This window comes from Spermophilus citellus (assembly GCF_964194105.1).
Source record: "Spermophilus citellus genome assembly, chromosome: X".
Classification (NCBI taxonomy): domain Eukaryota; kingdom Metazoa; phylum Chordata; class Mammalia; order Rodentia; family Sciuridae; genus Spermophilus; species Spermophilus citellus.
In genome coordinates, this window is record NC_138190.1 from 135568778 (window position 1) to 135712956 (window position 144179).

The window sequence follows — 144179 nt, forward strand, 5'->3', positions numbered from 1 at the left end:
ATTGAGTACTTACTATATACCATGTGTGGCTCATGAATTATCTCCTGTAATCCTTAAAATAGTTTTGGTTTGTACTGTTATTACCCCCATTTTACACATGAGAAAACTGAGGCCTAGAGAGGGCTGAGGGTGGGGCCATGATTGGAATGCAGTCAGTTTGACTCCATTGCCATTGTTTCTAACCACTATGTAATCCTGCCTTTCAACCAGCTTCAAAATAATTGGGTTAACGGGAGAAAAGTTCCTAGAAAATGTATAGGTATAAGCTCATAGGAACTGAGTTTTTTCTGAATCTCAGCTAAAGGTCAAGCCAGGTTATATGGAACACATGCCTGTATTCATTCAAACAATCATTCAGTAAACCTATGAGCAGCTACCACTAAAGTGTATGATACGTGCTCCATTATGCTAGGATCCTTCCCACCTAGGTGGACTCTTAAGTGCAAACTCTTCTTTCTTTGGGGTGACTGCATCTCTTTTAGAAGCAAAACATGTTCAAGTTTGTATAGTCATATGGACTCTTTTGGTTGTAAATAGGCAAATGGGAATTTCCTCTATAGACTCTAGGGTTCCCAAGGAGTCCAGGGGTAAGGATGCAGCCAGATTTCAGGAATGACCTGGGACCAGATGCTGGGTTAGTGGTCAGGACTTTTCTATCTTTTACTTCTTGTCTCTGTCCTTTCTACATGTCAGTTTGAGTCTTCTTTCTGTACTATGCAGGCTCATGACAACAGATGGATGTTCCTACTGCCTGCATTCAGAGTATATAGGCCCATCTACCCAAAGTGAGACCAAATTGCTCTTAGTCCCAATTCCAAATTCATGGGCAGCTGCCTATCCCTAGATCAGTTAACTGTGGTCAAGGAGAGGAGGGGGGTCAGGTTTACAAACATGGCTGCCATTAGCCACACTTATAACCAGGAAGATAGAAGAGGGAGGAGCAATACCCAGGAAAGGAAGTGAAATGAGAGGCTAGGGAGAGTCCATAGGCATTAGTGAAGCAACTAGTAACTATACGAGTGCAATAAATTGCATACCTTCAAGTTTCTTTGTCTTTTCTGAGATAAAAATTAAGAAGCCAAATCAAGTATTACTCCAAAACTGCCATTTGTCCACAGGCACAATTGTAGCAATTGTTGTATAACATACATATCACAGTTTTAATTGCCTTGTTTTGAATCTAGATAGGAACACGTAAGGTCAATGTCAATTGAATTACATAATCTAAAAAAATCCCTGATTGCATACTCCCATGGCCAGTTAGACCTTCTTTCTCTCTTATTTCAAGTGCCTATGAGTATCTGAATAGGAGAAGCAACTTATAAACCTTACACTTACCAAAGTTCTTGAAACTATAAAAGGAATTTCCTCAGACCAGGAATGTAGTTTAGTGGTAGAATATTTGCCTAGCTTGTGTAAGGCCCTGGGTTTTTTTTGCAAGCACCATATTTTAAAAAATAGAATTAGTTCTTTGCTTTCTACATCTAGGAATATACAATGAATGATTGACATGTATAAGTCCCTTAGCACTGGTAATTCTACTTTAAAAATAACAAACTTCCACCTCTACATTTATATTCAGGTTTAATCTGACAACCACCTCCTAATATGCACTACAGTTTTGTGCTAAGTGTCTTTCATCTTTTAGCATCAGCTATTAAGTTATCATACTTCACAAGCAATACCACATACTGTATCCTCCATTTTGCCTATAGCCATGATGTTTAAACTCATTTCCTAGGTGTGTGGTGGTAATTTTCAGCTATTTCAACCATTTTACATGGTTTATAACAACACTTATACTGAAATTGGCATGAGCCATCAACGGCCCAAATATTTGGCCAGTGGGATCTGGTGGCAGCTAAGAAGATGTAGGCTACATGAAATTGAACAGGCTGCCTGTGTTTCCCAGTCCTCTCTTGGGAAAGATGCATCCTTTGTCAGAAGAGGGGGAGGTTTGACTCCTTAGGAAGGAGCTCTGTGCAAAAAGGAGCTGACTTTCTAGTTAGACTCATGAAAAGTCATTGAGGGGAAGCATGTAAATAAGGGTTGCGGGGTCAGTCCTTCAGTCTTAAAGCCAGAATGATGCTTAACATTCCAGACCATGGCCTTCTGCACACCACAGGAGCCTCTTCAAAGGCCACCTTTGCCCTATTCCCACCCTGTTAGCACAAGGTGGGAATTCCATTTTGAGTCCTATAATAAGAACAATCAATAACATTTTTATAATGCTTTACCATTTGCAAATCACTGCCACATTTCATTTTCTCATTGGATTTGAATAATCCATTTTACCAATAAGGCTATTGAGTCCAAGAGAGAAGGATAACCTGTATGTAGTTACAGAGCCAGTTTGTTACAAAGCCAAGATGAAAATCTAGGGGTTTTTTTTTGGCCTAAAATTTTATCCTTTCTCAAGCACACATGCATTGCTTCTCCTGTGGGTGCATGTTGTGGGAAAATATCCAGACCAAAGGATACCATGGTTTCTGTCTCAATGGAACTAGAGAAAAGAGTTAAAGTTATGTACAGCAGGGATGAGAAAGGTGATATTTTACAGCCTAAATAATTTGGTAAATAGTTGACCACAGTTAAGGATACATTCAGATTACTCACAGCTATTTCAAAAAGCACACTTTGGGACTTCAAGGAGTGCTGTGTAGGAGAAAAGTAGAGCCTATTCAGATAAGATGTTTGGAAACCTTTATTAGTATTTACTTACCTAGCTCATCTTCCTGTCCTCCCTCCTTGACCAAAAACATGTTAGGATGTCAGAAGGCTAAAATTGTTTTTCAATACAGAATTTTAGTCAGATGTATCCAGACAACAGATCTCAGAATGTAGGTTTGAGTAACTCCACAGCAGTACCTTTAAAAAAATAGGCTCTGTTTCTTGATTTTAAAACGATTTGATTAACAAACACCTACCTGTTTTCTCTAGGAGCACAGTAATCGTGGAAAGGGAGCTAGGCCTGTAGTTTGCCTTTACCTTTCTTATACTGCAGCAAAGCTGTTGCTTGTCTGATTTTAAATAAAGAACAGGGTACCTCAGAGGCTGATGCCCACTCGAATTCCTCCCTTGTGGATTCTCAACTAGAGAATTCATTAGGGACACAGCCAGGATGTGCTGTTGAGTCTCCATAGTTCTTGTCAACATAAAATATAAATGCCAACCTCACTGCACCCCCTCCCCCACAGGGAAAAAGTGATGGCGCTTGTACAGTCAGAATTTTCCACACATAAATCTGAATGAAAGAGGACCGGGGCTTTAATGGGTGATAATGGTAGCATTATGACCACTTAGTGGCCTTTTGAGTGTGTAGCACTGAACCAAACACTGTTATCTTGTTATTTCTTATACCCTTCCTCACTCACCTGGAACTGAACACTTCCCTTTGTTGTATCTTATCTAGGAACAGGGAAATGCCACTAGCTACAGGTAAATATGACCTTTGTGAACTGGCAGAAGCCTTCCTCAATGGAGTGGCTTGGAGCTCTGGTTTCCAACATGAGATTCATTTCCAAGTGGCCTGCTCACAGTTTATACTTAACCACAGATTCCTTCTAATTTCTGGCGGTTTGTTGATGCAATTCTGCCTCCTTCTAGTGAAGCCATATTACATGGGCTTATAGAAACCTGGTTAAAATTTATTAAGGAGTCAAATCATCACATCTTTAAAAAAGTAATTAATTGCTAAATTGTTATACTTTATAAAATGTCATCACATTGATATATTTGGAATGTTGCAGGATGAATATAGTAGTTGTATGAAAAATACAGTTGCCAGATAAAATACAGGATGCTTATTTAAATTTGAATTTCAGATCAACTGCAAACAACTTTTTAGCATAAGTTTGTCCCATGCAGTATTTGGGACCCACTTACGCTAAAAAAAAAAAAAAAAAAAAAAAGCATTTGCTGTAGTATGCTAAATCTGGCAAGCGTAGTGAAAAACTCCTATTTCCCTGAGACCTGAAGCCATCAGATCAAATAGCAATCGTTTTTAACACACAGCTCAATTGAAATAAGCCTGTTAATAATGGGCAACTGACTGGAAAGGAGTGTGTTCCAGCAGAATCTCTATTAGTTAGTCTGTTTTCCAAATAATGTGAGAATGGTGCATAAAGAGGGTTATGCTTTTGTACATCCTCCGAGTTTGACGAGTCCATATTGTGATTAACCATACAGCAGCAGAGGGAATCTTGGAACAGTGTGTCCTCCAGCTGTGACAGAGAGCCAGGCAGCAATTAGGAAGAATCACAAGAGCTTACCAGGCATATGTTTGGATTCCTTTTACTGCTATTAGGAAAAAACTACAGATCTATGAAGGTGATTAGTCCAGAATACTCCACACTTCAGCCAGGAACAAAACGTTTATAAGTGTTCCTTGAACTGCTTTTAATGTAAAGAGGATTTGGGGATTATTTTATGAAAGAAGTAATTAATAATGAGAGCAGCAGCAGCAGCAGCAGCAGCAGCAGCAGGTATTTGTTAAAGATCTACTATGGGCCAGGCACTGAGGTTGGCTCTTGATTCCCTATTGGACTCTGGCTAATTCTGGTCTGTAACTCAAGTTTAAGTTCTCAGCCAGTTCTGCTGACCTCCTTACATAAATGATTGACTTCACATAGAAATAGCTCAACTTAAATCGGTCATACTTTCACAGGTTAATTACAAGTATGTGGTATGTGTTAATTGAGTAAAGAGATACCTTAGGTTTCTAGAACTCACAGGGTAATAACTCGCTACAGTGTAGGAACCTTGCATTTTAGGAATCAAGAAAATAGGAAAGAACTTCATCTCAAAAATTCCATTATTTTGTTCTCTTTTTCATTCCAGAAAGGACTGAAGGCAACATGTTAACTTTTGTGCTATTTTTATATTTTGCTCATGTCAGGTTTTAAAGATTGCGCCAGAACTGTTGCACTCAGTCATTTATTTAGAAAGCATTTCTGTGTTCCTTAACAGGACTTGATCAGGGAGAAAGACAGGAAAAACAGAAATCACCACAAAGTCTTTCCTTCAATGCTTGGAAATAATCCAGAGTCTGTTCCAACACAACCTGAAACAAGAAGAAAAACAATACAAAGGATTCCATTTCCACCCGTATCTCTGCTGCAGGTTGGAAAAGACCAGGAGTTTGGTCTTTTGCAAAGTGGGGGACAGTGATCTCTTCTCAGTTTTCTACTTTACCTCTGAGCTCAGTCTGTTAGCACCCTCTGGGCATCAGTGCCTTCAAGAAGTGACTGCACTTTCTCAGCTGCCTCTTTTGTCACCTGATCCAGGATAAAAAGGAATTGTGAACTTCTGATGACTGTTCCTGCAAGAGAGCGAATATGCTGGCCTGCCCTCAGGTGGGAGGATGAGCCTCTTGATGGATAATCTCGTTGAACCAGATGGTCTTCCCCTTAGATTACCTCCAGGATGTGCTGGCTTCTGCCTTTCCTTGTGATTTCAGTTTGAAAGCTGCCAGTTTTCTGGATGATGATATTGACTGAGGCTCAGAGAAAGAGTGAGACATAGCTATTTAGTTGCAGAGGCAAGACTAGACCCTGGGCTTTCTGATTCCTAGGCTAGAGGTCTTGTTTCAAACTGTGCAGCTTTGTTTGTTTGTTTGTTTGTTTGTTTGTTTGTTTTAGAGACAGGGTCTTGCTACATTGCCCAGGCTGGTCTTGATTTCCCTGCCTCAAGTGATTCTCCTTGCCTAGGCCTCCAGAGTAGCAGGAACTACAGGCATGTCACTGTGCTAGGCTGTAGTGTGCAGCTTAGCGCTATCTTCTGACTTAGTTTGGGTGCTCATGGTCCCCTTTTTGGTCTAGAAACAGAATCTGCAGAGTCTCTAATGGAGTGTTGCCGAGGTCCAGCCCCTCCTTCAGGACCACCCTGGACCCTCACTCCCCTCACCAGGGCTGGACCTCGGCAGAGTGTAGTTCTCATTTACCATGAATAGCTTAGAGGATTTTTATATCCAATGGCACAATTTGAAGCATAAATTAGAATCACATTCCTTCCCCACCCAAGCAGAACAGTTAGTTGTTATTATTCCCAGGGAAACCTCCTAAAAAATGTTTTTTGAAGTCTTTTGGAGGAACAAACTAGAAAACTGATGGGTGGTGTAGTAATGACTAGGTACAAGCAATGGTATTGCAGAAGGGAGGTTATAACTAGGAAACCATACCGCAGCCACTTCTGTTGCTTGAGAAGGAAGAAGCTGTGTTCCTCTTTAAACACAATTGTATTATTTAGATGTGTTCTGGGTGATAATCATTGATCCCCGATTTTATCTGAACTTTCCTTGAATTAATCCTGAAACTATAATGGTTTGAAAACAGCCAGGCAGAGAAAAAGACAACCAGCCCAGTTATTTGATAATGCATAGACTAGACTGAAAATGTGTGGTATTTTAGACCCTTTGGTCAGGCAAGCAGGGATCAATAATTAACATTTCCCAACTGCTTTAAAATTATTCATTGATCACAATAGCACATCTGTAAAGACATTTCCATATGAGAAGCATAAGGCTCAGATCTGTTTAGATCAGACCACCTGGTCCCCAATTGGCATTCCCCAATTTACAAATGAATCATGCCATGTTGCAGACATTAGCATGTAAGTCAGTTGGATTCTGGGGCATGTTTTCCCATAGAAGCACTATTATTTATGATGGTTGATTTCTTAGGCTAACTGGTGAACACTATTGCCTTTCAATTATACCATGAATTGACTTACAAGTCTATTAAAATCAGGTTGTAATTGAAGGATAATAGTATCTACTTGTTAGCTTAAGAAACTAAATAGAGGAGTGAGACCCATATTTCTCAGAAGACACTAGCAGGGAATTGATGTGGGTGTCATGATTTAGATTGTAGAACTCAGATCTATTTGGTAGCAAAACCTCCAAATTCAGTTTGCTTCTGTCATCTCTCATTTGTGTAGCTGACCTACAAGAATTGGTGAGGTGCTGTCAATGAGGCCTGAACAGCCATACCAATTTTATGGCCAGGGCACTGTCATGCATATGGCTCAGGAATATTGGAGAGGTGATCTCCATTTCTTGTGTGGCACTCAGGTAAGGTGGGTAAGATTCATGAGATGGGTGATTGTGCTACTGGTTTGTTTGGGTCCTGGCCTAGCCCCACCTACCTGGAAAAGGGGGATAAAGGACTGGAAGAGGACTCATGAAATAACCCGGTGTTCAAATTACTATTTTATAAAATTAAATGCACACACAAAAATTTGCCCCTCTGAAACTAGGGGTTTTGTTCTTTTTTGTTTGTTGGTTGGTTTGGCAGTACTAGGAACTGATCCCAGGAGCGCTCTGCCTATAAGCTATATCCCCAGGCATCGTCATCTTCTTTTTTTGTTTTTTTAATTGAGACAGATTCTCACTAACTTTCCAAGGCTGGCATCAAATTTAAGATCCTCCTGTCTCAGCCTCCCAAATTGCTGGGATTACAGGTCCTGTTCTTTATAAAAGATGGTGTGGCATTTGCATGAAACCTATGCATATCTGCCTGTATGCTTTAAATCATCTCTTCAGTACTAATAATACATAATACAGTATAAATGTTGCATAAATAGTTGGTAGATTGTATTGTTTAAGGAATATGACAAGAAAAAAGTTTGTACACACCCAGTACAGATACAGTTTTTTTCTAAAACATTTTCAACCTGCTGTTGGTTGAATCCAAAGATGCAGAATCCATGGATACTAAGGGATGATACATATATGTATCATACATACATGTAGATACATATACATGAATATAGAAGCAATATGTGCCCATCATAAACAAATCATAACCTCGCAAAATTAAAAAAGGGAAAGTAGAATTTGCACATAATTCTACAACCCACAGATAACTATTATTAGTATTTTGGTATATATGATTGAATAATTTTTTTCTGTTTATGACTATACACACACCTTTTAAAATATTACAATGGGACCATACCAACATCAATTGGTGACTTTACGTAAGTTTTGATAATAGTATATAGAAGGTTTTTCCATGTTAATAAATATACATCTACTTATTTCTAAAAAGAGTATTTATAGAAAAAGAAATATAGATCCACATCAGCAATTTTAACAACTGCTCAGTAGCCTGTTGTATGGATAAAGTGTTGCTTGGTTAACCACTCCCCCTTTTTTTCTTTCCATTTCTGTAACATTTATTAAGGTGTATTTATTACCTTTATTATTATTGAACCATCTTAAAATAAAATTACAGGTATAATAAATTAGCCACAGCACACATTGTATGATGTTAATGAAAGAACACTGGGCAGTGATGTTGCTGGAGCTTGGTTGGCTTGTGCTGGCTCTTGACAATGATTGTTAGTACCTTTCCCACCTTCGCATTCAGTGAGATCTCAGGAGTAGCTTGAAATTAGCTATAGTGGGTGTATTTCCACCATGGAAATTGGCAAATGTTACAATTAGATGCTTTTCCTTTTCTCCCAGACAACTGGTGTACTAGCCTATCAGGCAGAGCCTTCAGCCTGTTCCCTGGCTTTACTTGGCCTACCTCAGCTGGTCTGAGGCTGGATGGATGGGAGAAAATGAACCCACAACAAATAATAAGGAATGAGCAGTCCTCAAACCTTGATAACATAGATCCATTTGTGGCTAATGCTCCCATCACACAGTGCAGCCATTGTATCTTAACAATGACATGTAAATAAATAATAATAAGGTTTTGGAAGCCAAGTGTTTGAGCAAATAAATTAAAGGTGTGTTATCTGTTGACCTAGAAACAAGCTTCAGATTGAATAGATTACAGATGGGTAGTGAAGCTAGCAATAAGCAGAGTTTAAAAGAACACAACTGGTGTTTTGGCTTTTTGGGATTTTCGTTGTTTCTGTCACAGAAAGAATGCTGGCCAGGAGAATGGTCCCTGTGATCTCTAAATGTTTGCTGTGTTTACTGTGGGACTTTAAACCTGTGGGGGCAGTACCAGGGATTAGGGACAGCACTTCTGTATTCTTTTCTTGTCGGAATTTCTCCTTTTCTTTTCAGGTTTCAGGTTTTGTAAAGATTAGGAAAGAGGGTCAAGGAAATCTGGTACCTTTAGGGAAGCCAAAAACATGTCACTTTACTACAACATATTTTGCTTTCTTGCCTTGACAAGGTAGCAAAGATCTGAGGTTAAAGGTCACCCTGTTAATCTAAGAGTCACCACCTGCATCAGTTTATGTCCCTAACACAACTCAGCACCTTAAGCACCACAGAAACTCTGTTCCACAACATTCCTTTTCTTTTTTTCCACATTACTTTTAGCAGCATGCTGGTGAAGGGTGTAGGAGCTAGAGTCTGACAGATTTGGGTTCAAATCTCAGTTCTGTCATTTATAAATTATGTGACCCTGGGCATGTTACTTCCCCTTCACTCAGAGCCTTAGGTTCTTGACTTGAATGAGGATGATAATAATGTTTGTCTTATAGTTGGTGTTGTGAAACTCAATTGAGATGATTCGTATAAAAGGCTTGATAGCTGGGTATGATGGTGCATACCTGTAATCCCAGCAGCTTGGGAGGCTGAGGCAGAAGGATCATGAGTTCAAAGCCAACCTGAGTAATTTAATGAGGCCTTAAGCAACTTAGCAAGACCCTGCCTCAATATAAAATCTAAAAAAAAAAAAAAGGCTGGGTATGTGGCTCAGGGGTTAAGTGTCCCTGGATTTAAAATCCAGTACAAAAAAATAATAATAAGGCTTGGTATAGTGCCCCACCTTTAGTATAGGTTCAATACCATTATGATTTTCCTGTCATGGTTGAGTACTCTCTATGCATTTTACAGAAATGCTATGAAAAAAAAAAAACCCTCATGTCCCTTCTAAATGATCTTTAAAATGATCAAACCCCTGCTTCTATCAAACTCATGTCCTGATGAGCATGATATACAATTTCTAGTCCATCTTAGTTCAGTTTTTCCTCATGAAACAAACAGTTCTTGGCTTGTTCTCTAAACTCTTCCTCCTTCAAAACCTGCCTCCTTCAGGAAGCCTTCCCAGACTACGCTAGCTATAAAACTTCATACGCTCTTATAACTGAGAATCCCTCAGGAACTCCACATGTTCTTCTTCACCCCGAGGATTACTCACCTGAACAGTGCCCTACCTTGCAATGGGCCCAAAGTTATTTCAGTACACTTGTCATCTAACTGCTCTGCCAGTTGATTACTGCTCTAGGTTCCTGAGATGGAGCAGTAAGAGCTATGTCAATTCATCAAGGGAAATAGGTTGTCCAGACTTAGCAAGTAAAAATACAGGATGCCCAGTAAAATTGAAATTTCACATAAGCAATAAATATTTTTGAAAAGTTTTCAATTGTATTATTAACTGACAAATAACAATTGTGTACATGTGGTACAACATGATGTTTTGATATATGTATACATTGAGGAATGACTCAACTTAATCAATATCTCTATCTTCTCATATACTTATCATTTCTTTGCAATGGGAGCATTTAAAACATATTCTTTTAGCCATTTTGAGATCTATAATGAGTTTTTTTGGGGGGCAGGGAATGACTATATCCCAAATATTCTGTGGGGCATGTTCATAGTAAAAATTATTTGTTGTTTATTGAAATTCCAATTAAATTTGGTGTCATGTATTTTATATGGTGATCCTAAATGGACCATGAGCAGAAAGGCCCCAAGAAGGCAAAAGAGCTGTCACAAATCATGGGTGCTCTGGGGTAGTTTACCTACTTAACAAGTACTTCCTAACCTATTTTGTTTTTGGTCTTCTTTGTCCCCTTGGGCCAATATGTATAGTAGGGCATAAGATGCTTGCAACATCCTTTCCTATCAGGAGCCCTAGTCATAATTTGGACATGGAGATTTACTTTCTTATTTGTAACCAGTTTCTGGTGCCTGGCAGTAGTATCCTACTCTAACATGGTACTGACTTTTTAGCACATTATAACAATTTTTTGAAATGGTAACATTTAAAATGTACTCTTTTTATAGTTGTGTTGTGAAACTTAATTGAGATGATTCATATAAAAGGCTTGGTAGCTGGGTATGATGGAAATTAAGCATCTTGAGAAACAGGCACCATTTTCTAGTTCACCCCAATGTGTCATGGATTAGCCATCAAATGTGTTGCAGAGTTTTCCAAATCACAAGTTATAACCCACTGATGGGCTGAAAAATTGTTTTTTCATGACCAACATTAGTAATGATGATAATGATGATGGTGGTGGTGGTGATGCTCATGCAGTAGAAAACAATATCAGAGTGTGTTTTATGTAATCCACGTGTTGCTAGAAGTTTTGGTCACATTTTGTGTGTATGTGTCTACTGGATGGTGATGAAATACGTTTCTGATTCTAACTGCCAAAAAGGCTTAAAGGCACAGGGGTGGTGGCAAAAAAAAGAACTTGAAATCTCAAGGCCAGCAAATCAAGGTTCAAATCTTAGTTATGCTGCACACTTGCTGTGTAATGTCAAGCAAATTACTTGACCCTTCTGGGCCTTGGTTACCTCATCTGCAATTGGGGGATAATAATTGTATCTGCCTCAAGGGTTGGTCTGAGGATTTAATTAATTAATCCATGCAAAGCACTTAGCACAGGGCCTGCCATGTTGCAAGGGATCAATGCAGGTTTTGCTGTTATTATCAATGATTAGCCAAGTGCTGAGAGAGTTGGAAGAGGCAGGCTCATTAACTGTGGGTGAGCTGTGACAGCTGACAGCCAGATGTGGAGAGAAAGAGAATTCAGAATAATGCAAAAGCAGATGAGGTACAATAAAGGATATTCATATTGATGACCCTGAGTCATCAGGAAAAGATTAAATTATGCCCAGAATGTTCCATTGACTAAGATGAATTTATAATATATTTGGAAGATTTTCCAGTGAGAATAACCCAAATAAATAGGGTTCAAACATTTAACAGAAAATACCATACATGGACAATTAATTTATATGGAAGTTTTATTTCCACTGCAAGTCTAGTTAAATAAGGTAACCCAGTCCTAAAGTTTTTCTGCAAGCAGGTTCTGACTCCCAGCTGGGTTGTGGACTGTCTGAGGTCATCAACTATATGTGGCATTCCTTCTTGATCCCCTACAGAATCAGTTTTGGGCCAAGTGTATAGCTGTTAGTCCTAGGGTCCCTATTTCCCAGGCTAAAATATGGGGACAGCTCCTTCCCCCAGATCTATAGTAGGACAATGCTGCCAACTGACCAGGCTAACACTGTGCACAATTGAGGAGTGACTGTCCCTTCATTTTGCTCCTAGCTGTCTTTGGGAGGTGAGAGATGAGAGCAGGGGCAGTGACTTTGCAGTCGTAACATGTTTTATTATGTTGCTACTTACTAGTACATGCCAGATGCTCATGTATGTGTGTTTGTGTGTGTGTGTGTGTGTGTGTGTGTGTGTGTGTGTGTGTGTGGTGGGGAGAGAGCAGGGACAGGGAGCCGGGAGGGAGGGAAAGAGAGAGGGAGAGAAAATGAGAATGCATTATGGCTCCAGAGATTTAATACACTAGTGGTTCAGAATTGTTTTGAATATGAAGACTCCTTTTAAAATAAAAATCATTTTTTACTGCACAAGTCAAACCTCTAATCTTGGGGGACCCTTGATAAAGAAAAAGTTAAAAAACCTATTGACATTCACTTTCAAATCCATTTCAGGTGTGTGACATAGCAATCCAACATTCACTTAGAAAGCCCAAGTTTCTAAGTATGGACAAGTGTAGAAGATCCCCTTTTAACGTTCTGCAGTTTCCACAAGGCACTGTTTCCTGTCCCACCCTCACAACTGCCACATTGATCACAGTGGTGCTGTTAGAAAATGGTGACTGGGAAAAACATTCATGGGCAAAAAGTAACCATGGATTCAGCAGCACTGTAAGTGAATTGATCAAAGCTGTGTCCATCTACCCTCAAAAACACAGCACACATACAAGCAAGACACGTTAGTTTAATATATTATTCTGATAGCTCTCTGCATTATGCCTTCTTTGCAGCTGGGCAACTTGTAATTATTTTATTTATTCATTTGTTAGCTAATTTAATGCCTGTCTCCCCCACTACATTGTGAGTACCACAAGATCACGGGGACCTCAATTTCTATTCACCTTATTTCTCCAAGGCTCAGCACAATGCCTGGGACCTGATAGCTGTTTATTAAATATCTGCTAAATGAGGACATGAATGATACAGTAGCTTATGCAGCTTCTGAGATTTCCTGTGGTTCTGGTGGAACTGATCAGAATTGAGCTAAGTCTTTTCAAACCCAGGCAGCAATACCGCCCCCCCCCCTCAGGGAAACTGTATATATATATGGGACAAAATTCAAAGATCCCCAACCATGGCTCCCAATCCAGTTTCCTTCCCCAAGAAAATTGCCATTACCAATTGTTTAGGTAATATTTAAGCTAAGCCTGCAGATTCCACATATGTGACATAAGAAATAAATTAGAAAATGAGAAAGTAAATCAAGATTTTTCTCATTTTCACTCCCCTTGAGATATACATGAGTAACATCTTAGTGACTGTCCTTGCTCACATCTTCCTATAGATTGTGAATGCACTCTCACACACAGATTTGCCTTCATGGAACTAAAGAATGTAAGTTTTTACTGTGGACACCTTTCTTTTAACACTGTGCAGCCTTTCCCTGCTTATGCCCTATCCCACTCCCGCAAAAGTACCTAACATGAACAACTTTGTATGTATCTTTTTTTCTTTTTTTGGTACTAAGGATTGAACCCACAGGTGCTTAACCACTAACCACATCCCCAGCCCTTTTTATGTTTTATTTTGAGACAGGGTCTTGCTAAGTTGCTTAATACCTTGCTGAGTTGCTGAGGCTGGCCTTGAACCTACAATCCTCCTGCCTCAACCTCCTGAGTCGCTGGAATTACAGGCATTCACTACCACGTCCAGCTCATATGTATCTTTCCATGCCTCCCTCCACGCCCGTGTAATTTCTTAGAACATATGGATTACACAGACAAAAGGGATGTTTTGGTCATTTGATTTTACAACAAGGCATCTGAGTATATGTACTACCGCTTCTTGCTTTTCTTACTTAACAATACACCATGGAAACCACCTGATTGCTTTAAATAGTGACATGAAAAGCCCTGGTTTGGATGTACAATCCACTCAGCTGTACTCATCCTCACAAACATACTTTCCATTTCCAGTGCTTTTAGTTCTGTGGAATAGATTCCCCAGAGCGGCACTGCAGGATTGAAGAAGTGTATCTATATATTTAATGTTAGTAGATAATACCAGATTCCACTGAAGACTGGCTGTAACAAGTCAAGTTTCTTCCAGCAATATAGGAGAGTATAATTTCTCCAATATTGTAGCATTCACTTTTGTAAAAAACAAATCAAAGATAGCCCTTCAATTTGCTATCAAGGATTTGTTGACTCAAATTGTGAAATATTTTGAACACTGAAAATATTTGAGTAGATTTACCTTTGAAGCCAGAACCCCAACAAGTAGGAAAATGCTTTAAATATATTAATTTTTTTTTTTTTTTTTGGTACTGGGGGTTGAACCCAGGGGCACTCAACTACTGAGCCACATCCCCGCCCTTTTAAAATATTTTATTTAGAGACAGCATCTCACTGAGTTTCTTAGAGTCTCACTAATTTGAGGAGGCTAGCTTTGAATTCAGGATCCTCCTGCCTCAGCTTCCCAAGACTGTAATCTCAGAGGCTACAATGTTGGAGAAATTATACTCTCATATATTGCATATGCCACCGTGCTTGAATAATCAATAATCAACATGATAGCTTCTAGTTGCTGAGAGCTTCTGTTACATTCAACATTTGCTAAGCATTTTTTAAAATTTAAACTTAGTTAAAAGGAGGCTCACTTACTCCTTCCATTTTATAAATGAGGGTGTTTGAGTACAGAGAAGTTGCGAGATTTACCAAAGGTCACACAGCCAGGAAGTAGCAGAATGAGTCTGTGTTCACTGCAAACCTCTTAGCAACAATGCTACTGGACTTTGATTAGTGTGTGTGCCTCTAGGCTACAGGAGATTGAGGCTAGGCCTGACCTTTGCTGAGATTCACCTTTGCCCTTTACAGAGACAGTGAAGAATGAACTGGAGATGCAGCCAACATCACAGGTACCTCAAGTTTGGACCTGGCTAACTGAATGTGGATGGTTCTGTCTTACATGAGCCTTTGAGCGGGTGAAGCCCCTCCTGAGGGGCCCTCATGGTCTCAGGGACAGAGGCTGGAGGCAGTGTGTACAGGGTGCATTGAAAAGCTGGATTTTTATCTCCTGTCCTCAGGCAGCATTTCTGTCATTCGGGAACTGGAAGGCTTTCCTTAAGTGCTCTTCCTCCAGGGCCACTTTGCTGCCAGAAGCTTTCTGCCTATCAGCAAAATAAGGCAGGCAAAGAGCTTGTAGGGAAAAGGTCTCAGCAACTCGTCAGACCTGCAGTCTCTTTCCACCCCTGCAGCTCTGTTTCCATGCACACAGGACCAGATCAGGATGCATTCTTTAATGTCACTGTGATAGCACAAGTACTTATGCAAATGGATTTGCAGAGACCATTAATTTCCTCAGCACAGAATTCCAGCCAAATCTTCTTCGTGAGAGAAAGTGAAGGACATATTACAATTCTTCCCCAAGAGATACTTATAAAGAGTTAATCAGATGCAGATTGGTTCATCAAATAAAAGGAATCACTGATATTAATGCTTTGGCTGGAAATTGTTTCACCTTGAGAGGGTAATCAAAATAACTATCATTTATTGAGCACCCAGCAAATGACAGGCGATTTGCATACATTATCTCATTTGAACTGCACCATAACCCTAATGAGGTAGGTACCATTACTGTGCCCATTTTGCAGATGAGCCAATTGAGGCTTGAGGAGGTTAGATGGCTTTCTGTGAGAAATCATGCAGTGAAGCAGTGGTGTGAAATGAGATTGGAAGTCAGGAGTGTCTCAGCCTTCCTCAGCACCCCTGTCCTTTACCCTCTCAACCCCAGCCTGCCTAGGCAATTGCATGTAAGCATCACCAAACGTTCGGAATAATGACAGTTTCCATTTTCCAAAGACCTACTGTGTGCTCAGCACTTCACATCTTGCCTATCTAGCCTACATGGCTGGAACCTAAGCTTTTTGTTTTTTATTCTCCACCATTCCACCTCTAGCAGGAAGACTTCCCTCTGCAGAACTTGTCTCTGCTTCATATTATTTGCGAAGATAACTGTTTTCATGTAGCCTGTCACACACAGGCCTTGTATCTGAGTCTTGATAAGGACAAAACAAAATTAGCTATTTGTTTTTGTTGTTTTCAGGCTCTAGAGAACTGTGTAGAAATTAGACTGACCTACCTGTTGACCAAAGTCCTCAAGGGAGATTCTTCCTGTGCTGAAAAGCAGTGACAATAGTAAAACAATTTAGGGTGGCAAGGTAAAAGCTTGGAAAAAAAACCCTGATTTTCAGCACAAAATTCCTATGCTCCCATTTGTCAGTGGGAGGGGTGGCCATTGCATAAAAAAAGGTGAAAAATCTCTGTGAGCCTGAGCAAAGGTAAGAAGGGATTGGAATGGGAATGCACATGATCTCAACTAGCCTTTTTATTGCACAGCCAAGGGCCGCAGGCCCCAGAAACCTTGTCTTAAACTGACCCTCTTTTGTCTACTAGACTTTTACTCTCCCTGCCAATTGTCCACCATGGTACTCAGTCCTGACTGAACATTAGAATCATGAAAGATGTTATAGGAAGAAACTCTTGGTCATTGAGCTCCCAGTAAGTGACAGGTCATTTACATACACCCATCACATTTGATCTTATCACAACTCTTATGAGTTGAAACCATCACTGTGTCCATTCTGCTGATGAGACAAATGAGGCTTGGCTTCTCTCCTCCACCTCAGAATTTGATTTGATTGAATTGGGATGGATCCTGGGCCTCAGACTTTTCCAGAAGCTTCCTAGGTGATTTTAATGGCATCCAGAGGTGAGAGACACTAAGAGTTACTTCCTTAGCTTAGACTACTGAGTACCATTGGCTGTGCATCAGAATCATGTGGGACACTTCTGTAAAATCCACATTCCTAAGGCCATATCCTAGGATAAGCTCTGACTCAGAGGAAAGGGGAAGAGACTTGCCTTATTTCCAGGTCTCTAATTCATATCCATATTTACCCCTGTCTTTGCCTGATCTCCAGATCTTGATTCTTGCTGTCTAGTAAGCTCTTTACCATGACAAGGGTGGGTTTCTGAAACAGACATTGTTACTCTTCTGAAAACCACCAAGGGAGACTTCTGCTTCCAGAAAGATGGAATAGGTGTACTTTTCTCTAATCTTCCTGCTGAGCTAAAATCCCTGGAAAGAGGTTATAAAACAAGCATAAGGTGACACCAAAAACTATAGAGAAGAATGAAGACTGGCCAAGGTCCTTGTAATCTGATGTGAGCAACAACATTGTGGTTAGATCTCTGGGTTTTAGTTTTCTTTTTTATAACTTTATTTATTTATTTTTATGTTGTGCTGAGGATTGAACCCAGTGCCTCACACATACTAGGCAAGTGCTCTACCACTGAGCCACAACTCCAGTCCATGCATTGTTTTTTTTTTTTTTTTGGACACATATATCCCAGACTTGGAATGGAAGAAAACAGCAAATCAGAAAAGTCAGTAGACTCGAAACAAAAGGCCTGCTATCTCTGGCCAAAGCACCAGGAAAAGGATGGCTGAGCAACACAGAAAACTTTCAAATAATAACTCTTCTTCTCTAATCAAATACCATAGAAAATACTACAGCCTCAACCTGTCTTGCCAACAGAGGTCAAGTAAGGAGCCTAGACTTTAATCCTTACTATAACAAAATACCCTAATCCCCATCTTCCTCCAGAGTGGTGTCAAGGAAGTATGTACTTTTATCCCTTCCAGGAGGTGTCAAAACTCCATTTCCCCACAGCATTAGTGGAGACTATGTAGGGTGCTAGGACTTCCATCCCCACCCATCAGTAATAAAGTGTTTTCCTCTCTGCTGGTTGATGTCAGGGGAGGCCTAGTGGAAAGTTAGGAAATTTATCATTCAGTAGTCACAAGACCACCCTCCCACCTGTATGGTAAGGGGTTAGCTTCCTGGGTAGCAGTAAGGAGGTAGACCTACTTCTCCCAGCCAGAATCCATGAAATGGGAAACCATCAGCAAAAGCCTAGTGAGGAGCCTGAATCCCTGTTCCTACCCAGAAGTACTGAGGAAGGACTTCCCATTCAGGTTATCAATGGAGAGTGAGTGGGGAGCCTAGAATTCCACCTCTGCCTTATGGTAGTGGACATGCCCTCCTTGTCTCACCAGAGTGGTGTTAGAGGAGGCTAAAACAGAGGATTTAATAAGGTACTGAGGCTGTCATGGTGTTCTGTGAGCAGGCAGCAGTGTGCTGCTTCTAAGGCTCATTGGAGGCCTGGTTGGTGGTGCTATTTGTTGACCTGCTTGGTCTTCAGGAAGCCCTGTGGATCAGAGCCTGAGCTAGCCTTGGCCCAGGGCATCCTCCTAGACATTCAGGGTTTACAACATTAATGGACAGGTTTAGCCAGATCCATAAATCAGAACATGATTTGAACAAACTGGCCCACATAGTTACTACATTGGTGACATCTTAGAGCATATGCTGTTTTGGAGAGGATATCCTAAATATCATAGGGAATGTGCTCCTGCCACTCTGGACAGTGGAACAGAATCAAATGAATGACATCATTACCTTAGTGGCAAAAGGGGATCTGTAGATACAGGAGAAATTTGGGATCTATTACCCCAGAGACGATCAGGACCTGTAGCTAAAGATAGTTATTCGTTTCTAAATGAATGAGTTGGCTGGAAAACTACAACAAAAATAAAAAACAAAAAAATAAATGATAAACTGGGAAAACACATTTGCAACTCATAGACAAAAGTGAATTTCTTTAATATAGAAAGAACATGTACAAATCAAGACTAACATTATAAGAGAAAATTGTGCAAAGGACAAGAATAAATGCAACACAGATAGATTCATGTATTTTTAAATTTTTTTTAGTTGTCAATGGACTTTTATTTTTATGTGGTGCTGAGAATTGAACCCAGTGCCTCACACATGCCAGGCAAGTGCTCTACCACTGAGCCACAACCCCAGCCTGATACATGTATTTTAACATGTAAAAAGATGTCAAATTTGTTTTTAATAAGAATTGAGACCACATCAAGATAACTCTTCCTTATCTGTAGATATGCAAAAATTCAGATGCTGGACCATAGCAATTCTGTTGGTAAGGCTGCCAGGAATGACCTTTCTCATACTGGTGGACTGAATGGTCCAACTTCTATGGACGGTGATTTGGTAATTTTTATCAAGATTACAAAATTTGTTCTTTAACCCAGCAATTCCACTTCTGGACATGTATCCTATAGGCATACCTGTGCATGTCTGAAATGTTGTATGTACTAAAGATTATTATTGTTGTTGTTTTTGTGGTGCTGGAGATTGAACCTGGGGCCTTGTGTGTGCTAGGCAAGTGCTCTGTCAAGGAATCACATCCCAGATTATTGACTGCACTATAGTTTGTAATAAGATAGGAAACAATTATTCTAAATAAATAAATTAATTAAATAAGTAATGATATCTCTGCTCAATGAGATCCTCTACAACTTTATGAAATAAGATGTCCTAACATGTTAGTTTCTACAAAATTTACTTTGTAGAAGAGTTAATAACAAGAATCAACAAATGGGACTTACTTAAACTAAAAAGTTTTTTCTCATCAAGAGAAACAATAAGAGAGGTAAATAGGGAGCCTACATCCTGGGAACAAATTTTTACTCCTCACACTTCAGATAGAGCCCTAATATCCAGAGTATACAAAGAACTCAAAAAATTAGACAATAAGATAACAAATAACCCAATCAACAAATGGGCCAAGGACCTGAACAGACACTTCTCAGAGAAGGATATACAATCAATCAACAAGTACATGAAAAAATGCTCACCATCTCTAGCAGTCAGAGAAATGCAAATCAAAACCACCCTAAGATACCATCTCACTCCAGTAAGATTGGCAGCCACTATAAAGTCAAACAACAACAAGTGCTGGTGAGGATGTGGAGAAAAGGGTACACTTGTACATTGCTGGTGGGACTGCAAATTGGTGCAGCCAATTTGGAAAGCAGTTTGGAGATTCCTGGGAAAGCTGGGAATGGAACCACCATTTGACCCTGCTATTGCCCTTCTCGGACTATTCCCTGAAGACCTTAAAAGAGCATGCTACAGGGATACTGCCACATTGATGTTCATAGCAGCACAATTCACAATAGCTAGACTGTGGAACCAACCCAGATGCCCTTCAATAGATGAATGGATAAAAAAATGTGGCATTTATACACCATGGAATATTACGCAGCACTAAAAAATGACAAAATCATGGAATTTGCAGGGAAATGGATGGCACTAGAGCAGATTATGCTTAGTGAAGCTAGCCAATCCCTAAAAAACAAATACCAAATGACGTCTTTGATATTATGAGAGCAACTATGAACAGAGCAGGGAGGAAGATCAGGAAGAAAAGATTAACTTTAAACAGAGACATGAGGTGGGAGGGAAAGGGAGAAAAAAAGGGAAATTGCATGGAAATGCAGGGAGACCCTCATTGCTATACAAAATTACATATAAGAGGTTGTGAGGGGAATGGGAAAATAAACAAGGAGAGAAATGAATTACAGTAGATAGGGTAGAGAGAGAAGATGTGAGGGGAGGGGAGGGGGGATAGTAGGGGATAGGAAAGGTAGCAGAATACAACAATTACTAATAGGGCATTATGTAAAATTGTGGATGTGTAACCGACGTGATTCTGCAATCTGCATTTGGGGTAAAATTGGGGATTCATAACCCACTTCAATCTAATGTATGAAATATGATATGTCAAGAGCTTTGTAATGTTGTGAACAACCAATAAAAAAAGAGTAAGAAGTAAAACACTATGTTTAGTGTACTATCTTTTGTGTAAGGATAGAATATAAGAATTTTTCTACTTTGTTTATATTTGTATAAAGAAACCTTAGATACATAACGAACTAAGAAAAATAACTTATTGGGGGAAATAGTATCAGTGTGCATGTGGGACTGCAAGTTCAAAGCCAGCCTGGGCAAAAGTAAGGTGCTAAGCAACTCAGTGAGACCCTGTCTCTAAATAAAATACAAAATAGGGCTGGGGATGGAGCTCAGTGATTGAGTGCCCCTGAATTCAATCCCAGGTACAAAACAAATACAATACAATACAATACAATATAATAATATTAATAAGTTCTGCATCGATATCATAGATTCATCAATGACAGAGTCAGGCATGGATGGGAAGCTCAGCATACAAAGTTTCTTCATGGGAGTCCAGACACCTAAAGAGGTTTCAGAATTAATAGCAAAAGTTGTCCCCAGTTGTTCATTTATATATTGAGAAGCAGCAGTGAAGAATTCCATTCTGTTTTATGTGCATCTCTCCTGTCCTGATAGCCTTTTCTGGTTCTTTTGTTTTTTGTTTTATTTAGGGACAATTGATGCTGTGCATAGACACGTTTATATGCCTCTGAAACCATCACCACAATCAAAATAATGAACACATCCAAAATTCACAAAAGTTTCCTTGTACCCTTCTGTATACTCTGTGCCCTTTTTTCTGCCACTCCACTCTCTCACCTCAAAGCAACAACTGATCTTCTTATTGTCAGTAGATACCATATATACATATATATTTTTTATACTGGGGGTTGAACCCAGGGATACTCAACCACTGAGCCACATTCCTAGCTATTTTTTTTTTTGTATTTTATTTTGAAACAGGGTCTCACTGAGTTGCTGAGCATGGCTTTGAACTTGTGATCCTCCTGCCTCAGCCTCGTGAGCTACTGGGATTACGAGTATGTGCACCATGCCCAGTAGTAGATATATTTTTTTGGGGGGGTGGGATTAAAAGTCATTTTAATAATAACTTTAATTTATATGGTATTTTTGACATTTACCAAAACACTTTTAAATAAATTATTAATTTGATCCTCTCCAAAACCTGGTGAGATAAAACCCAGAATAACCCAAAGTTTCATCAAGATTTTTCTTTCTATTTCATTATGAAGATGCTTACAGTATCAGATTACTAATGTTAGGAAAGATTCAGACTAAAGACTTAAATTTATAATACAAACATAGAGATGTAATAATTGATTGCTTTCTAATTAACTGTTTTCTAATGTAGGTATGATGGCCACCAGTGTTGAATTAGAAGAGTTCCACAGTACATGCTATTTTTAATTTTTAAAGAATGTTATATTAAACAGAATCATACCATATATACTTTTTGGCTACTTTCATTCAGCATAAGTACTTGGAGATTAATCCATTTTGTAGTATGTATCAATAGTTCATTCCTTTTTATTGCTGAGTAATATCCTATTCTCTGGGCATATGGTACTATAATTTGTTTATCCACTTACTTATTGATGGACATTCAAGATGGTGTCAGTTTGGGGTATTTTTGTTTGTTTGTTTGTTTTTTGTGGTGCTGGGGATTGAACCCAGAGCCTTGTGCATGCAAGGCAAGCACTCTACCAACTGAGCTATATCCCCAGTCCACTGGTGTCAGGTTTTGGCTATTACAAATAAAGCTGTTATGAATAAAAATGAATGAATAGATAAATAAATAAGAACTGAAATCTCCATAATATAATTCCCCCAAAATATGGTTTCAGTAGAAAATTAGTCATTATACCTAGACCCAGAAAAATTTCAACTTGAATTAGAAAAGACAATCAATAGATACCAAAATTAATATACACAAATGTTAGGGTTATTTTAAAGTAATCATCATAAGAATGCTTCAACGAACAACTATGAACACTTGAAACAAAAGGAAAAAAAATATTCAGTAAGAGGTAGAAAATCTCAGCAAAGAAAGAGAAATCTAAAGGACATAAATGAAAATTTTACAACTGAAAACACAGTAATAAAATACAATACTCGGTGTGGATGGTCTCAACAGCAAAATGGAGAGGACAGAAAAATGAATCAGAATAATGGAATCACAGAATAATAGAAGTTTTCTAATCTGGGGAGAAAAAGAAAAAAAAACAGAAAATAGACCAATATCTCTACAGACCAATATCCCTGTTGAATATAGATGCAAAAATCCTTAACAAAACATTGGCAAATAGAATTCAGCAGTATGTAAAAAGAATTACACACAATGATGAAATTGGGTTCAGGGATGAAAGGCTAATTCAACATTCAAAAATCAGTTAATATAATCTATCACATCAACAGGCTAAAGAAGAAAAACTACATGATCATATCAGTTGATGCAGAAAAACATTTCACAGAATTCAACCCATTCATGATAAAAACTTAACAGCAAACAAGGAATAGGGACCAACTTCCTCAACTTGATAAAGAACATATGTAAAAAAGTTACAGCTGGCTGGGCGTGGTGGCACATGCCTATAATCCCAGCAGGTTGGGAGGCTGAGGCAGGAGGATGGAGAGTTGAAAGCCAGCCTTAGCAAAAAGCAAAGCCCTAAGCAGATCAGTGAGACCCTATCTCTAAATAAAGTACAAAATAGGGTTGGGGGGCTGGGGTTGTAGCTCAGTGGTAGAGCACTTGCCTAGCATGCGTGAGGCATTGGGTTCAATCCTCAGAACCACATAAAAAAATTAACAAAATAAAGGTATTGTGTCCATCTACAACTAAAAAATATTAAAAAACACAAAAAATTGGGCTGGGGATATGGCTTAATGGTTGAGTGCTCCTGACTTTCAATCCCCAGTACCTCCCAAAAATGTTACAGCTGACATCATACTTAATAGTGAAAGACAAAGTGTTTTCTCCAAGATTGGGAATAAGGCAAAGATGTCTGGTCTCACAACCTTTATTCAACATAATACTGATAGACCTATCTGGGACAATAATGCCAGAAAAGAAAATATAACCATGCAAATTGGGAAAGAAGAGTAAATTATCTCCACTTGTAGTTAAAATGATGATCTGTTGTAGAAAATCCTGAGAGACCTACACAACAATCCCTAGAACCAATCAGTAAGTTAAGAAAGTCAAAGAATACAAGAAAAACTTACAAAAATCACTTTTATTTCTATATACTACCATTAAGATGTAGAAATTAAATTTTAACAATATATGACCGGAGGCTAGAGCTTAATGGTAGAGCATGTGGCTAGCATGTGCAAGGCCCTGGGTTTGACCCCTGCACTGCAAAAACAAAACAAGAAAATAAGACCATTTGCAGACACTTAAAAATGAAGTACTTATGTGTAAATCTGAACATGTACAGAACTTGGATGTTTAAGAGTATAAAATGGTAATGAAAAGAGTCTTAGAAGACCTAAATTAATAGGCATAATATGTTCTCTCCAAAATGATGTGCATTTTTTTCTCAATTTCTGTTAAAATTGTTTCATATATAAATAGAAATGATCATTCTGAAATTTTATGAAAAGACAAAAAACAAGAATAGCTAAAACAATTTTTAAAAAGAATAAAGAGAAAGGAGTCACTCCTATTTCACAACTTATAAAGGTACAGTGATCAAGACTGCTGTGTCAACAGATGAATAGACTCATAGATTAATAGAAGAGAGTAGGGAATTGACTAAAACTGTATGGTATTATGTATAATAATACCATACAGTTTTAGTCAATTGATTTCTATTTAGAAAAAAAAATGAAAGATAATATGAATATTAGTAATCAATTAATAATAATAAAATTAAATAACCTAACACATTTTTAGATTTACCAAAAATTGAGGAAGACCTCGGTGTGCTATTTTATCACATCTATCAAGGATACAAGCTATCAGTTGGACATCACTGTTAATGTTGATCTTGAACCTGGCTAAGGGAGTGTTTGTCAGGTTTCTCCACTATAAAGTTACTCTTCCTTTTCCCTTCCTATAGCATACTCAGAAGCAAGTCACTATATGTAGCCCACACGTAAAGAGTGGGGAATCAGGCTCTACAGCATGAGGGTGGAATATCTGCATAAATTATTTGGAATGTTCCACCTGGAATGCTTGTTTCTTCTCTTTATATTCATTAATTCATTGATAAACAGTAATATGGACTGATGGATAATGTTTATACTTTGGGATATAATCTGATACTACCTTATTTTGTTGCTCTGGCTATTCGAACTTTGGCCATTGGAGCTCTTTCACTTATCTCCTCTATCCCTTTAATACATCCCCATTACTGTGCCCCAGTCTGTCCGTCTGTCCTTCCTTCCTTCCTTCCTTCCTTCCTTCCTTCCTTCCTTCCTTCCTTCCTTCTTAGTAATTTCTTACTTTCTGGCTCTGTGTTCATCTGGATATTTCCTTTCCTAATCCTAGAATCAGCTATTGCTTCAAGAAACCGTGGTTTCTTTATTGGAGAGTGGCATTAAAATCCAGGCCTGCATGCAGGGTATGTTCTTTGTTGTTATTATCTAGGTCCTAATAAAGCAAGAAAATCTATGTTTATATACTAACATTTAAATATACACATATTCATAAATATGTCTTTTTAAATATATTTTTAGTTATTTATGGACTTTATTTTGTTTATTTATTTATATGTGGTGCTGAGGATTGAACCCAGTGCCTCACACATGCTAGGCAAGTGCTCTGCCACTGAGCCACAGCCCAGCCCAATATTTCTATATGCAACTTGCTGCCTCCTACTTGAATTTCGCAGTCTAGCAACATCAAATTGCCCTATTCTCACCCTAATATTAGCCTGCTGATTGTCACCTGAGGACTTTATTTATGCTGCTACTCTGCATTGCCTCCTCCAGGAAGCTTTCTCTGTCATCTCCGTTTTATGTGACCTTCATATTTGCTTCCATGGCATGCATGCATTCCTTTATTATGACACTGTTGTGTAAAATTTGAATGACACTTTGCCTCTGTCCTCAATAGAGTGAGTTATTTGTGGGAAGGCACTGGGTCTTATCTTTGGGTGTGCACGTTTGCCATGTTTCATAAAGGAAGGTGAGCATACACTGGACAAGTGTAACTAGAATTTTGTTAATTTCTTGAAACAAGGAATTATATTTAACTGAATAGAATATTTACTAGATTTATTAATTGATTTGCGGAGGGCCATTGCCAAGTAGATATGACGCATCAAAATTTCCTTGCCAGCATACCCCATGTTAAATGGACTTGCCTTGGAATTTCGCTGTTGACATTGCATGTAAGGTGACCTTGCTCAAGGACCAGGGCGGATCCGGGTTTAGAGCTGATCAGGTTTGAGGAAGTATCCTGGTCCTTGGGTTTAGGGTGTTCCCGGTTTAAGACAAGTTTAAGGCGTTCCCGGTTTAAGACAATATGGGTTTTAGGGAAGTTGGAGGTTGAAGATTATTGCTGCTGGAAATAGGGCGTTCCTGCTACCTGAGCTCCTGTTGAGTTCTCGTGAGATTAAGAAAGTATTGGAAAAAAGCCTCGTGGAGTAGGTGAATTGGGTGGAGGAGAACTGGGGTTGCCCCAGAGCATGTGTGGAGGCCGGTGTGAGTTCGGGAATAAAGAATTGCTGTTTGAATCTACAAAGCTGTGTGGTGGCTCATGATTCTGTGTCCAGCCGAGACATTGGCATTTGGTGGTCCATACGTGGAACGTCTGAAACTTGGAGGTAAGTGAAATTGCTCGCCTCTGAGGAAGGCGAAAGAATGGGTGACCATTTCAAAAAACAATGTGTTCTTGTTTTGATATATTTTGTTTTTGTTTCAAGTTGCCTGTTCCTAGAACTTTCTCAGGCAACCTGGGGAAAATGGTTGGCTCGAGGTTTGAAGTTGTTCGCCTCCGAGGAAGAGAAATTGTTAGAGGAAGGAGGCACCCCAGTAAGATCAAGAACAGTTAGGGCATATGTTGATACAATACAAAAATGTAGCCCATGGCTTTTTAAAGACGAGTTATTAAGTCTATCAATGGGACCATCATGGTATCCTGTAGAAGGATTTTTCTTCAACAAGAAAGAGATGCCGGGGCAAGGAAAAGATGGCGGCGGGAAGTGAGTAAGCCGCTCCGTGCTCCGCGCTGCCGCGTCTGAAAAGATGAGGTAAAGATCATTAAAGGAGATCTGTCGACAAAAACCCAGCACCGTGTCAAGAAAGGGGCCTAGGTGGAGTGAATCCGCCACGAATCCAGCCAAGGTGGAGGGAGTCCATCACGACTTCAGCGCGAGCAGTAAGGCTGCAGCCCCAGCTGCACGGCTCTGCGCGAGCAGTAAGGCTGCAGCCCCAGCTGCACGGCTCTATCGGCCCCATCTCCTTCTCCTCTCCGCCTCTCCGCCTTGCTTCTCCCCAGCTGTCTCTCCTCCCAAGCTCAGTCTCTAAATCTAGATCTCAATTTCTTTCCCCCACCCCGCCCGCTCTCCTGCGTGTCCGGTACCCGGCCCGCGCGGCCCCGAGGCGCCGCCTCCCCTCCCCCAACCCGCACCCCCTCCCCGGGGGTCCCGAAGGCCGCTGCCGCCGCCGCCGCCTCACACGGAGCACCATAGAGCAGACTCTTCACCGTGCAAATGAGCTGCTGAAGTAAATGAAACAGCTGATAAGATGAGTGACAATTTAAAATCCAAGGGATCCGAGAACACGCACTGAGCCCTGATCGGCTGAATTCAAACTCCCGGTCACCTGCTTCCCGCAGACAAACAGCTATGACTCAGCATTAATCCATCCGGCTGAAACAACTGGTCAGCCCTTCTCATCCTACGGAGGTAAATGCCTACCGAGCCTTCATAAGTAGTGGCCACAGGTTTGAAACGGGGCTTGGGAGAGAAGGACCCACCCGTTGCATTGGTCCCCCGGCAAAGGGAAACGACGTCATCAGACTGCTGCGGAGGAGATAACTTCGTTGAAACCGGCAGCTACAGGTGTGTGATCCCCTAGCCTTCCCTCTCCACACATCGGGGAAACCTTAAGGGCCCCTCCCAGCTCTCCCGTAAGGGCCCCTCCCAGCTCTCCCGTGAGTGCTACAGCCAGCCCGAGGGAATCAGAGGTGGTGCGGGACCTGCGGCGCGGAACTACCGCTCCCACCAGGGCTGACTGCTGAGGTCTCTTGCACCAGCTACGGGGAAGTGGCTACCGGAGGGCAAGTAAAATCCGCTGAGGATTCTCAGCCCCAAGCTCTACAAACTTAGGGTCTGAGGGAATGGCAAACTGGAAGAGTGTGCCCAGTCGTTCATGAAAACAGGGCTCCCGGGAGCAGCAGACCTGGCGTGTAGCCAGTATTGTGGTGAGCGTCACCGGTGAGAGGGGCCTGGCTAGAGGAAAAGTGGGAAGTGACTAGACACAAGAGGAGGCCCTAGGCACTCAGGATTGGAGACACGCCCAGTCTGGGAGGAGCTGCTGCACAGTGATTGGTTCCCGCGTATTGACAGGAGAAACTTGGCCTGGTGGGCACAGCGCCACCTACTGGAAGAGAAGTTAATCAAACTCTAAGACTGCATTGATTAGGTTTTTCTTTTTCTTTTCTTTTCTTTTCTTTTTTTTTCTTTTTCTTTTCTCCCTTTTTTTTTGATTTGGGTTTTTCTTTCATTTTCATTTTTCTTTCTTGTTGTTTTATTAATTTTTTTTAAAATATTTTTTTAAAATTTTTTTTCTACTAATTTTAATTTAAATTTTTTTAAATTATTATTTTTTTTTTAATTTTTTTCTTTTTTAGTTCCTATTTTTTTCTTCTTTAGTCTTTTCATTTTTCTTATCCCCCCCTTTCCTTGAATTCTACCTGCCCACTCTCATTCTCTTTAGTGACTTCTTCCCTTCCCTTCAAATACCTTTCCTCCCAAGCATCAAATTAATTTATAGGAGTAAACAGTAACTCAGCAGTCAAACAGAACAAGAAGTAACATGAGAAGCTTCAAAAAACAAGGAAGAAAAGGAGTACAAACAATGCAGGACAGCCTAAATATTCAGGAGGACCTAGAGTCATCAGAAAAATGGTCATATAAAGAACTCAAGGAACACCTTAGACAGATGGAATGGAACCTTAAAGAGGATACAAGACAGCAAATTCAAGCAGCGAAAGAACACATTGAGAATGAATTTCATAAACAGATAAAAGAAGAAGTTAAGCATCTTTATCAGGAGATAGAGATTATAAAAAAATAATCAAACAATAATGCTAGAAATGAAGGAAACGATAAACCAAATTAAAAACTCAATTGAGAGTATCACTAACAGAGTGGAGCAAGTAGAAACCAGAACGTCAGATAATGAAGACAAAATATACCATCTTGAAAAGAGTCTAGCCAACTCAGAAAGGCTGGTAAAAAATCACGAGAAAAACACCCAAGAGTTATGGGATAACACGAAGAAACCAAACTTACGAGTCATCGGGATAGAAGAAGGTACATAGATTCAAACCAAGGGAATGAGTAACCTGCTGAATGAAATAATTACAGAAAACTTTCCAGAAATAAAAAAGGAAACAGATATACAAATTGAAGATGCATACAGGACACTGAGCACACAAAATCACAGTAGACCAACGCCAAGACACATTGTTATGAAGATATCCAATACACAGAACAAAGAGAAAATATTAAAAGATACAAGAGAAAGGAGACAGATTACATTTAGGGGTAAACCAATATGGTTAACAACGTATTTTTCATCACAGACACTGAAAGCAAGAAGGTCATGGAACAATGTATTTCAAACACTGAAAGACAATGGATGCCAACCAAGAATTCTGTATCCAGCAAAATTAAGCTTCAGGTATGACAACGAAATAAAAAAACTTTCATGATAAACAAAAGTTAAAAGAATTTGCAGCCAGAAAACCAGCATTGCAAAGCATTTTGAGCAAAACACGACACGAAGAAGAAATGAAAAACAATAACCAAAACCATCAGTGGGAAGTGCCTCAGTAAAGACAGAGGGCAAGGAGAAAGACAATCATGGAGAAACAAACTAAATTTTTTTTAAAAAAAGGATAAACAATCAAACATGGATGGAAGTTCAAACCATATATCAATAGTAACTCTGAATGTTAATGGCTTAAACTCTCCAATAAAGCAACATAGGCCGGTATCATGGATTAAAAAAAACAAATCCAACAATATGCTGCCTCCAGGAGACACATCTGATTGGAAAAGACATACACAGGCTGAAGGTGAAAGGATGGGAAAGAATATACCACGCACATGGTCCTCGCAAGCAAGCAGGGGTGGCCATCCTCATATCGAATAAAATTGACTTCAAGACTAAGTTAATCAAAAGGGATAAAGAAGGACATTATATACTGTTAAAAGGAACCATTCACCAACAAGACATAACAATTATCAATATTTACGCACCAAATAATGGTGCTGCGACATTCATAAAACAAATTCTCCTCAAATTCAAGAATCAAATAGACCACAACACAATAATTATGGGACACTTCAACACACCTCTCTCACCATTGGACAGATCCTCCAAACAAAAGTTGAATAAAGAAACTATATAACTCAATACCACAATCAATAACCTAGACTTAACTGACTTATATAGAATATATAAACCATCATCAAATGGCTATACTTTTTTCTCAGCAGCACATGGATCCTTCTCAAAAATAGACCATATATTATGCCATAGGGCAACCCTCAGTAAATATAAAGGGGTGGAGATAATACCATGCATTTTATCTCATCATAATGGAATGAAACTGGATATCAATGATAAAAGAAGGAAGGAAAAATCCTACATCACATGGAAAATGAACAATATATTACTGAATGATCAATGGGTTACAGAAGACATAAAGAAGGAAATCAAAAAAATTCTTAGAGATAAATGAAAATACAGACACAACATATCGGAATCTATGGGACACAATGAAAGCAGTTTTAAGAGGAAAATTCATCGCCTGGTGGTCATTCCTCACAAAAAGAAAAAACCAACAAATAAATGAGCTCACACTCCAACTCAAAGCCCTAGAAAAGGAAGAGCAAAACAACAGCAAATGTAGCAGAAGGCAAGAAATAATTAAAATCAGAGCGGAAATCAATGAAATTGAAACAAAAGAAACTATTGAAAAAATTAACAAAACTAAAAGTTGGTTCTTCGAAAAAATAAATAAGATCGACAGACCTTTAGCCATGCTGACGAAGAGAAGAAGAGAGAGAACTCAAATTACTAACATACGGGATGAAAAAGGCAATATCACAACAGATGCTACAGAAATACAGAAGACAATTAGAAATTATTTTGAAAACCTATATTCCAATAAAATAGAGGATAGTGAAGACATCGATAAATTTCTTAAGTCATATGATTTGCCCAGACTGAGTCAGGAGGATACACACAATCTGAACAGACCAATATCAATGGATGAAATTGAAGAAGTCATCAAAAGACTACCAACCAAGAAAAGCCCAGGACCGGATGGGTATACAGCAGAGTTTTACAAAACCTTTAAAGAAGAATTAATACCAATACTTTTCAAGTTATTTCAGGAAATAGAAAAAGAGGGAGCTCTTCCAAATTCATTCTATGAGGCCAACATCACCCTGATTCCGAAACCAGACAAAGACACCTAAAGAAAGAAAAATACAGACCAATATCTCTAATGAACCTAGATGCAAAAATCCTCAATAAAATTCTGGCGAATTGAATACAAAAACACATCAAAAAAATAGTGCACCATGATCAAGTAGGATTCATCCCTGGGATGCAAGGATGGTTCAACATACGGAAATCAATAAATGTTATTCACCACATCAATAGACTTAAAGATAAGAACCATATGATCATCTCGATAGATGCAGAGAAAGCATTCGACAAAGTACAGCATCCCTTTGTGTTCAAAACATTAGAAAAACTAGGGATAACAGGAACTTACCTTGACATTGTAAAAGCTATCTATGCTAAGCCTCAGGCTAGCATCATTCTGAATGGACAAAAGTTGAAGGCATTCCCTCTAAAATCCGGAACAAGGCAGGGAAGCCCGCTTTCACCACTTCTATTCAATATAGTTCTCGAAACACTGGCCAGAGCAATTAGACAGACGAAAGAAATTAAAGGCATAAAAATTGGAAAAGAAGAACTTAAATTATCACTATTTGCAGATGACATGATTCTATACCTAGAAGACCCAAAAGGGTCTACAAAGAAACTACTAGAACTAATAAGTGAATTCAGCAAAGTGGCAGGATATAAAATCAACACACATAAATCAAAGACATTTCTGTATATCAGCGACAAAACTTCTGAAACGGAAATGAGGAAAAACACTCCATTCACAATATCCAAAAAAAAAATAAAATACTTGGGAATCAACCTAACAAAAGAGGTGAAAGATTTATACAATGAAAACTACAGAACCCTAAAGAGAGAAGTAGAAGAAGATCTTAGAAGATGGAAAAATATACCCTGTTCATGGATAGGCAGAACTAACATCATCAAAATGGCGATATTACCAAAAGTTCTCTATGGATTAAATGCAATGCCAATCAAAATCCCAACGGCATTTCTTGTAGAAATAGATAAAGCAATCATGAAATTGATATGGAAAAATAAAAGACCCAGAATAGCAAAAGCAATTCTAAGCAGAAAGTGTGAATCAGGCGGTATAGCGATACCAGATTTCAAACTATATTACAGAGCAATAGTGCCAAAAACAGCATGGTACTGGTACCAAAACAGGCGGGTGGACCAATGGTATAGAATAGAGGACACAGAGACTAATCCACAAAGTTACAACTATCTTATATTTGATAAAGGGGCTATAAGCATGCAATGGAGGAAGGATAGCATCTTCAACAAATGGTGTTGGGAAAACTGGAAATCCATATGCAACAAAATGAAACTGAATCCCTTTCTCTCGCCATGCACAAAAGTTAACTCAAAATGGATCAAGGAGCTTGATATCAAATCAGAAACTCTGCGTCTGATAGAAGAAAAAGTTGGCTCCCATCTATAGATTGTGGGGTCGGGCTCCAAATTCCTTAATAGGACACCCATAGCACAAGAGTTAACAACTAGAATCAACAAATGGGACTTAATTAAACTTAAAAGTTTTTTCTCAGCAAAAGAAACAATAAGAGAGGTAAATAGGGAGCCTACATCCTGGGAACGAATTTTTACTCCTCACACTTCAGATAGAGCCCTAATATCCAGAGTATACAAAGAACTCAAAAAATTAGACAATAAGATAACAAATAACCCAATCAACAAATGGGCCAAGGACCTGAACAGACACTTCTCAGAGGAGGATATACAATCAATCAACAAGTACATGAAAAAATGCTCTCCATCTCTAGCAGTCAGAGAAATGCAAATCAAAACCACCCTAAGATACCATCTCACTCCAGTAAGATTGGCAGCCACTATGAAGTCAAACAACAACAAGTGCTGGTGAGGATGTGGAGAAAAGGGTACACTTGTACATTGCTGGTGGAACTGCAAATTGGTGTGGCGAATTTGGAAAGCAGTTTGGAGATTCCTGGGAAAGCTGGGAATGGAACCACCATTTGACCCAGCTATTGCCCTTCTCGGAATATTCCCTGAAGACCTTAAAAGAGCATGCTACAGGGATACTGCCACATTGATGTTCATAGCAGCACAATTCACAATAGCTAGACTGTGGAACCAACCCAGATGCCCTTCAATAGATGAACGGATAAAAAAATGTGGCATCTATACACAATGGAGTACTATGCAGCAATAAAAAATGACAAAATCATAGAATTTTCAGGGAAATGGATGGCACTAGAGCAGATTATGCTTAGTGAAGCTAGCCAATCCCTAAAAAACAAATACCAAATGACTTCTTTGATATTATGAGAGCAACTATGAACAGAGCAGGGAGGAAGATCAGGAAGAAAAGATTAACATTAAACAGAGACATGAGATGGGAGGGAAAGGGAGAGCAAAGGGAAATTGCATGGAAATGCAGGGAGACCCTCATTGCTATACAAAATTACATATAAGAGGTTGTGAGGGGAATGGGAAAATAAACAAGGAGAGAAATGAATTACAGTAGATAGGGTAGAGAGAGAAGTTGGGAGGGGAGGGGAGGGGGGATAGTAGGGGATAGGAAAGGTAGCAGAATACAACAATTACTAATAGGGCATTATGTAAAATTGTGGATGTGTAACCGACGTGATTCTGCAATCTGCATTTGGGGTAAAATTGGGGATTCATAACCCACTTCAATCTAATGTATGAAATATGATATGTCAAGAGCTTTGTAATGTTGTGAACAACTAATAAAATAAAATAAAAAAAAGAAAGAGATGCCTAGTTCTGTTTACTATACTTGTCGAAGATCTTGGTTTTTACAGACATCTGATTAATTTACAAAGCTAACGTGTTAAAATATCAACCACTAAATATGAAATCAAGTACTCTTTACTTATTAAGTTCCATAAGGTAATATATTTAAACATTATGTGTGTTTTCACAAATTGGTAAATAGAAAAAAGTTTAATATTGCTTTGGTCTGTGTCTTTGCTAAAACAAGGTTACTAAGAGTTAAGATTCTATCATGTATAATTTATATACAAAGAGTATAAGAAGTTTCAGTTGGGTTTCAATTACAGTATAATATTACCATAAAAAACATGGAAGTATTTCATCTTATTAAAGTGGATAATTTGTCTAAATCAGAAATTTTATAAGAGTTGTTTCAGAATGTGAATTTATAAAAAGGGTTAATGGTTAAAAAGGAGATATAAAAAGATTCAAGATGTGTAAATATATTTTAATATAAAAGGTTAAAGGAAAAAGAAATGTTTCTAGATGAGATAATCTCTGTGGTAAAGTAAAAAGTTGTAAAATACCATTTAAAAAGATTTTGAGGAAACTAGACTTACTTTAAAAGCTTGAGTAAGGAAGAAAGAAGAAAAAAGGTATTTGTATATGGCAGATTGGGACAAAGCTTCTTAATGGAGTAAAAAAAAGCCTTTGGTTGAAGGGCAGCCATGTAAACTAACATTAAGCGATTTATACAGAATCTAAGCCTTGTTTAAAAGAGTGAAGCTGTAGGTGGTGAAAAAGTACATTAAAAAGTACAGTATAGATGATAATTGGAAGGCTTTAAAAGGTTAAATTAAGGTGGTCGAGATACCTTCATGGCGGAAAAAAGATTGCTTTACTCATCAAACTATTAAAATGTACTTATTAAACTAAAAAGAAGAAGATGAGATAATCTTTGTGCGGTAAAGTAAAAAGTTGTAAAATGTCTAAGTAAGTTGCAAAAGGCTTTAAAAGGTTAAATTGAAGGTGGTTAAGATGCCTTCATGATGGAGAAAAAAAAACATGAAAATGGGAAGATAATAGGATAAAAGATATTTAGATAAAGAAGATTAAAAGTTTGAAGTGAAACTTTAAAAACAGAAATACAGAAAGGTAAAAAAAAGAGAAGATGTAGAAAGATAAAAAAGATATAGGAAGATAAAAAAGATGTAGAAAGACAAGAATTTTAAACCCACAGAATAGGAAACAAAAGAAAACTAGGAGAGAAAAAAGCAACTAGGGTAGATATAAAAACCTTAGAAGAAAACTAGAAGATAGAAATAAGATATAAAATGGTTGAAAATGTCAAATAAAGGTATTTCAGATAGAAAATGCAAAAGGCTAAGACAACTATTAGATACAGACATTCAAGATAGAAAAAGGTAGAAGAGAGAATTTTAAAGTCAAATATTGGATAAAATAGAAGAACAAGGAGATTATTAGTAATTTTTTTCAAAAAGCCCATCAAATTTAATTTTTGGTGGTGCAGAAATTACAAGTCTCAGATGAGGGTGTTAAAATTTATAGACAAGAGCCAATTTAGAAAACATTAAACTAGAAGGAAATTGGTTTAAAACCACATCAAAAAAATTAAAAGGACTAAAGTAATTCTAAAAACTAAGGCAGAATGCTTTTGAAAGACTTAAATTTAAAAGGATCTTTAAGGGGCATATATCTCCCAAAGATAAACTTAAAATAACCCTTTTTACTCTAAACTTTCTAAATTTGGATTCATCAGGACTTAGTGCTGTGGAAAGACATATGTATCCGAAAAATGTACATAAGCCTAAGGTACTTTGGAAAGATATTCTAACAGGACAATGGAAAGGTCCTGACCCAGTTATTGTCTGGAGTCGGGGTTCCGTTTGTGTTTTTCCACAGGGAGAACAGCAGCCAATTTGGATTCCAGAGAGATTAACTAAAGCAATTTCTACAGAAAAAGAAGATGATTTGACTCAAATCCATAACAGCTGATATCCAGAGCTCCAGCTTGGCTATTCTTACATCTGTGACAGTGATTAACCAGGGTGCTTTTTTCAATATCTATTTTATTATTGCATTTTTCCCACATCATAAAGTTCTATTTTATTTTTGAGCTCATACAAACCTAGGTTAATGTTTTTCTGATCAGTTTTATTTTTTGACTGGAGTTTTTAAACATTGCAATGGAGATTTCACCTAGGTAAAGCTACAAGGCCTTTATTGTCTTATGTGTTGTATGTCATGTGTGCACACTTCTGTTTTGTGTTGTATGTGTGTATGTCCATATTTCATCTATGAGGAGCGCTCATGAAAAAATGGATCTGAATTTTTTTTTATTCATGTGATTTAAATGGTTTAATTTAAATTAGGTAAACAGCTGTTAAGGATTGTTTTTAAAGGTGGTTAACAGATCTGTTTGTTTACTTTCACCTTTCCTTTTCATTATATTTAATAATTCTGTTCAGGATAATGTCTCTTTAGCATCATTGCCAGAATTTCCATCTCTATCCCAGTGCAGGTGAAGACTAAGATAAAACCAAACTACAGCTTCTATGATAACTATCACAGTAAACTGTATAAACTGATGCATCAATGAATATAACTCAACAAGTAATGCTCAGTCAAGGACTTGATTTACTTTGGGAGGAAATGGACATATTGATAGACTCCTCCGATTTGAACTGCCTACAGAACTTGCCTGGACTATATATCAGTTGCATGCATTGTGAAATATCGTCTGGTGCAGCGAATTGTGGTACTGCTGGCATATCTTTGCTGATGGTGTCACCAGTGATGCAATTTCCTTGCCAGCTCACCCCATGTTAATTGTGGTAATGCTGGCATATCTTTGCTGATGGTGTCACCAGTGACGCAATTTTTCCAAAGGAGCAGTCTAATGGCTTGGTGTCGTGGCATTTCTGTATCTTCCTCCCTTCTACTAGTGATGGTCTACAATTTGAGGCCAACAGAGGTGAGGCAAAGAACCTCACCCCCCCACTGGCACCAAGGCTAAATTTGGGGGCCAACAGAGGTGAGGCAAGAACCTCACCCCCCCCCCCCACTGGTGCATAGGCCTATCCACAAGCATGGCTGAATGCTGGACCGGTAGTCAGTGACGGGTTGATCTGATTGCAGTGGATTCAACCTAAGACAGGAAGCTGACGCCTAAAGGTCAGTTTTCCCATGACGGGTAAGAACCATATGTTGAATTGGACAACCTACCAGGCACGGTCCTTAAGCCACATTGCTTGTTGTTTAATTAATCAGAAGGGGGGAGATGCTGAGGGCCATTGCCAAGTAGATATGACGCATCGAAATTTCCTTGCCAGCGTACCCCATGTTAAATGGATTTGCCTTGGAATTTCGCTGTTGACATTGCATGTAAGGTGACCTTGCTCAAGGACCAGGGCGGATCCGGGTTTAGAGCTGATCAGGTTTGAGGAAGTATCCCCGGTCCTTGGGTCCTTGGGTTTAGGGCGTTCCTGGTTTAAGACAAGTTTAAGGCGTTCCCCGTTTAAGACAATATGGGTTTTAGGGAAGTTGGAGGTTGAAGATTATTGCTGCTGGAAATAGGGCGTTCCTGCTACCTGAGCTCCTGTTGAGTTCTCGTGAGATTAAGAAAGTATTGGAAAAAAGCCTCGTGGAGTAGGTGAATTGGGCGGAGGAGAACTGGGGTTGCCCCAGAGCGTGTGTGGAGGCCGGTGTGAGTTCGGGAATAAAGAATTGCTGTTTGAATCTACAAAGCTGAGTGGTGGCTTGTGATTCTGTGTCCAGCCGAGACATTGGCATTGATTGAATTTTTTGGTACTGGGGATTGAACTCAGGGGCACTCAACCACTGAGCCACCTCCCCAGCCTTTTTCTGTATTTTATTGAGAGACAGGGTCTCACTGAGTTGCTTAGGGCCTCAATAAATAGCTGAGGCTGGCTTTGAATTCATGATCTTCCTGCCTCAGCCTCCCTAGCCACTGGGATTATAAGTGTTCACCACCACACCTGGCTTTTTTGGGGGAGGGGGCCAGTACTGAGGATTGAACCCGGGCTTCACACATGCTAGGTAAGTAAGTAGTCTACCACTGGGCTACAACTCTACCCCTTAGTTACTAGATTTAAATAACTGAGCTAAAGTGTTATTTTTGTCATTGCTTAACTGGAATTTAGTTGGAATCCTGACTTTCAATATAAGTAGAAGAAATGTGATATTAAATTAGTCTAAAAGAGGGCTGGGGTTGTGGCTCAGTGGTAGAGAGCTCGTCTCACATGCACGGGGCCCTGGGTTCAATCCTCAGCACCACATAAAAAATAAATGAGTGAAATAAAGGTATTGTGTCCAACTATAAATAAATTAGTTTGTGTTATATGAGACATAATCTCATGTTGTGCAAATTAAAAAAAAAAATTAGTCTAAAGGAAAGGAAACCTGTTGAATGGTGCTCCAGTTTCCCTGCATAGCACATCCTGCTATACACCTAGCTAACAAACAGAAACACTGTGACCTCAGTAGTAAGCTCAAACATTACCCTTCCCTATGCCAGGTCTTTGAAAGGCCTTTGCTTGAATGTTATGAAAAAGATCCTACTCCCTTCCCACAGACTCTGTGTCTGACCTTGCAGACAGGGATCCACTTTGCCTTTTTTTCCCCATCTTCATGGAAACAGACCTTGGCATCTTTCTCTTTAATTTTCAATCAGTCCTATAAAAATTCATTCCAATTAATGCAGCAATATTCTCTTCTCTGTCATTCTGAATGCTGACTCAACAAAACAGAATGCTTTCACCAGTCATTTTTGATAGGAAGGATTCTGTTCTGGGCCCCCAACATCAAGGTGAACCTGGCCATGCAATTACCTGCTTTGATGACAAGCCTGGGGCTGAGCTGGGTCAGGGATTTGAGTATCCGCCTGCTGTCTCACAACATCAGGCAGTAATCCTTTTTAGACTTGCTGGCATGGATTTCCCTCCAAGTTGACTTGGCATAATTATATTTTTTTCAAACCATAATGTATTGGAGCTATTTAAACTCTGGTGCTTATATAAACTGGATGAAATAAAATACTAATAATATCGAGAAGAATATTTGAAAAACCCATTTTTAGGAGAGTTTTATCTCTTGTTTTATTCTTTGCAATTAATTTATAATACAAAAGACCTCCACCATTTGAACAATACTAATGGATTTTGCTCCAAAAGTTTTCAGCATAAACCTTCCTTTGTGAGAACTGGTAAACAATAGATCACATTATAGAAATCAGGAATATCAATGAGCAAGAATTACTTTCTTCTTATTTTTAGTGGATTTTAATTTTAGTAAAAGAAAATTGTTCCAAAGAATTTGGAAGTTTTATATCAAAATCAGCAAAATTGGCCCTTAGTTCTCAATAATTGGTGCTCAGCATCTCTGTCAAAGCAAGACCTAAAACAGGATAGGCATATCTACAACACGATTTTGCCTTCAAAAATTGAACTCTGCTGGGCATGGTGGCACACACATGTAATCGCAGTGGCTTGAGAGGGTGGGGCAGGAGGAGGGTTGCAAATTCAAGGCCAACCTCACCATCTTAGAAGGCCCTCAGTAACTTAGTGAGACCATGTTTTAAAATAAACAATAAAAAGGGTGGGGGATAAGTGTTATTGGATTCAATCCCTGGTACAAAAAAAGGCGGGGGGGTGTACTAGGGATATGATTTAGTGGCAAAGCACCCTTGGGTGCAAACCCTAGTACTAAAAAAAATGCATTTAACTCCTTGAATAATTCCACCTGAAGAACTTCTAAACTTGAAATATATAAACAGAAACTTATTGATATATAGGGAAAGTTAAATAAATCCATAGTTATAGTAGGAGATTTTAACACAATTTTCTTTAAAATGGAAAAATCAATTGATATAAACATTCAGGAGAGACTCCAAAATAGCTCAGCATATTAAGAACCCAGAAATTTTTCCTATACCCATGGACAAATAATGAAAAGATTCCAAATGCCAAGACAATGCAGTTGTTGAAATGTTAAATATGTTAAAGTAGCTATAAAATGCTACAATAAGCCAGGCACAGTGGCAAATGCCTGTAATACCAGCAACTTGGGAGGCTGATGAAGGAGGATTGAAGTTTGAGACCAGTTTCAGCAATTTAGTGTGAGACCTCGCCTCAAAATAATAATAAAAAAGACTGGGAATGTTACTCAGTGGCAGAGTGTCCCTGGGTTCAATCCCTAGTGTGCTCCCCCACTTGAAACGCTAAAACAAACAAGGGCAAAAATTTTTTGAAGTAAATGGAAAGACACTCATCAAAGAAATAAAATATATAAAGAAGAAACAAATTTTAAATCTGAACAGTGTAACTAAAATAAAAACTCACTGCATGATTTCAAAAATAGAACAGAACTGACAGAGGAAAGAATCAGCGATCTTAAAAGTAGATAGGAATAATCCAATGTGAGCAAAAGAGAAAATATTTTTTTAAGTGAGCAGGGCCTGGGCTGAGGTTGTGGCTCAGTGATACAGCATTTGCTTAGCACGTGTCAGGCACTGGGTTCGATCCTCAGCACCACATGAAAATAAATAACAAAATAAAGGAATTTTAAAAATGAGCAGGTCTTTAGGAACAGGAGGAAGAATACAGGGTAGAAAATATTGAAGAAACAGTAACTGAAAACTTTTCCAATTTGGTAAAAGATATAAATTTAGAGATTACAGAAGTTCAGAGAACCTCTAGAACTACCCATAAAATTTAAAAATGATAAATTAAACTGTGTTAAAGTTAAAAGTATTGGTTAGGAATAAGACATTGTTAAGAAAATGAAAGTTTGATGCAAATTTCACCCGTATAATCCCAACTACTTTGGAGGTGATGGCAGAAAGATCACAAGTTGGAGGCCAGCTTCAGCAGCTTAGTGAAACCCTGTTCCAAAATAAAAAGAGGGCTTGGAATGTAGCTCACTGGTAGAGTGCCCTAGGGGTCAATATCCAGTACCAAAAATAAGAAATAAAACTAAAAAGACAAGTTACAGCTTAGAAAATATTCACATGTTTTGTATCCAATAAAGAAATTGTAGCTACAATATATAAAGAACTCTCAAAACTAAATAAAAAAGAAACAAACCAATTTAATAAAAAGGACAAAGATTTGGACAGAAGCTTCACAAAAGAAGATATATGTATGTCAAAATAAGCACATGAAAATGTGCTCATCATCATTAGCCATTACAGAAATGTTAATTCAACCCACAGTAGGATGCTGTGACACATATATTAAAATACATGGTTTAAATTTTTTAAAAGTTTTATCATACAAAGTGTTAGTGAGAACATAGAGGAACTAGGATTATCATATGCAGTGGAACAAGCACTTCGGAAAAAAGTCTCACTGTTTTGAAAAGTTAAACATGCCTATGTTGTTTCAGCTATTCCACTCCTGGAACAGAAAATATAAATCCATACAAACAGTTATACATGAATGTATATGGCAGTTTTCTTTGTAATAGCTATATCTATCAGCAGATGACTGAATGAACAAATAGTTATATACGGATAAAAAAAATTGTGGAATATTACTCAGCAATTAAAAGGAATGAGCCAAATGAACTGTTGATACACAAAACAACATGGATGCTTCTCAAAATAATTATGCTCAGTGAAAGAAGATAGACATGAAAGAGTAATTTCTTACTCTGGAATTCCATTCATATAAAAATGTAAAAAATAGAGTCCATACACAGAAAATATCATCTGTTTCTTGGAAATGGTGGTGCGGGGGGTAGGGGAAGGAGGGATTTCCTAGAGGAATGTGGAAATTTTAGAAAATTATGAATGAATATGTTCACTATTAATTGAGGTGATAATTTATCATATATATATATATATATATATATATATATATATATTGAATCTTACCAAATTGTACCCTTTATTTTTTTTCACTTTTTTTTTTATTGTTGGTCGTTCAAAACATTACATAGTTCTTAATATATCATATTTCAGAGTTTGATTCAAGTGGGTTATGAACTCCCATTTTTACCCGTATACAGATTGCAGAGTCACATCAGTTACACTTCCATTGATTTACAAATTGCCATTCTAGTGACTGATGTATTCTGCTGTCTATCCTATTCTCTACTATCCCCCTTCCCCTCCCCTCCCCTCCCCTCCCCTTTTCTCTCTCTACCCCCTCTACTGTAAATCATTTCTTCCACTTGTATAATTTTTCGCCTACCCCTCCTTTCCTCTTATATGTAATTTTGTATAACCCTGAGGATCACCTTCCATTTCCATGCGATTTCCCTTCTCACTCCCTTTCCCTCCCACCTCTCATCCCTGTTTAATGTTAATCTTCTTCTCATGCTCTTCCTCCCTACTCTGTTCTTAGTTACTCTCCTTATATCAAAGAAGACATTTGGCATTTGTTTTTTAGGGATTGGCTAGCTTCACTTAGCATAATCTGCTCTAATGCCATCCATTTCCCTCCAAATTCTATGATTTTGTCATTTTTTAATGCAGAGTAATACTCCATTGTGTATAAATGCCACATTTTTTTTATCCATTCGTCTATTGAAGGGCATCTAGGTTGGTTCCACAATCTTGCTATCGTGAATTGTGCTGCTATGAACATCGATGTAGCAGTGTCCCTGTAGCATGCTCTTATTAGGTCTTTAGGGAATAGACCAAGAAGGGGAATAGCTGGGTCAAATGGTGGTTCCATTCCCAGCTTTCCAAGAAATCTCCATACTGCTTTCCAAATTGGCTGCACCAATTTGCAGTCCCACCAACAATGAACAAGTGTACCCTTTTCCCCACATCCTCACCAGCACTTGTTGTTGTTTGACTTCATAGTGGCTGCCAATCTTACTGGAGTGAGATGGTATCTTAGGGTGGTTTTGATTTGCATTTCTCTGACTGCTAGAGATGGTGAGCATTTTTTCATGTACTTATTGATTGATTGTATGTCCTCCTCTGAGAAGTGTCTGTTCAGGTCCTTGGCCCATTTGTTGATTGGGTTATTTGTTATCTTATTGTCTAATTTTTTGAGGTCTTTGTATACTCTGGATATTAGGGCTCTATCTGAAGTGTGTGGAGTAAAGATTTGTTCCCAGGATGTAGGCTCCCTACTTATCTCTCTTATTGTTTCTTTTGCTGAGAAAAAACTTTTTATTTTGAGTAAGTCCCATTTGTTGATTCTAGTTGTTAACTCTTGTGCTATGGGTGTCCTATTGAGGAATTTGGAGCCCGACCCCACAGTATGTAGATCATAGCCAACTTTTTCTTCTATCAGACGCAGAGTCTCTGATTTAATATCAAGCTCCTTGATCCATTTTGAGTTAACTTTTGTGCATGGCGAGAGAAAGGGATTCAGTTTCATTTTGATGCAAATGGATTTCCAGTTTTCCCAGCACCATTTGTTGAAGATGCTATCCTTCCTCCATTGCATGCTTTTAGCCCCTTTATCAAATATAAGATAGTTGTAGTTTTGTGGAGTGGTTACTATGTCCTCTATTCTGTACCATTGGTCCACTCGCCTGTTTTGGTACCAGTACCATGCTGTTTTTGTTACTATTGCTCTGTAGTATAGTTTGAAGTCTGGTATCACTATACCGCCTGATTCACACTTCCTGCTTAGAATTGTTTTTGCTATTCTGGGTCTTTTATTATTCCATATGAATTTCATGATTGTTTTATCTATTTCTACAAGAAATGCTGTTGGGATTTTGATTGGCATTGCATTGAACTTATAGAGAACTTTTGGTAATATCGCCATTTTGATGATGTTAGTTCTGCCGATCCATGAACAGGGTATATTTTTCCATCTTCTGAGGTCTTCTTCTATATCTCTCTTTAGGGTTCTGTAGTTTTCATTGTATAAGTCTTTCACCTCTTTAGTTAGGTTGATTCCCAAGTATTTTATTTTTGGGGGGGATATTGTGAATGGAGTAGTTGTCCTCATTTCCATTTCAGAGGATTTGTCGCTGATATACAGGAATGCATTTGATTTATGCGTGTTGATTTTATATCCTGCCACTTTGCTGAATTCATTTATTAGCTCTAATAGTTTCTTTGTAGACCCTTTTGGGTCTGCTAGGTATAGAATCATGTCATCTGCAAATAGTGATAATTTAAGTTCTTCTTTTCCTATTTTTATGCCTTTAATTTCTTTCGTCTGTCTAATTGCTCTGGCCAGTGTTTCGAGGACTATGTTGAACAGAAGTGGTGAGAGTGGGCATCCCTGTCTTGTACCAGATCTTAGAGGGAATGCCTTCAATTTTTCTCCATTCAGAATGATGCTGGCCTGTGGCTTATCATAGATTGCTTTTACAATGTTGAGGTATGATCCTGTTATCCCTAATTTTTCTAGAGTTTTGAACATAAAGGCATGCTGTACTTTGCCGAATGCTTTTTCTGCATCTATCGAGATGATCATATGGTTCTTATTTTTAAGTCTATTGATGTGGTGAATAACATTTATTGATTTCCGTATATTGAACCAGCCTTGCATCCCAGGGATGAATCCTACTTGATCATGGTGTATAATTTTTTTGATATGTTTTTGAATCCGATTCGCCAGAATTTTATTGAGGATTTTTGCATCTAGGTTCATTAGAGATATTGGTCTGTAGTTTTCTTTCTTTGAAGTGTCTCTGTCTGGCTTAGGCATCAGGGTGATGTTGGCCTCGTAGAATGTCTTTGGAAGTTCTCCCTCTTTTTCTATTTCCTGAAATAGCTTGAAAAGTATTAGTGTTAGTTCCTCTTTAAAGGTTTTGTAAAACTCTGCTGTATACCCATCCGGTCCTGGGCTTTTCTTAGTTCGTAGTCTTTTGATGGTTTCTTCTATTTCCTCTATTGTTATTGGTCTGTTTAGGCTGTCTATATCCTCCTGACTCAATCTGGGCAGATCATATGACTTAAGAAATTTATCTATGCCTTCACTATCTTCTATTTTATAGGAGTATAAGGATTCAAAATAATTTCTGATTATCTTCTGTATTTCTGAAGTGTCTATTGTGATATTGCCTTTTTCATCCCGTATGCTAGTAATTTGAGTTCTCTCTCTTCTTCTCTTCGTTAGCATGGCTAAGGGTCTGTCGATTTTATTTATTTTTTCAAAGAACCAACTTTTAGTTTTGTCAATTTTTTCAATTGTTTCTTTTGTTTCGATTTCATTAATTTCAGCTCTGATTTTAATTATTTCTTGCCTTCTACTTCTTTTGCTGTTGTTTTGCTCTTCTTTTTCTAGGATTTTGAGATGAAGTATGAGATCATTTATTTGTTGGTCTTTTCTTTTTTTAAGGAATGAACTCCATGCAATGAATTTTCCTCTTAGAACTGCTTTCAATGTGTCCCATAGATTCCGATATGTAGTGTCTGTGTTTTCATTTAACTCTAAGAAGTTTTTAATTTCCTCCTTAATGTCTTCTAAAACCCATTGATCATTCAGTAACCTATTCTTCATTCTCCAAGTGATGCATGATTTTTCCTTCCTTCTTTTATCGTTGATTTTCAGTTTCATTCCATTATGATCAGATAGGATGCATGGTATTATCTCTACTCCTTTATATTGTCTAAGAGTTGCCCTGTGACATAATATATGATCTATTTTTGAGAAGGATCCATGTGCTGCTGAGAAAAAAGTGTAACTGCTTGATGTTGGGTGGTATATTCTATATATGTCAATTAAGTCTAGGTTGTTAATTGTGTTATTGAGTTCTATAGTTTCCTTATTTAACTTTTGTTTGGAAGATCTGTCCAGTGGTGAGAGAGGTGTGTTGAAGTCTCCATGATTATTGTATGGTGATCTATTAGACTCTTGAACTTGAGAAGAGTTTGCTTGATGAACGTAGCTGCACCATTGTTTGGGGCATATATATTTATGATTGTTATGTCTTGTTGGTGTATGGTTCCCTTGAGCCGTATGCAGTGTCCCTCTTTATCCCTTTTGATTAACTTTGGCTTGAAATCTATTTTATTAGATATGAGTATGGACACTCCTGCTTGTTTCCGCAGTCCATATGAGTGGAATGATTTTTCCCAACCTTTCACCTTCAGTCTATGTATATCTTTTCCTATCAAATTCGTCTCCTGTAGGTAGCATATTGTTGGGTCTTGTTTTGTGATCCATTCTACTAGCCTGTGTCTCTTAATTGGTGAGTTTAAGCCATTAACATTTAGGGTTATTATTGAGATATGGTTTGTTCTTCCAGCCATATTTGTTTATTAATGTTACTAAACCTGATTTGTTTTCCTCTTTGATTACTTTCCCCCCTTTACTGTCCTACCTCCCACTGTTGGTTTTCATTGTTATTTTCCATTTCCTCTTCCTGTAATGTTTTGCCAAGGATTTTTTGAAGAGATAGTTTTCTAAGCTGCGAATTCTTTTAACTTTTGTTTATCGTGGAAGGTTTTAATTTCATCTTCCATCCTGAAGCTTAATTTTGCCGGATACACGATTCTTGGTAGGAACCCATTTTCTTTCAGTGTTTGAAATATGTTATTCCAGGATCTTCTAGTTTTCAGAGTCTGTGTTGAGAGATCAGCTGTTATCCTGATTGGTTTACCCCTAAATGTAATCTGCTTCCTTTCTCTTGTAGCTTTTAAAATTCTCTCCTTATATTGGGCATCTTCATTATAATGTGTCTAGGTGTGGATCTCTTATGATTTTGCACATTCGGCATCCTGTAGGCTTCTAGGATTTGGGATTCTGTCTCATTCTTCAAGTCTGGGAAGTTTTCTCGTATTATTTCATTGAATAGATTGTTTATTCCTTTGGTTTGGAGCTCTGTGCCTTCCTGTATCCCAATGACTCTTAAGTTTGGTCTCTTTATGTTATCCCATGTTTCTTGGATGTTCTGCTCATGGTTTCTTAGCAGTCTTGCTGAACTGTCTATGTTCTTCTCAAGTTGAAATACTTTGTCTTCATTGTCTGATGTTCTGTCTTCTAAGTGATCTATTCTGCTGGTAGTATTCTCAATTGAGGTTTTAAGTTGGTTTATTGCTTCCTGCATTTCTAGGATTTCTATTTGTTTGTTTTTTATTACCTCTATCTCCCTGTGTAATTAATCTTTTACTTCCTGGGTTTGTTTATGTAGTTCCTTGTCAAAGTGATCTTTCATTGTCTGATTTTGCTGTCTCATGTCTTCCTTGAGACTCCAGATCATCTGAAGCATGTATATCCTGAACTCTTTATCTGACATTCCATCTGTTGCAGCTATTACCTCTTCTAAAGTTGAGTTGACCTGCATTGCTTGTGGTCCTTTCTTTCCTTGTCTTTTCATACTGCTCGCGTTTCTTTCTGCTTGGTGAAACTGTTGTGTTTTTGAAATTTTCCCCCTATTTATTTATATTGCTCTTGTATAGTTGGGAGATCTCCCTTGCAGGGCGGGTAGTGGCTGTGCTCCTCCTCTAATTAGGGTGATCTGTCTACCAGTCTGGTCGGTCGCAGGTCTGCCCACCCTGCGGGCGCGGGTGGCAGCTCTGCTCTGCCCGCACTCCAATTGTGGTGACGTAACTACCACGCCCTCGGGTCGTTGGTCCTGATCCGGGTGTGGGCGGCGGCTCTGCTCGGCCCCTACTCCAATTGGTGTGACTTGTCTACCATGCTGGCAGGCCTCTAGGCCTGTTCCGCCGGTGGGTTGCAGGTCTGCCTACCTTGTGGGCTCGGGCGGCAGTTCTGCTCAGCCACCACTCCCAGTGGGGGTACCTGACTGCCTCTCCAATGGGTCGCTGGGCGCTGGGCCTTTTCCAGACATGGGCGTCGGCTCTGCTCCACCCCCACTCCAACCAGTGTGACGTGACTGCCTCGGTGCTACTTGTCCACCACACTGGCAGGCTGCCGGGCCTGTCCTGCCAGTGGGTCGCAGGTCTGCCTACCTTGCAGGCTCAGACGGCGGCTCTGCACAGCCCCTACTCCAAATGGGGTGACTTGGCTACTGCGCCGTCGGGTCGCTGGTCCTGTTCTAGGCGTGGGCGGCTACTCTCTTCGGCCCCAGCTGCAGTTGGGGTGTCGTGATACCACGCTGGCGGGTCACTTGGCCTGCTCTGGGCACAGGCGGCAGCTCCACTCTGCCCCCTGGCCCCCACAGCACCCAGCAGGACCCGGACCGAGAAGCAGTCACCGCAGGTTCCCCAATCCTGGGCCAAAGCAGCTTCGGGAGCCAGAACCCGGCCTCTCCGATCCCGGCTCACACTCCGCTAGGAGCAGGCTCCAAGGAGCGACCCCCGCGGGTTCCCCTGCCCCAGGCCAAAGCAACTCCGGGAGCCAGAGCCCGGCCGCTCCAAGCTCTCCGAGCTCGGTACACGCTCCGCTGGGAGCAGGCTCAAAGACGCAGTCCCCGCGGGCTCCCCAGCACCGGGCCAAAACTGTTCCGGGAGTCAGAACCCAGCCGCCCCGATCTCAGCGCTCGCTCCACTTGGAGCTGGCCTCAACACGCAGTCTCCGCAGGTTCCCCAGCCCTGGGCCAAAACAGTCCCGGGAACCAGATTCCGGCCGCTGAGAGCCCGGCACACGCCTTGCCAGGAGCGAGCCCCTAGGAGTATTCTCCACTGGTTCTCCAGCCCCGAGCCTGAGCGATCTGTCTGCGAGATGCAGGCAAATACCAGCCTGAAATCACCTGTTCCGTAGTTGAATGAGCTGAGATCAGTGGAAAACAGGGATGATTACATTAGCTCTCCAAGATGGCGGCTGCTGTCCTCCTCCGTGGTCCGACCGGTGTCGAGAACCGAACTGGACCGCTTCTCTCCTCTGTCTCAAAGCCGGAACTCAGCACTAAGCACGGCCATTGCACCACTGGCAGGAGCCCCCAGAATCCGCATCGCTGCACCCCCGCTCCGGCACCTCGCCGCTTCCCAGCATGCGCTGCAGACTCCAGCTGCGGGGCGCGACCCTCCGTGCGGAGAAATCGCCCGCGTCCGAGCCCCCGCAGCCGAACCTCGCGCGATTGAAATCTGTCCACTAGATTCTGGAGCACCTCAATTTCACTGGAAATTCCCAACAAGATAGCCTTCAGCTGTTTCACCTCGTCTTTCTCCCACACAGTGACGCGGCGCACTGGGGTGATGCACTCCCTTCGCTGCCATCTTCTGCCTCCCTAAATTGTACCCTTTAAAATGTGAGGTTTAGGACTGGAGATGTGGCTCAGTTGTAGAGTGCTTGCTTAGCATGCACAAGGCCCTGGATTCAACCCCCAGTAACTCCTGCAAAAAGTATGGTTTATTGGAGGTCAATTATACTTAAAAAAGAAGGAAAATAGAAAACAAAACCCCCAAAGACTAGGACCAAATCATGAAGGATTTTAGAGAATAACTTCTCTCCCTCTGTGGCCCAATTAATGTAGTTGTCCCTTGGAGATCTGTGTATGATACAGTTCAACCATTGAGTATATAATAAATTTATTTAATATGCATAATTCAATCACTTAGACTATACATTGAGTTCTGAGGTATATTTTTAATATCCCCTTCTCAATAGGATACATTTTTAATAATACACATGAATTAAATAATCACATTCAGAAAAAAATGGGGTAAATTTTCTTTTATAGTACATTTTATATTTATTTTAATAAAAAAAGTAAGACTTTTTTTTTTTTAATACCAGGGGATTGAACCCAGGGTGCTTAACCACTGAGCCACATTCTCAGCACCAACCACTTCTTAAAAATATTTTTTAAGTTGTAGATGGACATAATACCTTTATTTTATTTATTGTTATGTGGTGCTGAGGATCTAACCCAGGGCCTCAAACGTGTTAGGCGAGTGCTCTATCGCTGAGCCACAACCCCAGCCCCTCAGCCCTTTTTTATATTTTATTTTGAGACAGGATCTTGCTAAGTTGCTTATGTCCTTACTTAGTTGCTGAGGCTAGCTTTGGACTCATGATCCTCCTGCCTCAGCCTCCTTAGCTGTTGGGATTACAAGTATGTGCCACTGCACCTGGCAAAATAAGGAAATTTTAAGAAAATACACTTGTAAAGGTACAACTTATGCAATTCGTAAATCATACAACTGATAAAATATTTTATTTTGATTTTTTAAAAAACATTTTTAGATGTTGATGGGCCTTTATTTATTTTATTCATTTATTTTTATGTGGTTCTGAGGATTGAACCTAGTGCCTTACACATGCTAGGCAAGTGCTCAACCCCAGCCCTTTAGTTTGATTTTTAATGTAGTATTAAAATAAATAATAAATTTCATGTTTAAAGATATTGTTCAAATTCAGGAAGGTAATTTATTTTTCCATCTAGTGAAAATTTATTATTCCCCAAAATATACTCCCTGAATTCAATACTTTGTTTCAGTGCTTTGGACCTCAGTCTAAAGCAAGTAATTATATAGAATCACAGAATAGAAATAGCTGCAGTTGTTCTTTGTCTTTTTAACCACTGTACCATAATCTTTAATTCATAGTTCATTTTTTATTTATTTTACTCATGTATTTATTCATTTGCAGTGTTGGGGAGCCAACATGGGACCTCATGCATGCCAGGCAAGTGCTTTAGAGCTGAACTACACCTTCAACCTATACAGTCAACTTTTTTTAAAAAAACAAATTTATTTATTTATTTATTTATGTGGTGCTGAGCACTGAACCCAGGACCTCACACATGCTAGGTGAGTGCTCTACTGCTGAGCCACAACCCCAGCCCCTAGAATCAACTTTTTAAAAAAAAATATTCATTTTTTTAGTTGTAGTTGGACACAATACCTTTATTTCACTTATTTATTTTTATGTGGTGCTGAGGATGGAACCCAGGGTATCGCATGTGGGAGGTGAGTGCTCTACCGCTGAGACACAGCCCCAGCCTTAGAGTCAACTTTTTAAAATGTAGACGTGTATATGTTAGATATTACCATGGGGCCAAATCTTTAAAAGAGATTTATCCAAATTAACTTTCTTGTAGAATAAATTGATTATTAAAATAGAAATACGTGGGCTGGGGATGTGGCTCAAGCGGTAGCGCGCTCGCCTGGCATGCGTGCAGCCCGGGTTCGATCCTCAGCACCACATACAAACAAAGATGTTGTGTCCACCGAGAACTAAAAAATAAATATTAAAAAATACAAATACTTTAAAATCAGCTAATTTGAACCTTGCATGTGTATTATTGAAACAATGTTAATCAGAGCAATTTTTCAATATTTAAACCTAAAGACGATTTGGGGAGGAGAGGGCATTTGGAACTGTTTGGTTATAGTGTTAATAAAAATAAGATTGAGTTTTATTGGGTTTTATTATTATATTAAATTCTCTATGGACATTGCTTTCCTTTATTGGCTCAGATGGGCAAACCACACCCCCTGCCACTGCTCCACCCCAAGTTTTTTAACAAGAAAGTAGTCTAATCAGTATTTTGTTTATGGCCCCAAAACTCCATTATTTTATCCTTGAGGACTGCTGCCAATGATTCTTAATATCATGGACTTTTTGGTCCTTTTGAGGCCCTTCAGTTGCTTACATCATGGAGTAGAGTACACCAACCACTATGACATGGGTGACCCAGAGGTGATTTCGATTGTATTTTGGAGGGGAGTGTAGTTGTCATATACTACATATCAAACCCTCTTCCCATCTGGGCTCTGGAAAACTTGACCTTGATGTTGCTTTCCACCCTATTATCAAAGCCTTTTTTCTTCTTGTCTCTGGGACAAAGTGTTGAGAAATTTGTCTTTCAATTCTCTCCCAGTCCTTATCCCCTATGGCAAGCTATAGACCAGTTGGTCTGGCCCCAAACCTTGAAGAACCCACAACTGCTCCCTGCCTTTCATCCACAGACACACAAACACATCTCCTTTTTTGCTTCTGATGGATTTTATTTCAGTTGTTAAACTCCGTGATCCCGTTGGCTTCACATTTGGTCTCTATGTGACTGCCCATTTCTCCACAGTTACCTCTGAAGATGCTGCTGCTAATTCTAAGTCTCTGGCCCAGGCTCTGCATTTACTGGCTGCACAGGTTGTGACATGGAATGGCTGGATTCTCCAGTGTCTTTTGCTCCTGATCTGCTGGCCATTCTGCATCTTATTCATCTTGTGGAAACAGATGAATATTGTTGGTCTAACGATTCCCCTAGACCTTCTTGAACAGGAAGGGGATGAAGGAGAACATTTTTTCCTGGGATTCCTTTGAAGGGTTTTTTTCGCCTTGGCTGATTTCTCCTGCATCTGTAAGTACAACAAAATGAGTCCAATGGGTGCTGGTTTGGGGGACAAGAAAGGGATTGTGTAGGAAGAGGGGTGCTTCATGGCAGGGGGTGCAGGCTAAGAGGGGTTTGTGCTGGGCAAGGACAGAACTGGGGTCTTATGGGGATCTGTGGGGAAGAGGAGGAATGTGGATAGGGCAACCTGACCTTGCCACTGTTTTGGGTCCTTTGTTGAGAGGAGATCTTCTTTTCCTTCTTCCCTTTGGTTTTTAGGCGTGACCGTTCTGTGCTTACAGTTGACTCTTCCATATTAGGCTTCTCTGATATGCAGGTTTCCTTAGCAATGTTTCAGCCTCCCAATGATCCACCCCAGTCCCAGTCCTTGTTATATATGCCCTCCCCTTGGTAACAAGGGGCTCCACCCTTCAGCTTTGTTTGGTAAGCAAGGAATTTCCCTAGCCAATGGTAGGCCAGGAGTGGCTTGGACATTACAAAGCTCTGCTCCTGACACTTCTGTGGGGTTGGGGGTGAGATGCTGGGGAGGCCAGGATGCTGTAGCTGGAAAAAGGAATGTTTACTCAATACTACTTAAAGACCCATTCCAAAATGACTTGTTAGTCCCTGCTCATTTCCCCATGTTCAATTCTGGTGAGTCACATGGCAAAATGAAGGTGATTGCTCTAAGACATTCCACATGGCTACCCCCCATTCATTGGTTCATTCTGTTCTCCACACCCTTTAGCATGACCCACCATTTTATATGTCTTACCAAAAAATCCCTCCAGTGTGGCCTTATTTAATTCTTAATGGAGATGTGAATCATACCACTTATCTGCAACAAATTCCTATTTTGGCCCTGTTCAGTATGTTCTGTGAGCTAAGACAGTTTCACCTTTTTAAATGATTGAGAAAAAAATGAAAGGAGATTATTTCATGATGTGAAAATTATGTGATATTGAAATTTCAGTATCTATAAGTTTTCTGAGAACAAGATAGACTCATTCATTTAATTTTTTTTTCTAACTGCTTTCACACTATAACAGAATTGAGTAGTTGTAACAAAAACAATATGGTGTGAAACACATAAAATATTTACTATCTGTACTTTTACAGAAAGTTTGCCACATCCTGCCCTATTCTATCTCATTGACCTATTTGCCTATCCTTATGCCAATACCACACAGCTTGATTGTTTTAATCTTATAACATAAAATTAAGTAGTACAGACCATCCAACTTGGCTCTTCTTTTGCAAGAACCCTTTAGCTTTCTAAGCCCTTCACATATGCACATATAAATTTTAGAATCAGCTTTTCTATTAATGTTAAAGCCTGATATGATTTCATTGTGATGGTGTTGCATTTATAAGTCAATTTAGGATGGATTGAAATCTTAATATCATTACTCAATCTATAAACATTTCTTCATTTACTTGGGTCTAATTTATCTCTGCAGTGATTTTAACATTCAGTTTGTTTAAGGTTGGTATTATTTCTCCATTAAGTATTTGGTAGTTTTAACCAGTGAAGCCATCCACTCATGAAACTTTCCTTGTGAGAAAGTTTTACAATTTAAATTAATTTAGGTATTTCACTATTCAAAAATTCTGGTGTGATAGTTTTGGTAAAATTTTTTAAGACTTCTTCAATTTCATCTATATTGTCTACTTTGTTAGCATGAAATTGTACATAATATTCTATTCATATAATTTTAATGTCTGTAGCATATGTAAGTGATGCCACCTCTATAATTTCTGAAATTAGTACCTTGTGTTTTGTGTCTTTTTTTTCTTAATTACTTTTAGCTAGGCTTTTATGAATTTTATTAATCTTTTGAAAAATGGGGCTTTCTTGATTTTTTTCTGTATTGGTTTGTCTTTTTCTTTTCATTTCTTTGTTATTTTATATTTTCCTAATTAATATGGAATTAACTTGCTCTTAATTGTATAATTCTTTAAAGTAGAATCTTATTCACTTTAAACCTTTATTGTTTTCTAATGTAAAAATAAAGCTATTAATTTCCCACTCAGGACTGCTTTACCTGCATCTCACAAATTTGATAATTTTTTAATATACTTTGACTTATCTTTTAATTTCACATGTGATTTCTTTTGTAACCATGAACTATTTAGAAGAATGTTTCTAACTTTCTTGGGGGAAATATTGGAGGATCTTCTAGGTACACTTTTGTTTTTGATTTCTAATTTAATCCTTTGTGGTCAGATAATATATTTCATAATTTAAATATTTTAAAATATATTGAAACTTGTTTTATTGTCCAGAATTTGGTCTAGCTTAATATAGGTCCAAATTGCTTCATGGTAATTTTCAAATATTATACATCCTTACTCATTTTTTATCTATTTGATTTATCAAATATTAGACAATAATTGGAATCTCCAACTATGATTTATAGATTTGTCTATTTTTCTTTTTTTATAAAATTTTGCTTAATGTATTTTGTTGTTCTGTTATTACTTGCATACTGATTCAGGATTGTTTTATATTTTTGTTGCATTAACTAACCTTTGATCATTATGTAATGATTCACTCCTTATATTGAAGTCTATTTTATCTGACATTAGTGTAACCACAACAGCTTTATTGTATATCTTCTCCCACCCTTTCACTTTGAACCCAGCTGAGTTTTTGTATTTCAAGTACACTTCTTATTAAGAACATATAATTGGATATTGATTTTTTTATCAGGTTCATCAACCTCTGTCTTTTGTTGAAGTGTTTAATGCATTTATATTTAATGAAATTATTGGTATGGCAGTTTGAGCCTACCCTGTTTCTATTTGTTCCCTCTGTTATTTGTTATTCCTTTTTGGTCTTCTTCTGGGTTGAATGTTTTTTGTATTTCATTCTGTTTTCTCTACTGGCATTTTAGTAACAGCTTTTTTATAGTAGTACCACTTTTCAGTTGTAGGGCTTACACTATACACCTTTAAATTATTACATTTTACACAGAAATAATAATAATAATATGCCATATTTAAAATGTCATTACCATACATAAAATCATCTAGATTTTTTTCCTGTGTTATTGTCTAGGAATTTTTTAGTATTCTATTTTACCTTTATTTCCATGGTGAAATTGTGGTTAATTTTTATGAAGCGTATATGGTCTCTGTCTACCTTTGTTATTATTGTTGTTATTATTTTGCATGAGGATGTTTATTGCTCCAGCACCATTTGTTTAAAAGACTATCTTTTTTTCCATTCAATGTATAATAATGTGTCTTTTTTTTCTCTCTGTTTTTTAAGATTTTTTTTTTTCATCCTAGTTTGCAGCAGTTTGTCTACAGTGGGCTTAAGTGTGGTTTTCTTTTGAGATTTCACTAAGATTCCTAGATCTGTGAACTGCTGGTTTTGACCAAACTTTAGATATTTTTTTCTGACTTGTTCTCTTTGCTTCTCTTTCTGCAATTATGATTATGTGAACCTTAGAGTGTTTGATTTTATATTCTTTAATTTTGTGGCAAAATAATCAAGCTTCTTAATTTTTTTCAATATTTTTTTTTCTCTCAGTTTCAGTTAGAAGGATTTTCACTGACCTATTTTCAAGTTCACTGGTTTTTATTTTTGTTCTGTTCCAATATGCTATTTATATCTTCTAATAATTTTAAATCAAAAACTGCATTTCAGTTTTAGGACTTCTATTTGGTTATTTTTATAGCTTCTATAATCCCTCCCAAACTTCCCTACTTTTCAATAATTATGTACATATTTTCCTGTATACATGTTTTTTATTGAGGTAAAATTCACAAAATGTAGAATTACCTATTTTTTTAATATGTTGATGGACCTTTATTTTATTTATTTACTTATATGTGGTGCTGAGAATTGAACTCAGTGCCTCACACATGCTAGGCAAATGCTCTATCATTGAGCCACAACCCCAGCCCCAGAATTACCTATATTAAAGTGTATAGTTCACTGGCATTTAGTACACTCACAATGTTTAAAACCATCTCCTCTATTTAGTACCAAAATATTTTCATCATTAAATAGAAATCTATACACAGTCATTTCCCATTCCTTCCTCCTTGAGCACCAATAAATCACTACTCTTATTTCTGTCTCGATGGATTTGCTTATTCTAGATTTTTTCATATAAATGGAATCATCTAATACATGATGTATAGCTTCTTTCACTTAATTTAATATTTTCAAGGTGCATATATTTTGTATCATGTGTCAGGGTTGTCTTCCTTTTTATGTCCGTGTAATATTCTATTATATTAATATACCACTTCTCATTTAACTATCGTGAGTTGATGGAAATTTTAGTTCTTTCTAGCTTTTGATTATGCTATATATGGTGTTGCTATGAATATTTATATGCAAGTTTTTGAATATGTTTCAAATTATTTTTGTATATGCATAGGAGTGAAATTGTGGGGCCACTTGGTGACCCTATGTGTAACTTTATGAGGACCTACCATACTGTTTTCCAGAGAAAATGGTACCATTTTCTATGCCTAGCACACATAGTGAAGTCACTCTTTACATTTGACATTTGCACCAGCAATTTATGAGGGTTCCAATTTTTTCCCATCAATACTTGTTATAGTCTTTTTTATAAAAGGCATCCTAGTGGATATGAAAAGATATCTTATGATCCTGATTTTCATTTATCTAATGACTAATGATGTTGAATATCTCACATACTTGTTAGCTATTTGTATATCTTATTTGAAAAAATGACTATTAAAGTCTTTTGCCTATTTTTTTATATTCGCTCCCATTTTTAGTTTGCCTTTTCACTTGCTTAACAGTGACCTTGGACGTATAAAATATTAATTTTGATAAAGTACAACTTATCTGTTTTCTTTTGTTGTTCATACTTTTAATATCATGTGTAAAAATTCATTGCAAATTCAGTATCATGAATATTTACTTGTGTATTCTCCTTATATATGTTTTGGTCTTCCCCATATAGGGTCATTGATCTACTTTGAGTTAGTTTTTAAGTATGATGTGAAGCAGGATTTTGGCTGTGTCATTAATTTACTTGCTCAAAATAAGTTGGCAGCTGCTTGTGGTTTCTTGGGAGGGAGAAAGGAAGGAAAGAAGGAAGTCTTGGGAACTACCATAAGCTCTGTCTTCTACTTACTCATTACTTTCCTTGGTCTATCCATCTGTCCTTCTTTCCTCCCTTCCTTCCCTCCTTCATGCTGGGGATCCAACCGAGGTCCTTACTCATGCTTGGCAAGCTTTCTATCACTAAGTTACACCCCTTAATCACTATTCCAAATGCCTTAGCTTTACATTTGACATCCTTAGCCACATGACATCAACTTACCTTTTCAAGTACACCTCCTGCCTTTTGTTTGATTAGATCCTCCCAGCCAAGCAGATTTGTTCACTGTCCATGCCAGCCTCAACCTTAGTACCCCATCAGCTCTTTGTTTTGTAAGTATGTTCTGTCTCATTTACCATTGTACCTCCAGCATCTAGCATGATGCCTAGCACACACAGTGAAGTCACTCTTTACACGTGAGGACAGGTCCTAAAGTCAGGATGTAAGATATAAATTATGTGGTCAAAATTATGTCGTAGAATGTCTTGGGAAGGAGCACATTGGAGAATGACTGACATCCTTTGCTTGGGAAGTCTAGTTCTGCTAGCTTTTTCTGCAGTATGAGAGCAGATGATTGTGTTGTTCTTTTTTTTTGATCCCCAGAATAAGTGGTTGACTTGCTCTTGTAATTGGCCATACTATATGAACTGTGTATGTGTGTGTGTGTGTGTGTGTGTGTGTGTGTAAATTTTTAAATAAAATAATGCATTCTGCAAAGTGGTGTTAGTACTAGGAGACAGAAGTACAGATTTACGCCTCTCATCTCACACTAAATCCAGGGTGCATAGTATCCAGGGTGCATAGTAACTGAGTGTAATGGTTGGAGGACTTGCCTGTACTATTTAAAATAATTTTCTCCTAGTGTATATAGCTGAATTCATATAAGGAAATATGCCTGTGAATGCCATGTCATAGACGCTCAAAAAGTTTCTTTGCATGAGTGACTTAATTAATTAATGCTGTTCTCTCTACTTAAACATCTTCCTTTTGTATCTGCCTATCAAAACCCTATACAGGGGCTGGGGATGTGGCTCAAGCGGTAGCGCGCTCGCCTGGCATGCATGCGGCCCGGGTTCGATCCTCAGCACCACATACCAACAAAGATGTTGTGTCCGCCGAGAACTAAAAATACATAAATAAATAAATAAATACTAAAAAATTCTCTCTCTCTCTCTCTCTCTCTCTCTCTTTAAAAAAAAAACCCTATACATTTTTCACAGCAGAGTTGATGACCCACTTATCCCCCCATCAGACTAATTATTTCATTTATTATGTATCTACTCTGCAGCAAACAATGGAAAACACCTTATATGCATTTCCCTTCTTTAATCCTCACAGCAACCCTATGAGAAATTAATAATAAATGTTTCTCCCATTTTAAGGATGAGAACACTGAGATTTAGAGGTTAATTATCTGGGCCTAAGTAGTTGTCATCTACCTTGTTCACTACTGTCTCTCTAGTGCCAAGAGTGTGTATGACATATAATACATGCTCAACATATATCTGTTGACTGGCTAGAATGGCCATCAGATACCAAGCCCTCTGTGCTTAGTCCCTCTCCTAGGGCTTTTTGACCTATTTTAACTCATGGCCACAGAGATGCTTTCTTGCTCCATCACCTACATTTTAGCCCCAGCCAATCATATATTAATAGAGCTTTATTTGCTTTACATTTTTTATTATAAAACTACAGGTATCTCAAGTTTTTCCTTAAAGTACACCTGTTCCTGGAGAGTCTAATATGCTTCTTCACTCCTCCCCTTCTCACTTCTTCTTCTCATCTCCTGTAAGGTGTAGGGTCTGAGTCATTCATGTGGTACTTTAGATGTTGCTTCTTGTTGCAGTACTTACATATCTCCCATCTTCTCTTAGGTGCTGACTGACCAGTGTCAGTCTCTGAAGCATTCATTAATGGACCCTAGTCTTTGTTTAATGAATTTCACTTTTTAAAATAGTTGTCTTCTTTTTATATAGCTTTATTTTGTTTATTTATTTATTTATTTTTATATGGTGCTGAGGATTGAACCCAGGGCCTCATGCTTGCTAGGCAAGCACTCTACCACTGAGCCATATCCCAGCCCAACCCTAGTCTTTTTTAAAAAATTAATTAATTTTTTAATTAATTTATTGGTTTCCCTCACATTTGTGACCTACTACTTATACTGACAGGAACTGGGTCAAAGGGTAACCATGCCTAAGTCTGTCTACTGAAGTGATATAATGGTTTGGATATAAGGTGTCTCCTAAAAGCTCCTGTGTTAATGTAGGAACGTTTGGAGGTGAAACAATTGGACTGCAAGAGCTATAATCTAATCAATCCATCCTAGTTTGAATGGACTGACTGGGTGGTAACTGTCTGCAGGTGGGGTGTGGCTAGAGGAGTTGGGTCACTGGGAGTCTGCCCTGGAAGGGTACATCTTCCCTGTGAACTCTTTCCCCCTTGCCTCTCTCTACTTTCTAGTTGTCAAGACCTGAGCAGCTTTCTCTGCCACATATGTCCACCTCATCTTCAGCCCAGAGCAATGTACTGGTCGGTCTATGGACTAAGACCTCGAAAATGTGAGCCCCAAATAAAGTTTCTCTCCTTTAAGTTGTTCTTGTTGGGTATTTTGGCTACAATGTCAAAAAGCTGACTAGCCCAGGTAGGGCCATTTACTTTGGCCATTGACAATTTCAATATTGGAGACTTACAAAATGTATTTTACTGCTGACTTAATATGCAAAACAGAAAATAGATAGGTAACTTCCTAAACATTGCTGTGATCTACTTAGATCTTCAGATTATTAACAATATAGGCATCTCTGCCCCATGGCTTCATGGAACCCTTAGATCATTCTGAACTTCTGGACTAGGAATGTGTTATACTAACTATTGTTTACTGTGAACTATAAGAGCAAAAGAATAGGAAACCTGGCCTTGTATTTTATAAACAATTGTTATCATTTATTGAGTGCTAGGCATAAGAATCACCTGATGGGGCTTTTAAAACATTATTCTTTTGCCTCATCTCTGAAAATCTGATTCCATAGGTCTTTTAAAGAAGTTTCCCAGGGGATTGGAATGCTCAGGTTCTGTGGAACATCCTTTGAAAACAACGGTGTATAGCATAAACCTGAGCATGGCAACTGAGCATGACAATAAGGTGAGTGATCCGAGCCCTACTTATTAGAATGTTCCTATGACTGTTTCATTCCCCCTTTTTAAATGAAAAAAAATTACTGATACATGATTGTACATATTTATGGAATACAATGTGCTACTTCAATATAGCTATGTTTTATGCAATGATCAAATTGGTAATTAGCAAATGAGATTATTTTCTTAATATTCATATTGTCCATTGTAATATATGGAAACATTATGACTTTTCTATGTTGATGTTATAGCACATAATTTACTGAACTTACTAATCATAATATTTTTAGTGAATTTCCTAATTTTTATATACAACATCATGGCATTTTTCAATAGAGTTTTCCTTCTTCCTTCCTCATCTGGATGATTTTTAATTTCTTTTTCTTACATAACTGCATTGACTAGATCCTCTCTTCATGATCAATGGAAGCAATGAGACAGACATGCTTGTCTTGTTTTTGATCTTAAGGGGAAAAACATCCAGTCTTTACCATTGATTTTGATATTAGTTATGCACTTTTTTTTGGTGTGTCTCTGTCAGATTGAGTAAATTTCCTTCTATTCCTAGAATACTGAGTATTTTTATTATAAAGGGGTGTTGGATTTTGGCAAATGTTTTTATGTGTCTATTGAGATGATAATGTAGGTTTTTCCCTATATTCTATCAGTATGATGCATTACATTGATTTTACATGTTAAACCACCTTTGTGTTCTTGAGATAAATCTCATAGTGTACAATTCTTTTTATATGTGGCTGGAGTTAATTTGCTAGTATTTTGGGGGATATTGGCATGTATTTTCCTAAGGATTTTTGGTTTATGGTTTTCTTGTGATGCCTTTGCTGAATTTGTAACTTAATGGTTCTCTATCTGGGTAGTATTGGCCCCATAGACTAAGTTGTGAAATGTTCATTAGCTTGGTGGCCCTGTAGCCTTGTTGGTTGTATCCTCCCATCATACAATCCACACAGTATCAGCTAATTGGAAAGAGGGTAGACCAGCACCCAGTATTCTTGTCCTGCTGTGTCTGGGTTAGAGCATCTGCCCTACAAGTGCAAGCTGGGTAGAGAAGGGACCCCAGAAACTCTCAGCTGTACTTGTCTAAAAGCTTCTGAAACACAGAGGTGGGGTCTGCCCCTCCCAAGAAGAAAACAAACCCTTGACTGGGAGCTGAGAGGTGAGGAGTCCCTGTCTTCCTGACTGTACCTGCCTTGAATCGAGCTCTCATTCAGTGTACTTTCTCCCTGGATGGAATTGTGGTTGGAGGGAAAAGGAAGAGCAGGTCATGGCTGAGAAGGACTTTCTTTAATGTATATTTCTCCACTTGTATGCCCTTAGGACAATTTTCAAAAACTTTAAATAATTCTTTTTATAGTTTCTCCAGATAAAGAGTTGTTTGTTAGGGAGTGAGTCAGCTGCCCTCTTCACTCAGCTATTCTAGAAATCTTACATAGTTTTTAACCTCTGTCTCACTAGCAGATTGCTGACTTTGATGAAACAGCAGCTATGTTATCAGTTGCCCTATGGAAGAGCCCAGTGGGTCAAGGAAATCAGGATAGCTCTTACAGAAACAGAGTGACAAGGACAAGTCTAACAGGCAGCAAGAACTGAATTCTGCCAGTACCTTTTGAGCTTAGAAATGAATCTTTCCCCAGTTGTGCCTCAAGATGAAACCACAACCCCAGCTGATACCTTGATGATAACCTTTGTGAAGTCTTGAAACAGAGGACCTAGCAAGGCTGGGCATAATTTCCTGACCCACAGAACCTGTGAGATAGTAAATGTGTATGCTGTTTTACACCGATAAGTTTATGGTAATTTGCTATGCAGTGATAAACAACTAATATGATTGCATAAAATAAAATACATAGAATTACAAATCATATTGAAATACACTCATCATAATATTTAAAAACATTTTTAAAAGTTTGTGATATAATAAATATGTATGCTTCTTAATTATTGCATTAAAAAACAGATCTAGCAATGAATCTACTATTTACCATTATTTAAAAGTAGTGACAAAGCCAGGTGCAATGACACACAGCCTTATTCCCAGTGACTCAGGAGGTTGAGGCAGGAGAATCACAAGTTGGAAGCCAACTTCAGCCACTTTATGAGACCTTGTCTCAAAATAACAAATAAAAAGGGATGGGGGTGTAGCTTAGTGGTAGAGCACCCCTGGGTTCAATCCCCAGTACTGCAAAAATAAATAAATAAATGAAAAAATTAAAAACTAAAAGCAGTAGTGAGCAGAAATATATATATATTTCAAGGTATCTGCAGCAACAGTAATGTGAAATGAAAATATCTGAAATTGCTTCTGGTGACAAGGTTGCAATTATTGTTAATACTACTATGGTTTGTTGTCTGTATTTATATGTGAAAAAAAATGCTATTTTTTAGAAGTTAGTAGAAATAAAATTCCAGATTCTTTTTCTCCTCTCTTAAATTACACACGTTCTTGCATTCTGTCCATAAAATCCCCAAGATCTTGGGGCTCAAGGTGTGCTTAGTGCTAGAGCACATGCTTAGCATGCATGAGGCCCTGGGTTCCATGCCTATCAACAAACACACACACATACACACACACACACACACACAACACACATACACACACACACATTTAAGGTTAAACATCCCTTTTACATCTTTTCCTAATATGAGAGATCTCTTACCTAAACTATTTTCTTGAGGGTAATATAACAATTAATTGAAATTAATTATAAAAAAACTCTCAAAATTTAAATGTACATATATATATTCCTTGATCTAAAATTCTGTTTCTAGATATTAATCCTAAAGTTGCACAAAGATATATGTAGAAAGATATCCATTACTACCAACAGTTGGTAGTGCTAACAACTCAATATACATTAATAGAAATCTCATTGCATAAATTTCTGTATTCCATGTAACAGTAATAACAAAGAATTGTATATACTGCTATGAAATTATTTCCAGAATATATTAAGCAGAAAAGTGAGGATAAAAATAGTATGTGTGGCATGCTTCCATTTAATTACACATACACATTTTCTGGACATTGACACAAGATTATGCTAATAATACTAGGTAACATGGGGAATGCAAATGAAGATCTCAGGGTCTGAAATTGGAAGGGCACCTAATGTTCATTCGAGAACTGTGGTTCCCAAACTGTGTGTCAAGTTACTTTATGGTTCTGGGGAAATTCAAATTTTAAGGCAAGCTTTGTGATAGAAATCTGTTGGCCACTGGGAATTACTAGGTCGTGGTGATTCATAGTTTCACCATGACATCATCATGATACATTCCTTTCAGTGATGTAGTATCTTTGCAAAGATGGATGGCAGTTACTATGATAAACTAACAAATGATCTTGTTGGGTCATCTAAATGACACCCCATTATAAGTCAATTTGTCTTCACCCTGAGCTGACTGAAGAGATCCTGCCAGCTCAGGCAGGCAAAAGATCCAGGAGATATTTACATTACCAAACAGGGAAAAAAATACCCAAAAGACTAAGATAACACTATTATAAAATTTATGTTTTAGAAAATCATGATTATAGTAGGCATTGTTCATAGCAGGTTTTAACTTTAAAAGATGCTCAGATTTTGGTAACAGAATATGAAGGTTGAGGGATAACAGTCAACCCTGGCTTTCTGGTTCAGCCCCTTTGAAAGTGCCATTATTAGACTGGTCAGGTTTATTACTCTGTCCTTGGGCAGGGCACTTCCTCTAAGTATACTGAAACTAACTATAGAGACCATGGCTTGTGAACTGGCTCCTTTCTTCCCTTGAGAATTAGGTGAGAGTCTTGGTTCTGGGAACTTGATGGAGGTTATGCATTAAGTTTGTGACATAGCCAGAACTTCAATGTAGATCCTCTGGTCTATGATCAGTGTCCTGTCCACTCCTCATGATGATCATCGTGTCAGTGACACAAAAAGGACTGAAGGTCCATGCTTTGGCTAACTTTAGACTTAGGATGGTGAGCAGTCCTGGTCTTAAGGGTCTAATTGTGAGACTAATCTGACCCTCAGTGTCCTCACTTGTCTGATGGGTATGGGAATGTTTACTCCCATCTACAGGATATTGTAAAGATTGAGAAATGTGGGTAAAACACAGCACCTGCTCAGTGTCAACTTTCAGAGCTTGATCTCTGGAGTGGGCAGGGCAAGGCTCTGAGTCTAGTCCCAGTGCTCCCTACGTGAGTGACTTTAAGCTGGTTAATTATGCCCTCTGAACCTCAGTTTCCTCATCTGCATCACAGAGACAGATTACAAAGAGATCAGACATGTAAAGCTGTGAGTATAGTGCTTCACTTGGAGCAAATAATCTCCTTTAGATAGTATGACATGATCCTTAATGTGGGGGTACTAAGAAATTTGATGTCAGTTCCCTGCCTGGAATGATCCTATTTGTAAAATGGCAAAAGTGTACCATCAGTGTACCACGTGTGTACAGTGTCCTCTTCTTCCCTCTCCTGCCATTTTCCTGATCCTATTCAGATACTTCCTTCACAGTCACCTAGGTGTAAGTGACCAACAGCATAAAATATTACTGCTTTCTCTGGGACTTATATTTTCCAAGGGACCCAAGCCCAAAACTGGAAGAAAGAATTCCTAATGGTACAAATCGCAGCTCTGATTTAGGGCAAAGTCTCTCAGTTTCAGCACTCTTGACATTTTGGGGTTTGACAATCGTTGTAGGGGACATTTCCTTTGTATTGTAGGATGCTTATCAGCCTCTTTGACTTCAACTCACTAGATGCAACTCACTAATAGTGCAACAACTCCCTCTCCAGTTAAGACAGTCAAAAATGTCTAAACATCACCAAATACCCCTTGGGGAGAAAAGTCACCCACAGATAAAACAGTTAAGAACCACAAGTTTAGAAGATTTTGTGGGGAAGTGAAGACTGCTAGGATATCGTTTCCTTTTTTCTTTTTTTTAAAACTGGGGATGGAACCCAGGAGTATTCTACACCTGAGCTACACACCCAGCCCTTTTCAAAAAAATTTGAGACAGGATGTCACTAAGTTACTGAGGCCGGCCTCAATTTTGCAATCCTCCTGCCTCTTGTCTCTGGTATTATAGGTCTGTGCCACTGTACTTCACAGCTTTCTAGGATATCTTAAAGTCAGAACAGGATTGTAAGTGGGAATGCCTTCAGGGACCAGGAAAAGGTGGAAGAGCAGGAGCCACAGAAGTGCAATACAATAAGGAGTGGTGAGGCTTTTGGCAAACTGAGAAAATAACAGCCTATGTAAAGCCATTCATACTCAACACTTAACAAAGGGTCTATGACTCAAACAACACATTTCTGAGAACTGAAATGGGATGACACTTTGAAGCCCAGATGTCCCATAGAATGGTCCCCTCATTTGGGCCATTGGTTGCCATGCCCCAATTTCTGCTCTTTTCCACCCGTCCCTGTCCTATCTTCAAAATAAGTATGTTTCCAAAGAATCAAAGTCTACAATGTCATCCTAAAATATAAAATTAATTTTAAATTCCACAAACTTTTCAAATATATGTGCATTATTAAAATGAAAAAAAAACCACTGTGCAGCAATTTAAAACTGCATGTGGGACAATAACTAGTAAGAACAGTGAAAGCAGAGGAAAAAAAAAAAGACCAGAAAAACAGATCAAAGTGCTAACAGTGCCAGGCGCTGTGGCACATGCCTGTAATCCCAGAGGCTCCAGTGGCTGAGGCAGGAGGATTCAAAGTTCAAAGACAGCCTGGGCAACTTAGCAAGGCTCTAAGCAACTTAGTGAAATCTTTTTCTAAATAAAATATTTAAAAAGGGATGGGGATGTGGCTCACTGGTTAAGCACCTCTGGGTTCAATTCCTGATACCAAAAAAATAAAAATGCTAATAGGGATTGTGTTGGGATATTTCTCCTATTTTTGCTTTTCCCATATTATAAAAAAAAAAAAGTTTATGTTGCAATGTAAAAGTCTACACTGGAAAGGGGAGCTCAATACCATCCTGTACTTGTCCAGCTGGGGAAGGTGTCATAAAATCAAATGATAAAAAACGCTCAGGCTGAGCTAGCCCTCCCCATCCCTGCACTGTCGGAGGCTTCAAGTCTGATGAATAACAAGAGAACCTGGAGTTCCCCGCGTGTGGTTATTAACATTAATAATAATTGGAACACTAATCTCTGCCCACTGCGTTCTGTTCTCCGGTTGCTTTCTGCTGCTTTTTAATGACGCGCTTTTGCTTTTTCCCATGTACTCCACATTATACACATGCTGGACCGCTCTCCCTTCCCTCGATTTATGCATGTCTCTAGCAGATGGTTGGGCCAGTCCACCTCCGGTGCTTGTTTAGCATAACAGAGAGCTCAACAACTGGGGCCCGCTCACAAGGTTCAGCTTGCATTTCTGGATCCTGGTGGGGTAAACACCCGGGGTTAAGGCCAGAGCTTGCCATGTCTGACCTACCTTCCCAGCAGTTTGGGATGGTCTTTTCCTATTTGCTTTTCAGAGACTGTTTTCCTTTAATTCCACCCTTCCCCCATTCCTTTCCCTTGGTCTTCCTAGACTTCTCTAAAGCTTTCCATGGTGGTGGTGCAAACAAGGAATTCTCAAAAAAAAGAAGGCAAAAAAAAAAAAAAGCCACAGTGAAAATCCAAGCTTGAGGGTCTCTGCCTAACCTGTTTTGGGGGGCTGCACATTGATGTGGGCTGGGGAAGAGTGTACATCATTCACCCATCACTTTTCCCTCTCTGGAGAGAGAGGGGCCACACCAACCAGCCTGTCTCCTCAGGATGGTAGGGATTGTAAGCACTTGAAGATATGAGTAATTAAAGAAATCCGAATGGACCTCAGATAACATGCTTGCAAGTCTCTTGAAGCCCGTGGAGTAGTTCAAGTCCCCTCCTGGGTGCCTGGCTTTCCTGCGGCTTCAATTCAGAGCTCCACAGTCTCCCCATGCTCTTAGCACGTTGATTTTCAACTCCTGCGGTTCTCAGGAGTACTTATGGATGCTTACTATGGCCAAACAAGCTGCATTTTTTCCCATCTGATCTGGGTTCTCAGATCTAGGCTTTTAGGTATGAAGAAAAAAAAATCTTGTGATAAAGCCATCTAAGGAGTTGAAGGGTTGTTATTGTTCTAGGGTGCTCCAAGCTTTGCCTTAACGACTTAAGATGACACAGCTGGAGGTGAGAGAGCTCTAAGTGCCAGGCTGAAGTTTACTGTAATATGTTATTTCCATGTGTCTGGAAAAAATTGATTTCTAATTCATAAAATATATCCCCCAATGCCAGTCATTACGGACTTTCCAGTTGCAGCCTGAAAGTACTCAGCGACATATTCACAGAAGGCAGAAAAGGGGGGTTGCTTTCTTCCCACTCCAGGTGAAGAAGGAAAAAATGGAACTTTGTGGAGAGGAAGCCAAGAAAACAGTTGGGGTGGTGTGATTGGTGGGGGAGGAGCCTAGATAAATGGTGGTCTCCATATATTTTCAGGACGGCTCTTTTCTCTCCAGCGCTGGAGGAAAATCAATATCTTGTTTTCAGATGGGTAAATGGAGTCGTCTCTTTAAAGTGCCCCGGTCAGTTCACCACACGTCGGGCAGCTGCTGCTTTCCAGGCTGCCCCGCGATTCCCAGGCTAGGAGGATTGACAAGGCGATGATAAACTAACGTGCCCCCTCAGCTCTGGGTGTGCGCCATTGTTCCCGCAGCTGAGACCCTCTGCTGCTATTTGCTTTCTCCCACATACATTATTCAACAGCCCAGGAAAAGGCCAAGAACCTCTTTCATTCAGGAATTCTGTATTAAAATAATCAATTTCAAACTGAAGCCGGGAAGGCCAGCTTGCTACAGGGAGAGCCTATTAATAAGCCACCAGTCTTTTCCATTTGCATTGAACTCATGCTGTATTGTGGTAATATGGGATTATTTTTTTTTTCAGTTTCCTCCAAGAAACTAAACATCACATCGGTTCTCCTGCCCTTTTATAAATAGCATGTAGAAGAGCTTCTTCGTTTGATCCCACCATTAATAGAACACTAGAGGCCATATTTGTGCCTGCTACTCTGCACTGACCAATTCGGATTTTAAAAGTACTTTAAAAAAGCCATTAACTCTCCATGAAATGTAGCAGGAAGAAAAGTTTTCAAGTGTTTTGTTTTCTATTCATTGGCATTACATTTCTTGTCTTGCCTCTCCTGCCCCCTGCCTCAACCATTCCCCCACGTGCACTCTCACACACACACACACATGCATGCACGCACGCACACAGAGATTGTGATGTTTAAATGTTCAACTAAAAAATTAGAAAGCTTCCACATATGAATAAGAATAAGTTTTAAGTGCCTCTCAGCAGCACTGTGGTATGCTCATTCACGTGAGTGTGGTTTTCCTACTTTGGTTAGTGAAGGGTTAATCGGAAACACCCTTTTTGTGGCTGCTTTATTATCAGAATTCTTTCTGAGCTCACATCAGTCCATTTTCATGCCTTTAGACAATCAATGACCAAAAAATAACTATTAATAGTCACTCTTCTCTAATCAATTCAGCAAACATTTATTGAACACCAACTGTGTACACAGGAAATCTCTAGGGCTTTAACTTGGGGTATCACAGGGAATCAGTAATGATTCCTCAAATGTCCTGGGAAACATAGATTTTTAATAGGGTTGCCAGATTTAGCAAATAAAATTATAAAGAGTTCACTTAAATTTCGATTTTTAGAGAAAAGAAACAATTGCTTAGTTTAGGTTGTTCCCTGCAAGATTTGGGGCATACTTACAACATTATATTATTTATCTGAAATTCAAAGTTAACAGGGGGCCCTATAATACATCTAGAAAGCTTAGTTTTAAAAGGAGATTGGCCAAATTATATTGTTATATTGTATGCATGTATGAATATGTAATAACAAATGCTATCATTATGTGCAACTAATGCACTAATAAAAATGTGGAAAAAAAAAAACAGGAAAAAAAGGAATTCTTGATGTGACCCTGAGGGGTTTGGTGGTGTTGACTATTATTTTCAAGTCCCTCTCTACCAAAGCATAGACCAGTCAGAACTTGATTCATTGAAGTCTTAGTAGAGTTTAACTTAATAAAACTTTTACTTTTCCATAGAAAATGAAGCTTTTCAACTAATTTATAGAGATATCCTCTTCTTTTTTGCTCAGTAGATGGTGTTTATTATTTTTGAAAGGTTAGGGATCAAAAAATATGAAAAGTACTGAACTATTTAAAAGCAATTCTAAAGTTACTCACGAATATAAATATTCCTAGCCCATTCTGGTAGATTGATTTACTTAAAATGAAGTAAAAGTACCCACAAGAATTCACCCTGTGACCTATGTTGTGCCACAGATTGCTAGGCATCAGGGAGTCAGAGTTGAGGCAAATGTATCCATGACAGTGCCCAGCACAAGGCTGCTGCTGTCATCAGAGTCTGGCAGAGGAGAGGCAGGCGGGGGCAGAACCTTGCAACTGGGGCTGGGGGGAGGCATCCCCAAGCAGCCTAGATGCTGCATAGCATGGAAAGTTAGACCGACAAAGCAGTGCCTTCAAGGATCAGCTCTGGATAGTCCTTTATTGAGGCCACCTGGGGGCTAAGGACGTTAAGACACCATGGCTGCCCTCTGGGAGCTCACAGTGTGGTTACAAAAAGCTGGCATAGTGCTTATAAGACAGAAGGGGTGTCAAGAGAGCCCACATAATAGCAGCTCCCCATGTGCAAGGCAGTGCTGAGTGCTCTATCTGCCTTGTTTCCTTTATTATCACAATGTCCCTTTGAAGATATCCCCTTTTCAGATGAAGAAACCTGATCTTAAGTGAGATAATTTGAGTTGCTAAGTCAAGTGGTGGAACCTAGATTCAAACCCAGGTGTGAGACCTGGCCATTAGATCCCCACATTATTCTTTGGGGACTGATAGGTCCAATTTTCAGAGTTTTTCCCTTTCCTATCAGCAAGTCCTATAAATGCAAATACAGCTAGTATGTGACTCTCTATTCCTCTTACTGATCTGTTATCTAGTTCAATGCTAACAGTATATTGACTTGATTAAGCTACATTGGCTTTATAATGTGTTCAGGTATCTGGTACTATAAAATGGTATTTTGATTTATTGGAGAAAAATAGGCAATGTAATAAATGATAACACATCCTACATCCTTTGAGAGGAAAATAACTCTGCATGAACACTGTCTTTCATCACATACTAAAATAAATTCAAGAAGAAGATTTAATATACAGAAAATCAAATTCTTACAGGAAAATCCTGGGGTACATGTACGAGACAGGGAGCAAGACTGTCAGAAGTTATAACAGAGGGGCCTACTGACATTTTATGAATTTACAATTTTTGCATGGCTAAAGAAACCCAAAACAAACTCCACAAATAATAGATTTAGAAAGTTATTTGTAACGTAAAGGACAGAGTGTATAGGTATAATATACAAAGAGTTCTTGTAAGTAAGTAGAAGGAAACAAACGACCTACAAGGAAATTGAGAAAGAATGTGAAGAGACATGCACAAAAGAAGAATTCAACAGGCTAAGGAAACTTATGAAAAAAATGCACAAATTTATTGATGGTCAAGGAAGTTCCAATTAAAGTAATAATGTGATATATTCTATCAAGCATCTTTTTTTTTTTTTGGTGGTAATGAGTATTAAACCCAGAGTAGGTGTTCTACTGACTGAGCATTATGGGCTAGTGCTCAACCCCTGAGTTACCCCCATTCCAGGCAAAAAAATATTTTTTAATATACTTTCTCTTTCTGAAGAGATGTTGAGAAATACTGCAGTATGCTTTACCTCCTTAATCCCATTCCTGAGAATATGTCCCATGGAATTAAAAGCAGTAATACACACAACTCTATATACAGGCATGTTGATTACATCATTGTCTATAGTCATGCATGCATGTACAAGCAAATGAAAACAGAGTGTTATTAATAAGGAGAATGCTTGAATAAATTGGTAATTCACTAATGCAGTAAAATCTTGCAAACATCAAAAAGAATGAAATAAAAATCACCTCTCCCAGGTGATTTATTTATTTATTTATTTTTTTTTTTGTAGTACTGGAGCTAGAATCCAAGGTGCTCTGAGCCACATCCCCAGCCCTTTTTATGTTTTATTTTGAGACAGAGTTTCACTGAATTGCAATCCTGCCTCAGCTCCACAGTAGCTGAGATTATAGGCCTGCACCACCATGCCCAAGGATTTTACAGGAAAATTCTCAGGTACATGTATGAAACAGGGAAATAATTAAGTATGGAGAGGCAGAAGAATGTGCTAAATATCACATTTTTGTAAAACACATCCTTTAAAATGTATGTGTAGTTTGTATGTAATTATTTGCCCTTGAAGACAAATATGAAAGGCATACTGAGTTATATAGGCTGGAAGGTAAGAGCCTATAAAAAGGGAAGAACACAAAGATTGCACTAAAGAAAAACCTGTGTATGTGTATATGTTTTGTTCTGTAACAAAAATCCAGGAATTTTTCCTGCAACTTCTTTTCTGTGTAGCCTAAAAGGAGGCAATCATTGTTAGGTCTATTGCTGTCAACTGCAGCTGTTAGTATCATTGCTAAGGAAGAAAATTTCATTTGCTGTGAAGTGGAACCTTCAGTAGAGCAAAAAAAAACATAGCTTTGCTCAAGACCAGGAAAATTCAGACAGTGCATCAATGTTAAATAATTGTCAATGCTTAACTTGTAGTTAACAAGGATTAGTAGCCAAAATGTGGTACATGTTGCATTAGAATCTATTTTTGAATCACATCATGAATTATGGAATTGATTGAGGGTTGTTCCTCTGTGCCTCTGACCCCAGCATTGTTTCTGCAAACCTCCTCTAACTTCTCAAAGCCTTGTGAGTGTTTAGAAGTGGAATTTAGATGGTAAAATGTATAGAAATAAACAAGTCTGAAAGAAGAGCAGGTTTGGGGAGATGAGAGAGATTTGACTGCTGACAGGTGGTTTCATATGCATAGAAGGAGCCAAGATGGAAAGGGACTTGTGATCTGCAAGAGGTGAAGCCAAATGCTGCCAATGAGTAAAGGAAGGAGAGCTGGAGAAATGGTGTTGGAAGAGGTGAGAGCAGGGAAGCCAGAAGAAGAAAGGGGAAGGATCTGTCAACACAGCCCTGGTTTCATGAAAGAGCTTGAGCCCTGGGGAATGCTGCTAAAGGGGTGGAGATGTTAAGTACTGGAAGGGGGCACTTTGAGTTGAACTTAGAAGTGGTGATCTTTAGGTCAGCATGCTAGTAATCTTAATTTGGATGTAGAAAATGAAGGTTCAAGGAGTAGTCGGTAAAGGGGCAGGTGGGGCGAATATAGACTCCATTTTAAAGATATTCATGGTGAAAACTGGGGATGGCTGAATGAGATCAGAGTTAAGTGAGAATGATTAGGGCTGGAAGCACTGTGACCACGGCAAGGGTAGAGAGAAAAGAAAGTGAGATAGCTTTTTTTGTCTTTTGTTTTGATGCAGTACTGGGGATGGAACCCAGAGCCTTATACATGCTAATGAATTGATAACTACAGTATCCTCAGCTTCAAGAAGTGAGCCTGGGCTGGGGATGTGGCTCAAGTGGTAGCGTGCTCGCCTGTCTTGCGTGTGCACCAGGTTCAATCCTCAGCACCACATACAAACAAAGATGTTGTGTCCACCAAAAACTAAAAAATAAATATTAACACTCTCTCTCTCTTTCTAAAAAAAAAAGTGAGCCTAGACTGGGCAAGGAACTTTGAAACTTTAAAACTTGGTTGAAGGAGTGGAAAAGGAGGATGGATGGATGGATGCAGAGCAAAACATGTAAGTAATGTTTGTGATTCCTTTAAATTATGAACATAGTGCATGTCTATGGTAGAGAAATTGGAAAATACAGATAGGTCTACAAGTGACTTTCATCTTTTTAGCTATCATCTAGATATAATATTTGGCTATATTCCATCCAGGGTTTTCAATATTTTTATCCTAAAAACACTGGGATCATTGTATATAATTTTGAATATTCCCTTTTTGATTTTGGCCAATTATATTTGAACATTTCCCTATTTGTACATGTATTCTCTAAATATCTCACTCTTAATAGGGATCTAATTGCAAGGCTGTGGCACATTTTATTGAACCATTTATGCTACTGAGCATTACTCCTTGATCCTGTTTGTCCGTGTTGTAAGTAACACTAGCGCTTTCAGGAAGGATTCCCAGAAGATTTATTACTAGGTAAAATTATGAATTAAAAAAAAACTTTGATAGATCATCTTCCAGAAAAAGTGTTTCAATGTAGGCCCCCAGTAGCAGAATTAAAGGTCCTGTTTCATCTCACTCTCAACAAATGGGATGTTATGATCAAACCAATACATCTTCTTAATTACTAGACCAAAAGTGTATGTTTATTCATTTATTTTAATTATATTTATTTTAATTTAGTTTTTTAGTTTTTGATTGATATGTGAACATTTATGAGATATAATGTGATGTTTGATTTACAGTATATATGGAGTAATAATCCACTCAGGGAAATTAACATTGTCCAGAAGAAACACCTGGACCCTGTGTTTATTGCAGCACTATTTACACTAGCTAGGATACGAAATGAAGCTAAATTTCCAACAACAGACAAATGGATAAAGAAATGTGGTATACATACATGATGGAATACTGTATGGCCATAAAAGAACACGAAATACCGTTATTTACAGCATGACAACTGATTTAGTCAGTTTTTGTGTCACTGTAACCAAAATACCAACAAGAACAAGTTAGGGGAGGCAAAGTTTATTTGGGACTCACAGTTTTAGAGGTTTTAGTGCATAGACTGCCCAGTACATTGCTCTGGGCCCAAGATGAGGAGAAACATCATTGTGGCAGGGTATGGTAGAGGAAGTTGCTCTGTGCACAAATGCCAGGAATCAGAGAAGGGAAAAAGGAAGAGGCTGTAGAGAAGACACACTATTCCATGGCACGCCCCCAGAGACTGACCTCCTCCAGCCACATGCCACCTGCCTGCCATTACCACCCAGTCAGTGCATTCATATTATGATGAACTGATTAGGTTTCTGCTCTCACAATCCAACCATTTTACCTCCTGAATTAACACCAGAGGTTTTGGGCGAATACCTCATATCCAATCCAAACAATAAACACAGAATGACAAGATATGTAATCTCCATCATATGTGGTATCTAAAACAGTTGAAGAAGTTGAAAGTAGTATAATAGTTACCAGAAGCTGAGGAGAGTAGGGGACAGGAGAGATGGGGAAAGTTTAGGCAGCAGGTACAGTGTTACAGATAGGTAGGGGAGATGTGTGTTTTTAAAAATTTTTTATTTTCATTATTACATATAGAGTTGAACATTTTAAATTTGGTAAAGTGATTTTCATGTTTCATTTCTGTAATATGTGTTTATGGTCTTCCCATTGTTTTCTGGTTGGGCTATAGGTTTTTCCTACTGCTTTCTATGATCCTTTTACATAATACCTATAGCTCACTATATCATGTCTCCCCCTCCTTGTTTTATTCTATTGCTTTGTGTGTGTGCGTGTGCACCAGGTACTGGGGGTTGAACCCAGAGGCACTTTACCACTGAGCCACATCCACAGCCCTTTCTATTTTTTTATTTTGAGACAGGGTCTCACTAAGTTGTTCAGGGCCTCAGCAAGTTGCTGAGGCTGGCCTTGAACTTCCCATCCTTCTGCCTCAGTCTCCCAAGCCACTAGGATCACAGGCATGAGCCACTCCACACCTGGCAAGAATTTACTTTTATTCTGAAAAACATTTAAAGAGATGACAGTGTTTTTCTGGGCTCTCTGCTCTATTCCATTGACCTGTTTTTCCAGTCTAGTTTTAGTATTGCACTGTTTTATTTGTTGTGCCTTTAAATTATGTTTTAATATCAGAAGGTCATTATGAATTTTTCTAGCTCATTGCTTACTGTGTGAATTTTCAAGTTTTACTTATAAAAATCCTTCTGGAACTTACAATATGGAAAATAAACCTCTTGGTACTCCAGTATATGAGGCAACACATGTATTGGTAAAGTCTTTGGCCTTGGGGGTCAAACTGCTTGGCTTCAAATTCTTGCTTTGTCACTTCCTAACTGTATGCCTTTTAGAACATTATTTAATATTTTTATGGTATTGTTTTTCCATATATAAAATGGGGCTACTAATAGCACATATTTTATAAAGTTTGTATATAGATTAAGTAAATAAACATATAAAGAAGAACTTAGAATAGAATGTGACAGAGTAAGCACTCAGTAAATGTTTAGTATAGCATGTCTCTCTATTTGTCAGAGTATGTTAGGGTCCTGTTATGGTTTGGATATAGAAATGATCCACAAAAAAAAAAATTAATGTGTCAGACAGGCAATGCAGCTACATTCAGAAGTGAAATGATTAGATTATGAGAGCTGTTAACTTCATTGGTAGATCAATTCATTGATGGATTAATACATTTAAATGGACTACTTGGTCATAACTTTAGGCAGGTGGGATGTGGCTGGAGGAAGTAGGTCTCTGGGGGCTTGCTGTGACTTATCTCTGGCTCCTCTATTTCTTTCTCTGCTTCCTGGCTACCATGATCTGAGCAGCTTTCCTCCACCAGGCCCTTCTGCCATGATGCTTCTGCCTTGGAACCAGCCAAACATAGATTAAACCTCTCAAATCATGAGTCCAAAATAAACTTTTCTTCCTCTAAGTCGTTCTTGTCAAGTATTGTGGTAACAAAAAACTGACTAACATAAGCCCTTAGGCAAAATATAGGCAGTGCTGTCTGTACATGGTTCCAATGTTCACAAATTTCAGTTATTTATTTTCTTTTTGTTGACATGGGGGGGGGATCTCACTGAGTTGCTGAGGCTGGCCTCTGACTCATAAACCTCCTGCCTCAGCCTCCCTAGTAGCTGGCATTATAGGGATACACCACTGCATGCAGTTAAATGTCACATTTCTTAATCACATTAGTATTTTAAATTTACTGTTGCTGTTAGGAATGGGATATCTAACAGGATGCCACTGATACGTAAGAATCTTGGTACCTGAATACTTCGTTAGGCCCTTATTGTTTCCAACAGGTCCTTGGTTGATTTGGTGCCTGTCCTTTGGGAATCATAGCTTTAGATTTTACATAGAACAGCTGTGTGAAGAAAAAAACGTTGCTGCCTCAAAAAGAGGATCACTTGCTTTCTTCTGCTTTGGAGATGGACTCTTGTCTCTGACATTATAGCTCAGTGGGCTTGTTTCAAAAGCAATCTTGGTGGCATGACAGATTGTCCTGAGTTGAAATCTCCAATTAGTCACATGCTAGCTGTGTGATCTAAACCTGTGAACCAAACCTCACTGAGACTGTTTTCTCACTGGGGAATGGAAATAATAGTAGCTACATCATGACATTATTAGAAGGATTAAGTGAGTTACTGCATGTAAAACATCTCCCTGAGAACACAAAGAAAAAGCTCAGTAAATGTTAAGCTTTATTTTATTATTTTAAATATTATTATTACTTAGGAGCAACTTCTTTCTTCTTGGTCCAGCTGTACTGATTTGGAACCCACCCATGCTTTGCTTAAGCACAGTACTGCCAGGGCCATGACAGATGGTTGGGGTATCTTGCTGGTTTTCAATTTCGTTGCATCTCTTTTTCTGTGTTTCCTTATGAATTTAAATGAGGAAGGTGGCTCCCATGTTAACCCAAAAGTTAATAAGATAAAAGTCTGAACTGGAAAGAAGGGGCTGGCAAACATATAGCATAGTGACCCTTTTAGCCCCTCCCACCTTTATTTGATTGATAAGTCCTGTCTTGTATGCACCATTCCTCTTCCTTTTCTGTTCTCATTGCCTACATCTGGACATTAGCTTGCACTGGATCCTCTGTAACAGCTTCAAAACACATCTTTCTGCTTCATTTTCTCACTGCCTTTACTCAGACCTTGTACCAGGAGTTCCTCCTAGTCCACAGATTGGGGGGCAGGGGGATCACATCATTTCCTTCTTCAAAAAAAGCCCCTATTTGGGTCTTCATTGCATATGGGATCCTGACCGAACTCTGAAACCTGTACATCAAGGTGTTTGTCCTCTGATCCTGGAGGATCCCTCTGATCCATTTCTAGTGGTTAGCAACCCTGGATTCTGTCCAGTTCCCCAAGACCCACTTCTGCCACCACTATACCTACAGCAGCTTGGCCTCTGAGCATGCTCATTTCCCTGCGCCCCATTCAGTGTTCAGAACTTTCCTGCCTCCCCCGTGTCCTTGCCTCCTTCCTCCAGCCTAACATCCTCTCCATGTCCCACTTCTACCCTCTAAATCCATGTACACTTCGTATGCCATGGATTTCATGAAGCCCTTTTGGATTTTCCCTCTGGCTCAGCGAACTGAATGGATCGTTTTCTTCCCCATACTCCTGGAGCACCTGTTTGTACTTGGTTGCTTTCATTGAGTTCATCTTGTTTCTTCAAGTGAGATCTCTGTGCACTGCAGTTTTCTCAAGCAGAAGAACTATGTCTTAAGCATCTGGGGAGCCCTGCATCGCATTCACATTGTGTTGTATTTCTGTGCTGTCTTTTTCCCGACCTCCCCACTAGGCCCCCACATTTGAGAAGGGCGAGAACCACTCCTTGTTCACCTCTGTATCCCAAGTGCCTGGCACATAGTAGGCTCAATAAAAGCTTATGGAATCAATAATAGCCCTCCCATTTCCTCAACCTCCTTGACCCTTTGATTTGGGGTCAAAGCAGCCACTGTGATCCCTTGCAATTGCCTACTTCAACTCTCCAGTCTTGAACTCCCATGCCTTCCAGTCACCAAAACTTTCTCCAGGCAGATTTGTTCAACTTCATTGCTGTGACTGATGGCCCTCTGACCTCTCCTATTCTTCGACTCAGTCACCCCCTGACTTCCCTCACCTCCTTTCTCAGCCCAACATTCTGCTCTGTTCTTGGCTAGGGTGGGGTCATCGGGGCACAGAAATTTAGAGGGCACCACATTTTTCTCCCACCACCTCTCTGGTCCCAGTTGGAAGTCTCACCCTGGCCCCAGGCCAGCCCCCTTGGCAGTCTCAGAGATGGATGGAGCAAGAGGCCCCAGGTCAAGGGCTGGGAGCGCACCAGCCAGGGGACCTTTTGTGCTTATGGCCGCCCCTCCCCCTTCCAAGAGCAGCTTCCATTGAAGAGAAGCGAGTTTCATGCTGCTTGCCCCAGGCGCCAAAAATGTTAGCTAAGGCTCTGGTTCTGTCCCTGCTTCCCTCACCCTTTGACATCATGCCAATCTCTACACAGCTTTCTCTGCTTCAGAGTTACAGCATGCCCTGTTGCTGGGTTTCCTGGGATCACCACCAGTTCCTTTCCTTCATGGACACTTGATGGCTGCTCAGCCATCCTACGACTGAGGTTTTTATTTTCTGTTGGGAATATTCGTGTTGCAGGCTGGGGAGGGGAGATGGAGACCTGCATAGGACAGAACAGGCAACAAGCCTCCTTATCCCTCTGAACTTCCTTTACTTTATCTATATAATGGAAATGATAATAGTATCTACCTCCGAGAATTATTCAAAGGGTTATAATGCTTAGAGTACCACACGTATACAATAAGCACTCAATAGATGTGAGTTCCCTGAACTTTTTTGGGGGGGAGGGTGATACCTGGGATTGAGCTCAGGGGCACTCAAACACTGAGCCACATCCCCAGTCCTATTTTGTACTTTAGTTAGAGACAGGGTCTCAGTAAGTTGTTGCTTTTTGCTGAGGTTTGCTTTGAACTCATGATCCTCCTACCTCAGCCTCCCAAGCTGCTGGGATTATAGACATGTGCCACCACAACCATTCCCTGAATTTTTAATAATCCTGCTTTATTTTTTCAAGGCTGTGTTGGGGATTAGATAAGAAAACTAGTGAATATTCCTGTCATACTATGTTTTGTTTTGTTTGCACAGGGAATTGAACACAGGGGTGTTCTACCTCTGAGCTACATCCTGGCCCTTTTTATTATTTTTATTTTGAGACAGGGTTTCACTAAATTGCTGAGGCTGGCCTCAAAGACTTGCAGTCATCCTGCCTCAACCTCCCAAGTCTCTGGGATTACAGGCATATACCACTGAGTAGGTTTGATAAATGTTAGTTATGACCAACTCCAGAGCCCTCAAGCGGGAGCTCCTCTTCGTCTCCTCACCTCTGCACCCCAACTCCATCAATGGGCTGAAAGGCTTCAAGAGAATTTTCCTTTCAGGATATAGAAACTCAAAACTTTTTGAGCTGGTACGAAAATGCTCATTGCAGTCGACCCTATCATAAAGGGGCCTTGGGTTTCAAATTCTACCACCAAGTCTTGACCCTCTTCTTCAGAGTAGTGGGATTTTTAAGTACAGTTGAAATCAACTCTGAAAGAATTCCCCACGCAAAGACGCTTCGCCGGGAGAATTCCAATTTTATTGCAAAAGGCTGTGTGCTTATATAGAACTAAAGGGGAGATGGCAGGGCTTAGATAAATGGCAGGCCGCCCGTCTATTGGCAAGTTCTTCCAGATATCAGCTCCCGCGCCCAGGAATTAGTTCTCACTGGGGCTAAGGTTCCCCGCCAGCGAGATTTGAAATTGGCACCGGCCAGAGAGTTCACAAGGGCGGGAACTTTTCGCGCCACTGCAGAGAAGAAGAAGGTAGGAAGAAGAAGTCCTTAGGCGCCATGTTGGGGTTTTTTCTCTGGGGTACGGCTGCCGTTTATACTTTTCCCAACAAACTCCACTTCTCTCTTCATATCAGTGAGGTTTAAAGCCCAGAGACATTCTTATCCATGTTTTTGAAACTGCAACCAAATCCAAGGTAAGAATTGCAAAAAATGTGCTCTTGTAAAGTCCTTGACTTACTTTTGCCCAAATGTATTTCTTTTTCCAAAGCCCAGCATTCTGTGTGTACGTTCATTCCACGTTTCCAGCTGATTTACCCTTTAGAAAAGCTGTAGCCACAGGAAATGCATGCCCTGGAAGTGACTCAGGCATTACAATGGCACACATCCTGCACACTTAGCCAGTACCCCAGCCTCCAAGGAAAGTTGATCAGTGGACTCACCACGCCACGTAAACAAAACTCACACTCTATTTACCACACTTGGAAACATCTGATCATGTCAACATTTCATTCATTTTTATAAAAGTGATGTTTTAGAATAGCTCATCACAGTGTTCAGACAAAGCATCTGAATTGTTATGAGGTCCAATTTAATTGTTTTATGGTTTATGCTTCCAGTGTCAAGTGTGAAAACCTCTAGTTCTAAGGATTTTTTTTTTCATATTTTTCTGAGAGTCTTGCATACTGTATTTAAGTCTGTGATCTATTTAAATTTAAAATTAACTTTATTTTGGTTAAAGGTACAAGAGTAGGTCAAGGTTTACTCTTTGCCAATGTCTGCCAATTGCTCCAGCTTTGCTTGTTGAAAGAACTACTTCCTCCATTGTTTCATTGATCTGTTATTGACTTTGTCTGTTTCTCTGCAAATACTGTACAGTGTTGATTACTCTAGCCACATAGAAACCTTTAATATCAGAGTGATTCTTCTTTTTGAAGATTAATTCTTTTTTAATATTTTTTAGTTGTCAATGGACCTTTATTTTATTTATTTATATGTGGTGCTGAGAATCGAACCCAGTGCCTCACACTTGCTAGGCACACACTCTACCACTGAGCCACAACCCCAGCCCCTGAAAATTAATTCTTAATTATTATTTTTCAAGATTGTTTTAGCTACTCTAGGGCCTGTATCTTTCCATGTAATTTTTACAGTAAGCTTATATATGGCTACCAAAATTCTTACCTGCAGTTTTACAGAAATGATATTAAACCCGTAAATTACTGGGGAGAACTGACATCTTGTCTATGTTAAGTCTTCTAATTTACAAACACAATGTATAGCTCTGTTTATTTAGGTATTTGTTTCAGTTAGCTTTTTCATCCCTGTGACCAGAAGACCTGACAAGAATAATTAGAGGAAGAAAAGTTCATTTTGACTCCCAGTTTCAAAAGTCTCAGTCCATAGATGGGAGATTCTGTAGTTCTGGGCTCAATGTGAGGCAGAACATCATGGTGGAAGGCCATAGCAGAGGAAAGCAGAGAGAGCTCTGCTCACCAGAGACAAAATATAAACCCCAAAGGCACGCCCCGGTGACCTACCTCCCCCAGCCACACCCCAACTCTTACAGTTAACTCCCAGTTAATCCATATCAATGGATCAGGCCACAACTCTCATAATCATTTCACCTCTGAAAATTCTTCCATTATCTCACACATAAGCTTTTGGGAAATACCTCATATCTAAACCATGAGTATTCTTTGATTTCTTTCATCAGTATTTTATAACTCTAAGCATATTTTGTTAAATTTATACCTACAACTAGTCCTCTGTACCCACTGGTTTTATTCCAGTAGACTGCAGATTGAAAACATTCAGGAGGGCTGGGGATGTGGCTCAAGCGGTAGCGCGCTCGCCTGGCATGCGTGCAGCCCGGGTTCGATCCTCAGCACCACGTACCAACAAAGATGTTGTGTCCGCCGAGAACTAAAAAATAAATATTAAAAATTCTCTCTCTCTCTCTCTCTCTCTCTCTTTAAAAAAAAATATTCAGGAAAAAATTCTTTCATTTGAACATGTACAAACTTTTTTTTTTGTCATTTCCAAACAATACAGTATAACAACTACTTAAATAGCATTTGCACTGAATTAGATATTACAAGTAAATCTAGCAATGATTTAAGAATATGGGAAGGTAGGCATTGGTTCTATGAAAATGCTGTCATTTTTTAGTAGACTTGAGCATCTAAGGATTTGGTATTGTCAGAGGTCATGAAACCAAACTTTCATGAGTACTGAGCAGTGACTATATTTCATTTTCTTTGAAGTGTTTATAAACAATACTATGTTTTTCATTTTGGTTTACTTATTTTTAGTGTTAACAAAACGAATGCAATTGATATTTATATGTTGATCTTGTATCCTGCAACCTTAATGAACTCATTTATTGTTATTTCCTTGGAATTTTTTGTGTATAGAGTCATGTTATGTGCAAATACATACAATTTTGTTCCTTCTGCAATCTTGATGTCTTTTATTTCTTTTTCTTGCCTTATTGCATGGCCAGAACTTCCAGTAGCATATTCAGTAAGACTAGTAAAAGCTAGCATCATTGGATATTAAATGAAGAAAAACATCTCACCTTTCACTATGTATGATTTTAGCTATGGATTTTTACAGATATTCTTTCTTTATGAAGTTGATATAATTCCATTTTATTCCTAATATGTTGAGAAGTTTTGTTTTGGTTTGTTTTAATTATGAATGGCTGTTGAGTTTTGTCAGTTGCTTTTTCTGAATCAATTTACATGATGGTACAACTTGTTTACTTTGGACTATTGATATATGGCATCATATGTTAACTGATATTTTTTTTATTCATTAGTTTTTGACAAACCAAATTGGTTAAGTAAATCTACTTTGGTAGTGATGTAGAATTCTTTTTCTACTGTAGGGGAAGAAGGCTTTCTTGAATCCTCTTAGGATTTTTGGCTGAAGATAAAACCAACAAAGATATATTAAAAGGATAAAAGCATAGTAATATAAGTTTTATGTAATATGGGAGCCTTCAGAAATGAAGTCCTAAAGAAACAGGGAAATCTGTGTGGTTTTTATGTGTAGGTTTGATGAAGAGTGGATGGTAATGAGGAATTATGATTGGACACAGGGATTTGATCTAAAGGTAATAAACTGGGGGGAGGGTAGCAAGGCCTATTTTATTCATATTCTTTCCTATGTCCCTGTGAATTTGAAGATAAGAATGTTCCTTTCCTCCAGGTAAATTGCAGGTACCTTTCATTTGAGAGTCTTATGACCTGCTTCAGGATCAGATCAGAAAATTCTAGGTTTTATGACCTACTTCAAGGAAGAAGGGCAAAAGAAGGTCACAGAGCCCTTCCTACTTCGGAGGTTGTCTCAAATTCCTTCAGCTTGAAATAGGCAGTATGCTACGGTGTGTTATTTTGGTGTAACAAGATGTGTGCCCTGTGAATACATTGCTGTATTGAGTTGCTAATTTTTAAAAAAAAAATTTCAAATAAAAGTACATAATACATATTGGTCTGCAGTTCTTTTCTTTTCTTTTCTTTGTACTATCTTTTTCTAGTTTTGTTATCAGGGTAATGCTTGCCTCAGAAAATGAGTTAGGAAGTTTTCCAAAAGAATTTATGTAAGGTTTCTGTTATTTACATATTTTATAGAATTCTCCCATGAAAATGTATGGGCCTGGATATTTTATTTTGGGGGAAGTGTTTTTTGAGAGGTACCAGGATTGAACTCAGGGGCACTCAACCATTGGGCCACATCCTCAGCCCTATTTTGTATTTTGTTTAGAGACAGGATCTCACTGAGTTGCTTAGTGCCTCGGTTTTGCTGAGTCTGGCTTTGAATTCGCAATCCTCCTGCCTCAGCCTCCCAAGCTGCTAGGATTACAGTCATGTGCCACCACAACTGGTGTGTGTGGGGGGGAGTTTTTAATGACAAATTCACTTTCTTTTATGGTCATAGAACCATTCAAGGTATTTGTTTCATCTTAGTTGAGTTTTGACAGTTTGTTGTGGGTTTTAAGAAATTGGTCTTTTCTTCTTAAGCTGTCAAATTAATGAGACTCATATTACTTGTAGTATTCTCTTATTTTCTTTTTAATGGATACAGGTTCTATAGTAATATCCTCGGCTTCATTTCTGATGTTGTTTGTGCCTTTTCTCTTGTTATCTTTGTCAGTGTTGCTAAAGGCTTGTAAGTTTTACTGACTTTTTTCTCCCTAAGGAATCAGTTCTCTGTTCCGTTGATTTTTCTCTTCTGTTTTGTATTTTAGGGATTTCGGCTTTTACTAATTTTATCTATTCTGCCTGTTTGGTTTATTTGTCTCTTCTTTTTGTGGTTTCTTGAGGAAGAAACGTAAGATTATTGATTTGTTTTTTTTTTTTTTACATTTTTTTTTATTGGTTGTTCACAACATTACAAAGCTCTTGACATATTATATTTCATACATTAGACTGACATGGGTTATGAACTCCCAATTTTACCCCAAATGCAGATTGCAGAATCACGTCAGTTACACATCCACAATTTTACATAATGCACTAATAGTAATTGTTGTATTCTGCTACCTTTCCTATCCCCTACTATCCCCCCTCCCCTCCCCTCCCATCTTCTCTCTCTACCCCATCTACTGTAATTCATTTCTCTCCTTGTTTATTTTCCCATTCCCCTCACAACCTCTTATATGTAATTTTGTTTAGCAATGAGTGTCTCCCTTCATTTCCATGCAATTTCCCTTTTCTCTCCCTTTCCCTCCCATCTCAAGTCTCTGTTTAATGTTAATCTTTTCTTCCTGCTCTTCCTCCCTGCTCTGTTCATACTTGCTCTCATTATATCAAAGAAGACATTTGGTATCTGTTTTTTAGGGTTTGGCTAGCTTCACTAAGCATAATCTGCTCTAATGCCATCCATTTCCCTGAAAATTCTATGATTTTGTCATTTTTTATTGCTGCATAGTACTCCATTGTGTATAGATGCCACATTTTTTTTTATCCATTCATCTATTGAAGGGCATCTGGGTTGGTTCCACAGTCTAGCTATTGTGAATTGTGCTGCTATGAACATCGATGTGGCAGTGTCCCTGTAGCATGCTCTTTTAAGGTCTTCAGGGAATAGTCCGAGAAGGGCAATAGCAGGGTCAAATGGTGGTTCCATTCCCAGCTTTCCCAGGAATCTCCAAACTGCTTTCCAAATTGGCCGCACCAATTTGCAGTCCCACCAGCAATGTACAAGTGTACCCTTTTCTCCACATCCTCGCCAGCACTTGTTGTTGTTTGACTTCATAGTGGCTGCCAATCTTACTGGAGTGAGATGGTATCTTAGGGTGGTTTTGATTTGCATTTCTCTGACTGCTAGAGATGGAGAGCATTTTTTCATGTACTTGTTGATTGATTGTATATCCTCCTCTGAGAAGTGTCTGTTCAGGTCCTTGGCCCATTTGTTGATTGGGTTATTTGTTATCTTATTGTCTAATTTTTTGAGTTCTTTGTATACTCTGGATATTAGGGCTCTATCTGAAGTGTGAGGCGTAAAAATTAGTTCCCAGGATGTAGGCTCCCTATTTACCTCTCTTATTGTTTCTTTTGCTGAAAAAAAACTTTTCAGTTTAAGTAAGTCCCATTTGTTGATTCTTGTTATTAACTCTTGTGCTATGGGTGTCCTATTAAGGAATTTGGAGCCCGACCCCACAATCTGTAGATCGGAGCCAACTTTATCTTCTATCAGACGCAGAGTTTCTGATTTGATATCAAGCTCCTTGATCCATTTTGAGTTAACTTTTGTGCATGGCGAGAGAAAGGGATTCAGTTTCATTTTGTTGCATATGGATTTCCAGTTTTCCCAACACCATTTGTTGAAGATGCTATCCTTCCTCCATTGCATGCTTATAGCCCCTTTATCAAATATAAGATAGTTGTAACTTTGTGGGTTAGTCTCTGTGTCCTCTATTTTATACCATTGGTCCACCCGCCTGTTTTGGTACCAGTACCATGCTGTTTTTGTCACTATTGCTCTGTCATATTGTTTGAAATCTGGTATCGCTATACCGCCTGATTCACTCTTTTTGCTTAGAATTGCTTTTGCTATTCTGGGTCTTTTATTTTTCCATATGAATTTCATGATTGCTTTATCTATTTCTACAAGAAATGCCATTGGGATTTTGATTGGCATTGCATTAAATCTATAGAGAACTTTTGGTAATATCGCCATTTTGATGATGTTAGTTCTGCCTATCCATGAACAGGGTATATTTTTCCATCTTCTAAGATCTTCTTCTACTTCTCTCTTTAGGGTTCTGTAGTTTTCATTGTATAAATCTTTCACCTCTTTTGTTAGGTTGATTCCCAAGTATCTTATTTTTTTTTGAGGATATTGTGAATGGAGTGTTTTTCCTCATTTCCATTTCAGAGGTTTTGTTGCTGATATACAGAAATGCCTTTGATTTATGCGTGTTGATTTTATATCCTGCCACTTTGCTGAATTCAAGATTATTGATTTGAAAGCTGTCTTCTTGGGGCTGGGGATGTGGCTCAAGCGGTAGTGCGCTCGCCTGGTATGCGTGCGGCCTGGGTTCGATCCTCAGCACCACATACCAACAAAGATGTTGTGTCCGCCAAAAACTAAAAAATAAATATTAAAAAATTCTTTCTAAAAAAAAAAGGAAGGTGTCTTCTTTTATGATGTAAGCATTTATGTTACACATTTTCCTTTCTGTACTGCTATAGGTACATTCCATATATTTTAATATGTTAAAGTTTTTCATTTAAGAGAAATTAACATACTTTATTTAGGGCAATTTTGGATTCATGGCAAAAATGAGCAGAAGGAATAGATTTCCCTACCAGACCCCAATACAAGCCTAACCTCTCCCTTTGTCAACATCCCACCCCAGAGTGGTACTTTTGTTACATATGATTAACCTTCATGGACAGTTCATTGTGACCCAAATCCACAGTTTACGTTTGGGTTCATTCTTGGAGTTATATATTCTATGGGTTTGGAGAAATTGATGATGACATTACCAGTACAGTATCATTCATAATAATTTTACTTACCTAAAATTCCTCTTTGCTATGCATATTCATTCTTACCTACCCCCAGTCCCTGGAAACTACTGTTTTTTTTTTTCCTTACTATTTTGGAGTTCTGTCTTTTCCAGAATGTGGGAATCACATAGTATACAGAGTTTTCAGACTATTTTCTGTCACTTAGTAAAATGCATTTACATTTCCCCCACATCCTTTCATAGCTTGACAACTAATTTCTTTTACCACTGAATAATATTTCATTGTCTGGATTTATCTCAGTTTATTTATCCATTTACTTACCAAAAGCCATCTTGGTTGCTTCCAAGTTTTGACAATTATTAATAAAGGAGCTATAAACATGTATTAGTCACATTTGTATTGCTACAGTGAAATATCTGAGGCAACTAACTTTATAAAGAGAAAAGGTTTATTTAGCTCACAATTTTGGAGAAACTTAAGTTGTCAAATTAATGGGAATAATATTAAATATAAATATAAGATCCAGCAGCCCCATGGATTTGGCCTCAGGTGAGGGCAGTGCATCATAGCAGGGGAGTACATATGACCAACTGGAACAGAGAAACGGAAAAAGATGGGGTCCTATAATCCCCTTCAAGGGTATACTCTCAATGACCCAAGGACCTCCCACTAGGCCCTACCACTTAAAGACCCACAGCATCTTCCAGTACCTTCAACCTGGGTCCCAAGCCTTTACATATGGACCTTTAAGGTATAATCAAATTATACCCAAATCATAGCAACAAATATATGCAGGTTTTTGCAAAGCTATAAGTTAATCACTTTGGGTAAATACCAGAAAGCACAATAGCTGGTAAGAGTATCTTTAGTTTTGTAAGGAGCTGCAAAATTGTCTTCCAAAGTAGCTGTACCATTTTGTATTCACACTGGTAATCAATATTAATTCCTCTTGTTCCAGATCCTTGCCAGCATTGCTGTTGTCATTATACTGGATTTGCGCCATTCTAATAGGTGTGTAGTGGTATCTTATTATCTTAATTTGCATTTCCCTAATGCCATGTGATATGTAGTATCATTTCATATGTATATTTGCCATCTATGTATCTTCTTTAGTGAGATGACTGTTAAGGATTTGGGGCCACTTTTAAAATCACATTGTTTTCTTATGGTTCAGTTTTAAGAGTTCTTTATATATTTTGGTTAACCATCATTTATCAGATATGCTTTTGCCATTTTCTTTCAGTCTGTGCCTTGTTTTATCATTCTATTAACAGTGTATTGCAGAGAGCAGAAATTTAAAAATTTTAATGAAGTCTAGCTTATCAATTCTTTCTTTCATAATTAGTGTCATATCTAGAATGTCGTTACCATACATAAAGTCATCTAGATTATTCTCCTGTGTTATTGTCTAGGAGTTTTTTAGTATTGCATTTTATCTTTATTTCCATGGTGAAATTGCAGTTAATTCTTATGAAGGGTATATGGTGTCTGTCTACCTTTGTTATTGTTGTTGTTATTATTTTGCATGTTTGTTTATTGCTCCAGCACCATTTGTTTAAAAAACTATCTTTTTTTCCATCATTTTACCTTAGTTCCTTGGTCAAAGATCAGTTGACTATATTGGTATGGGTATATTTCTAGGCCATTTTGTTCCCTTGGTTTATATATGTCTAATTTTTTAGCCAATACCATACTGTATTGATAACTGTGACTTTATAAAAATTAGGTTTTTTGCCCAGAGTGGGTAAAGCATTTGGGGTCCAAAAGTGGATGGACCAGGCCACCAAAATCTCTAACATAAGGGAGCTATCACAGGAAAAATCATTGGTCTAATTCACTAGTACCCAAGTAGTCTGCATATTGGAGCCACCAGGAGATATTTTTAAGAATTCTAGTTCCTAGGCCACCAAAGACTAAATCAGAATCTTTGGGGTTAGAAAATGGGCATTGGCATTTTTTCAGCTCTAAGGCAAAATGATACAGAAAAGATAGTTTTTTAAACAAATGGTGCTGGAGCAATAAACATCCTCATGCAAAATAATAACAACAATAACAAAGGTAGGCAGAGATCATATACCCTTCATAAAAATTAGCCCTAAATTCACCATGGACATAAAAGTAAAATGCAAAATACTAAAATACTAGATAATAACACAGGAGAAAAATCTAGATGGCTTTATATATGGTAATGACATTTTAGATATGACGCCAGGTGATACTTATGTGCAGAAATTTGGGGACTACTGTTCTAACACAAGTACTAGCAATTATAGTACCTATAAGGACAAATGAAAATTTTAATAGTTTATATAAATAGTTTATATAAAGGTAGAACTTTATATAGGTAGAGCCAATCAGATGGGCCTAAAGAACCTTCTTTGGCTTAAAAGGAAGCATAATTATGTAACAGTTGTCAGAGTAGCACATTCCAGGCTTTTTCTAGGATGTTCTGATAGGGATTTCTGGAAGCTGCAAAGCCTGACTTTGTATCAAATTTCTGGCTCCTATGTCCACACTACTTGTACTTGTCTTTGTCACCTATACCTTCTACCTAATGTTAAGCACAAATATTTGGAACTGTGGCAAACCATCTGTAACTATTACTTGGATATAAAAGTACTTTTTTTAAAAAAATGAGCACTATGTAATACAAGGTAATTATTTTATTCACCTCACTTTCTTAAACAATAAAAACAGAAAAAACACACATTTGCTTTCCATAGCTCTGACCATCACACCTGGCTGTACCCTGGATAAGCTGGGGAGCTATTAAAACATGTTCAGAGACTTTGATTTTTAACTGATTTTTTTTTTTTTTTTTTTGGTACTGAGGATTGAACTCAGGGGCACTCAACCACTGAGCCACATCCAGCCCTATTTTGTATTTTATTTAGAGACAGGGTCTCACTGAGTTGCTTACTGTGTTGCTTAGTTGCTGAGGCTGGCTTTGAACTCACGATCCTCCTACCTCAGTCTCCTGAGCCATTGGGATCACAGGTGTGCGCCACTACGCCTGGCTGATTTTTAACTGATTTAAGGTACAGAATGGGCTTCAGATTTTTAAAAAGATCCCTAGGTGATTCTAATGTTCAGTAAAGTTTGAAAACAAATGGATAAAGCAATGGGGCTTAGTGGTCTTGTGTTCCCCAGACTGGCAGTATTAGCATCAACTGAGAACTTTCTAGTAATGCAAAGTCTCAGGCTCCACCCTGTGTCTAATACCTCAGGAATCTGGAAGAGGGAGGCAGTAGACTGCTTTCTAACAAGCCCACCAAGTCATTCTAATGCATGCTGATGTCTGAGACCAGTGGTTTAGGATTGGGTGGATAAATATGTGTCTGAAGGCAGGCTTCTTAACTTCCTCAAAATTTCAGTTTCCTGGAGATGGCAATTATATTAGGGTAGCTGGTGTTGATTACTGATTTATATGTATCATACTGCATGAAATAAATCTAGAGAATATAACAGATTTATAAAATTCCTTCCCTGATTTTTTGCTACCATTCTTTCACTTTTACACATGCACAGAAATACCCTGCAGGAGAGAAGGGGGTAGCATTAAAAGAAAAAGGGGAAGGGTAGGGGCTGGGGATGTGGCTCAAGTGGTAGCGCGCTCGCCTGGCATGCGTGCGGCCCGGGTTCGATCCTCAGCACCACATACCAACAAAGATGTTGTGTCCGCCAAAAACTAAAAAAAAAAATATTAAAATTAAAAAAAAAAGAAAAAGGGGAAGGATGATAGAACAGGAAAAGACAGAAGAGAAAGTGAGTTTGAAATATAAGCTTGGAATAAATTAAATTGACTTGAGAAGTAATGCTGAGTGGAAGAGTGGAAGATGGGCAGAAGGTACTGTGAACAAATGCAGTGACTACATGATATGGGTGAGTCATCACATTTGTCCCCAGGACTGGCCAGTTCCTTCAGAGCAATGAATCTTTTTTTTTAAGAGAGAGAGAGAGAGAGAGAGAGAGAGAGAGAGAGAGAGAGAGAGAGAGAATTTTCGGCGGACACAACATCTTTGTTTGTGTGTGGTGCTGAGGATCGAACCCGGGCCGCACGCATGCCAGGCGAGCGTGCTACCGCTTGAGCCACATCACCAGCCCCTGAATCTTTTATTTTTAATTTTTTTGTTTGTTCATTTTAGATATACATGGCAATAGGGTATATTTGACATACATACATGGAGTACATCTTATTCTAATTAGGATCCTATTTGGTTGTACATGATGTGGAGTTTCACTGGTGGTGTATTCATATATGAACATAGGAAAGTTATCTCCAATTCATTCCAGTGTCTTTCCTATTCCCCTCCCTTCCCTTCATTCCCCCTTGTCTAATCCAGAGAACTTCTATTCTTCCCTTCCCCCCTTATTGTGTTAACATCTGCATATCAGAGAGAACATTCTGTCTTTGGATTTTAGTGATTGGCTTATTTCACTTAGGATGATATTCTCCAATTCCATCCATTTACCCGCAAATACCATAATTTCATTCTTTTTTTATGGCTGAGTAACACTCCATTGTGTATATATACCACAGTTTCTTTAACATTCATCTGTCAAAGGGCACCTAGTTTCGTTCCATAGCTTAGCTATTGTGAATTGAGCTACTATGATCATTGATGTGGCTGTGTCATCATAGTATGCTGATTTTAAGTCCTTTGGTTATATACCAAGCAGTGGGATAACTGGGTCAAAATGATGGTTTTATTCCTAGTTTTTTGAGCAATCTCCATACAAATAATGACTCCTAACCATTTCATCCATGTCACCTTTTGGGGCCAGGCCCTGACCTGACTGAAATTAAGGAATATGGAACTTATTTCCCAATCATCTGCTCCCTGACTTAATGTGATTTTTAGGCAAAACTCTTAAAGTGCTTAACAGTTTCCTCAGATTTGCATAGGTGAAGTAAATGAGTCTTTTCCATTCCTATAGTCCACTCAGGGAGGTATCTCTCCTGGGTCTTCCAAGCATAGTGGAACAAGAAACAGACTGCTAAGTAAGAGAGCAGAGTTTGATTTTTAAAATATTTTTATTATTACATTATAATTATATATAATAATGGGGTTCTTTATGACATATTCATACATGCACATAACATTATTTGTTCCATTTTATTCCCTAGTACTTCAACTCCAAGTGATGCTTGAGCCACAGGAAATGTGGATTTGGGAAATGGAATCAGCTTCTTCAGGGGCCAGGAAAAAGTAAAAGGAAAGACATGAATGGAACCATCTTTATCTTTTAAATCTCCCCATGTTTCACCTCCCCCAATATAACACATGCTTTTTGTCCTTCAAAGTTGGTAACTCTAGCATTGAAACCTGTTTGGTGACATTTACATGAAATACTTTAGACTTTCATGTGATTCATAGGAGTCACAGGCAGAGAGCAACTCCTCTGTAACTATTAACTTCTGGTTTCTCGCAGGCCTCTCTGAAGGCAGTATGTACAAAGAAGGCAACGCAAGCAGTAGGAACTTCTAGGTAGAATAAAACTTAGAGGTCTCACTTTATGGGCCAGGAATTTGAGGCTTAAGGTCACCAGTTGGTTGAAGGCAAATTCTTAATCATGCCCTGGCCCAGAATTATCTAGAGCAAATACTGACTGACATTTCTCCACAAGTGAATTTTCTTGAAGTTTGTTTTTAACTTTTGAGCTGAGTATATATATTTTTTTAGAGAGAGAGAGAGAACTTTTTTAATATTTATTTTTAAGTTTTTGGTGGACACAACATCTTTATTTTATTTGTATGTGGTCCTGAGGATCGAACCCAGCGCCCCGCGCATGCCAGGTGAGTGCGCTACCGCTTGAGCCACATCCCCAGCCCATTATTTTTTTTTAATGATGTCCAAAACTAGGACAGTGGCTTTGTAAGCCATGAGGCTGCCAGGTGGCCCATTTTCCCTTCCTGATGATGGAGGACAGGCCTATCAGCTGATAGCAGTGATGAGCTTCTGAAGATAATTGCTGCAAGCCCCTCTAGGATGGCGTGATGAAAAGTGTTTGTTACTGTAAACATACTATGTCAGCTGTTTGAGCTACAGATTCCAGGATAGTAGCCACATGATTGAACTTCCTATTTGAGTTGGGGAGACGTTCTCTGACTCTTGGCATGTAATCTTCAGGATCATAATCTCAAAAATCCTTTCCTCCCATCCTAGAGGAATACTTTTTGGAACTCCTTTTATCATCAGTGGCAGGGGGTGAGTTGAAAGTTGCATCTGTACGTGTTTTCTGTGCTAATCTGAGAGCTGGACTCAACCCCAGGACTTGGGTCACTTACACACAGAGATCTCATTGTGAGGGGGGAGGAAAATGGCAGCCCCTCAGCTGCACTTTGAAATTCTGCATTAAAAAAAAACACCAAGTATTCATAAGCCTCTTATTTAATGAATGAATCCCTTTGTATTTACATCCTTCACAATTCAGGGAACAAATAGGGTTTAGTTGCTAGAAAGTGAAAACTTCAAGCTCATCAGAATGGGGGAAATAGTTGCAATTTAGATGAACAGTGGCAGTGGTTCCCTCCCAATTCCTTGGTACCTGCTCCTAAGTGCATGCCAATCAATGCTTTATTTTTCATTGTCTCCACCTCCAATTTAGGGCATTATCCAAAAAGGAGCAGCAAGATACTGACCAACATAAATCTGTATTTAGCGGTCGTGCTTACCTGAACTCTAGAACCTTCTGACTACTTTCTGCCAAGTGCCTTCATTTTACCCCCTCCCCTTTGATCTAAGACTGTCACTTCTCAAGTGTGAACAAACCATTGAGGAAGCATTTCAACAATCCGACATTATCAGAAGAGAGCCCATCCAAAATTTTAAGTTGACATGATTTTGAAATGGAAATGGGATAAATTCACTCTTGGGTTCTCCCCACTCCTAAGAGTAGTTTCAAGCAACTCTTCAATATTAATTAGCAGCCTGTGAATTTGGTTCTGTGCAATTATGACGAGCCAGTTTGGGGAGTATGAAAGAGCTAACTTATCATATTTTTGAATTACCCATCTAGAAGCCTGCATATTTTTGTATTTCCATATTTCTTGAGTAGCACTTAATTTAATCTTAGCCCTATTTCTTTCAATAAACCATTGTTGCCTCTCAGAAGCAGCTCAGCTTCTTCCTCTAACTCATCTCCCCGTGAAATTGGTTTAATGAAGCAGAAAGGTATGAAGCATTAGCAACAGTGGAATCCATGTGGTAGCACTTCATTTTTCAGAGGCACTCACATTTCCACCCTAATTTATAAAATCAGCACACAAATGATTTTTATCACGGCCATTACATCAGTATAAATTACTGCCTTTTCTATAACACGGCAGTTAGTCAAACTGTTGAAATGATATCTATTAGTCAAGGGACGGAGGGGGAGTGAGGGAGAGGTGGGAAGAGTTAGTGAAAATGAGGGTTGATGGTTGTCTTACAGAAACACGAATATTAATTTACCATAATGAACACCGATGGGGTATTTTGCAAACGTGCAGATGAAAATTAAATGCACAAAGTGAAGCAAATAGGTCAATTTGTTCAGGACAAAGAAGGGGACCTTCAATAAACAAACGGTGCTACATAGAGACAGGCAGCGATGCAATTAGTCAGGCGCTCCTCCTGTCCAGTGGGCAGGCCGCAGCCGCCCTGGGCAGCGGCCATTGTTGCTGTCTCCCTCGTGGGTGTCTTCATTTGTCTCATTGTAGGAACTGTCATCCTAGTTTTGTGCCCCTCAGCCTCACCGTGTCAAATCCATCCTGCCAGACCTTCATTGGCATCCTCTTTGCGCCATTGCCACCTAAGATGCTTACCAGAATTTAGTCACCCCCCTTTCAAGTTAGGTGAACCTCAGTCATCTGACCTCACCATTAAGGGTCCTGTGATCATTTGAGTGGGATCAGGTTGATGGGTCCCTTTACTGTCACTATGAACAACAGCTTGCTAAGCAATGGATTAATATGGCAGTTTCTTTTGGAGAAAGGGTATGGATGACAGGTACAGGAACAGTTTAACCTGAAGAGAATCAATTGTGCACATCCTTCGGAAATGACCTTTACACATAAACAATTTGTGTATAAATTGGAAGTCATTCTTGTCATTGAGCGACATGGTCATGCAATCCAATAGAAGCTGGTATTTTCAAAGAGGCAGCTTTTCAGCAGTCGTGGAATTGATTTGAATGAAATTTGGGAACGTGGCCAACATCACAGTTATTTCCTTGTATTAAATGAGGTCAGTTGTTCACAAACCCACTAATCCTAGTGTTAGACAAACCATAATTACTGATATCTAGTATCAAAAGTCCAATAATGTAATCTGAATTCCTTTGGTCTTCATTGTATGCATGTGAGATTTTACACACACACACACACACACACACACACACACACACACACCCCTGATCTTTCTACCTATTCTTATCCAAGAAAGGGGAAGACTTCTGTTTCCCCCACCCCAGTACCAGGGATTGAACCCTAGGAGTGCTTTACCCCTGAGCTACATCTGCAGTCCTTTTTAGTTTTTATTTTCACTTTTTATTACTGGGGATTGAACCCACAGGCACTGTATCACTGAACTACATCCCCAGCCCATTTTAAAATTCTTTTTCTTTTGAGACAGAGTCTTACTAAGTTGCTTAGGGCCCTGCTAAGTTATTGAGGCTGGCCTTGAATTTGGCAATCCTTCTGCCTCAGCCTCCCAAAGTCACTGGGATGACACAGTGCACCACCTTACGTGGTGAGGAAGACTCTTTTCTTGAAATGATAGCCTAAGAAACATATCTCTGTCCCTAATTCCTTAAGCACCCTTTTTTAGTACTAAGCCATTCTGGCACATTCTGGCAGTGGTTTTAGACTGAGACTGGAAATCTTTCTCTGTACAAAACAGCCAGATAGTAAATATTTTTGGCTTTTACACCACACAGTGTCTTATTCATCCCAGCTGTTGTTACACAAGAGCAGTCATAGACATACATAAATAAATGGCTGTATTCTGATAAAACCATATTTTTAAAAAATAAGCGATGTTCCTGATTTAGCCCGTGAACCATAGTTTGCCAACCGTGGTTTTAGCGCATAGTAAATTTCTATAGTGTTAAGAATATAAACACAAATCAAGGACAGGTCAGCAAAACATTAATATGAAGTATTACCAAGGTCTACTTTACAAGGAAGTTCCCTTTACCTTCTTACTCCTCCCTCTTCCCAGTTCCTAATTCACATCCAAACTTGAACATTGTATAAGATCTTTGGACCTACACTTTATGCACCTAGCTTTCTTCCCTTAGTCTTCATATTTTCTTATAATATCATCTTTCCCTAGTCTTAGGTTTTTAATTTTGATTCATAGTGTTCTATCATATGTCTGTCACTTTGCGTCTTTATGGAGAATGTGCCATTTAAAAAAAATACCTTTATTTATTTATTTATTTATATGTGGTGCTGAGGATCGAACCCAGTGCCTCACACATGCTAGGCAAGCACTCTGCCACTGAATCCTGGCCCCAGCCCAAGAATGTGCCCTTTTTGACTGATTCTTCAGGTCTGACTCGGGTCCTAGCTGGAACTCACTTGTGGTAGTTCCCCATTGCCCTGTGGTAGAGTATTTGTTCTGCTTAGTTCTCTCCTAGGATTTGACCCTGTGTAAACCCTCAGATGTTCTTGGTGAGTCATGTATCACAAAATGTGCTGTACAGGACTCCATATTCCAGAGAGTCCTAGGTGGCAGTAAAAGAATATGTGGTACGTGTGTGTTTGTGTCTTCTCTTTCTTTTGGTCTCTCCCAATATGGGCATGTGCACATGCACTCGCATGTGTGTGCACACACACATTCACACAACTATTAAAAATTACTATCTGCTGGACATTCTGGTAAATGTTTATATATATATATATATATATATATATATATATATATATGAACATTTAGTTCTTACAGGTATTCTGTTGAGATATGCATTCTATTATTAATATCATTTTATCATCATCATCACCAGCTCCATTTTGTAGATGAGAAAATGGAGGTCCAAAGTCTTTTCCAAGAACACAGAGAAAGTAGCATAGCCCAGATTGACATTCAGGTGAATCTGAACCACAGCCTGTGCTCTCATCATCACAATAGCAGAGAGGTTATATTGTACCCTCTGCTACCGTAGTTGCCCCCCAAATTCTGAGTGACAGGTAATTCACTGCTCAAGGACTTTTTGGCCCTGCTCTTGTCTTTCTTGCTGTCTCTAGGTTGATATCACTCTGTTTCCTGACACAAGTTACAGATATTCACAGGCCTTAGAGAAGCCTCTTGTCACTCTTGATCCAGGCCTTTACAATAGCAGGAGAGTATCGTGTAGACAGTGTGGACTAGAATCACACAAACCTGGGTCACTACGTGACTCTGGCCCCTGCTAACTGTAACTCTGGCCAAGTTATTTAACCTCTCTGAGCTCATTTTATTTATCTTTAAAAGAAGGGGCAGTAATAGAACTTAATCTTACAGGGTTATTATGAGGAAGGAAACAAATAATGGACATAAGGCCATTGAATCAGCATCTGGCACAGAGTATTTGCTAGGTAATTCTTAGCTGCTATTAGTATTCCATTTCTCCACCTACCTTAGTGACCACTGGCCCTCCTTATGAATTCTTCATTTGCTTTCTCCATCAGATGTAGTGAATTTACCATCTAATCTGGCCTCTGAGGAACATCCTGGACTTTATACTCTAGGCATCCTGTATAGCCATTGAATTCAGCCATTGTTCCTCAGAGTTATTATATTTTAATAACAAACTTTATTGAGATACAACCACATATGAATAATTCATCCATTTAAACTGTGCAATTCAGTGGTTCTTACATTTACAAAGTACTGGTCTGGTTGGGCTGCTATCTTAAAATTTCATCAACTCAGCGTCTTAACAACACAAATTTATTATCTCACAGTTTGTGGACATAGAAGTCCAACATCGAGGTTCCAACCAGTTTTGTTTCTGATAAGGGTTCTCTTCCTGGCTTACAGATGTCTACCTCCTAAGTTATATGAAATAGAGCAAGTGAACTCTCTTCTTTCTGGTGTCTCTTCTTATAAGGACATTAATCTTATCAGATCAGAACGCCTTCCTTATGACCTCATTTAAGATTAATTAATTCCTTCCTTATATGCCCCATCTCCAAATGTAGTTAGAGTGGGGGTTAGACTTTCCACATGTGAATCAGAGGGAGACACAATTCAGTCCATTGTAATTGTGAAAACATTATTATAATCAACTTTAGAATATTTTTATCAACCTCAAAATAAACCACATGCTCTTTACCAGTCAGTCCCTATTACCCCTAAGCCCTCAATCTCTAGGCAACCAGTCATGTACTTCCTGTCCCTAGATTTATCTATTCTGGACATTTCATAGAAGTAGCATCATATATAATATGTAGTCTTTTATAATTGGCTTCTTTTACTTACCATTATATTTTTTATTAGTGCATTATAGTTATACATAATAGTGTGATTTGTTATGCCGTATTCATACATGCACATGGTACAATTCAATCTCATTCCCCAGTAACTTTCCCTCCTCCAATCTTAGCATTATGTTTTCAAGGTTCATCAGTGCTGTGCCATGTATCACTATTTTATTATGTTTTATTGCCATATAATATCACATTACATGGATATATTTTATTTATATACTCATGGATTGATGGACATTTAGGCTATTTATGCTCTTTTGCTATTATGATTAAGGCTGCTATGAACATTTGTGTACAAGATTTTGTATAAATGTATCCTTTCATTTCTCTGTATATACCCAGAAATGTAATTGCTAGGTCATGTGGTATGTTAAATATATATAATATATATACACATGCATAATATATTATATGTAATATATATATTTTTTGGCAGTACTGGGAATTGAACCCAGGAACACTTTACCACTGAGCCACATCCCCAGCCCTGTTTTATTTTTATTTTTACTTTGAGACAGGGTCTTGCTAAGTTGATAAGGGCCTCACTAAGTTGCTGAGGCTGGCCTTGAACTTGCGATCCTCCTGCCTCAGCCTCCCAAGCCACTAGGATTACAGGCATACACCATTACACCTAGCTGTATATTTAATATTGTGAGGATAATAACCACAGAGGTTATTATGTATTATATTCCATCAGCAATATATAAAGTTTCCAAATTCCCCACGTCCTTTCCAACATTTACTATTATCTCTTTTATTATATCCATAGTATTAAGTGTCAAGTGGTATCTCATTATGGTTTTGATTTGCATTGCCTTTTGCTGAGAATCTTTTCATGTACTTAGTGACCATATTGTATTCTGTTTGGGAAAGGGTCTGTTAAAATCCTTTACCAATTTTAATTGAGTTATTTTAATTTTATGGGTAAGTTGTACATTTTAAAATATATTTTGAATACTAGCTTTTTATTAGAGGTATGATTTGAAAATATTTTCTTCCATTTTCTAGGGTTGTCTTTTCATTCTACTAATAGGGTCCTCAAATGATAAAATTTAAAAATTTCTATCATCTATCCATTTTATACATTTGGCTATATATGCTTTTGTTATCATATTTAAGAGATATGCCTAATCTAAAGTCATAAAGATTTACTCCCATTTTCTTCTGAGAGTTTTATAGGTTTAGTTTTTATATATATTTATGATACATTTGGAGATAATTTTAGTATATGTTGTAAATGGGGTCTAACTAGTCATGACAGTGTCATGATTGGCAGAACTATAGACATATAAATCAAAGGAAAAGAATAGAGAACCAATAAATAGAACTACACAAATATACCCAATTCACTAGAAGAAGGTTTGTCTTTTCAGTAAATGGTGCTGGAATAATTGGATACTCATAGGTAGAAAACTCAATTTTAATCTAAATTTTATACATTGTACAAAAATTACCTCAAAATGAATCTTAAATTTAAATATAAAATGTAAAACTGTGATGGTTTTTGAAAAAATGTAGGAGAAAATATTTGGGAATGGGATTTGGTGCAGAATTTATATTTAGATGCCAAATTCATCAAAGGAAAAGGTGACAAACTGAGCTTCATCAAAAAATTTTTAATTCACTCTGTGAAAGAGCCCATTAAAAATATGAAAACCCAAGCTACAGAATTGGAGGAAACAACTATTCAATCCACATATCTGACAAAGGATTTGCATCAAGTATGTGTAAAGAACTCTGACAACTCAACACCAAAAATAAAACAACCCGGTTACACAATGGGAGATATTTCACTGAGGAGGATGTACAGATATGAAGAAAGTACATGAAAAAAATGTTCAACATCAGTAGCAGTTATGAACTGAATATGTGCCACCTCCTATAAATTCATCTGTTGAAATTATATCCCTGAATGTGATGTGGGGCTTTTCAGAGGTAATTCAGTCATGAGGAGGAGCCCACATTAATGTAATTAGTGCCCTTATAAGAGATACAGGGCTGGGGTTGTGGCTCAGTTTTGGAGCACTTGCCTACCATATGTGGGGTTCAATCCTCGGCACCACATAAAAACAGATCAATAAAATAAAGGTATAAAGAAAAGAAAAAAAAAAGAAGAAATACACAAGCACACTTCCTTGCTCTCTGCTTTCCACCATGAGATAATGGGAGAAGATGGCCATCTGTAAAATTGGGCCCTCATGAGACATTGGATCTGCTGGTACCTTGATCTTGGAATTCCCAGCATCCAGAACTGTGAGAAGTAAATATTTGTTGTTCATACCACTCAATCTATGGTGATTTGTTATAGCAGTCAGAATTTACTAAGATACTAATCATTAGGAAAAATGCACATTTACATTACAATGTAATATCTCTGCACACCTGTCAGAATGATTGAAATGAAAAATAGTGACAGTGCTAAATGCTTCCAAGGAAGCAAACAGGGACATGTCTCCCTCACATATTATTGGTGGAAATCTAAGATACTGTAGAACTCTTTAAGAGTTTCATAGCTACTTACAAAACTAACCCATATGACCCACAATTTTATTCTTGAAGATTTATCCCAGAGCAGTGAAAACTTACATCAACAAAAATACCTGTACACCACAATTTACAGATGCTTTATTCATAATAGCAAAAAGTTGGGAAGAGTCCAGGTATTCTTCCATAGGTGAATAGTTCCATTATTTCCATACCACAGAATACTACTCAGGCATAAAAAAATTAATTATTGATACGTGAAAAAACTTGGATGAATCTTCAGGGAGTTATAATTTTATACTTAAAAATAAAAAGCTTGGGGCTGGGGTTGTGGCTCAGTGGTAGCATGCTTGCCTGGCATGCATGAGGCACTGAGTTCAATTCTCAGCACCACATACAAATAAATGAAAAATAAAGGTCCATGAACAACTAAAAAATATTTTTTAAAAAAGAAGTAAAAAACCTTTTCCAAAGGGTTACATAATGAATGAGTCTATTTATGTAGCATTTTTTTTTTGCTGGGGGGTGGGGGTGGGATCCTGGCGATCGAACTCAGAGGCATTCAACCACAGAGCCACATCCCCAGCCCTATTTTGTATTTTTTATTTAGAGACAGTGTCTTTCTGAGTTGTTTAGCACCTTGCTTTTGGCTAAGGCTGGCTTTGGACTCATAATCCTCCTGCCTCAGCCTCCCAAGCCGCTGGGATTACAGATGTGCACTACTGTGCCTGGAAAGCATCTTTTTTTTTTTTTTTGAGGGAGAGAGAGAGAGAGACAGAGAGACAGAGAGATAATTTTTTAATATTTATTTTTTCAGTTTTTGGTGGACACAACATCTTTATTTTATTCTTATGTGGTGCTAAGAATCGAACCCAGCGCCCTGTGCATGCCAGGAGAGCACGTTACCACTTGAGCCACATCCCCAGCCCCTTGATATGATAACACTTTAGAAATGAACAGATTAGTGGTTACATGTGTAGGAAAAAATAAATTAACAAAAATTATCCTGGAAGAAACATAACTTTGTAGCCAAATACATTAAATCAACTGCCTTAAATATGCTCAAAGATCTAAAGGAAACTAGAAGAATGTCTCAACAGAGAATATTGACAAAGGAATAGAAACTATAAAAAAGAAATGAAATAGAAATTATGGAGCTTAAAAGTGTAATAACTGAGGTGAAATGTCTAGTAGAGATATTCCACAGCAGATTTCATTAGGTAGAAAAAATAATCATCATCACACTTGAAAATATGTCAATTGAGATTATCCAGCCTAAGGAATAGAAAGAAACAATAATGAATAAAAAATGAACAAGCTAATTTGTTGGCATATGATTATTCATAGTATTCTCTTATATTTCTTTTGTTTCTGTAACTATAGTAATAATGCTACCTCTATTTATTCTTTTCCTAATTTGAGTCTTCTCTATTTCTTGGTAAGTCTAGCCAGGAAAATTTAAAGAAAACGTAATACCAATCCTTAAACTCTTCCAACATCTCATTTTCTGAGATCAGCATCACCCTGATAACCAAAACAGGCAAAGACACAACAATAAATAAAACTACATGCCAATATCCCTGATAAGTATAGGTGCAAAAATCTTTAACAAAATGCCAGCAAACCTAATTAAGCTGTACTATGAAAGGATCATAAACCAAGACCAAGTAGGATTTATCCCAGGGATGCAGGTATGGTTCAACCTATGTAAATCAATTGACATGATAAAATACATTAACAAAAAGAAAGAAGAAAACCACATGATCATCTCTATTATTTTTCTTTTTTTCACATAATTTCCTTTTTATTTTGAAGCACATTGCTAATAAATCTCTATTATTTTTCTATTCTCTATTTTTATTATATTGATTCTAACTTTATTAATTTCCTTCCTTCTGGTAGCTTTTGACTTGACTTGCTCTTTTTTCTCCCTACTTCTTTAAGGTGTAATGTTAGGTTATTAATTTTGGATTTTTTTTGGAGTGGGGTCACTGGGGATTGAGCCTAGGCCTCAACCACTGAGCCACATCCCAGCCCTTCCTATTTTTTTTTTATTCTGAGACAGGGTCTTGATAAATTGCTGAGGCTAGCTTTGTACTTTCGATCCTTCTACCTTAGCCTCCTGAGCCACTGGGCTTACAGGCGCATGCTACCGTGCCCACCTTCTTTTCTAATATAAGCATTTACAGCTCCAAATTTCCCTCTGCATTCCATATATATCAGTATTATGTGTTTTGTTTTCATTAATCTGAAAGTATTTTCTAATTTCACTTCTAATTAATTTCTTCTTCAACCTAATTGTAGTTTCAAATTGTGTTAATTTCCATGTTTTTCAGTGCTTATGTTTTCTTTCTATTACTGATTTCTAGTTTCCATTGTGGTTAGAGAAGATTGATGGTATGGTTTAAATTTTTTTAATTTATTGAAACTTATTTCATAGCCTAACATGTGGTCTGTCCTGGAGAATGTACCATGTGACCCAGCTATACCACTCCTTGGTATTTATTCCAAAAGAATTAAAGTCAGCATACTTGTATCCATGTTTATGGCAGCATAATTCATAATAGCCAAAATTATAGAATCAGCTTAGGTGTCCATCACCAGGTGAATGGATAAAGAAAATGTGGTATGTATACACAAGAGACTTTTTTTCGGCCATAAAGAACAACAACATTATAGCATTTGCAAGACAGTGGAAAGAACTGGAGAACATTATGCTAAGTGAGATTAGTCAAACTCTGATAGTCAAGGGTCCTGTTTTCTCTGATATGTGGAAGCTAGAGAGAAAAAAGGAAAGAAAAGGCACTTCACAAAAATAGAAGAGAAACCAGTAATATGCTACTTAAAGAAAATGCAATGTCACAAATTATATCTTTATACATTTTGTATCAGATAAAGATTTAGAGTTATTGTTTTATGTATTTTCCTTTTCAATCATATAAAGGAAAAATGCAGCAGTTAACTCTTTTCCATTTGTATATGTAGCTTCAGTTAATGTTTTTCTGTATTTGTTTGGCTTTGAATTATTATGATACTTCTCAATTTGAAAACTTACTACAAACTATAGTAATCAAAGCAATAGAATGCTGTCAAACTGATAGACCTATAGATTAATGAAATAAAATTGAGAATGTAGAAATAAACCCATACCTATACTAACCGTTGATTTTCAACAAAAGTGCCAAGACCATTCAATTAGGAAAGAATTGTCTTTTCAATAAATGGTGCCTGGACAACTGGACATCGAACTGCAAAAGATTGATGTTGGATCCCTAATTCATGACATACACAAAAACTAACTCAAAGTGGGCTGAAGACCTAAATGTAAGAACTCATCGTAGAAAACTCTTAGAAGAAAACCTGGGAGTAAATCTTCATAACCTTGAACTTGGCAATAGACTCATAGATTTGACGCAAAAACACAAGCAATAAAAGAAAAAGAGCATAAGCTAGAATTCATCAAAATCTAAAACTTATACTTCAAATAACACTATCGAGATAGTGAAAAGACAACCTACAGAATGAGAGAAAATATTTGCCATCATCTATTAAGGGGTTAATAACCATAAAGAACTTGCAAATCAACAACAGAAAGTCAAATAACCTAATTAAAGAGTGGATAAAGAAATTCAAGCCAACAGAACTATGAGAAATGAATGAATATATGTCCAACAAGCTGGCAGTACAAATGTAAAATGGTAACCCCTTTGAAAAAACAATTTGATGGTCCCCTCCAAAAGTTAAACATACGATTACTATATGGCCCAGCAATTCTAAGTTATATTTCTGCTATGGTTTGCAGGTGTTTTTTCTACCTTCTTTTTACTTTTAATGCCATTTTTTGGTGTATTATGATTATACATAATTTGAGGATTTTTGTTACATATTCATACATGTGCACAATCTAATAATATAAGTTGATCAGTTTCATTCTCCAGTACTTTCTCTTTCCTTCCCCTCACCCCTTTGTATGGAATTTCCTTTTAAGGTGATGAAAATGTTTTAGAATTTAGATAGAGGTGATAGTTGCAAAACACTGGGGGTATACCAAATGCTTTTGAATTGTAGGTTAAAAATATGGAATTTGACTTTGTGAATTTTACTTGAATTAAACAGATCACTGTAATTGCCATGGAAAGAATGAATTTGAAAATAACATGAATAGAAATCAGATCCATTAGAAGGCTATTACACTGGTCTAGATGACAGATAATGGTGATTGAATGAAGGTGATTCTCCATCTGTGGATGGAGAAAGGCAAATGAATGTGTTATTTTGGAATCAGTATGTATAGGATTTGGTGGCCAATGAGATCAGAAAACACAGACATTGATAGTGTCTGCTAAATTTTGAAGCTGGGCAACTGGGTAAACAGCCACAACATGAGGTTTAAAACCTATTTTACATGTGCAAAGCTAGAGAGACCATTGACTCGTCCACCATAACCCAATGAGCCAGTAAGAGAAATATACCTACCACCACTCTCCTGCTCTGCTGACTTCCGGTTCAGGAGGAGGAATTACATATAACAAATGTGAGTATTAACTTTCAGAAAATCATCTGAATATTTCCAAACAATTGGAAATTAGCATCTTATTTGCATTCATTTAAATACTTGTATTTGCAATTATAAAGTTTTAGCCATGATTGTTTTCTGATGGAACCACATCTCTCTGAGACTCCTGACCTCCTAGTGTCTGCCACTTTCCTTTATAACACTTTCTGTCCTGTATTGAAAACGCTGAAAGAGTCTTGTCTCATTGATTCTCCTGGGACAACCTAGTGAATATGCTGTAGTCGCTCCTCCTCTCTCTGAAGCAATTCAGTCAAAAGGGACTGATTTTCTGCAGCCTGCAATCTTTTGGTACTGGAATAGGGAAGAGCTACTCAAGAGCACCCTTGAGTATAGGGATGAGTAGAAGAGGGGGCTGGGCAGGAGGAGGAAGACAAAGCATATGACCTATCATAGGGGACCTCAGTCCCAGGCGGCAGGAGGCAGTCGGGTGGGGGCATTGCAAAACCTCAGCTGTTGAAGAGGAAGAGCCAGGACCTTTTGCCTCATAATGTATGGAAGAGTGTGTGTATGTATGTGATGATGATGATTAAATGGTACATGGTATCAACAAAAAATTGTCGGCACTGATGCTGATTAGGTATGCTGAAGAACTAATAGTAAGAAAGGAAACTAGAAAAATTGGTCCGAATGTGGAAAAGTAATACTAATTACAATCATTTATGCGAACTGCTTACCATTTATGACTAATTACCACCCAACATAATAACCATTAGGTATATCATTAAATATGTGTCAGATTAACTTTGTTGTCAGTTTTATTTGTGATTAGAACAGTAAACTCTGCATGTATGCTTGGGCTTAATAGTTTGTTGCTCATGCAAGCACTGCTGTCAGCTCACAATTTGAAAAAAAAAACATTATGTTAGGGCTGGAGCGTGGCAGGCTTTGAATTCCAGCCTAAACAGTTTATAGTCAATTTAGGAGGCAATGGGGAGCACTTACAGAATAATCAACAGGGGAGTTACATGATCAGTGCTATACTTTAGGAATCAGAGATTGGCAGAGCCAAAAGATTCTTTAGAGATTACTCACCCACTGGTCACCAGCCAGGAGACACTGGCTACCACACCAGGGGTTCAGGAGGGATTTTGGAGATTTCAGAAAGACCAAAGGGAACCATGCATTTCTCCATAACAAGGCTGAACAGATCACCTACAATGCCAATGCTATTTTCTTTGGGCCGGAATTAATCAAAGTGATCAGAAGAATTGATTGGCAGTTGTAAAAGTCCAGTGAATTCTTTTAATGGGAAAACATGTAAATCGTTCCATAACAAATGAAAAGGTTAACATTAGAAAAATTTCTAATCAAGGGCCCTATAGGTTATAAACAAAACAAAAGGAAGCCTGGCATTTGCTGGTAAATGAATGGAGCTGGAGAGTATCATGCTAAGTGAAATAAGCCAATCCCAAAAAATCAAAGGCCGAAAGTTCCCTCTGATATGTGGATGCTAATACACAATAAGGCAAGGGGAGGGAAGACTAGAAGTTCGCTGAATTAGACAAAGAGGAATGAAGGGAAGGGAAGGGAATGGGAAAGACAGTAGAATGAATCAGACATACATTCCTGTGTTCTCATATGAAACTCAACATGTACAAACACAAGAATGGGAAGTTATATTCCATGTATGCATGATATGTCAAAATACACTCTACTGTCATATATAACTAAAAAGAACAAATTAAAATCTTTTTTAAAAGGGAGCCTGGGGGCTGGGGTTTGACTCAGTGGTAAAGCGCTCATCTAGCACATTCGAGGCCCTGGATTTGATCCTCAGCATCACATAAAAATAAATAAATAAATATCTAAAGGCATTAAAAATGTAAGCATAATATATTATTAAAAAGGGGGGAAAGCCTGGGTGATGAAAAAGCTATCATTGTAAGCTAGTCAAGCCTTCATTCATAGTTAGAGAAACTGAAGCTAGAGGTACATGGAACTTGCCTTATAGGAAGATGGGTAAATGGATTAGACAGTACAAATGGAAGGTACAGTCCAGAAAACCATCCCAGTAGCAAATTAAGGTGCCTACAATAGTATGGTAGGAATTGATCTGCAATAGGAAAGGGAAGATGGGAGAGAGTAAACAGGAAATTACCAGACAGGACCACTGGTTCAATGTGAACAGAGCAGAATAGTACAGAGTAGTGAAGAATGACTCCCAAATCACTAGTATGGCTGACAAGACAGTGATGGTATCACTAGCAGAAATCTAAAAAGCTGGAGGAATAATTGATTTGTGGGGAAAGGGGAATCATGAATCTGATTTTAGATTTATTGACCTTAAGTAATAGTGTAGAATATTTAAAAATATGATAATGGGAATTTAAAATGCTTGGCTTTTTGAAAAACTACTTTATTGAAGTATGATTGACATGCAAAAACACCCATGCATATTTAATATGTACAACTTGAAGAGTTTGACCAGAAGTATATATTCGCCAGGTATGGTATTAAATGCCTGTAATCCCAGTGGCTCAGGAGGCTGAGGCAGGAAGATTGTGAGTTCAAAACCAGCCTCAGCAACAGCAAGGCACTAAGCAACTCAGTGAGACCCTGTCTCTAGATAAAATACAAAATAGGGCTGGGGATGGGGCTCAGTGGTTGAGTGTCCCTGAGTTCAATCCCCAGTGCAGTCCCCCACAAGAAAAAGTTTACATGCATGAAACCACCACTACAGTCTGTGCCATAAACATATTCATCACCTCCAAAAGTTTCCTCTTGCTCTCTTTATTATTAATATATATATTTTAAAACAATTGGCTTTAATCCCTGCCTTCTTTTCACTGTGTAGCTTTTGGTAAGGAAATTTTCCTTTGATTCTCAGTTTCCACATCTGTAGATATGAAACAATGATATGTGCCTCTGTTTGCTTTATAAGGTTAGTGAGAAGATTGAATGGGAAGTTGTATATAAAGTGGCTAGCATAATATCATTACTCTTCTCTGGAAGAGGATGGAGACAGAAATGTTTAAAACATAGAAACAAGGGAGAGTTCAGGAAAGATGTTACATCCAGAGCTGTATTTTTAAGCTCTAACTGTAAAATACTGACAGTGCCTTCCCAGGGGTTCTGAAAAGATGAAGTCACAGGGACAGAATACAGGAGAAGCCATGCTAACTGAGAATTTGGGATGGAAGCTAGTAAACAAAACTGAAAGAACAGACAGAATGGTGTAGAGGACAGATTGTCAAAGAAGCCAAGGGGGCTGGGGATGTGGCTCAAGCGGTAGCACGCTCACCTGGCGTGGTTGCGGCTCAGGTTTGATCCTCAGCACCACATACAAACAAAGATGTTGTGTCCGCTGAGAACTAAAAATATATATATATATATATATATATATATATATATATAAATTCTCTCTCTCTCTCAAAAAAAAAAAAAAAAAAAAAAGAAGCCAAGGGAGACAAGATAATTTGAAAGTTGGAATAGTGGTCCATAGGGTCAAATGAAGGAAAGAGATATATAAAATGAGAACAGAGATAAAGCCATTGGGAGTCACTTTAAGAGACATCAGAGAATTAGGAAGAATATTAAGTAAAAGGCTAAATGAGGGGGCCACAGCAGAGACAGTAAAGAAAATGCAACATTTTCATCATGGACCATGAAACAAAAGGGACAGAGATGACAGTCATTTTTAAAAGCAGCAGCTGTAAGGGAAGATTATATTAGTGTACTTAAAACCTGAGCATGCTGTATGTAAAGATAATAATATCCATGGAGAGAAAGAGGTTGATAAGACAGAACAAAGAGGACATATTTCTAAAGCAGATTGTCTTAAGCTATGCATAGGTAGTCCCTGGCTGTATTATTCTAAATATGTCCTTAATGGAGAATCTGACATCTAATCTAGGAGAAATGACTTGAGGTCAAATTAGACACAAACAATCTCATTGGAGCTATTTCATGACTAAGTGGAATTTATCTGAGGGATGCTTGATTATCTCAATATTCAAAAAGCAATCAACGTTATCTACCATATCAATGGCTAAAAAAGAAAAAAATTATATAAGTCAATGCTTGTATGATCTCATCATTTTTCAACATAATATGAGAAGATCCAGTCAGCACAATAAGGCAAGAAAATTAAATAAAAGGCAAACAAACTTGAAAAGAAGTAATGAAACTGTCCTATTTATAAATGACATGATTGTATATGTAGAAAATCCCAAGGAAGGTATATAAAAACTCTCAGAACTAATAAATAAGTTCAGCAAGGTCACATGATATAAAATCACACAAAAGTTAATCATATTTCTAGAACACTAACAATGAACATGATATGGAAACCAAAATTAAAAACACAACATCATTTATGATTACTCCAAAGAAAATGAAATACTATATAAACTCTTAACAAAGCACATACAATAGTTGTTGAATATTACAAAATGCTAACAAAATACACAAAGAACCCACCTAAATAAATGGATCAATGTACTACTATATTTATGCATTGGAAGTCTCAACAGAGTTACGGTATTAAATTTCCCCCAGATACATATAAGGATTTATGCAATTGCTATCAAAATCCCAGCAAGATTTCATTTTTGTTGTAGATTTGCCTATTTTAAAATTTATATGGAAAGTTGCAATTCTTGGAATAGCTATAATAGCTCCGTAAAAGAAGAAAAAAATGGAAAAAATCATTCTACCTTGTATTAAGTTTCATTATATAGCAAGAGGAATCATGAGAGTGTCATGATTGGAAGAATGATAGGCATATGAATTTAATGGAAGAAGTAAACTCAATTCAGTAGAGGATCATCTTTTCATTAAATGTTGTTAAAACAATAGGACATACATAAACCCCAAAAAAGAAAAAAAAAAAAAGAAATGAAAGAAAAGCCAGGCATGGTGGCGCATGCCTGTAATCCCAGCAATTTAGGAAGCTGAGGCAGGGGGATAGTGAGTTCAAAGCCAGCCTCAGCAATTTAGTGAGTCCATCAGCAACTTAAAGAGACCCTGTCTCAAAATAAAATTTAAAAAAATAGGCTGGGGATGTGGCACAATGGTTAAGTGTCTCTAGGTTCAATCCCTGGTACCAAAAAAAAAAAAAAAAAAAAAAAAAAAGAACTTCATGCATAATACAAAACTTAACTCAAAATGGACCACAAATTTAAATATAAAATTATTACAAATTTAGAGAAAAACACAGGAGAAAAATCTTTGGGAATAAGAGTTGGTGAAGAATTCTTAGATTTGAAACTCAAAGTACAATTCGTAAAAGGAAAAAGGTGATCAATTAGACTTCATTCAAATTGTAAAATTTTGTTCTGTGAAATGTCCTAAGAAAATAAAAAGATTGAAATCTAGGAGAAAAATATTTGCAAACCAAATATCTCATAAAGTACTAGTATGTACTCCAATGTATAAAGAACTTTCAAAACTCAACTGTAAAAGTATGAACATTTTATTTAGGATAATAAGCAGGATATATTTTGCTAAAGAGAATATACACATAATGAAAACAGCACATAAAAATATCTTTATTCATTAAGGAAATGCAGATTAAAACCATATTACAATATCACTATACACCATCAGAATGACTAAAAAAAAAAATAGTGACAAAATCAAATGCTTGGAAGGATGTGGAAAATCTAGCTCCCTGGTTCATTGCTGGCAGGTATCTAAAATGGTACAGCTTCCTTTTTGAGGAATTTGGCAGTTTTTTACAAAAATAAACCATATAACCCGCAATCACACTCTTGAGTATTTATCCCAGAGAAATGAAAACTTACTGAACACAAAAGTTTATAGAAGGGCTGGGGTTGTAGCTCAGTGGTAGAGCATGTGCCTAGGATGTGTGAGGCACTGCATTTGATCCTCAGCACTAAATAAATAAATAAATAAAAGTTTTGTGTCCATCTACAACTATAAATATAAAAATACTTTATTCAGAATAGCCCCAAGTTGGGAAGAATGCAAAAATCCTTCAAAGGACGATTGGTTAAGTAAACTATGATACATCCATACCATGGAATACTACCCAGCAATAAAAAGGAATGAATTATTGATACAAATCACAACTTGGGCAAATATCCAGGGACTTAGACTAAGTATAAAAGGCTACTCCTGAGAAAAAAAGTGCATGTATGTAATGTTCTTGGAATGAAAAACGTTTTAGAAATGAAGAACAGATTAATGCTTAGGGATGGGTGGATGGGCAGAGAAGGAGGTAGCTGTGATTATACTATGGCAACATAAGGGATCTTTGTGTAACAGAACTGTCTCTTTTCTTGACTGTGGTGGTGAATACACTAACCTTTGTGTAATGAAATTGTATACAACTAAATATGCACACACATACACAAATGAGTATAAATCCAACTAGAGAAATCTATGATTGATAGATTATACTAATTTCAACATCCTGGTTGGAGTGTCATACTCATTTTTCAGATGTCACCATTGGAAAAATTGGATAATGGATACACTAGATTTCTCTGTAACAAATGCAGGTGAATCTATAATTATTTCAACAAAAATTTCTGTTTAAAAACAAGTGATTACTCTATTGCCATGAGGGAAATGAATTAGAAAAATGGCAGGAGTGGAAAGAAGGAGACTACTTAGAAGACTCTTGCAGTCCTCCAGAGGAGATACGACAGTAACCTCAATTAAGGTGCTGACAGTGGGGATGGAGAAAAGCAGAATAATTCAAGTTATTTAGGTACCAGTGTACATAGGACTTGGTGGTCAATGCGATAAGGACTGGGTTAGTTAGCACTGATGTCCTTCCCAAGGCCTTGAAGCTTGACACCGTGGAGAACAGCAAGAATTAGGATTAGAGCCCATTTTATACAAGACCTACATGAAGAAAACTACAAAACTCTGAAGGAAGAAGTTACAGAAGATTCTAAATAAAGGCAGAGATATTCCGTGTACATGGATGGGAAGACAATGTCATCAAGATGTCAGTCCTTCCCATCTTCATCTGTAGATTCAACACAATCACAATCAAAACCTCAGTGAGTGATTTCGTAGACATTTTTAGAGGGGCTGCAACTTCTCAACTTTAAGACTTACTGTAAAGATACTGTAATCGACAGTGAAAGAATTGACGTATAAGTGGAACAAAATAGTCCAGAAATAAAAACAAATAGTTCAGAAATAGATCCATGGAAACACAGTCAACTAATCTTTGACTAAGAAGTAAAGGCAATTCAATGAAGAAAAAAAGATGTTGGTTTCAATAAATAGTGCTGGAACAGCTAAATAGCCTCATGCTAAAAATAATAATAATAGTTATAGTAGTAGTAATCTAGAAATTGTACACCCTTAATAAAAATTAATTCAGGGGGCTGGGTTGTGGCTCAAAAGTATAGCACTCACCTAGCACGTGCATCACATAAAAATAAATAAGTAAAATAAAGGTATTGTGTCCAACTACAACTAAAAAAAAATTTTAAAAAATTAATTCAGAATGTACCATAGTTATAAAGGTTAAACACAAAACTATAAAACTCTTATGAGAAAACATAGAAGAAAATCTAGGTGACCTTGGGTTTAGAGATGACTTTTATGGGGTGTGTGTGTGTGTGTGTGTGTGTGTGTTACTGCAGATTTAACTCAGGGCCTTGAACATGCTAGGCAAGCACTCTACCACTGAGCTGCATTCCCAACCCTTTGAAGATGACTTTTTACATATATCACCATAAGCATGAGGCCAGAAAAAAAGAAACCGATAAGCCAGACTTCATTAAAATTAAAAACTTTTGTTCTATGAAAAAGACACACTGTTGAGAGAATGAAAAGACAAGCCATATACTGGTAGAAAATATTTACAAAACACATCTCTGATTAGGAACTAGTATCCAAAATATGGAAAGTGCTCTTAAAACTGGATAATAAGAAAACAAACAACCTAGTTAAGAAATGAGCAAAGCATATGGAAAGATGCTTAGCATGATTTGTCATTAGAAAATTGCAAATTAAAACAACAATGACACACCATGATACACATATTAGAATGGCTCAAATCCAAAACGCTGACAACAACTAATGATGTTGTGAAACAGGAACTCATTCATTGCTGGTAGAAATGCAAAAAATAATCTGATTATAAATATTATCATGATCCTCAAAAGAAATCTTATACTCATTAGCAGTAAATCCCCATCCTCTCTCTCACCCAGTCCTGGGCAACCACTAATCTACTTTCTGTCACTGTAGATGTGCCTGTCTGGAAATGTCATATAAGTAATAAGTTATAATATATAACTTTTTTGAGCAACATCTTTCACTCTGCATGTTTTCAAGGTTATTGTATGCAGCAGCATGTGTCAGTACTTTATTCCTTTTATATTTTGATAAAAGTTGCATAACATAAAATTCGTCATTTTAATCTTTTTGTTTGTTTGTTTTGTGTATGTGTATATGTGATGTTTTCAGTATTCATTCATCCATTCACGGACACCAAATTTGATACTGTATCTTGCCTTTTGTAACAGTGTTGCACTAAATGTGGGCATGCAATTATCTTTTTGATATGCTGATTTCATTTCCCTTGGGATAAATTCCCAGAAGAGGGATACTGGATCATATTGTAAATCAATTTTTAGTTTTTTTGAGAGACCTCCACACTGTTTTCCATAGCAGCTGTACTAATTTACATTTCCATCAACAGTATATAAGAGTTCTTTTTACTCCACATCCTTGTAAGCATTTGTTATTTTTTAAATAGCAATTCTAACTGGAGTGAATGGGTATCTTACAGTAGTTTTGATTTGCATTTCCCTGATGGCTAATGATATTGAGCAGTTTTTCATGTATTGATTGACCATTTGTATTTCTTTTATTATTATTATTTTAGATACTTCTACTCAGGTCATCTTATTTTGATTCATGTGACTTTGTCATAAGTTTCGAAATTAGGAAGTGTGAATACAACAAAACTGTTCCCTTTTTCAATATTGTTTTGTTTCCCGTGGGTCCCTTGTTTTATCAGGTGAGTTTTGGAGTTAAGTTTTTCTATATTTCTTAAGCCCACCTGAGATTTTCAAAGTGATTGTGTTTATCCTAACAATATTATATCTTTTCATCTGTGAAAATTAGCTTTCAATTTATTTAGATCTTCTTCAGTTTCCCTCAGCATGTTTTGGAGATCATAGTGTATAATTTCTATGCATCCAAGTAGTTTATTTTTGATGCTTTAGAAATTCAGTTGGCTTTTTAGTTCTTTTTTAAAAATCAAGTTATAGTTGCAAATTAAAATTGTATGTTTATGGTATACAGTGTGAGGTTTTTATATATGTATACATTATGAAATAGTTAAATCAAGCTAGGATACCTATCACTGCACATATTTTCTGTCATGAGAACATTTAAGATCTACTCTCTTAGCAACTTTCAAGTATACAATGCATTATTATTAACTATGACACTATGTTGTACAGTAAACTTCCAGGACTTATTCATCCTAACTGAATCTTCATACCCTTGATAAACCCCAGCACCCTGCCCCAGCCCCGGGCAAGCACCATTTTACTCTCTGCTTCAGTGAATTCAACTTTCCATATCTAAGTGAGATCATGCAGTACTTATCTTTGTGTGCCTGGCTTATTTCATTTGGGATAATATCCTCCAGGTTCTTTCATGTTGTCACAAATGACAGGATATTCTTTTTAAAGCTGAAAAGTATTCCACTGTGTGTGTATACTACATTTTCTATATCTATTCATCAGTTGATGGACACTTGGTTTGATTGCATATCTTGGCTATTGTGGCAAATGCTGTATTAAATATGGGAGGACAGGATGTCTCTGCCATCCTGATTTCATTTCTTTTGGATATATACCCAGTAGTGGAATTGCTGGATCATCTAATTTTATTTTTAATTTTTTGAGGAATCTCCATGCTGATTTGCATAGTGTCTGTACTCATTTACATTCCTACTAACAGTGTACAGGGCTCTCTTTTTTCCATATTTTCACTAACACTTATATTTCTTCTTTTTGATAAAAGCCAATCTAACATTGTGATTTTGTAATTTTTTAAAATTTCCTGTTTGGATTGTTCATTGTATTTATAGAAATACAATTTTTTTTTTTTTTTTTTTGCGGGGGGTCACTGATCTTTTATCCTAAAACTGCTGAATTTATTTATTAGTCCTACTAGGGTTTTTCATTTTTTTCTTTTTTGGTGGAAGGTTGTTCATTGTTTTTGTAGATTCTTTACAATGTTCCATGTATAACATTGTGCGCTTTGAGAAGAGATAGTTTTAATTAGTTCTTTCTATATGGATGTATTTAATTTTTTTAGTGTGGTGCTAGGGAATGAACCCAGGGCCTTGTACATCAGGCATTCTACCCTGAGCTAAATGTCCAGGCCTTTTATCTTTCCATTCTACTGCTAGTGATCAAACTCAGGGCCTTATACATGCTAAATAGATGCTTTACGATTGCTTAAAAAAAAAGAGGGGCTGGGGCTGTAGCTCAGTGGTAGAGCTCTTACCTAGCATGTGTGAGGCACTGGGTTCAATCCCCAGCACCACATTAAAATAAATAAATAAAATAAATGTATTGTGTCCTTCTACAACTAAAAATATAAAAAATGAGGAAGAAGAAGAATCTGATTTAAGAATGAGCAAACTAGCCAGGTGCAGTGGTACATGCCTGTAATCCTAATGACTTGGGAGGCTGAGGCAAGAGGATCACAAGTTCAAAGCCAGCTTCAGCAACTTAGTGAGACCCTAAGCAACTCAGTGAGACCCTGTCTCTAAATAAAAAAATGGCAAACTAAAAAATAAAAATAAAAAATGGGCAAACTTCCTGAATAGACATTTCTCAAGAGAAGATATACAAATGACCAACAAGTATATTAAAAAGTCCACAATATCATTAATCATCAGAGAAAGGCAAATCAAAACCACAATAAGATGTCAGCTCTTTTTAGTTAAAATGAATATTGTCAGAAACACACAAAAAATTAGTTGTTGGTATGAAAGTGGAGAAGGGGGAACACTTATACATTGCTGGAGGAAATGGAAATTAATGCAGCCAGCCATTATAGAGTTACTATATGATCAGTCTATCCCACTGCTGGGTATATGTTAAAAAGTAATGAAGTCAATATCAAAGAAACAACTGCATGGCCATCTTTATTACAATACTTTCCACAATAGCCAAGATATGGAATCAACGCATATCCATCACTGAATGAATGGATAAAGAAAATGTGAGATACACACACACATACACATACACACACACACTGGACTATTATTCCGCCATAAAACAAATGAAATCTTGTTTGTTTTAATATAGATGGAACTGAAAGATAATTACATTAAATAAAATAAGCCATGTACTGAAATACAAATATTGAAAGTTCTCACTCATTTGTGGAAGCAAAGAATTCTGATCACATAGAAGTAGAAATAGATATCACTAAAGGGTAGGAAGGGGTACTGATAGTAAGAGGGTGGGTGGACAGCAGGTAACCAAAACACAGTTGGGAGAGTAATTTTAATGTTCTGTAGCACAGTAGCATAACTATAGCACAGTAGAGTAATTGTGCACTTCAAAATAACTATAAAAGTGTTTGAGGGTTACCAGCACCTAAAATAATATGAGAAGATGGCAATGCTAATTACCCTGATTTGATCATTTACATTGTATTGAATTACCACACTGTACCCTGTGAGTACAAATACTATATGTCATTTAAAAATAAAAAAAAATAGAAAGAAATATTAAATAACAGCCTATAATGCAAGACTGCAGCTCATCAGAGATGTCTAGCTAAAATATATAAAACTGATTAGATTTTACAACAAACAGAAATATCACCACTCCCCCAAAAGTAAAATAAAAACAAAAACAAAACAAAACAAACAAACAAACAAAAAACCCCAAAGGATCTAGAGAGGCTGGGGGTTTAGGTCAGTGGTAGAGCATTTGCCTAGCATATGGACTCAATTCCCAGCAATGAAAAAAATAAAAGATCTAGAGATCTAGAGGTCAGAGATAAAAGAACTCTGTCCTACTACCCTAAAGAAGCAAGCTTCCAGAAAATGAACCCCACCAACAAGTTCTTGGAAGGGATCCCCTAGCCTCCAGTGAGACCACAGTTGCAACTAGCACCTTGATCTCATCTTGTGAGACCCTGGCCATGCGACTTAACCTAGAAACTGTGAAACCCTCAGAAACTGTGAGATAGTAAATGTGAGCTGTTTTAAGCCACTAAGTATGTGGTCAACTATTAGGCAGCAAGGGAAAGCTATCAGAGCTTCTTAGCTTCTTTGTGTCCTAGAGATCCTTTGGAAGCCTGTTGAAGCTATGGACCCTCTCAAAACAAAATAAAGAGGACTAAGAAAGAGACTGTCATGGAAAAAGTAACCCAACTATTTGAAAATATGTGATATGTATATTACATATGTGTGTGTGTGTGTGTGTGTGTGTGTGTGTGTATATATATATATATATATATAGTAAATAAAATCTAAATTGGCATTTATAAATGTCATGATATTTTGAGATATCTATAACTGTGAAGCAGTATGAAAATATTTCGTTGGTGACCAAGTTATAGGTTCTTCTCATGCTATTTTGGTGTGTCACTTACACCACAAAGAAAGGAACTGCAACATGTAAGTCAGAGGTTAATAGAAATAAAAATACCTTCTTTTTTCTGTCCAAGATATTAGGCCCTCTGGATTCTACCTGTGGATTCTAGATTAAGATCCCTTTGATCTGGGTATGTGGCTCAGGGGTAGAGCACTTGCCTAGCATTGCAGAATGTGAGGTTCCATCCTTATTATTGTGAAATAATCAAATAAATAAAAAGGAACCTTTGCTGTAGATAAAGTTGAACATCTAAATGAATAGGAATACTGTAAAATTGGGGGTCTGAGGGTCTAATTCAGTGGTATGCCATGTGGTTAGCATGCATAAGATCCTGTATTCAATCCCAAGCACCCCCTCAGAAAAAGAATACTGTAAAATTTGGGTCTGGGTATCCTTAACAAAGTAAAATCTATCTGTACAATGCAAATGTTGAGTAATCAATAAAAAACTAAAAATAATAATAATAAATAAAAGTAATGTTGAAATAATTACAGATGACTTTGTCTTTACTGTTATCTACACTACTTTGAGATGATTAATTCAGTGTAGAAAATTATTTGATAGTCTTTTTCTATTCAAATGTGATAAACAAAGATAATATTTTTTATATTTTTAATAACTGGACTAATGGGATTCAAATTTTATCTAAATACTCTAATTCACTCTAATTCCCACCAAAGGTTGAAAACATACATAATTTACTTTTTGATTGGATTTATTCAAACAGTTCTCAGAAGAGACTAGCTGCTTGAGGCCTCCAGCTGCTTTGGACATTCTCAGCCGATTACCATGTTCAGATGCAAAAGAAAAAAATAACAAATACTAGAAATAGGTCACAGGAGAGAATGTGTAAGGGCAAGATACAAGGAGGGGGTTATATTTCTGAGCTCACTAGAAATAGAACCCTGTCTGTTATAATATGTAGGTATGTTTGCTATTACACTTGTGAATAGGTAGAACACTTACATGGTTTAAAAGTCCAAGCAGTACATAGCCATGTGCAGTGGTGCAGGCCTGTAATCTCAGTGGCTCAGGAAGCTGAGGCAGGAGAATCCCAAGTTCAAAGCCAGCCTCAGCAAAAGCAAGGTGCTAAGCCCAACCAACTTTTTTGATTGTAAATGGCAACCAAAACTGAGACCATGTCTCTAAATAAAATACAAAATAGAGCTGGAGATGTGGCTTGGTGGTCCAGTGCCCCTGAGTTCAATCCCAGGTATAAAAAAAAAAGTCAAAGCAGCACAATAAGGAATTCACATAAAAGACCTAGAATGCCATATAATATTATTCTATACCCCCAATCAAGTATAAACCATGATTCTTTATGAAAAATGCAAGAAAACCTGAATGTAAATAGTTAATATTTGTGTAAGAAAGGGGTGAACATGTGTGTGTATGTATTACATAAACAGGGGACATACTGCATATACTATTTTGCACTATGTGTTTTTTAATTAACAGCAATCTTGGAGATTTTTCTAGATCACTGTAGTGAGAATATCTTTATCCACCCCCACCCCCAGTACCAAGGATTGAACCCTTGGGCACTTAACTACAGAGACATATCCCTAGCCCTTTTTATATTTTATTTTGAGAGAGGTTCTTGCTAATTACCTAAAGCCTCACTAGGTTGCCAAGGCTGGCTTTGAACTTGTGATCCTTCTGCCTCAGCCTGGGATTTATAGGTGTCCACCACTGAGCCCAGCCTTATTTTCTTGTATGGCAGATGAACATCCTTGTGTGGAATGCACAGGCTGTACTTTGTTTCACACATTCTTTTCTTATAAACTCTAAAATGTTTCCAATCTTTCCTATTTGTTTGGTCTATTTTTAAACTTGGGTATATTTTATTTAGAAATTACATTAGTCCAGACTTTTTGGTTGTAAATGGCAGATATTCAACTTGGATTATTTGGGGGGTGTTACTAGGGATTGAACTCAGGGGCACTCAACCACTGAACCACATCCCCAGCCCTATTTTATATTTTATTTAGAGACACGGTCTCACTGAGTTGCTTAATGCCACAACCAAAACAAAAGGAGTGGGAGGGGAAGAAAGAGACTTGAAGAAGGAACCATGATAGTTCTGTGAGCCTCAGGCCCTGGAACTAAGGCCTAGACATGTTAGAACATTCTTTTTCACTTTTCCATTTCAGATTTTTTCATGTGTTAAGGAGTGTGACAGAGTTGGAGCCATCTTTGCAGTGGCAGGCCAGAGAGGAAGGACATATCTTCCTCCACTGCTCTAAACAGAAAGACCTCAGGGAAGAGCTTAGGTTGGCTTGGGCCACGTGGACATCTCTTGATCAATCACCAGGCCAGGCAGATAGGTTACCTAATACGATTGATTCAGTATGTCACATGTACCACTGTTTGAATGAGATGTGGAATCTATTGTCTGAAGGAAGGGGAGAAGAATAAATAAGACCATGCTAGCCACCAGAACCATGATTCTCAATTTTAAGTACCCCATTATCCTTTTTAAAGGGGAAAATATCTCAGGGACTACCCACCCCCTCTGATTTAAATTATTTTATTATAACATTATTTAAATTTGAAAAAAATCTAAAATGTATAAGCACTTTTTGGTCTTTTTAAAAAAATAATTGTTTATTTGTTTATTTTTATGTGGTGCTGAGAATCAAACCCAGTGCCTCACATGTGCTAGGCGAGTGCGCTACCACTGAGCTACAACCCCAGTCCTACTTATAAGTCTATTCAACTATAAAATGAATAAAAATGAAGCCATAAAATAAATAAAAGTCAAATGATCACAACCACATGATGTGATGTGATAGACGATGTTGTTTTATAGAAACAAATATATAGTTTGCAACTATATGTGGCACAGATTTATTTTGAATTCTTTGATGTGCTTATAATACTGAGTTGTAACTCAGTAACTCAGTCTTCCTTCCTTTTTCCCATTTAAACTATTATAAAATCTTTGTGGCACAATATATGTCTGGCCTTTGCTCTTTTCTTTATTCATTACTCCTGTATAATACTAGTATTACTGCTTGCAGCCTCCTTGATCTTAAATCCAAAGTAGACTCCACCCCAGAAACCCTTTGTCAGTCTTCTCTTATAAGACAGACATCCAGATAATTCACAACATGCATACCATAAATATCTTTTTTAATTTAATTTTTAGTTTCCGGTGCACACAGTGTCTTTTTTTAATGTGGTGCTGAAGATCAAACCTGGTGCCTCACATGTGCTATGCAAGTGCTCTACCACTGAGCCACAACCCCAGCCCGACCTAAATATCTTTTTTAAGATAAGCATAAAAATAAGAACACAAAGTGGGGCATGGTGGCACATGTCTGTAGTCTCAGTGGCTCAGAAGACTGAGGAAGGAGGATTCCAAGTCCAAAGCCTGCCTCAGCAACTTCGTGAGACCCTGACTCAAAATCAAAAATTAAAGGGCTGGGGATGCGTCTCAGTGGTTAAGCAACTCTGGGTTCAATCCCTGGTGGAAGGAAGGAAGGAAGGAAGGAAGGAAGGAAGGAAGGAAGGAAGGAAGGAAGGAAGGAAGGAAGGGAGGGAAGAAAGAAAGAAAGAAAAGAAAAAAAGAACACAAAATTAAAGTATTCTCTTGAGAATTCATATTCTCCTAGGATTATTTCTGAAATCCCCAGTGGGGCCTCTGCTGGACTTTAGTGTGTTTCTAATAGTATTTTAGCTATAAAACTAGAAGTCTGATCACACAGAGAAGGAAAGAGCTCAATTCAAGATTTAAAAAAAAAATAGGCATTCCTTAAAAATGAGAAGACTTGCTTGGGGTGTGAACAGAATCTAAAAAGTTCAGGTACTTTAGTGAGTTTGGAAATACTGTCACCACCCAGAAATCTGTTTAGTGGGTGGAACAATCGGCCTGGCCTGCATCAAAAAGGTCATCCACCTAGTGTATCAAGAACTCTAAGGGGCTGGGGATGTGGCTCAAGCGGTAGCACGCTCGCCTGGCATGCGTGCGGCCCGGGTTCGATCCTCAGCACCACATACAAACAAAGATGTTGTGTCCGCTGAGAACTAAAAAATAAATATTAAAAATTGTCTCTCTCACACTCTCTCTCCTCTCTCACTCTCTCTTAAAAAAAAGAACTCTAAAAACAAACAAACTTTTGAAAAGACTAGAAAATAAGCCTATATGAAAAAAATGAAACGGGTTGCTGTTATTCAGTTTGGGCATGAAAAGAATGAATTGGAATTGAATAGATGAATGAGGATGAAGATCAGTTAATCTCTGTGAGAGGAAGAGAAAATAAGTGACCTTCACTTGTAGATAGACTATGAATGAGGAAATACTGTCTGACAATTAGAACATTGAGCAATGGAAAAGGATTAAGAGTCCCTTTGCCATCTGTGTTTATGTAATAAATCAAAGAATCTTGAAGCACAGTTTTTAAGTATAGTGTTAATATGTATGGCTCTCATCAAGGATTGAGATAAACTGGCTACCTTTGGAAATTTGGAAATTTCAGTCAGTAAACAAAACTTAAAATTTACATCTCTTTCCTGAATCTACCTAAAATGGTCAAATATTTAAATTACAGATGTATTCACTTAAGAAAAGGCTAGACCTCTCAGAAGAGAGAATGATGAGTTCTGCTGTCCTGTATGTGTGTGTGTGTGTGTGTGTGTGTGTGTGTGTGTGTGTGTGTGTTGGTACTGGGACTAGAACCCAGGGGCATTTTATCACTGAGCCACATCCCCAGCCCTTTTTATTTTTTATTTTGAGGCAGGGTCTTGCTAAGTTGCTGAGGGTCTCAATAAATTGCTGAAGCTGGCCTAGAACTTGTGATTCTCCTGCCTCAGCCTCCTCAGTCACTGGGATTACAGGTGAACACCACCACATGAAGCTGTTTTGTCTGCTCTTTTTTATTATTATTCTTTTTTGTAGTTGTAGATGGACTGCATGTCTGTATTTTATTTGTTTATTTTTATGTGGTGCTAAGGATTGAACCCAGTGCCACATACATGCCAGGCAAGCACTCTGCCACTGAGCTATAGCCCCAGCCCTGTTTTGTCTACTCCTAAAAGTGACTGTGGATAGTTTATGTTCTTAATTGGATGAATCACCTGGGATTAATCTTATCAAATTATAGCTGCAAGACACACAGCCTTATATTTTCTCTATTTGCATTCCCCCCCACCAAAATCAACCCTCGTGCCATGTACTTAGGATGACCTTGTTTACTGAATCAGATTTTAAAGAACACAGTTGGGGATACTAGTATGGATATTTCTATTCATTCAACAAATATTCACTCACTTTGCACCAATTGTGTGCCAGGTCCTAGTCTGGCAAGTTGGAAAATAGCAGTGAAGCAAACATCAGAGATCTCTGCCTTCATAGAAATTGCATTTATTTTGAGGAGAGAGAGATAAACATTGAATATTTCATTTTTATTAACATGTATTAATTATACATATTAATAGGATCCAGTGGGATATTTCAACACATGCACACAGCATGGGCTAATCAAGTTAGGGTACTTAGCATTTCCTCCCTCATAATTTATGTTTGTAGCCTTCAAACTCCTGTCTTCTACATCTTTGCCCAACTGTTCTACAGAAAACCAGAGTTCTTTCCTTATATGTAACTGTGGTTTTTATACCCATTTTTCAACCTCTTTCTTCCATCCCCACCTACCCAGCCTCTAAAAATCACTCTTCTACAGTTTGAAGACATATGAGAGATACCATGTGACATTTGTTATTCTGTCTCTAACTTATTTCACTTAGCATAGTGTCTTCCATTTGTATCCATTTTGACATAGATGGCAGGATTCCATTTATTTTTATAAAAGAATGATATTCCATTGTGTATATGTATTACATTTTCTTTGCCTATCAATGGGCATCTTGCAATGTTTATTTTATTTCAGTACTGGGGATTGAACCCAGGGCCCCTCTACCACTGAGTTGTATCCCCAGCCTTTTTTACTTTTTATTTTGAGACAAGTTCTTGTTAAGTTAGTGAGGCTGGTCTTGAATTTTCAATCCTTCCAACTCAGTCTCCTGAGTTAGTGGGATTACAGGGCGGCACGACCATGTCTGGCTATAATGTATATTTTTAAAGTAAGTGAATTAAGTAGTATGTTAGAAGGTAATGAGTCCTACTAGAAAAAGAAACAGTAAACCAAACTATGAGAATGGGCTGTGCCAGAGTCAGAAAGCAGTTTGCAGGATTACGAATAGTGCTTAGTGTAGGCCTATATGAGAAAGTGAGTTTTGAATAAAGATGTAAAGGGAGTGAAGAAATTAGCCAGGTGTATGTAATAGGGGAGAGTGTCACAGACAGAGGGGACAGCCAACAGAAAGACCTTCATACAGAAGAATGCATGGTGTGTTCAGAACAGGGAGCACACCAGAGTGTTTGGAGAAGAGGGAACAAGCTGAAGTACAGTCAGGTGATGATAGTTCACAGCAACCTATTGTAGTGCCTTTCCTCTGAGGGGAAAGAGTGACACTGGTGTGTTCTGAGCAGAAGAACGTCAGATCTGATTTCTGTTGTAATAACATTATGCTGCTTCTGTGCTCAGAGGCAACTGAAAGCAGTGGCATACATGATTCTGATATCCATCAATTTAATTACCACAGCTTAGTTGAATAACACTAGTTCCCCAATAACATGCTTCAGATCTCAGTTACCATCAAATATGAACTAATTACATCAAGTACAGATTGTGCTGATTGCTCTTTTCAGTCCACAAATCATGACATAAAGAACAGATGCACACCATTATCAGTGACCAATCACATCACATCTTTCAAAGTCTTTTCAAGTCTACTGGTGATTGGTCACTATTCATATTATTCAGTTCATGCACAGACATCAAATCATTTACTTGGGAATGCCACCATTTGAGAGTCCTTAGAAATACAGCCAGAGGAACTTAGTGAAGGTGAAGTTAACTACATAAATTAGGAAATTTTTGACAAAAAAAGTAAATATATTCCTAGAGAAAGTGATGCCAGTAAAATAAAGTTCACATTGAAATTCTAAGAGATATTTTACAATTACTATATAGTTTAGATATTTGTGGAGGGGTAGTTTTTTTTTATGTACTGGAGACCCAGGGGTGCTTTACTATTGAACTACATCCTTAGCCCTTTTTATTTTTTATTTTGAGACAAGGTCTTGCTAAGTTGCGAAGCCTGGCCTCTGACTTGCTATCCTCCTGCCTCTGCCTCCTAAGTAGCTAGGATATGAGCACTTGGCTATAGTTTGGATCATGAATGTTCCTCAAAGGTCCATGTGTTAAAGGTTTGCTCACTAGGATCACCCCATTGGAAGGCAGCGGAACCTTTAAGGGGCGGAGCCTTGTAGAAGGTCTTTAGGTTACTGGTACTATACCCTTGAATGGGATTGTGGTACCCCAGTCCCTTCCTGTTCCTATTTTGCCTCCTGGTTGTGAGGTAAGACATTTTGTTCCACCTCACACTCCTGCCATGATGTGCTGCCTCATTACAGACCCCAAACAACTGAACCAATCAATTAGGGACTGAAAACTCCAAAATGGTGAGACAAAATAAACCTCTCTTTAAAAGTTGACTATCATGAGTATTTTATTATAGTGACAGGAACATGACTGACTCAGAAAAATCCTGAAAGCACAAAGGATAAAGTGTTGGAAGTTGATTCCAACTTCAAAAGGAGTATGACAATTCACCGACACAGAGGAGATGCTCTGTGGGTACTGGAAGTTGATAAGATGAGAGTAAGAAGGCAAACTACCCTTCATAAGGGTAGTTTAGGAATAAACACTTTAATGTTCAATTTTCCTAATGTTTTATGTAACAATGTATTACAGACAAACCTATTAGTCTAATAGCAGATTTCTCAGCAGAGACTAAAGGCCAAGAGGGTGTGGAATAATGTATTTCAAGTCCTGGAAAGGAAGGAAGGAAAAAAAAAGCCTGCCATAACCCAGCAAAGTTATTCTTCAGAATCTAAGAAGAAATAAAGAAATCTGAGATAAGCATACACTAAAGGAATTCCTGACCCCTAGGCCAGCATACAAATTATGCATAAGGGAATCTTGCACCCAGAAGAGGAAGAAATAAAAACACATTCATGACAGCACAGGAAAGAATAAATATTTGTAGAATAGTAGACACATAAATGACAAATAGATAAGAATCAAGCATTATCAGTATAGTAAGCTATGAAACTTCCAAGATGAATAAAAGAGGAAGAAGCAAACACAGACTGGTCAAAACAACCAGAAGAAAAACAGCACAATAATAGAAATAAATACGTAGCTTCCAGTGATAACCCTGAACATGAATGCTCTTAATTCTACAATTAAAAGATGCAGACTGGATAAATGGATTAAAAAAAACAAGACCCAATTATATGCTGCCTATAAGAAATTCACCTCACTTGCAAAGACTTACACAGACTGAAAGTGAAGGATAGAAAATTGTATCCCAAGCAAATACAATCTGAAAGCAAGCAGGAGTACGTCTACTTCATAGAAGACTCAGAGAAGGTCACTGTATTATTGATCATGGAGAAAACTTCTCAAGAAGCTATACAAATTATAAATATCTATGCACTAAACATGCAACCACCCAATTTTACAATTGTTAAATTAAACATAGCTTTATAAAAAAAGTTTTGTTAAAAAAAAACCCCACTTCTAGGAGCCTGGGGTTGTGGATCAGTGATAGAATGCTCAGCTAGTACATGCAAGGCCCTGGATTCAATCCTCAGCACCATATTAAAATAAAGGTATTGTGCCCAACTACAACTAAAAACTAAATGTTAAAAAAAATACTGCTAGACATAAAGGGAGGGATAGGCCCCAATGCAAAAGTAGTGGGCAAATTTAACAGCCCACATTCATCAATAGATAGATCATCTAGACAAAAAAAAAATCAACAAAGAAACATCAGATTTTAATTACTCTGAAGATCAAATGGAGTTAATAAATACCTTCAGAATATTCCATCCAAAAGTTGTAGAATACACATTCTTTTTATCATTACATGGGACCTTTCTCCAAAATAGACCAAATATTAGGCTATAAAGCAAGTCTCAACAAATTTTTAAAAATTAAAAGAATTTCTGGCATTTTTTCCTGATCAAAATGGCATGAAACTAGAGATCAATAGCAAGAGAGATTGCAGAAATGATACAAGCTTGTGAAGATTGAACAATACACTGTTTAATGAACAGAGGAAATTTTAAAATTCCTTGAATCAATTGAAAATGAAAATATAATTTAGCAGGAACATGTGAGATACAACAACAGCAATACTAAGAGGGAAGTTTATGGTAATGAGTTCCTACATTAAAAAAAAAATAAAAGAGCTCTCAAATAGTCTAATGATGTATCTCAAGGTCTTTTAAAAACAACTAACCAAACCTAAAACTAGTAGAAGGAAATAATAAAGATCAGAGAAGAAATAAATAAAATAGAAACTAAAAGAACAATACAAGGAATCAATGACTCAAAGAGTAGGTTCTTTGAAAAGAGAAACAAAATTGATAAAGCTTTAGCTAAACTAACCAAAAGAGAGAGAACTCCCAAATAAATACAATTAGAGGTGTAAAGGGGGATATTGTAACAGATACCATTGAAATTCAAAGGCTCTTTAGAAGATATTTTGAAAAACTATATAAATTGGAAAATATAGGAGAAATTTCTGGACACATGTGACCTATTGATACTGAACCAAGAGATATAAGAAACCCCTAAATAGTCCAATTACAGGTAATGAGTTTGAAGCAGTAATAAAAGGCCTAGGACCACATGGATTCACTGCTGAATTTTATAAAACTTTTAAAGAAGAACTAACACCAATGCTACTTAAACTATTTCATCAAGTAGAAAGGAAACAAACCCTTTCAAACTCATTCTATGAAGACAGTATTACCCTGCTACCTAAAACCCAATAAGGAAGCAACAAGAGAGAGAGAGAGAGAGAGAGAGAGAGAGAGAGAGAGAGAGAGAAGTATAAACCAAAGCTCTGATGAACAAAAATGAAAAAAGTCTTCAACAGAATCTTGCAAATCAAATTCACTAGCACATTGAACAGATCATGCATCATGATCAAGTTGACTTCATTCCAGAAATGCAAAGATGATTCAACGTATACAAATCAATAAATGTAATATAGCACACACATAGAATCAAGGATAGAAATCACAAGGTCATCTCGATAGATGCAGAAAAATATTTTGATAAAATTCAGGCTCCTTTCATGATAAAAGCCCTGAATAAACTGAGTAACGAATGATCATATTTTAATATATATTAATATATTTTTAAATATAATATAGGCTATATATGACAAACTCATAGTCATCATTATAATAAATGGAGGGAAACTGAAAGCATTTCCTCTAAGATCAGGAACAAGATTGGGTGTCCACTCTTATGTTCATATTCAATGTAGTACTAGACATTTTAGCCAGAACAAATAAACAAGAGAAAGAAATAGAAGGAAGTCAAAATTATTCATGTTTGCTGGTGATATGATTCTGTACATAGAAAATCCCAAAGATCTAGCCAAAAGACTTTCAGAACTGATTAATTCAGTTAAATAACCATCCACAACATCAACATACAAAAATCAGTAGCTTTTCTTCACACCAATAATGAACTTACTGACAGTAATCAGCAGTATAGTCCCATTCATAGTAGCCGTACAAAAAAATAAAATACCTAGGAATAAACCTTACTAATTATATGAAAAAATACCAAGATGAATAAGAGGAAAAACTGAATATAGACTATTCAAAACAACTTGAAGAAAAACAGCAACATTTGTACAGTGGAAATTACAAATCATTAAAGAAACAAATGAAAAAAGACACTAGAAGGTAGAAAGATCTCACACGTTCGTGGATAGGTAGAACTAACATTATAAAAATGTTCATACTACCCAAGCAATCTACAAAATATGACATTGTTCTCAGAACTAGGAGAATATCCTAAAATTCATATAGAAATACAAAAGATTCCAAATAGCCAAATCAATCCTGAGCACAAGGCACAATGCTGGAGATATCACAATACCTGATTTCAAAACATGGTACAGAGCCATTGTAACAAAAACAGCATGTTATTGGTATAAAAACAGATGCATAGATCAATGAAACAATATAGAGGATCCAGAAATAAATACATACAACTTCAGCCACCTGATTTTCAACAAAGTTGCCAAAAATGTACATTGGAGAAAGCACAGCCTCTTCAACAAATGGTGCTGGGAAAAGTGTATATCCACAAGTAGAATATTGGAATTAGATCCCTATCTCCCATTCTGTACAAAAGTAAACTCAAAATGGATTAAAGAGGGCTGGGGATATTATAGCTCAATGATAGAGCATTTGCTTAACATGCATGGGTTTGATCCCCAGTACTGCCGAATTAAAAAACAAAAATACCCCCCAAAAACTAAGAAACAAAATGAATCAAAGACCTGAAACTCTTTTTTTAGAGAGAGAGAGAGAGAGAGAGAGAGAATTATTTTTTCTAGATGGACACAACACAATGCCTTTATTTTTATGTGGTGCTGAGAATTGAACCTGGATCACGCCCATGCTAGGGGAACACTCTACCGCTGAGCCACAATCCCAGCCCAAGACCTGAAACTTTGAAAATGCTTGAAGAAAACATATGGGGAGCCAGGCATGTGGTGCATGCCTGTAATCCCAGTGGCTCAGGAGGCTGAGGCAGGATGATGGCGAGTTCCAAGCGAGCCTCAGCAAAAGTGAGGCCCTAAGCAACTCAGTGAGACCCTGTCTCTAAATAAAATACCAAATAGGGCTGGGGATGTGGCACAGTGGTTGAGTGCTCCTGAGTTCAATCCCCTGTAAATCCCCCCCCCCCAAATAAAAACCATGTAACATTCTTGAATTGGCATGGGCAGTGATTTCCGATTTGGACTCTGATAACTCAAAAACAAGAATGGACAAATGGGCTTCCAACAAATTTAAAAGCTTCTGAATAGCAAAGGAATCAATCAACAAGGTGAAGAAACAACCTATGGAATGAGAGAAAATATTTGCCAAGTATTCACCTGACATAGAAGTAAGAGTATCTGAAAACTACTCCCCCCCGAAAAAACAAAACAAACAAAAAAAAAAAAAACAACAAGACACCTAATTTTCCAAAAGGCAAAGGATCTAAGTAGACTCTTATAAAAATATATACAAACTGTTGATAAATATATGGAAAATGTCCAATATCTTTAGCCATCAGGGAAAAAAATAATGACTACATTGAGATTCCATCTCATCCCAGTTAGAATAACTATTATAAAATAAAAGTGATGAATACTGGCAAGAATGTGGAGAAAAGGAAACCCTGTTGTTTGTTTCCTTTGCTGTGCATAAGTGCTTTAATTTGTTGGAATCCCATATGTAATGGTGGGAATATAAGTTAGTATGGAAAGCAGTATCGAAGTTCCTCAAAGATCAAAGATGCCAATGTTCTTTAAAATACCACTATTAGAAATTTATCCCTTTAGGAGAGTTGTTTATAGCAGCTCAATTCACAATTGCTAAGCTATGGGACCAGTCTAAGGACCCTTCAACAGATGAATGGATAAAGAAAATGTGGCATATATACATAATGGACTATTACTCAGCATTAAAAGAGAATAAAATCATGGCATTTGCAGGTAAATGGGAGTTGGAGAGTATCATGCTAAGTGAAGTAAGCCAATCCCAAAAACCAAAGGCCAAATGTACTTTCTGTTATGTAGATGCTAACACATGATAACAGGGGTAGGGGGATGAAAGAACAATAGAAGTTCATTGGATTAGACAAAGAGGAATGAAGAGAAGGGACGGGGGATGGGAATAGGAAACTAACTTTCCTATGTTCATAATATGAATACACCACCAGTGTAACTCCACATCATGAACAACCATGAGAATGAGAAGCTATACTCGACATATATATAATACCGTCAAGGTATGTTCTACTGTCATATATATCTTAAAACAACAAATAAAAAAAGAAGAAATTTATTTCTTCAGGTTAAGTGTTGACTCTCTTGAATCTTAAAATGTGTGTGTGTGTGTGTGTGTGTGTGTGTGTGTGTGTCTGTCTGTCTGTCTGTCTGTCTGTCTGCCTGCCTCTCTGGAATAACTGGTACAGCAAGTCATGATATTAAGAAACTGCAGGGAGAAAGAAAATAGGCAATATGTAGCAAAGTTTTTAAAATGTATCTTTCTATTGATCCAGTGACTCCACTTCTGAGATCTTATCTGAAGGGATTAGACTAAGGATTATGCACAGAATTGTTTATCATCATGATATCATATCTTTTATAATAAACATTAGAACTAACAGTAGGAAAATATTTCAGTAAATGCCCAATACATGCAAATGACACAACATTATTAATTCTTTAACATTGTTTTGTAAAGATTGGGAATTATCTTTCAGTTATCATGAAAATCATAGGAAGTATTTGTGAAGTAATACGAATTAATAAAATTAATGATACAATTTATCATTAATACATTAATTTTATTAATACATTAATAAAATTAATGATACACCGAATATGGTGACATATGCCTATAATCCCAGCTGCAAGGCTGACACAGGAGGACCATGGGTTCAAAGCCAGCCTCAGAAACAGTGAAGCCCTGAGCAACTCAGTGAGACCCTCTCTCTAAATAAAATCAAAATAGGGCTGCGGATGTGACTCAGTGGTCCAGTGTCCCTGGGTTCAATCCCTGGGATCAAAAATAAGTAAATAAATAGATAGGTGGGTAGATAGATAAATAATAATAAATACAATAAAAATTCACAGTACTATGGTCTCTGAAACCAGACTGATAACTAGGTGCATTAAACTTGGGTGGGTTCTCTAGCCTGTCTGTGCCTTTCTTTCCTCTGTTATTTTGGCACAAAATATAACTAATGGTAGTATTGACCTTTAATATTATTCTATAGATTAAATGAGTTCCTACTTATAAAACATAAGAGTTCTGATATATACTAAATGCTTAATAAATATTAGTTATTATTATAATTATTAGTTCCCTGTATTCTGTTTTAAAATAAAAGTTTATTTCTTATTCATTCTCTATATTTCCATCTTCAGGAATAATCACTTGTTAACAGTTTGATAAGTGCTCTTCTAGATCTTTTTAATGCAAATATACACATACATGCATGTGTACACACATGTATATGCATGTGTATGCATGTACATGGATTTATATGTGTGTGTAAATATTTGAACAGAAATGGGTTATATAATAAATACTATTGAGCAACTTGTTCTTTTCACTTAGCAATATATTGATGTATCACCGATGTCTTTGTATGTCAGTAATACAGGCCAGCTATTTCTTAATGGAGCATTAGTGTTCTAGAGTATTACTATATTTTATTTATATATTATTCTATTACCTCATTTCATTTTATTGATGAACTCTGAGATTATTCTAAGATTTCTCTCCATTACAAATGATGCTTTGATGCTTCTAATTTTATATATCTATTTTACACACTTATACAATTACTTTTATAGGAGAGATTTCTAGAAGTACAATTGTTGTCAAAGGACATAAGCATTTATAATATTGACAGATACTTTCAATTTCTTCTCCAAAGAAGTTGTTTATCAATATCTAAGAGTTGTATTTTCCTTAATGCTCCATCCTCTCTGATATTATCAGTCTTTAAACATTTTTGTATCTATGAGGCAATATGGTAACTAATTTGGTTCATAATTTGAGTTTCTCTGGTCACTATTGAAGCTCAGCGTCTTTTCATATGTATATCGGTCACTTGATTTCCTCTTCTGTGAATTACTGGCTCAAGTTCTTTCCTGTGAGTGGTTTTTTCTTTTTTATTTACATTTTCCTGTATTTAAAGAGATAAACATTTTGTATTTATAAGTAATCCATTCTTGATCAATACAACTAGCAGAGGAAAGCATTTACTCAATCTAAAAGAAGGGAAAATGTAAATATATATTTTGTTATAGATTTCTTTGGGGGCAGAGTGGAACAGAAACGAATTTTAATTGCTTACTTCTGCTTTTCTCAACCTAATATGAAAATGGTCCTTCTTTGGCAATTTCAAGTTCACCATCTAACACATTTCCCTAATTCACCCAAGTCTACACTTTAAAAGTTTAACTCAATATTGCACAGTTTTCTTAAAAAGCCATCTTTGAGGCCGATCCAGAAGGAAGCAGAGAGATACACAGTTCTTTGATATATTCAGGGCCATTCTGACAGCCCATGCTAACTGCTCAGACAGCAGCAGATGTATTTTTTTTCTTTCACAATTCTTTCACAGTGACCTCATAATTGAGCTGCCCCTGTAGGCTCTGCATGGAAGAATAATGAGTTTTTGAACCATGAGTAGGACATGTTTTGAAACAGAAGCAAATAGTGCAGATTATTTACAATGCTGCCTTCAAGGCCATTTGAGCTGGGATGGGTACAAATGCCCCTGTGCCAGGAGCTAGGAATGGCTATTGTAGTCAGAGTGGCCATGGCTAGCTTTTCCTGACTGTCCTTGTTTCCATTTTTCCTTTACACGAGTAACATACTAATTGTTGAGCAGTAGAGAAGCCAACTCAAGCTGATTAACAGTCTGGCTTAATCACATTGTAGTTCCCATTCTCCCAAGTGCCGGTTCAGCTGTTGGGGGAAAATAGTCCTGGAGTCAGGGGGACTATCTGATCCTAGTAACACAAGCTTAAGGACATTGCTGAGGAGAACACAGTATACCTATTAACCTTGGAAACCCAGTGCTTCACATATTGCATGATAAGCATTGCAGGTGTTTTATGACATTGTGATTGAATATCTTGACTATGAAATTCAGCTTGATAATAAATGAATTCAGCAAAGTGGCAGGATATAAAATCAACACGCATAAATCAAATGCATTCCTGTATATCAGCGACAAATCCTCTGAAATGGAAATGAGGACAACTACTCCATTCACAATATCCCCCCAAAAAATAAAATACTTGGGAATCAACCTAACAAAAGAGATGAAAGACTTATACAATGAAAACTACAGAACCCTAAAGAGAGATATAGAAGAAGATCTTAGAAGATGGAAAAATATACCCTGTTCATGGATAGGCAGAACTAACATCATCAAAATAGCAATATTACCAAAAGTTCTCTATAGGTTTAATGCAATGCCAATCAAAATCCCAACGGCATTTCTTGTAGAAATAGATAAAGCAATCATGAAATTCATATGGAATAATAAAAGACCCAGAATAGCAAAAACAATGCTAAGCAGGAAGTGTGAATCAGGTGGTATAGCGATACCAGACTTCAAACTATACTACAGAGCAATAGTAACAAAAACAGCATGGTACTGGTACCAAAACAGGCAGGTGGACCAATGGTATAGAATAGAGAACACAGAAACCAATCCACAAAACTACAACTATCCTATATTTGATAAAGGGGCTAAAAGCATGCAATGGAGGAAGGATAGCATCTTCAACAAATGGTGCTGGGAAAACTGGAAATCCATTTGCATCAAAATGAAACTGAATCCCTTTCTCTCGCCATGCACAAAAGTTAACTCAAAATGGATCAAGGAGCTTGATATCAAATCAGAGACTCTGCGTCTGATAGAAGAAAAAGTTGGCTATGATCTACATACTGTGGGGTCGGGCTCCAAATTCCTCAATAGGCCACCCATAGCGCAAGAGTTAATAACTAGAATCAACAAATGGGACTTACTCAAACTAAAAAGTTTTTTCTCAGCAAAAGAAACAATAAGAGAGGTAAACAGGGAGCCTACATCCTGGGAACAAATCTTTACTCCTAACACTTCAGATAGAGCCCTAATATCCAGAATATACAAAGAACTCAAAAAATTAGACAATAAGATAACAAATAACCCAATCAACAAATGGGCCAAGGACCTGAACAGACATTTCTCAGAGGAGGACATACAATCAATCAACAAGTACATGAAAAAATGCTCACCATCGCTAGCAGTCAGAGAAATGCAAATCAAAACCACCCTAAGATACCATCTCACTCCAGTAAGATTGGCAGCCACTATGAAGTCAAACAACAACAAGTGCTGGTGAGGATGTGGGGAAAAGGGTACACTTGTTCATTGTTGGTGGGACTGCAAATTGGTGCAGCCAATTTGGAAAGCAGTATGGAGATTTCTTGGAAAGCTGGAAATGGAACCACCATTTGACCCAGCTATTCCCCTTTTCGGTCTATTCCCTAAAGACCTAATAAGAGCATGCTACAGGGACACTGCTACATCGATGTTCATAGCAGCACAATTCATGATAGCAAGATTGTGGAACCAACCTAGATGCCCTTCAATAGATGAATGGATAAAAAAAATGTGGCATTTATACACAATGGACTATTACTCTGCATTAAAAAATGACAAAATCATAGAATTTGGAGGGAAATGGATGGCATTAGAGCAGATTATGCTAAGTGAAACTAGCCAATCCCTAAAAAACAAATGCCAAATGTCTTCTTTGACATAAGGGGAGTAACTAAGGACAGAGTAGGGACGAAGAGCATGAGAAGAAGATTAACATTAAACAGGGATGAGAGGTGGGAGGGAAAGGGAGAGAGAAGGGAAATTGCATGGAAATGGAAGGTGATCCTCAGGGTTATACAAAATTACATACAAGAGGAAGTGAGGGGTAAGAGAAGAATAATACAAGTGGAAGAAATGATTTACAGTAGAGGGGGTAGATAGAGAAGAGGTGAGGGGAGGGGAGGGGACGGGGGATAGTAGAGGATAGGAAAGGCAGCAGAATACATCAGACACTAGAATGGCAATGTGTAAATCAATGGAAGTGTAAATGATGTGATTCAGCAATCTGTATACGGGGTAAAAATGGGAGTTAATAACCCACTTGAATCAAACTGTGAAATATGATATATCAAGAACTATGTAATGTTTTGAACGACCAACAATAAAAAAAAAGAAAAAAAAAGAAATTCAGCTTGAGAGTTGTGTGGAATCTTGGATCCAACAAGTAGGTATTTGCCTTGGTCACAGTCAAACGAGTGTTAATTCAGGACACAAGTTTAGATTATTAGAATATTAAGCCTTAAGGGCCACCTAATCTAATCCCCTCACTAACTCTGAATATCCTTCCACATTCCCCCATCCCTCAGCTCCCAGTAAGTGGGGAGGTATCTTCAGCTTGACCCCAGTCTCTCCACAGACATAGAGATCATTGGTGAACAAGACAGCCCAATTCATTTAAAAACAGATCTGACAGAAGTTTGTTCTTATTGAAATTTTTCTCCCTGTAGTCAACCCCCTGAACCAATGGGAGTCTGGTAGTACCTCACAGATCAAGTTTAATCACCCTTAAACATCATAGACCTGGAAGCTGGGTTCAGTGGCCCATGCCTATAATCTCAGCTACTTGGGAGGGTGAGGAAGGAGGATGGCAAGCTTGAGGCCAGCCTTGGCAATTTAGCAAGACTGTCATAAAGTAATTTAAAAAAAAAAGGAATTGGGATGTAGCTCAGTAGTAAAGGATCCCTGGGTTTAACACCCAGTACTGGAAAAAAAATCAAAGACCTGGAAATATTAAAAAGTAACTTCCTTCCTCTCTTTCTATAGCTTCACCTCTACCCCTCTACCCTTCCCACTCCCACTAGTCACATTGAATACTACAAGCTTTTGTGACTTTTCTCATAAGAAACCTCTGGCTTCTTCTCTAACCTAATCTCCTGTTTGTTTTTCATATACATGTTCCTCAAACATGAAGACCATATCCCTGCAAACTTTCTGCTCCTGTTGCTAGAAACGCTCTTCCTTCCGGTAGTATCCAGCTTTCCTTCTTTCTTTTGCTCGAATATCAACTCCTCAGAAAGGCCTTTCCTGACTATTGTATTTAAATGAACTTCCATCTCCATCACTACTTCTTTACCCTGGTATATTTTTTCATACTACATATTCCCTTGCTAAAAGATGATTATGTATATGTTTATATATTCATCTGTCTCTCTAGATAAATTTAAGTGTCATGAAGGTAGGGACTGTGTCTTTCTTATCTAGCATGTAATGGATGTTCAGTAAATATTTGTTGAATGAATCAATAGGATTTGGTTTTTATTGCCTTCATCATCCTGATCACTCTCTTGACTTTGTCAATATCCCTGTCAAAGTGCAGTGGCCAAGAACTAACAATATAAATGTAGCTATGAGAGAACCAAGCAGAATAGAGAAGAACAACATATTACTCAGTCAACAAATATATATCACATAGCAGGCACCATGCTAGATCATGGATATAAGACAGTGAATAAGCTCCACATGGTTCCTGTGTCCATAGAAGCCAGTGTCTAGTATCTTATAGCCATTATTCTACTAAGATGAAGACTTAAGATCATATTTGCTTTTTTGGAGAGACTGTTATTATATATAACACTGAAGCACTTAGAGTCGATTAAACTCAAAGCTTCTTATCATGAAGGTTTTTTTGGGCTCAATACAAAATCATGTATTCTATTAAATTTCAGTAGATTCAGTTTCACCCATCATTCTATTAATTTGAATTATTTTGAGATACGTATCCAGCCAACCAAAGTATTTACTAGTCTTGTTAGATTTGCATCATGTCCAAATCTAATCAGTGGGCCTTACATGTATGAAAGTCATCAATAAAAATTCACTAGGACAAAGCTAAGGACAGATGTCCTGTGGCACACCACCAGAAGATTCTTTTCAGCTTAACACATATGCACCAGTAATTATAAATGCTTTGATGTCCATATTTTCTGCCTACCATGTTTCCATATTTACAGTACTAGAAGCCCTGTCAAAGAAGGAGTTGTAAGTCAGTTAGATGTGCTTTATACATAGTGAACCCATGTTGGGTCCTGGTTTCCCTGGAAATCACTACAAATTTGACACTCTTCTTTGATATCATGATCTCCAAATTGTAATGTCCTGAATCAAAATAGGTCTCCATTTTCTTGATTCTAGAGTTTCTCATGTTTGCTGTGATTCCTCAAACTGTCACGATCGCATTTTCCTGCCCTTGTCCTTGATTCCTTTTTTCTAAGCTCTCTCCACGGAGGACACAGTTACTTGAGTAAGGAGTTTTAAATTCATTTATAGAGCACCTATATGTTCTTTAACACTCTCATCTGAGATTCTGCCACTTCTCATTAGCATTATTTCAACTTTTCAGTCTGAAGCTCATTATCTTTTGCAGACAATACAGTCAGTCATTTTTCACTCAGTTTGCTTTTATACTGGTTGATTTTATGCTATGTGTGTGTATTCTTTTGGAAATACACATGTGCTTGAAAGTCTTTGAACCTGAGAGTGGATATTGATTGAGAACTCCGGAGTTCTGCCTTTCCTCAGTCCTCAATATTGTTCCTTCAGACCCAGGCAGCACATCTCTCCCCTCACTTCATTCTCGCTCAGAACATAACAAATGAAGCCCTGGGCTTGCCTCCTAGACATTGCCTCCCAGCCTTAGCTCATCATGGCATTCACCTTCCTGCCATGAGTCACATCAGCTGGTGATCCTTTTGGGGTTCATGTTTAATCTCATTTCCTATCATTCTCCCCACGCTGTGGTTTAGCCACAAGAACCTCCTTGCTGTTCCTTAAAGGTGCTGAACATGTCTCCAACATGTCTTTTGTGCTAAAACCTCAGCACAAAATGCTCTTTATCCAAATATTTCCATGGCTTGTTCCTCACTTCGTTTAGGTCGCTTCCCAATTGTGTTCTCTTCAGAGAAACCATCCCTGACATTGTAGTTGAAACAGTACACACATATGCCCACCTCCACTGATCACTTTCTGCCCCTGACACTGCTTTGGTTCTCAGCAGTTATCACTATCTGACATACTTATTTGGGTACTATCTGTCTCCTTCTACTAGAAAATAAGTTACATAGGGACAAGGATCTCTTCCTCTTTTGTTAATTGCTAAGACAGTGTTGGTCAGATACTAGGTGCTCAATAAACATCTCAAAAATTAATGATGCCTAGGTACTTCCTGTAGTCAGAACATTGTTCCATGAGACTTATATATCATTTTTCCGCCTATAAGGTTATTTGAAAGCTCTGACAATAAGTAATACTGCTGTGAAAATACTAAATGGAAAGTGACTGAAAATATCTCCTACAGCCTGTAATTTCTATGCATGGACCTAAGTGACATGCAAAGCATATCTGAAGGTCTGCTGCACAGCAGTACAGGAGGGATTGTAGTTCTTATTGGAATCTACTGGAATGAACCTAAGACTGGAGGCAGAAGGGGCTGCCTTATCTACCAGAAGCACGTCTGCTGGGAGAGGAGACGAAGTCATAATATGATATTAAATTGAAATTCACTTAAATCTCTGGGTGTTGATATGGAAGAAGTCCATGACAGTCTGTTTATTTAAAAATGCAGGAAGCAGAACAATATGTACAGTATATTCCATTTATATAGCACTGAATACACACACAAAGACAGCATACAACTCTAGATATAGAGATATATTTAATTATTAATATGGTTATCTCTGGATGGTATTATTTCATATTAGATTTTTTAAATTCTTCTTGTTTCTCAGTGTTGGATTTTCTTTTAAAATATTGCTGTGTACCCCACAAAATGGTTACTTTTGAATGAGCTGGGAAAAGTATTTGCTGATTGGTTTTATTTGATGTGTATGGAAATCCTTGAATATGAGTAGATTTGGTAGGTATATATATATGGTCACCTGACTAGAGAGTGGCAGGTATTAAAAATTTTGATGACAGTCAGGTATAACTAATTAGGACAAATTTTTTAAAATCGAAAAAAAATTGTGATGATAGTTCTCATACTTAGAGAAAACAACTAGGGGAACCATGTCTCGAGACCTAATTCTGAGTTATAGGGAGTTGTTCGGGAAGTGGAAGTGATAAAATGTAACAGGAGAATGATGAAGGACTACAAAGATTTTGACCTTGAGAAAGGGGATAGTTGAGGAAAGTCTGATGTCCAGGTCTATAGCACTAGACTCCACCAGGGAAAAAACTTTGAGAGGGTTTGGAAACATTCTGAACTGTCACTCCAACTTCAAGTACAAGTGATGTGCAGTGGAAGATATGGGAAGACAGTTAGAAAGTCAGAAAAATTGCCTAAGGAAGTCTTAGAGAAACACCAGGGTTTTTTTGATGCTGAGGAATTGAACCCAGGGCACTCTACTACTGAGCCACATCTCTAGCACCCTATTTCTTTATTTATTTACTTATTTATTTTGGTACAGGGATTGAACTCAGGGGCACTCTGTCACTAAGCCACATCCCCAACACATTTTTTATATTTTATTTAGAGACAGGGTCTCACTGAGTTGCTTAGTGCCTTGCTAGTGCTGAGGCTGGCTTTGAAATGATCCTCCTGCCTCAGCCTCCTGAGGCACTGGGATTGCAGGCATGTGCCACTGCACCCAACCTCAGCCCTTATTATTTTTTTTTTATTTTCAGACATGGTCTTGCTAAGGTGCTGAGACCAGCTTTGAACTTGCTTTCCTCTTGCCTCAGCCTCCCAAGTCTCTGATATTATAGGCATGTACCACTGTGTTTCTGCACCAGGCAGAAACACAGATTTTTTTAATTAATTTTCTTATTTGTTTTAGTTGCTTATACATGACAGTAGAATGCATTCATGCATTTTGATATATCATACATAGATGGGATATAATTTCTTATTTTTCTGAGTGTACATGTTGCAGAATCATAATGGTCATGCAGTCACATATATACCTACAGTAATGTCTGTTTCATTCAACTATCTTTCCTATCCCCACATCCCCTCCCCTTCCCTCCCATCACTTCCCTCTACCTAATCTAAGGTGATACTATTCTTCCATAGTGCCCCCCACCTTATTGTGAATTAGCATCCATATATTAGGGAAAACATTCGGCCTTTGGTTTTGTGGGGTTGGTTTATTTCACTTAGCATTATATTCTCCAACCCCATCCATTTACTGGCAAATGCCATAATTCCACTCTTCTTTAAAGCTGAGTAATATTCCATTGTGTATATAACACTGTTTCTTTATCCATTCATCTATTGAAGGGCATCTAGGTTGGTTCCACAGTTTGGCTATTGTGAATTGAGCTGCTAAAACATTGGTGTGGCTGTGTCCTTGTAGTATGCTGATTTTAAGTCCTTTGGGTAGAAACTGAGGAGTGGGATAGCTGGGTCAAATGGTAGTTCCATTCCAAGTGGAAACACAGATTTTTGAAAATTACTTTTTCTAAATGAAAGAAAACATATTTTCTACTAATAGGGAACAGAGAGTAACCAAAGAAGTCTATCAGATGGTGATAACTGACAAAAAAGAAACAAAGCAATGTAAGGTTAGAAAGTGGCCAGTAGACCTCATGTGTGTGCTCTTTCTGATATGTAGCTAATAGTGGCATTATTTTTTGTAAGGTGCCTTTCTGTGGAGTGACCTGCAAAGTTTCCCCAAGAGATCATGAGTTCTCAACTACAGTTCCCCACTTGCAGCTTAACTTGGCATCTTTAACAGCAAAGAAAGTGGAGCTAGATCACAGTACTAGGAGAGTGCTAAAAGGACTGAGAGTTCAAGGGCAACAAGATCATATGGGACCTTGTAGGCTGTGGCCAGAACTTTGAATTTTTATTTTGATGTGAGTCACCATTGAGAGGTTTTTGAGCAAAGCAATGACATGATTTTCACTTACGGATTATTGTCATGAGTGGCACTGTTAATAATTGCTCGGAGGTGGATTGTCTTTAAATGCAAACATATGTTCGATCATACCAGTCATCAAACACAATTAATGCAAAAAGTGTTGGGTGTGCAGGAGCACCCCCAACTAGCATTTAATGCACACTAATTAAACACTACAAGCAAATCACACAATCCTAGGGCAATCACGAGCCCCAAAATACCTCTGATGCCATGCGACTTCTCTTAGCCAAAGAGCAGACATTGTCACTGTCCAGTGGTTCTCTCCAGCCACTGATTGGATGTTGGGGAATGGTGGAGTTGATCTGGAGACAGATAGCAAGATGGCCCATCTTACTGATGTCCTTGGAGTGGCCTTGTTAATATGGCAGGACAAGTGATTTAAATGTAGTTCCAAGTTGGTAGTGTATGCTTGTGATTGGTCACAACCAGTGAAAGTCAGTGTCCAATGGTTATGTCCAGTGAAGTGATATAATTGTAACAGGGCATGTTCTTTGCACATGTCCATGGAGCTGTGCCCCTATCAACTGTAACCAGTCATTGCTAAGCATGCGTATGGCTAATACTCCTCACAGCTCCTTATCAATTGCAAGCAGACATGACTAAGCAGTTCAATGGCTGCTGTTCCTTATGGCCAGCAACTTAGTGAGTCCCCGCATGTCTATGGCAGATGCTCCTTACAATTATCAGGACCACTCTGGCTCTGACAATGTCTGGCATGGACAATATAGAGATAATGTGAGTGGGGAGGGGCATTTTAGAGGTTAGTCTAGGAATATAGATAATAGATGTTGGTGGCTTGGACTGAAGGATGAGTGGTAGGACCAGGGAACAAGGTTAATTCTAGATTTACATTGAAGCAGAGTCAACAAAATTTCTCATAAGGTAGATATAAAATCCTGGAAAAAATGAGAAAACTCAAGGATACTTCTAAGATCTCTGGCTGAGGAGCTAGATGAATGGCAATTCCATTTATTGAGATGGGAATGATGGAGAGAGGAGCACATCATGAGGTTTGGGGATAGAGAATGATTTTGGGACATGCTAAGTTGAAGATATCTCTTAGTGGGCTGGGGCTGTAGCTCAGTGATAGAGTCCTTGCCTAGAATATGTGAGGCACTGGGTTCAATGTTCAGCACCACATAAAAATAAATGAATAAAATAAAGGTTTGTGTCCATCTACAACTAAAAAAAAGTTTTTTTAAAAAAGATATCTCTTGGGGCTGTGGTGGTGGCTTAATATTAGAGCACTTGCCTGGCATGTGTGAGACCCTGGGTTCAATTCTCAGCACTGCATATAAATAAATAAATAAAATAAAGGTCTGCCAACAACTAAAAAAAATTTTTTAAAGATATCTCTTACTTATTCAAGTAGAGAGACTGAGTTGGGGATACATGCATCCATGCAAAATGTACGTAAATGGTCTTGGCTAGGGATATAAATTTAGGAGTTCTCACATCCATATGGAATTTAAGTCCAAGGGACTGGTGGGCTTTCCTTAAGATCACCATGGTGGTCTTTCTTCCCTACCCCCTGCCTCCACTATTATAGATCATAGGTATAACTTATGGTTTGGAAATATCTTTTCAATATTTCATGCTGGGAAAACTCTGGCCCAAGAAATAAAGCAGCTTTGCCCTTCATATGATTAAAAAATTAAATAAAACAAAGGGGATGAGTATGCATGTAGAGCAGGTATTGAATACAGGTAAAACAAGCAGCCATTTTCATGGGGTTTTGAGAAAGTCTATTACCCCTATACCACAGTAGCACCCTCAGCTGCTGGCAGAATTCCCCAGTTACTCCTTTAGTTAAATTGGAAGTGGAGTGTTGTTGTCCTCATAGTTATAGAGAACTCATGACGTCTGGGAAAACGTTGCAGGCCATTCCACAAAAAAAGGCACCTGAGAGAAAATAAACAATTCAACTAATCTGCTCAGATGCTGGCAAGTTTTAGGGGGACAGAGGGAAAAGAAAGAACAGGGGCATCTCCTTGCACACAAAGAACAACAGATGGGGAGAGTTACACTGTGTTCCTATTTTGTGTCAAGCAGTGTGCTAAGCCCTGTGTGTGCATCAGCTCAATAAACAATTCTAGGAGGTATTTATCACTGGACCCAGTTCACAGATGAGGTAAGTGGGGCTCAGAGTTTAAATCACTTCCCAATTTCATGTATCTAGTAGACTCCAAACCCACAAGCTGCCTGAACCAGGAAGGTTGCTCTAGACAGGGAGGTGCAGGAGGTAAG